Source organism: Molothrus aeneus, chromosome 15, assembly GCF_037042795.1.
Source record: "Molothrus aeneus isolate 106 chromosome 15, BPBGC_Maene_1.0, whole genome shotgun sequence".
In the NCBI taxonomy this organism is placed as follows: domain Eukaryota; kingdom Metazoa; phylum Chordata; class Aves; order Passeriformes; family Icteridae; genus Molothrus; species Molothrus aeneus.
The window spans coordinates 18,216,511-18,338,406 of NC_089660.1; the positions used below are offsets into that span (position 1 = coordinate 18,216,511).

The 121,896-nt window shown below is 43.2% G+C and overlaps 1 protein-coding gene and 1 long non-coding RNA gene across 4 annotated transcripts in view; both read right to left on the reverse strand.

Moving 5' to 3' along the window:
* The window catches only part of TLX3 (T cell leukemia homeobox 3), a 1,858-nt gene extending 1,437 nt beyond the window's left edge, over window positions 1-421 (reverse strand). Inside the window, exon 1 of the mRNA XM_066560311.1 lies at window positions 1-421. This exon is cut by the window's left edge and continues 9 nt beyond it. Within this exon, the coding sequence (XP_066416408.1) occupies window positions 1-421 (421 nt within the window).
* Window positions 422-7,676: 7,255 nt separating this feature from the next.
* On the reverse strand, window positions 7,677-121,643 carry LOC136563112 (uncharacterized). 3 transcript variants are annotated; one of them, XR_010784603.1, is made up of 12 exons: window positions 114,004-114,096; window positions 112,351-112,460; window positions 75,523-75,614; window positions 59,172-59,275; window positions 58,713-58,785; window positions 57,746-57,835; window positions 57,451-57,589; window positions 48,887-48,956; window positions 45,477-45,550; window positions 28,874-29,055; window positions 26,220-26,380; window positions 7,677-8,679 (listed from the first exon to the last, which is right to left on the reverse strand). It is a non-coding gene; the product is annotated as an uncharacterized lncRNA (long non-coding RNA). The 3 variants fall into 3 exon arrangements; XR_010784601.1 differs by lacking the exons at window positions 28,874-29,055; window positions 75,523-75,614; window positions 112,351-112,460; window positions 114,004-114,096 and adding exons at window positions 67,872-67,946; window positions 121,536-121,643; XR_010784602.1 differs by lacking the exons at window positions 28,874-29,055; window positions 75,523-75,614; window positions 112,351-112,460; window positions 114,004-114,096 and adding an exon at window positions 121,536-121,608.
* Between the last annotated feature and the right edge of the window lie 253 nt (window positions 121,644-121,896).

The following is a 121,896-nucleotide window of genomic DNA, read 5'->3' on the forward strand; positions in this document are numbered from 1 at the left end:
TGTCCTTGACGAAGCGCCTGCTGCTCTCCATCCAGGGGAAGTTGAGGCTGCCCAGACTGGGCACGGCAGGCATGGCCGGGATGGCGCTGGAGATGGGCGGCGGCACGGCCCCGGGGATGGGCCTGTGCGCCGGCACCCGGATCACGCCGGCCGGGGCCAGACTGAGGTTCACACTGTACGATCCCGAGTCCTCGAAGGGCGCGGCGATGGCCGGGAAGGGGGCCGGCAGGGCCGGGTAGGGCGCACCGCCGCGGCCGCCAGGGCCGCCCAGGAAGGTCGCACCGTCGGGGCCCCGGGGGGGCGGCGGGGGAGCACTGTCCTGCTCGGGGCTGTTGAGGATCTGGTCGATGCCGAAGCTGATGGGCTCGTGCTGGTGCTGGCCCTGCGCCGGCCCCGGCGGGTCCATCCTCGGCGGGTCCATCCTCCGCCACCGCCGCCCTCGCGCCGCTGTGGAGGCGCCGCCACTCGCGCTGCGCTCGCGGCCCGGCCGGACCCGCCGCCGACACCAAACTTTGCGGAGCGCGCGCGCGCCGCCCCGTCACCGCCCGGGGGCCGCCGCGCGCCCCGCGCCGCGTGCGCCCCCGCCGCCGCCATTGGCCGCCGCCGCCCGCCCTCCGCGCGCCCATTGGCTGCCGCCGCCCCGCACCGGCCTCGCGCCCGGGCGCGGGGGCCGCCGCCGCCGCGGTGACATCACAGGGGCGCGCGAACAATGGCCCCGCGCGGGGCGGGGGCGGGGCCGAGGGCCGCACGTCGGGGGCCCCGGCCCCGGCCCCGGCCCGGGCCCCGGCCCCGCTCCACCACGGGCCCCGACGGCCCAAGGAAACCCTGCGAGGCGGGACTCCGTCCCCGCAGCCCGCGGCTGCCCAGGCCCCTGCCCCGACGGCAGCGCGGAGCGGCGGGCCGAGGCCGTTCCCGGGGCCAGCCTGGGGGGCGGCCGGAGCCCTGCAGGGCGAGATTCCGTTTGGGTTTAATTTATAGAGCCCGGCGCGGCTGCCGAGCGCGCTGGCAGCCGGTCCCTGACGGCCGAACGGGACTCAAGGCGTTAACAATTAAATAACGCTCGGTGCATTTACTTAGTTCTCTCTTATAAAGGGAAATGAAAACAGGGAATAGAATTTCCCTCTTAATAGAATGTAATGGCATTTGATCAGCACCTGGCAGGGCGAGCCCGGGATGCCGGAGCGGTGACAGGAAGGACTTGATTAGTTTTTAAACCTTTGTATTCAATTACCGCAACGTTCCCAATCGTTTCGCCGGCAGCGGCAGCGAGCGGGACGGACCTGCCAGGCACAGGCGCCGCGCTGGGAGCCCCCCGGCGGCACCTGCGGGCCCCGCTCCGCGCGGCTCTGCTCCGCGGCGGCCCCACGGCAAAAGAGGGGCCCGGGGTGCCTTTTTTGAGATCCCCGTGCTCTGCACGGCTCGCGGGGTTGGAGTAGGCTCCGGCCCCGACGAGGTCCGACGGCCGCGGCGAAGCTGCCGCCCGGAGCTCCCCGGCGCGGGCGCTGACGGAGGCGCGTACCGGCCCCGGCCGTCGAGAGAGCCGAGGGACACCGGCCCCGCCTTGCCCGGCGGTCATTAACGCGACCAGTAAACGCCCAATCCCCCGGCGGGACCGCCGGATGCCACCCGCGGCCCCGGGCGGCCCTAATCGGATTGTCCCCGCTCGGTGCGACGGGCAGCGGAGCCGCCATCAGCCGCCGCTCCCCGGAGCGGAGCTAATCCGATTGAGGCGATCCCGCAAGCTGCAGAGGCCGCGGGCGCAGCGCCCTCGGGGCCCCGCTCCGGGCGGCCCGGCGGGGCGGGCGGGAGGCGACGGGGCGGGGGCAGAAGGGAAACGGAGAGGGGGGAAAAAAGGAAATTAAAAAAAAAAAAAGAGAGAAAAGGCAACCGGTGGAGGATAAATAAATAAATAAATAAATAAATAAAGTGCCACCCAGTCCTGGATCAGGGCAGGCTTTGTTAGAGAAAATTGCAGCTCGATCTGCATAATGGGAGCTCAGGCTGCCCAAGGCGATCTTTTTATTGCGTGTGTGTCTGCTGTTATCAATTTTGTGAACGATTTCACAGGGAGCCTGGCAGACTTGAGCTGGAATAATATGCAAAGATGAGCTTTGAATAATGAATGATGTGCTTTTAAACCAATTCCAAAGTGTCTGTGATAGTACAATATGAAAAGGGGTGGTAAGTAATAGTATATTTAAAAGGCACTAGTATGTTTTTATTACTATATTTAAAAAGATATCTATATTATTTTTGTGAAATGGATAATATATCACAGAGTCTTTGATAATCAGCTAAACAATACATTTTTCTTTGAGAAAACTCTCCTGGTTTTACACAGTTAAATATAGAGTATCAGCGTACAGCTCTGTAACGCTCAGCTACCTTATTAAATATTAACGCTATTTTAATATTAGCTTTTAAATTTAATATGTTGACGTTGTGTAGTTTTACTTTAATTATGTTTTATAATTAATAACCCCGGACGTATGGTATCCTTAAATGCAGCTCTCCCGCAGCCGCGCCGTCTCCCTCGCCCCTCTGCGGGCGGGGGGCGCGCAGAGCCCGCGCAGAGCCCGCGCAGAGCCCGCGCAGAGCCTCCATAAACCCTCACAACCGCGCAGAGCCCGCGCAGAGCCCGCATAAACCCCCTCACAACCGCGCAGAGCCCGCAAAGCCACGCACAGCCCCGCGGCTCCTCCCGACCCAAAGTCCGCTTGCGCTATGGCAGGTGAGCGCTCCTTGGCTCCGTGCCGGGCTTCCCTCCCGGCCCCGCTCCGGATCCGCGGCCCCGCCGGCGCGGCCCTACAGCGAGCCCCGGCAGTGCCAGGGCCGGCCTGCGGGGCGGTGCTGCTGCGCCGCTGGGAGTGCCCACCGGAACCCGGGCTACGATGCAGCCCATCGGGGGGCCTGAGCCCGCTCAGGGCTGGCTCCAGCGGCACAGAGAGGCAGCGGGACCCCCGGGCAGGCGCAGGGCACCAGCAACCAGGCAGCTTCCCATCACAAGGAGGTGAGAGACGCCACATCCAGCTGGGCTCTGGCCAGGCCCCAGCCATGGCACAGTAAAGCATGGCATGGCCTGGCCTTGGCCCTTGCATAGAGTGGCACAGAATAGCAGAGCCCATGGCTGTCATGGCACAGTGATGCCCAGCCTGGGAGTGCCAGCCACGAGCAGGCAGCTGCAGGTGCCTCTAACCCAGCGCACGGGCAGCAAGGGCTGGACAGCACCAGGGGACAGAGCTGGACAGCACCAGGGGATAGTGACAGACAGCACCAGGGGACAGAGCTGGACAGCACTAGGGGATAGTTACAGACAGCACTAGGGGATAGTGACAGACAGCACCAGGTGACAGAGCTGGACAGCACCAGGGGACAGTGCTGGACAGCACCAGGGGACAGAGCTGGACATCATCCGGGGACAGTGCTGGACAGCATCAGGGGGACAGAGCTGGACAGCACCAGGGGACAGAGCTGGACATCATCCGGGGACAGTGCTGGACAGCATCAGGGGGACAGTGCTGGACAGCATCAGGGGGACAGAGCTGGACAGCACCAGGGGACAGTGCTGGACAGCACCAGGGGACAGAGCTGGACATCATCCGGGGACAGTGCTGGACAGCATCAGGGGGACAGAGCTGGACAGCACCAGGGGACAGAGCCGGGCAGCACCTGGGGACAGAGCTGGACAGCACCAGGGGATAGTGACAGACAGCACCAGGGGACAGAGCTGGACAGCACTAGGGGATAGTTACAGACAGTACTAGGGGATAGTGACAGCACCAGGTGACAGAGCTGGACAGCACCAGGGGGACAGAGCTGGACAGCACCAGGGGACAGAGCTGGACATCATCCGGGGACAGTGCTGGACAGCATCAGGGGGACAGAGCTGGACATCACCAGGGGACAGAGCTGGACAGCATCAGGGGGACAGAGCTGGACAGCATCAGGGGGACAGAGCTGGACAGCACCAGGGGACAGTGCTGGACAGCACCAGGGGACAGAGCTGGACAGCATCAGGGGGACAGAGCTGGACAGCATCAGGGGGACAGAGCTGGACAGCACCAGGGGACAGAGCTGGACAGCACCAGGGGACAGTGCTGGACAGCACCAGCGGGTGACCACTGGAGCCATGCAGGCAGGAGAGGGTTGGGAAGGGAGAGTTCTGGAGGTGTGTGGGAAGGCTGCTGTGGCATTGTCATTCCCTGTGAAATTCTGCTTTCAGAATTTCAGGTAATATCGTACAGGTATTAACAGATGTGGAGCCAAGTGTGTGATGCTGGCAGAGAGGAACACGGTGCAGCCCTGTCATGCTGGGGCACAGCTCCCTGGGCCTGTCAGGGACCGTGGCTGAGCCAGCTCTGCCAGGACGCCTGGGCACAGGGACTGACCATGTCTGGAGAGCGCTGCTCCCAGGCACCTGCAGAGGTATGGGAGGTATGATGGGCCCCCCTGGGTGGGGACAGAGTTAAGCAGGGAGAAAAGCAGCTAAAGCTGTGGAAGGGGAGTGACCACTCCCTGTCCCACTGGGCAGAAGAATCCCCTATCCAGTCTGTCACTGGCAGTCACTGGGGACAGAGATGTGGCAGCTCTCTCACTCATGCCTGAAACCCAGAGCTGCTCCCAGGCCTGGCTCCCAGGAGGTGACAAGAAGGGAATGTGCTGCAGCCTGTCACGGTCACCAGGTTTGGTAATGGTGTGCACAGGCATTCCTCAGCCCTAGGAATGTCCTCAGGATCAAAACAATGAGGGGTCTGGAGGGAGGGTGTCCTTGCAGCACCATGTCCTCGCAGGACCCTTATCCTTGCAGGACCCCCACCATGTGCCTGACAGTGGCCAATGCCACCGTTCAGCTTTTAAAAAGTGCTTCCTGTAGCAGGAGATAATCCAACCACGTGATGAGCACTGCAAATAACCCCCTGCACCAGGAAGCAGTAGCAGATGCTGAGATGTTCCTGCTGTATCTCCAGAGTTCCTGCTGTGTCTCCTGTCTTTGGCAGCAGCTCTCAGGCTGGGCAAGGCCAGTCCTGTTCTCCACAGCCTTTTCTGGATGGATATTGCTGCATAAACCCCATATGGTTTGGAGTGATTACACAACTCATGTGGAATTCAGCACGACAGAGGACACATGTTGCTTTTCAGCCATAGCCCTAGAAGCTTCCTGTGCAGCTGGTGCGTGATGCTGGTGTTCATGCAGAAGAGGGACATGTGTGATCTCTGTCCTGGCATGAGCAGGGGAAGAGGAACAGGACAGCCAGGAGCAGCTTACCTGCTGCCTGAACTCTGCCTGTAGCCAGATGTGCCCAGCTGTGGAGGGCAGTGGCAGGCAAGGGCTGAGGTTTGTGCACCAAAGGGGGATGTGGTCCTGACCCTTGTACCTTCTGCAGGGCTCAGTGAGACCCTGGGGGTCCTCCTGGTCAGTGATGAGCTGCCCTGGGTGGGGCCCACCATGGCCAACAGGCCAACAGGCCCCAGGACAGAGCAGAGGCCTGGCTGCCCCATGCCAGTGATGGAGCAGGACCCTGGGTGCCAGCTGTGGCTGTGCTCTCATGGGGCAGCACCTGGCTCAGGCACTCAGCTCCTGGCTCTCAGCAGAGCTGACAAAAAGCCCCTTTTATTTTTTAACAAGGGTTAAATCAGCTGCTCTTTTTCTGAGGGAAGGGCTCCGATGCTGCAGAGCCAAAGGTCATTCCCCTCTGCCCCTTCCTTTGGGTTTGGAGGCCTGTGCCCCCTCCTGCCTCCCCTCATCCCATGAAGGCAGAGGGGAGGGCAGGGTCATGGAGCTCTGCCCTCAGCAGCCTTTTCCCCATCAGAACAAGGGATATTCCCTATACCCCAAGATGGAGGAGACACCTGCCCCATAAGCCAAGGTCCAGACACACAGGCTCCAGCAAAACTCCCTGTCCTCCATGTGCCAGTGGGTGGAAGCAGTTAAACCCTACTCAGAGAGCCAATGCTAACGGGTTCTAAAGCCTCTGACAAATGAACATTCCTTAGTGGTTTCAATCCCAGTTCCAAAACACATCTCTGTGGGGTTGGTAACCTTAACTGTGATATTTAAAAAGCCAAAACTTTATTTCAGTTCAGAATCCATGCATTGTTCCACAAATGGCTGAGACTAGATGAGAAGGGGAGGCTTCAAGGGAGGTGCTGGGGAAGGAGCTACCCCTGAAAGGGCAGAGGGTGATGGGCAGATGGGGCTCCATTTCTTTCTGCCTCCTTTAATAAAATCAGACTGTAGTGAAGCTGACAGGGAACATCCTATTATCGTGGACAAGCCCTGAAAGACACAGAGACATCTGGTTTCTGGGAGCAGCAGTGCCAGCCCCAGGTGAGGGGGAAGGCAGGGAGGTACCACAGGTCAGGGATAAGCCTGGGGAAGCAGCTGCTTCCTTCCTTCCTTCATTCCTATTTTAAATACCAACATGCAGCTGCTGCCAGGTTTTTATACTAAATATGACTTTTGCTGGGCAAATTACATTAGGATGGATGCCACAGGTATCCATTAAGGTTTATTTATTGTGATACCATTTGTATCTCATGCTTATAAATAACTTATGTTATAGCTTTTGTTTGTAGAAATGTAACTTACATATTTTATTATGCTTTCTGTAAACCTCAAAAAGAATTTTGTCAAAGCAGTGCCTCTTAACAGCAGTCTACACCCCGGTACATAAACCTACAGCAGCATTATTTTTTAATCTGGTGAGGAAGCGTGTTATCCCGCTGCAGTTTGAGAGGTTCGCTGTCATCGTAAACTCCTTGTGCAATAAAACATTAATGAAGCCAAGGAATTACCCTGGAAGGTGTGCATATGCTGGGGCTGAGCTCTTCACAGCCTCCTTTGCAAGCAGGGCCCATATTCAGTGTGCTCAGCCCAGTGCCTGCCCCAGGCAGCAGAGCCCAGCCAGGGCAGGCTCTGGCTTTGTTCTGACTCACACAGGAATGGGCACTCACCTGAACCTCAGCAGGCCCTGCCTTGCTCTCCGAGGATATAAAACACAGCTGGGGGAGAACCAGCCCTGTTTTACAGTCCCCAACTCTCTGCATTGCTAGACTTAGGCTGACTCTGCTTCTTTGTGAGGAAATTGCTTGGGCTCTGAGCGGCATCTCCCTTTGACATTCCCCATGCCATGGTTTCCACTGTTTTTAAAGGAGAAAAAAATTCCAGGGCCTTAAGGCAATTATGTCTTTTCAAAAAATGCATAAGGCATTACACATGCTCCGTGGATTTCTGTAGCCTCCATGGATTACTGCAATCTCTGTGGATTACTGTAACTTCCATGGATTTCAACCTCCATGGATTTCTGTAGCCTCCATGCGTCACTTTACCTCCACGGATTACTCCTCAGATGCTCAGCATTCCTGGAGCTCAGAGCCTTTGGCTGAAATCCTTTCTTGAACTGAGCTCAAATGTGAACAGCAACCTGATGAAACACCTTCCTTCCAGCTGTACTTCCTGCCGTTTGAAAATGTGCAGAAAAGTAACAATTGCAAAGAAGAAAACTGGAAAAGCCCTGTAAGAAATACAGGTGTGAACTTTTTCTCCCTGTTGGCCACAATTAATAATTCCCATTCTTATCTAAGAAGTGGTGAAATGTTATTGAATTCACAAATGTCAGCAAACATGACAAATATGTGAATTTTTTTTTCCTTAGGTAAATAATGGAAAACTCAACTCAATCCCAAAGCAAGTTTGTAATTGCACATAGTAGCTTTTCCAAATAATACACTGAGTTATGGTTTAAGAGGTTCTGATTTTTATTAGGTCTTCCTTCAATTCATTTTGCATCTCCCCAGCCAGCAGAGCCCCTCCTGCCCAGCACAGGACACCCACTGCTCCCCAGTGTAAGTCTCTTTTTTTTTCTGCAGTTTTGGATAAACTTTATGCTTTGTAAAGGGTTTTAACACCATTTTTTCTGTGGTTCTTTTTTTCCTGATTCTAAAGACCTGGAAAATGTGTTCTTGTGAAATAACACATCAGTACTTCACTAAGTCATGCTCCATCCTCTCTTATTCCACTCTGTGCAACATTCAATTTTCTTGCTATACTTATAGCCTAAAAATGCTTGTTTTCAGTCTTCTTTGTGGTCCTCATTATCATTAACCACCTGTGCTACAAAGAAATATAGAACATATTGCAGAAAAATAGTTTGAAAAGGTGTCATATAAAGTTTGTACTGGCTTTCATCTCATTTTCAAACAAATGTGTCTTCTAGAGTGAGCTTAGAGGTTTGAACTGATCAGATATTATTTACTATTATGTACAGAACTGAGAATCATGAACTGACACAAATTCAGAAGGAACACATATCCTTTTTTCTCTAGTTATACACTATTTTTACACTGTTTCATAAAGCGAAAACAACAGGATTATAAATTTTGATAAGAAATGCTGAAAACATTCTTCAAAGTAAGGCTGGTTTTCCATTGTTTTCACTATTATAAATCCTTACATTTAGGCTAGAGATAGAAAAATGAAGAAAATATCTTAAAAATAGTTTTCACAAGAGTAAAAAATCTCTCTAACAATATAACAGGGTCCTGGCACTTTCCAAGAGGGTTTATGAGTCAGTACTTTGTTTCCAAAGTCCTTGTCAAATCATATCCACACCCTTGGGATTGGAGGCCCCTTTGCAGTGCAGAGCTTTGGCCACATGTCTCCAGCATGCTCTGAGTGACCTGGAAAAGCAGACACCAAACATTTGGTTAAAGTAGACCTTACTGTGGGAGATACATTGTGAGAGATGGTAAAAATAGAAACTATAATGTGTATTAAATTGAGGGAAAACCAGAGGAAGACTCACCAACAGAATCACCAGGTATCCTCAAAAGCCAGTTCTATGACATGTAAGTCTGGGCATAGCAACGTGTGAAACATTTGAGAGCCAGCAGAGAAATGACTGCAGCCAGAAGCTTTTCCACCTCACATGGCTGAGAAATGTCCTTCCTCCCCAGCCTGCAGCAAAGTGCTCCTTGGGATGTGCCATGGAGGCCAGCCCCACCTTCCCCCCTCCGAAGGATGCCAGAGTCCAGCCTGGCTGCTGAAAGGTGGGACCAGACCCCTCTGGCACAGCACAAACACACAAACCCCCCAGCAGCTCACCACCTGGGGGGTGGGGTGTGAAATCTGTCTGCTAACATCACCTGAGACTGAAGGACACCTCAGAGCCCAGACATGAACTCCTCCCCTGGAATGAGCACCTTGACTGCTGTTTGTCCCAACCCAAATCTGTGTGTTTGGTCAGGTGTTCCTGCCCACGGCAACGGGGCTGGAACTGGCTGATCTTTAAGGTCCCTTCCAACCCAAACCATTCTATGATTCTATTTTTTCAAAACCCAAACACCAAAACAATCCAAAACCCACACAGAAACGATTTAAAGTACCAGATGTGTCTGCACTCCACATTTAGAGTTTTTCAAATGTTCTTTGTCTGTTGCCTCCATGCTCTTTGCTGTGATTGTGTCAGGCTTTGCTGGCTCACAACAGCCAAGCTAATAAAGTCTCCCCAAAACAGCTCCTGAGGGCTCCTTCCTGCACAGGACTGTGGGGACAGGTGCCTGCAAACTGATGGGATCTCAGCAAAGGTCTCTTTGCCAGATCAGAGGCAATAATCCTGCCTGCCTCCACTGCATGGGGATGTCTGGAGCAGTGGGGTGAGCTGGGGCTTGTGTGGAGGTACAGGATGCAATTAGAAAGTTATTCTTTATCCTAGTCCTATTTTTTAATGATTGTGCTTATTTTCTTACTAATGGAAATTGATTTCTGCTCAATTTTAAGCATTTGCAGTTAAAATGAGCCTCCTGCTTCACAGAAAAACTAACAGCCACCAGGGCTGAGGTGAAGTGGGACCAGCAGTGGGTGTTGGCCCCTAACCAGCTCCAACTCACCCTGGAGAGGTGGCAGCAGCATCCTTGAGTACTTCTCAAGCCTTTTTAGGGTGGTGCCAGTTTGGGCCATCTGCTCTGGGCTCTTGGGAAGCTCAGGCATCTGCATCACTTCCTGTATTTCTCTTCCCATCATATTCTGGCACAGTCATAGGCTACTTAAAGCAGAACTTTTTAGCACCTCACAAGAATGTTGATTTAGCTTAGAAATATGAAACAGGAGGGGACTGTAGAGCTGCCCACCATCCTGCTACCACAGCCAAGCAAGTCAAATAACCCTGTTCAGCCTTTATTACATTGGCTGTGTCAGTCACAGCCTCAGTCATGGCCCTGGGCATCAGCACATCCCTGGGATATGCACTTATACAGACAATTATTCAGAGGTTCATTCTGATGAACCTGTGTGCACGTACCTGGCAAGGTTTCTGAGCAGTCTGATATTGCACTCCAGAGGAATATTACCTGTATTCCACAAATTTCAGGTGTGTAACAAGAGAACTTGTTAAAGGCAGGCTGAGAATCAGCTTTTAGGATGCAAAATGTAGTAGACTTTTGAAGTTAATGTAACTTGTAGGGTGTCACACAGAGCGTCAGAAAGCACAAAAGTTTGGGATTTGTTTGCCAGATTTTTAAAAAAAACCTTTAAAAGATTTAAACTGGTTTAAATCTTAAACAAATCCCAAATTAAACACACATCATTATCATCAAAATTACAGTTGTCTGTACATAGGCAAAAATATGGGATGGTGAAAGAAAATGTAATAAAACTGTAACACTAAGGCTAAGCCCTGACAACTCCACAGTTGTGGAGGGAGTTTTTGGCTTAATGTCTCCTTGGCAAATTTCATGGCCCCAGGACAGTTCCTCTCACACCAGTAATACCCTGTGTCACCATCTTTGCTGCCCCTGCAGCAGCACTGGGAGCAGAGGCAGCAGCTGATCACAGCTGGGTCCTGGAACACTCAAACCACTCTGAACATCCCCTGGGAGCAGGCATGAAGGATGCAAGACCTGCCTGCACCAAACCCCAAACCCCAAACCCCAAACCCACACCAAACTCCAAACCCCAAACATCAACAACAGTGACCAGCGCAGAGTCCAGACTGGAGGAGGTCACAATCCTGAGACCTTGGCCAGTGTCCACAAGTGATTTTTAGAAAAGAGGCATTCCAAGAACTTCATTCAACCCCACAATGGAAAGCATTAACAGCATCCCCAGGCAACAGCAAAGAATTACATCTCTGTGTCCCCTTCCTGATCACAGCATCCCATGGCATCCATGTGCCAACACCATGGAGCTGTGCTGAGCCCTGGGCTTTCTAAACATGCCAGTCCATACTGAGCTCCTGCTGCCTCAAGAGAGTAGTGCTGTTGTAGGGTGGACTGTGAGTATGATTCCATTTTGGATAATTAACCCTACTGGTGCAGGCATGTGTCAATCCCAATTTTTCTGAGCCCCCAGTAAACATGATGCCTTCCCTTTGAAATCAATTATGGGCAAAGAAGATCTCATTAAAACAAAAGAGCAGTACTGGAACGAGCAGTAAGACCTGGTAACTTGCATGCTTGCTATTTCCCAAGAACTGTAGAGACAGTAAAGGAAGTAAAGGAACCCATTCCCAATAAATAAATCAGCAGTGCACTGGAATGAGCCAAGAAAAGATGACTTTTACAGTTATATGTAAGAACATCTCCTACATTTTCTCAACATGAAATAAATAACCTTGATGCAAAAAGGGCAATACAAATATTGCAAATCCTATTTCCTGTTCGTCACTCTTCCAAAAGAAATATAAGACTTGTTCCTAAGTAAAGGTGCTTATACATATCCATGTCTGCTAAGCAAAACACATAATCATTAGAACTAGTCTAATTTCAGTAAAAAGAATATTCTGACAGTCACAAATTTATTCTTTATGATTTACAGCTCCATGGTTTTATCTTCAAGTGAAATATTTAATTTCTTCTTATATTGAAGCATCAAAACCATATAATTAATATGTAGTCAGGCTAATCCTTAAGCACTATAAATCAGAAGCATTATATAAACAAAAGTGTCGTCTTGAACAAGATTGGGAGTGCAGAAAACTACTTATATCCCACTTTTATAATGAGGCAGTGACTCAGAGCAGATAGAAAATGATTAGTTTTCCTTCCAAAGTAGAAAATATTGCTTCCATCTGTAAAGTATAATATTGTGATGTCATAAAGTTTTCCTAAACACTGAATTTACCCTTATTCCCTCTCAATCATTTTAAAAGAACTGCTCTCTCTTATAGAGCTTGGATTTAAATCACAGTAACACACCAAGAAGATGAATGACATTGCTGTTAGATATGGCTAAAATTGGATCCTTCAGCACAGGTGAATGATGAGACAGTGCTTCTCTTCTTGATATATTTTCTTCTTCTATTAGTTTCCTTCCATGGCTGGGATTTCAGTCTGAATTTTAATGTATGCAGTTGCTGCTAATCTTAGTGTCTGATTTTTTTTCCAGCGCCCTCTTATTGTATAGACAATTCATTCTCCAAAGCAGTAATACACTGAGGCTTGTGACTGCCCAGGAGATAAAGCAATTCAGAATAAAGTTAGAGCCAGCTCTGCAGAAAGGCACAGACAACAGGTCAATATTCTCAGAAACAACCCCTTGCCACACAAAAAATGCACACCTTTGGAACAAGGCACAGGCTTTCCCTCAGAGGGCTCCCATCCCACATATTGCATTGCTAGGAAGTCACCAGGGAAACATGATGGGCATATCCAAATTCACAGCTTCAGATTTTATTGAAAGGGCGAATTGCAGCCTATTTCCTGGTTTACAGAGTCTGCCACAGATGCACACAACCCAAACTGCAATCAATGCCAGTAGTTAAGTGTGAGCACTCAGATAATCCCCCCCAAAGCCAGTTGCTCCTGGAAAACCATTCAGAGAAAGCAACTGGTTAACTATTTTTCTAGGAAGCAATTTTTCTGATGTGATTTGCATGGTGTTGTTCTTTTATCTTTCTATCTAAAAGACTGATGAGCTTGCATATCTTCTGCCTAATTCTGGAAATATGAAAACAAAGTTTATTAGGAAAAGGTTAATTATATCCTTGCATGATCGGAGGTTGGGTGTAAAGGTTGGGGTAAAAGTTTGAGAGGATTTTTCATCAAAATGAACCCACTCAACCTCTGGGAACGATCTGTAAGAGGCTTACAGAGTGCATGGGCTGAAATCCACTCTTCATTCCTAACATGAGCATAATGGAGCAAGGACCAGGGACAGAGATGGCAACTGAAAGTGCAACAGGCAGCTCTGTTCTATGTGTAGGAATTATTTTTACTATTTTGGCATGTGATCGGGTGGAATTTCCTAAACATTCACTTTCTCATTAAGAAGTGTGAGTCTAAGCAACAGTCTTGACACAGGCCATTGGTTTCTTCAGTGTCCAAAGATGATGGTGTTCATTAGGACTGACATCACCTGAAAGAAAATTCAGACAGTTTACATGAACATGGATGCTGTGTTAAGCTGTGTGATGTGCTGAGAAGGAAAAATGCATGAAACCTTTACTAATCCTGATGAAATCACTGATGTTTCCTGTATGAACTTGGAATTACAAAAGTCCTTCTTCCAAACAAATATTTCTATAACCAAAACTACCAGCTGAAGAAAGTTAGAAAAAAATATTGCCAAAGCTCATCTCTAAAGCCAAAGTTGAATAAAACCTGAAGTGTGAACTGACATTTAGAGCAGAGTTAATTGAGGTACAGGCTTTGAAGCTCCCTCCAGGATTTTCCCCATTCTCACACTATTTTCAGAGAGCAACACGTGTGCTCAGCAATCTGTCCAAGTTTGAGACAAAACCCAGGCTGCTCTTCAAGATTCTGGTTCTCTCACATCCAGCTTTCTCTGTGTAGGACACTGCCAGGACTGGAGAGGAACACTCCCTATTTCAACCAAGGCAATTGTGATTATAGCAAAAGGTCTTTAAACCTGTACCCTTTCCACCATAGTTACACACCCAGCCTCAGAGTTTAGACATTTGATTTTATTCTCTGACTTGCTTTACAGAGCTCTATAGCAGGGATACAGCCACTTCTCAGCTCTATAAAGCACTGAGATCTAGCAGCTCACACACTTAGGTTCTGTTGGCACCTAAGCAGAAGCTGCACAATTCACTTTGCCCTAGAGCCCCACAAAGCTCTGACTCTGAGCCCTCTGCTTGTTCAGCTCTACTCCTGTACCTCTGGTGTGTCTAGCTGGGAAGGATAAGACTTATCTTAGTGATTGGCACCATTCTTGTACAAAGAAATTACAAAATAACCATGGAATCCATTTAAAGATAAAATGCTCTGAGATAGTCCCAAACGCCAAAGGCCACAACATATACAAACCTAAAAACATTACTTAGAGATTAAACAGAGAGAAAATTTGTAAAATGTCACCAGTAAATAGTTTGACTCACATTTATAAAATATCCACACCCTAAAACCAAACACAGAGGAAGTAGAAAATCATTAAATCCTTTCTTGTAGGCCAATGAGCAGCTGTGAGCGGGGTCTCCAGAGAGCTGCCACACAGCAAACTAGCCTGTAATAACTGGCCAAGGCAAAGTCAAACAGCATGTTTCACTAAATGAAAAGGATGAATCCTAGCACTACAAATCACCTGGAACACAGAGATCCACAAATCATTTCAGCATCCAGGTTAGGAACACATGGTCTGGCATGGGAAGGGCCAGTTCTTCACTTGATTTCACAGTTATGCATCACACCAACTGTGCTCCATTTACTCAGAGGACAAAAACTGTTCCATTCTGCTTTGGAACCAGAGAAAACTATTCCAAACCTCTGCACAAGCACCAATAGGGGCTTGTTTTCCAAACATGAAGAATAATTATGACTCCTTATAATTCATTCCTTGCAAGGTTTTCATCTTCACAGCTTGTAACAAAGCCAGTTGTTGGGACAGAAGCATTTTTAAAGTTATAAAGCAAGGAAGATGGAAGAGAAGCTGCCCTTCCATTGCAAAGGCTGCTTTGCTGTGCCAGGTTATCAACAGAACATTTGCATCACTGCAAGTCCTGTAACTCACTTCTCTTTGCTATATGTTTGGATGGATCCTTTGCTGCAAAAAAATCACATTTTGGCAAAAAAACCATTACAGTAACACCAGAGAAGGCACTACGAGTACTTCTTTACAAAGGATTTAGAAGGGAACATGCACAGATTTTAACAAAATACTTGTCTGCTAATAGCATTCATTGTTTCCATTCAGATCTGAAAAATCACCTTTTTTTTTCATTGTTTAGCATATAAAATTTGGTTGGTTTTTAAAGCTCCAGCTTTGGAGAGTTTGCTCTTAATTTAAGATCTGACTAATTTAAATGTCCTTTGGAATTCTTAGTTCTTTCATCATCAATTTTTCCTCTATCAGTAAACAGATCATAATTTACTAATAACACTAGGAAGATTTCAATACTCCAGGATTATTAAATACCTTAAATTTTAATCTGTTTTTAAAAATATTTATTTACTAGAAAGTTTGGCTTTCATAGTGATATTTTTCATGTTCAAAGCTAAAATTTCCAGATGAAATGCAGAAAATAAAGCCTTTATTTACCTTGAAAGCAAGAATAAACCCATTATTCCTGAACTAAAAATATTTAACTGTCAGAAACAGCACATCAGCTGAGCTTTGTAATATATAAGAGTTTAAGAACCACGTGCCTTTCCCCTCGCATGATGAAACCACATTAGTCCAAGACAGAATATTATCAAGCTGTCCAGAGCAGCACAGAAGGTTGGTGACACTGCAGCTCCCCTCCCTTGTGACTTTCATATTTCCTTCCTTTTCCCTCCCCAATCCCTCCCATCCTGTTGCCAATTTCCAGGACATGTACAGGAAGAAGGGAAGAGTTGTGGCAGGAGGGAGGGAGGGAGAGGCAGAAGAGGCATCAGGCAGGAAACACGGGCAGTCCGTGAGCCCAGGCAAGGGATCCAGAGCCCTTTCCAAAGCCTTCCACCTGCCCTCGGGCCAAGCCTGGCGTTCCTCCCCCCACAGACCAGATTCCTCCAGATTCTCTTCAGAGTATGTAGCATTTCACCCTCTTTATGCACACTTCCAGTATATATATTTAAATAAACATTAGTAACTAAAATTTTAGGATTCAACAGTTGAACCTAAAAAGTGTGAGGGACCCAGTTCTGTACCTCTGTTGCAACAGTTCAGCAGGCACTGCCCTTTTTGCCTACTTTTATGAGAATTACGTGCAAATGGCTGAGAAAAAACCCAATCCTGGTGCCAGGACAAGGCATCTGGGAGACACACTGCACACCATAAACTAGAATGTGCCAGCAGCTGATGGACTGAAATATTCTCCAAGTGTGTCTCTCACAGGGTATTCCCATCAGTTTTACATCCTGCTGGGAGACTCCCATTCTCCCAGTGTCCAAAAGGGTGATGTGAAAAATGAGCAGCTACAGGGAATGTGGAGCTCTGCATTTCCCAAGAGATCTTCAGAACTGGCCAAAGGGCTGAGTGTGGGAATTCACTTAAAGCAGATCCAAGTCTGCAGCAGAAATAGTCCTAAAATGAGCCAGCAGAAATAGTCCTAAAATAAGAGTGTGTGAACTTAGGTCAGAGCTGACTTTGTATATAAACATGAGCATAAGCACACTCTCAGGACACCCTCAGGACAGGTTTAGCCCCTGCCATGTGCACCAGAGCCATTGTGGTCTGGTTCTTATGTTAATAGCACAATAACCCAGAGCAGGAGTGCAAAGAGCTCCTTCCAAAGCTTCCCCTCCTAATTCCCTACCTTTAGCCAGCAGCCCTTAGCCTTCCAGGGCACTGATGGGATTACAAAGCAGAGGTTTGTGCTATGCCACGGAGTCACCACAGCACTGCTGGGCAGGGGCAGCAGCTACAGCCTGCACCTGAGCTGTTCACAACACAGCTCTGCCCTGCCCCAGCAGGTTTTCCAACAGTCATTGTCTGAGACCCCATTCCTACATGACAGAGTATGTTATTTTCAAATTGCAGTTGCATCTGAATTTTTTCCAAGAAGGACTATCACACATCCAGTCTCACTCATCAGAACTGGGTCCACCTCTGTCAGGGGACACCGTGCTCCTGGGGAGGCTGACACCCACCAGAGCTGCAGAAGTGATACCAGCTGGCCAGTGTAGACTGCCCCAATAGGAAAGCACTGAGTCTCACAGGGTGGAGCAATTTTGCTTGGTCTAAGGGCTGGCTACATCATATTCTGGGAGCAGAACAGTTAACAGCAGCAGTACTGACAATGCCTGATGAATGAAATCCCTCCTCCTTCTGAAGGATATATTTCATTAATTATTACCTTCCAGAGTGTGTTGACTTGCTCCTGTCTGTGCTGAATTTCATGTAAACCCTCTGTTGAATGTCACATGCTCATGCGCTGCCTGAAGTGCAAGATTTTGTATTTGGGTACCTGCTGTAGCTGACAGATGTTTACAAACTCATGTATCTGCACAGCTTCTTCCTGCCTATCCATCTGTGCTCCCTGTTAGACAGCAAGTTATTCCACCTTAGGCTGGAATAATTGAAGATTGTGACATCAATCCTTAATCTGCATTTTTTAGCTGGTAGCATGCAGAGATTTTAAGTTACAGCTACTAGACTGTCATTTTATATTAATCTAAGCTGCTTATTTAAGATTCAGCTATTTCTAAACAAGTGGCTGAAACTATATGATGCTACAGCTGTTTTTAATGATGACAGGACTGTGATAACTGAGACCTGTGGAATGCACAACCTGCCATAATTTGTAACAGAAATTTCAGGATGGTCTGATGTACCAGAGGGCTGAGCCCTTTCAAAACCTCACAAAAAAAAAAAAAAAATTAATACCCATTCCTCTCTGCTTTTAGCAGCACATGAAAAAGCAGACAGGTTCAGGGCTTTCTAGCACAGGCTAATCTTTGAGGATCCTTAAGCATCTTTTACAGTCCCCATAGTGAGAGCCTCTCTCTGTCCTGTACAGCCAGCCCTCTTGTCTGAGAGGTGACACAGGATGGAGCTGGGGTCTCCTGCAAGCATCTCTACCCCAGTGATGAGTTACACATTATTTAATCCTCTTGGGAGGACAGAACATCAATTTCACCCACACCAACACCTTCCAGTAAGGGCTCAGGGTGGGGCTCAGGGTGAGCTTAGGGTGGGCTCAGGCTGGGCTCAGAGCAGGCTCAGGGTGAGCTCAGAGCAGGCTCAGAGTGGGCTCAGCTCCATGGACACATGCCAGGAGGAGAGCCAGAGGCTGCCCCCACACAGCAACAATAACCAGACACAATTAGAACAGGGGTAATTATTTTACCCATATCAATTGATATGGAGATGATTAGCAGGGACAAGAGGCAGGGTGGGCTTTAAACCACCCCTTGAAGGAAATGAGAGTGGTAGAAAGGCAGCAGCTGGGCTGTGACCACTGTGCCAGGATGGTCTGAAGGGCACAGTGACCCCTCTGCTGGCTCCAGCAGAGCACTGGACCAGTACACAACTTAAAAAGCCTAAAATGAGTATTAATTACCCATTGCCTAACAGATTGCAAGCCTCTTCTGTTTTCAAACTGTTCATAAGTAGATTCTAATTTCTTCTGTGGAACAATTAAAAGTGTTTTTGTTATCCTGATGAACTGAACTGTAACCAAAGCTTTTGCAAATAAACACAAAGACAGATGATAAAGCTGGTAATAAGCAGATTGCTCCTGTGTCCTGAGCAGCCACCAACACTTGGCAGTGAATATCATCTTTCACAACAACAACAACAAAGGCTAAGAGCACACGGCTGTTTCATGCAGTCATCAAAACAAAATGCACTGAATATTATATTTCATACTAAATACATTACCCTGGCAGTTTGACACTCAGCATTTCAATAGATATTGCATCTCTCTAACATTCTGCCTGAATTTCTGCAGATGGACTTTTAAGTATCAATGGAAGATTACTTTACTTGTCATGCTAAAAAGATTTTAAAGAATGGTTGCACACACTTCATTTTTAATTTTTTATATTTCTTTTTTTTTAAAGGAAAACGACTTATGAATTCAGAAACATGGTTCTACTGAGAGGTCAAAGCCCATGTTGCTGCAGCCCTTTGTGTGTGGTGCTCTTCCAGACACTCAAATCTCTCATTTGATGTGCCCAGCAAAGCACAGGGAGGATTTCTTCAAGTTAAACTCAGCTTACCTAGACAATGCTGGGCTAAGCTGAGAGAAGATAACAGCATTCTCAGGTCTCATCAAACCATTGTGACATTGTTTTTTTTTTTAAACTGTATTTTATTTTAAAGCTGTGAAGCTTCCTGGAGACATGCAAATACTCAAGAATCTCAATTCTCAGTAAAAACTCCAAATGAGTATGCACCAAAGGAATAAAACCCAGCTGGAGGTCATGACTTCAGAAGACATCTTGAGCACACAAATATCTCTCAGGATCACAAACAGACAAAACCAACAGCATTAGCCCATGAAAAATGTGTATTTTGAGGTTCAGTTCCAGAGTCCTGAAAATCAGACATCTGCCAAGGTTAAGTGGGACACATATTTAGTGTCTGCCAGTCACTTACAGAGTTTTGGGCACAAACCAGCCCCCTCACCTGCACATCTCTGCTCTGACTCCCAGTCAGAATGCCCAGGAACTGCCTCATCCAACCCTGGACCTCCACACTAGCACCATCTCAGCTGCTGCCTTCAGATCCAACAGCAATTAACATCCTTGTAAGCTGCAGCTATTCTAGAATTTCAAATTTACTTTTTTTTTTTCCAGATGGAGGAGGGAGTTCATTCGCAGAGAGCGAGTTTCATCACTCACGTGGCAAATCTGCCAGTAGCAGATCACAGAATGGATTGTTACCTTTCCCTATCCATTTTGCAAAGATATTGCTTTCTTTCCAGACTGCAAGCATCACTTCTAACTGGATTTTGAATTATAATGTGAACTTTACAAAATTATTGGTGCTATTCATATCACTAGTTAGATTCTATGGAGCAGTGATATTTTTTGACCTTCCCCAAACCAGCACCTCTTAGTGTTTATTATCATAACAGAACCACAGCCAGCAAAAATTGAACATTTCCAAGTAAAGTATTACATTGCAGGGAGTAAACAAGGAATAAAACATTTTTATACTTCTCCCTAAACTTATTTGCTTTTTGAAAATACTTATGCAGCACAAAGACACGAGTTTAGTGAGAAACACAGCCAATTTCTCTCGTTTAATTGAAACATTTATGCTTTTTGTTCTGCTAGCAAAAAGCAATGAATAGTAATATTGCAAGATAAATACACAAGAAACGTATAGATATGATTGTAAAACAACATCATCCTAATGTTTCCACTTAATTACCCTGAAATGTATTCTATTTAATATTCATTACTCAAAAGCCAATTTAAAAGAGAATGAGGTGAAGGGACTTATTCAGAAAGACGGACTGTCATTCACTGCAATAGTTATCTAATATACAGAAGTTAATAAAGCAGATTAATCTACAAGTCCCTTTAAGCCATCACTGAGTTTAGAACAACTGCCTCTTTGACCCCTAACCCTCCCGCTGCGCACCAGTAGCAGGTGCCAGCTGCGCTGAAATGATGGCTGAGGCGTTTTAAGGCAAAGCCTTTTCTTGCTTTGCTTCTGACCAGCAGCTGACCCTGTAGAAGCGATTGTTTCATGTGCTGGCCTAAAGGCTACACAAACCAGCAAGGGATAAACAAAAGCAGACACGGAGCAGCTGCCTCGCCCGGGGCCCTGCGGCGCCGACACCTCGCGCGGCCGTGCGGAGCTTTGTGCTCCTCCCCGGGCTGGTACAAAGCGCGCTCGGAACTTCTCCCCAGCCCAAAACTGCTGCTGCCAACTGCAGCACAGCTTGGATGATTAAGAGGGGATTCCCAATTTGATTTAGCGCCACTATTAAGACCGTGAAATCTTCCGATAGATCACTAATGATGATGTATTTTAACATTAAAAGTCTTAAAATTAAATTACTCAGTTCACATGATAACGAATCACAATGAGGCTTTAAACAAAGTGGAATTAGAAAAGACACTAAGCTCATTAATTTTTTCGTTTGTTAATTGACAGCACACATAGTGATAACTATACATTTAGCAATATACTTGGGACTGGGATTGCTGCCATTTTTATACATGAACAGTAAGAAGCATGTATAAAAGAGAAGCAACTGTAGCTTTTGTTAATATAACACAGCTTTGACATAGTTATTTTGCTGATGCAAATTACACAACCACAAAAACAATCAGAGTAATGATTAAATGCAGTTATGTACATGGGAGACTACTAGTGCAAATGTTAACATATTTAAATGGGTTCCTTCATTAAAAAGATTATATATGATATTAAACCATCAATCAAATTGAAACACTAGAGTCTAAATGTATTGTCACTGGTTAAAGTAAATGACTTTGAGACTGAATTTTGGCTCACTCAATATGATGTCTTTTCTGTTGCTTAGCCACCCAAATCTCTGCTGGCTTGGCTACAGCTGGTATATCCCCATCCCTTTCAATTAATAAAGGAAGTTATGGTAGTATTGGATAACATTTTTAAATTGGGCTAAGAGGCTGAAACAGATGTCCCAGGGAAAATCCTTCTCACTATTTTATCAAAACTTTCAAGCCTTGAGCCAGCAAACGCTGAGCACCCTCATCCTGATTCAGCTGAGCCTTTAAACACATTTGATTTTAAGCATAGGAACAATCACACCTGTGGGTTTGATCTGCTCTTAAGATGAAGTATATGCTCACAAATATGAGTGAGGGTCTTAGGCACTCAACATCTTGCACACCAGTACCCTCTGCCAATGCCAATTAGATTTCTTTGTGATGTGCTTATGTGTAAGTGCTGCTGCCTGGGCCATGAAGCACGTGTTATAAACACAGCTCCACTGCAGGTTTTTATCTCTATTACTGTGCATAACTCCACACTAGCTGTATACAGCACTGAGCTTTATCTGAAAAACAAAAACATCACTTATTTCACTATATAAAAGGGAAAGAAGGAAAGTTCCAATTTATAATACTTTCTCGTTGTAGTAATGCCTCTTGATTTTTCATCGCTACTGGCACCTCTGCTTTCTGGTTTCCAGGCAGTGCCTGTTGTGCCGCTTCACTTGGTGCCTCCCATCACTGGGTCCTTGGTCACTGGGCAGCCCAGGCAAGTTTCTCTGGACCTCACCCCCTCTTCCTCCCCAGGACCTCCCATCCCATTCTGGCTCCTGGCTCCAGGCTCTGGTCTTTGTTCAACTGCATACCTTCCCTCTTACCTACTGCGACACTCCTGTCCAGAGGTCCCTCTCCAGCCCTTGTATTCCACCAGATTCTCCTCTGGCAGGGAATGCTGGCTCTTCCCATGTCCCTGCCGACCATCCCCTCCTCCAGCACTGCTCACCTGCTGTCCCCTGAAATGCTGAACCCTGGAGCACAGCCTCAACCCACAGACCCAGCCCCAAAGCACCTCTCTGCCAGCGCTGGGGCTGAGACATGGAGCAATCCTGCCCATGGCCAGGGGGAACCCAAACCCTGCTGCAGTGCTCAGTCTCATCAAAAACCCAGTTCACTGTCCACATGATCTTCCTGAAAATGATGCACAGCAAGTAACCACTGGCACTGCCGACCCTCACTTGGCCTAGCTGTACTTTACATCCCTGCCCAGGAAACACCCAGGAAAGAAAGTGAATACTGGAATGCCACTGAAATCCTGTTTCTATTCAACCAACCATCCATTTATCCCCTCTGCAGCCAGCACAGAATCATTTCAGAGATGCAAGCAAGAATTCTTTACCTATTGTGCCTTGTTCATAAACATTTGTTAGAACTGCAGGTGAAAGATGCTACAAAACTCATCAATTTTTGGAAAGAACTAAAAGGAATAGTATTTTAAGACACAAAAATTGAGCTAACAGCCTAATGTGTAGAGTTCAGCAAGATCAGCATTAAGAGAAGGTAAAGGTAGCTTCTTAAGACCAAAAATTACACTTTCATTTATAAAGTGAAGCACCAAAAGTCTCAATTTGAGAAAAATGACAAAGTAGTAGCTTTTTTAAAAAAACTATTTATCAAAGTGCTTAGAACAGAACATAACATCAATAGGTGAGTGCAGTAAACTTAATACCGTGTTCTACCCATACATCTGAAATTACTTCCCACATTAATTCGGTGTGGCTGTAAGATCCCCTCACCAAGTGAATATATGCAGATGGAGCTCAGGCTGCTCGCCCGGGGCTACGAGCCCAGGCACGGCAAAAGCCGGCCAGAGCCAACAGCCACTGCTGAGTTTCCCAGGGATGCCGAAATTTGCTCCTGAGCATTTCGGAGCTGTTTCACTTCCATGTTCTCTATTGCTCCCTCTTCATACAGTCACGTCAACCCATTAAAGCCCCGAGCTGCTGCGGGTCACACGTGAGGGAGCAAGGTAGGATCGAGGGGGGCGATCCCACAGCTCCGCTGCTCGGGGCCGCGTCACACCGCGCTGTCCGCAGCGGCCGCACCGCGACCGCCCCGCTGGGCAGCGTGGGCGTGATGGGGATGATGATGATGATGATGATGATGATGATGATGATGATGATGATGCCACAGGACAGTGGGACACCCGCACTCGCGGCCGGGCGGGCGGCGGTTCCTGCTGCGGGAGGGCCCCGGGCCCGCAAAACCGCCCCTGCCCAGCCCCAGCCCCTCCCGCCGCCCGCGGGCCCGGCCCGCACCTACCGCCCGCCGCCTTCTCCTCCGGCGAGGCGGCCGCTCGGCCCCGGCCCCCACCCCGGGCAGTGCCGGGCAGTGCCGGGCCGTGCCGGGCTGTGGCGGGCAGTGCCGGGCCGTGCCGGGCTGTGGCGTGCCGGGCTGTGCCGGGCAGTTCCGGGCCGTGCCGGGCTGTGGCGTGCCGGGCAGTGCCGGGCTGTGGCGGGCAGTTCCGGGCCGTGCCGGGCTGTGGCGTGCCGGGCTGTGGCGGGCAGTTCCGGGCCGTGCCGGGCTGTGGCGTGCCGGGCAGTTCCGGGCCGTGCCGGGCCGGCGGAGGCGCTGCCCTGCCCCGGGCACGATGGGCGGGGGCGCGGGGCCGGCGCTGCCCGAGTTCCCGGCACAGCCCGGCACGGCCCGGCGCACACCGGCGGCGCTGCGGGGCCCGAGCGGGGCCGGGTCGTTGTCCGGCTGCCGCCGGAGCCTCACGGCAGCCCCGAGCCCCGGCTGGGAACTGTGCAGGGAGCGCGCCAGAGGCGCAGGTACCGAGCCGCCGAACCCCCAAAGTGCAGCACAGTTTGGCAGCAGGCCGCAGGTTTTCAGCGCCGTTAAGCGTCTGTGACCCGCTCCTTAACAGGGTTATGCATTACTGAGACCAAACAGATGTCCTGAAAACTGAAACCGCTGGTTAGGAAGCAGCAATCTTGTTCATTAGCTTCTATGATAGTCAAATCGTCCATAAACCCAGTGTTTAATGGCCAGCCAATGAATAATCAATGTCTCACTTTTCATCCGAGTGTGAAAGTGAGAATAATCTAATACGCCGTGCCCCCGGTAGCGCACCAGGCCCTGGGTTCCGCTTCTATTCAGGGCTGATTTATAACCCAATGGAAACCTGATGTAAACATATGATCAATGAGTCCCATCATTGCTAATAATAACCCCCAACCGACACACTCCCTCATCTCCAAAGCCATCCCTTTAGGCTATTAGTTTTGTCCAGCTAATCCTCTCCACTATTCCTGCCTGCTGCTTTTACCTTGGCCATCCGTTCAGTCCGGCAGACTCAGAAGTAATTTTATACGCAGCAGAGAGCGGGTGGAATTGATTTTTCGCTCAGTACTCAGTTCCCATCTGAATAATTATCAATTTTACTGCCTCATAAAGGGAAGAGTCAAAATTTCAAATCAATTCAAAAGAGCTTCTGAGACCATAGAAACTGTGCATGAGAATAAAGGTCAAAGTTGTCAGTGACCTCGGGAGATGATGTCAGATATTAGTACCCTGAATAGTTGACATCAAAGGCACACAATATGATATGACTAGTGCTAATGCAAATCATATTTATGCTGACTGCTGGAGACCAGCCATTAATATTTAAAAGAGTATGTGAAAGCCTGCATTCAAAATAAATATAACGTATTCCGCAGAATCTGAAGTTAATAAAGACAGATCGCTGCCTAGTCATATGCTGTAAAGTGAAAGATTACTGCATATTAACAGACAAAGTATTACATCAGGACTGCCACAAATGGACCAGCCTGCTGCTCTGCCCCTTCAATCACTGCACGTGAGGTGCAGTGTGGAGTAATCCAACAGCCCCAAACGCTGACTGCTGCTTCCAGGAAACCCCTGTCAGGCGTGTAAAACATAAGAACCTGTAATATGACAAGGGAATCATCCTATTCTGGTAATGATGTCAATAATAAACACCATTAATATTCTCGGAATATAGTGCCAGGATTATATTAGCTACCATTAGTTCCTTTTCACCTTCAATTAGAACAGCAAGCAAATGCCAACAACAACTGGTGACTGCATGCCAGGCTTTTTACAAATGACGCCCAGCTAGCAGGGAAACACAAATGATCACACTCATCATTTGCATTTAGTTAGATTAAAAGCCTCCTGACCTGTGAAACACACCTCCTTACATGCCACCACATTAGATTCCTGTAAATAAGCATTTCCAAATAGTTTAGTGAGAATTTAAGGGCATGTGGCATGGGGAGATCTGTAGCTATGAACATCTTGGTCTCTCTGTAATGCACTTGGGCTGTGAAAACCTGAGGGAGTTGAGAAGGGGCAATCTCTCCTAAGCACTACAGAGGCCACTTCCTTTTCAGAAGCATGAGATTTAATTTCTATTGTATTTACCTTTAATAGAAAAAAATTCCAGTGAGTCATCTACTGTAAAATAAAATATTCAAACTTGGCAGCATATAGACATTCAGTTTGCACATTTCATTACCAAAATGTGTAGTTCAATGCCAGAATTTTTTCTTCTTCCTCCTAAAATACTTTAGAGACTTTTCTTCCCATTTGTCTATAGAAATGTATTGATGATCTCACACACATTTTTTTTTATCAGCAAAAATGAAACACTCAGTTGTAAGATGCTGTACAGACAAGTACAGGGCCTACACTGTTCAGTGTGACAAAAAATACCTTCAGTCCTTGGTTGTCATGAGAACACAGCTGAAGCTACTCAGGGGTTGCATCCTAGAGTGGGGACATTTGTTCTGTCACTAAATAGCCACTGTTACGTGATGTTAAGTACCCCAAAACCCAGGAGAATTCAGAAATATAGTAATACCCCATAGAAAAGGCTGTGAATTCACCTGGTGTAGAACTTCTGGGTTCTGCTGCATGAAGTGGAGCAATCTCTCTCCATCCTGTGAAATATCTCTACCCCTGTGAGAGTCTTCTTGTCTTTAGTGCCTGAAGAAGCAGGTGACAATGTAGTCTAAAGTAGCTCAGCAGCTGGAGGAGACAATTGTATCTGTGTAAAAAATGAAACAGTTTTGTAATTGTTTCCATAAAAACAAAAACTAATAATGACATTTCACAGTACTTCGAGAGCTCAAGTTTAATCTATTTTACATTAGGCTAGATGATAAATCACCCAGTCTCGTTTTGGCAGAGGGGCTGGGCAGCTTTGAAGACTGCTTTTACTAAGGCCCCTTTGCCGTTGGGGAACTGGTTATTCATGTTATACCATGTCGTGGGATATCTACATGAAGGATCCTGTAACTGCAGCAAGCCTCATTCAGCACTGTATGAACACTGGCTGCTCATCCTCTGGCAGGATGAGGGCTGACATTTTACTGTATTCAGTTTCACATTCAAAAGACTGCGGATTCCTGGAAACTAAAATTCTAGTTTCATCTGCCTACTGAGAAGAAAAGGTTAAACCCAATAGAGCTGTTATCCAGGCTTTCCTCAAGAAGGGTTTCCCAGTGTTTCTGTGCCCCAAGGAGCTTATAGTCCATGTCAGGTGCCAAACACTGAACAAGGGTCATTAAAGGCAGTAAAAAGGTCATCACGAACAGCCAGTTAGTCAGTTCACTCACTAATGAGTAATTGACGTGGCTAAAGTGTATTAAATACATTAAAAGCAGTGTCCTGGCCTGTGGTTCTCATGCACTCTTCCCTTGCCTTGCTCTGGCAGTGTCAGTATCAACCCCTCCCCACTGCCACCTCCTTGAGCTGGCACCCAAGGGACTCCCTGGGCACCCGGACACAGCCCCCTGTGCTGCCTCCAGCTCCCACCCTGTAACCCTTGTTCCACAGCTGCCAACTCCATCCCAACACAGCCCCTGAAGCTCCTTGTGCAGGCAGCAGCTGAACCTGCTGGGTGCCAAGCTTAGCCCTGATACCCTCTGCAATTCCAAACATCCCATCCGAATGAGTGGAGTGTTGAGGGCTATATCCTGTTGCCACTAGCTTCAGCAAGAACTTCTCTAGGCCTTTTATAGTTCACAGTATTTATTTTAGATGGGCCACTGGAGTAAGGGATGTGGGGGTTGCAAAAGGAATTAAACTGTTAAAATGCTCATTCTAAGGGAAAAGGGATTAGAAGGATCCAATTAAATGTACCTTGAATTCTTTAAGCTATGCTAATTTGGAGGCCTGCCAACCTTGCAGTGTTCATTTAAACACATCCCTCTAGACACTGGAGTATTTTGATCTGTGTCTATTTAACTCCTTGAGCTCTGTGCTGACACTATTAACCCTTCACAATCTAAATCCAAACAGCATCTTGCTAAGGGTGTTTTGGAGGAAACACTAAATGGACATTTAGCCAGAGAAGAAGTGGTCTCCTAAGGCTTGATCTTCCAAAGCAACCAGCTGGCTCAGCAGCAGGAGCTGGGAGTCACCTAACAGCTCACAAAAATGAGCTGGAGCCTCTCAGCTCTGTCTCCACAGGACCCATGAGCTTCTGAGGGCTGAACTCAATGGTACAAGAGGGCAGGACATTGCTGGAACAGAGCTGAGTCCAAAGCTGTGAGTGTTAACAAAGCCAAGGCCGCAGAACCTGGTACTGTTGTATTCCCAACCAAAACAGTCCTGCATATAAACTAGAAATGCAATGCAATTGCATGGTGGAATTGAATCACCATCAATAACAACAAGTGAGAGATTTGAAAATACATATTTCATAGGAGGGCTCTGCTGTATTTCCTAACCAGTGCTTAACTCTATTTCTTTTTAAATTGAATAATACAAAGTAAATCACTATCATCACTTTACAAAACAGCAGTACTTCTAAACATGCTGATACTGTGCAAGTAGGTATTTTACACTCGACAGTAAGTGATTTTAGCAGGACAGCAGACAGTCTACGCTATCATTTGCTCATGAGAATCTGATAGGAGTGTTAAGAGCTACTTAAATTTGCCCATAACTATATATCAAATATGCTTCCCTATGCTCATTTTTCCTTTTGATTGCAGACAGGGAGTGTCAAGCAAACTCCCTTGAATGACTCTTTTGGGCATGTGGAACCCTGTGCTTTGCAGAACAATGTTCTCACTAAATCTTAGTGAGACAAGCCAACCAAATAAATAGAACAAACAGGAGCAATGAGGAGCTACCAGCTCTAGGCTATGGACAGATAAATGGGTGAGAAGACAGAATAAAGATATAATTACAAAGGAAACAGAGAAAAATCTTGGTATAATCAGGAAAAAAGCAGTCAAACCATGCTTCTCACTTCTGGTCCACTCAGCTCCATGCCCTGTGTACAAATCATTTGGATCACCAAGCGAGCAGGTCATGGTTACACAGGCACCACCTCCAGCTCTGGGTGTGTCATCAGGGAGCAGCAGCACTTCAGCAGCTTTGTCAGGCAAACGGAGCCCTCTGCACCTCCCTGATGACCAGCTGGGGACAGGGACCGGCCGAGGACACGGATGGCAACTGTGGCACCAGTCACCAGTCCCTTGGGTTTCTGCTTTGCTAGCAGGTGTTCATTTCAGATTTGGGGCCTTACCTGCACTTCTCTGTTATCTGTATGGTTTTGCCTCCTGTATGCAATTCCAATCAGCCATCAGCTCATTCAATTGCAGGTTGAGCATGTATCTTAGAATGGGTTATATTGTTTTTTAGAAGAGACATCAAGACCTCAGAGGACTTGATGATGCCTTTTGGTCTCAGCAATATGACAACAACCTGCTGGAAGGAAATTGTTTTTCAGTAGTTTAATGACATTGCTGAATCTCTGCAAATTAAAAGATTTTGGTTTGTCAAGGAGAGGGAGTTAAGTGGTATTTTCTTTGTCCGTCAACTGCTTGTAGTTCAATACTGGCATTATTTGCCTTTGAGACTAAAGCTGGAAAGTAAATGGATTTAGCAATTTAACATCTAAATTAGGCAGCAAGACAGAAAAAAATGTTTTACTTTTTCCTCAATGAATAGCATCCTATACTATTAATCATATGAGAATTAGAAAAGCTTTTCAGAGATTAGTGACAAAATGCCAGGCAGACTGCCTTAAAAGGCTCTGATCCACTGAGTCAGCTGTGAGAAAGCCAGGTAAACACTTTGGAAGGGAACTGCTGCAGTGTTTATCCTCCCAATAAAAGCGGGGATGAGGGCTTCCATTACAGCTGATTTGCAGTGAGGTGCCTCAGAAGGGATACATATTCCTTATAAAGTGGGGAATCAAGAAAGGTATTTACTCAGGATCAGAATGAGCACTCCTCAGGAAAAAGAATGTGGGGAATGTTTGTCCTACACCTGACTGCAATGATAGTCTCAAAGGTTTCACAAAGAGAATGGAGAAAAATGTCACATACTTTTTTTCTGTGAAAGAGAAGTGATCTCCTTGTATATAATTTTTAAAATAAAAAAGACAGCTATTTAATTTATATAAACATTTCTGAAAATGACTTGTGTGTTCTAATCAGTTTAAAACACAATTCCCCCTCACATGGCTTATAGCCTTGAGCCCTACTATTCTGAGATGTTCTTGTGGCACTGATACAATTCAGTGAAAAAGGCAATGCTTGAATCTACTCACAAGGTTGTATGTGGCCAAATAACACAGAGGAAGTAAATTTATATTTCACTGTCTGATAATTAATAATGTCCCAAATACCAACATTTTAAAAGGGATAAAACATTTAGAAAATTAGGAAATACAGTGACAGGTGAGACTATTGTGATGATTAAAATCAAATCAACATTAAGAGCCATAAACTGTCCAATAGTTCTTCTGGACATGTCATTACAGCAGTATGGAAAATAACATTTCTTTAACACAAATGAAGAATTTAATGGCTGACTTGAATATTAATTCTTGATACATGATATTAGGGAAAAATAATCAGTTTGTCACTGCAACATGGAAATTTAAAACAAATGAAGCCTTTTTCAGCTGACTAATCATGGGAAGTAAGCACAGGCATTTGGACACAAGCAAAACATGTCTTGGGGAGCTAACATGAAAACAAGTGAAAAAGACCAGCAGGATCCTAAAGATGGAGGCAGAAACCAAATGAGACCATTGTCCATCCAACCTCCTCTTAAAACCAGGGTCAGCACCAGACAGGTCCCTCAGGACTTTTTCCAGTATTTGGGAATATCTCCAAGGATGGAGACTGCACAGTGTTTTGGCCTTGTATGTTTGTACTTTTATTTTTGTGCTGTAAGGACATTGATAGGAACTGAAGGAGATCATTGGATAAGCAAATCTAGGGCTTATGATAAAAAAGTGAGCTGTTAACATTAGGCATTATAGAGTATATAAGTGAGCAGAATATTAGGCATTATAGAGTATATAAGTTTTCTAAAATGTTCCTAAAAAAAAAAAAAATCAATGATTTTTGATAATTAAACTCCCATATGCCTAAACCACAAAAGTTTGAAGCTAAACCTGGAAAGACACAATTTTCTTACTCCTCCACCTGCCTTGAGTGAGAGATCAACACTTTTTGAGAGGGAAAAATAAACAGAACACCTGAAAGCGAAGCTTATTTCGCTTTTACATTTTCTTCTCCCCCTTTTAGTTAGTTCCATTTGCTTTTCAAAGAGATGTTAAAAGTAAACATGGTATGCCAGTGAATTATGGAAATGAACATAACCAGTGTGTCCCATGGAAGAGGTGTGGAGGATAGCAGAGCCCAGGTCATGGCTTGCTGAGCTGGCCAAGGTCAGGTTCAGGCAGAATACCCACCTGCAGGGCCAGCCACGGGCAGGAGCCGTCGTGCCATCACCACTGTGACAAAGCACTCGGGATAACGGGGACATGGGTTTTGTTCTAGAGCAGAATGACCTGAACACTCCTCGTGCTGCGGCTCAGCCCTTCCCTGCCCGCTCCCCCTCGCAGTGCTCCCTCCCAAGTGCTGCCCGGGTTTATTTAGCAGAGGATCCCCTCCCGAAGTGCTGCCCGGGTTTATTTAGCAGAGGATCCCCTCCCGAAGTGCTGCCCGGGTTTATTTAGCAGAGGATCCCCTCCCAAGTGCTGCCCGGGTTTATTTAGCAGAGGATCCCCTCCCGAAGTGCTGCCTGGGTGTATTTAGCAGAGGATCCCCTCCCGAAGTGCTGCCTGGGTGTATTTAGCAGAGGATCCCCTCCCGAAGTGCTGCCTGGGTGTATTTAGCAGAGCGAGAACCCCTCGGTGCCTCTGCCCTCCTCGGGCCCGGGGCAGCAGCAGCAGCTCCTGCAGTCACACCTCCACACGCTCATGGTGTGGGCTCCTGGTCCTTCCCGCAAGAACTCCCCTAATCAAGAAACCTGACTGAAGGGTTTGAACAGCTTCCCTGGTAGAAACTGCAGGGTATTCCAAGGTGACCAGAACGTAACTGCATGATTTATTTTTTCTTCCTTCAAATGCTGTCTCCTTCTCCATATTCCAAATTACTTTAGACTAGGACTCCCCAGCCCAAACCCCAAATATTGGACAGGCATCTGGTTCAAAATCATTAATTAAACAGTGCAAACGAATTCAGTGAACTGCAATTGGATGCTGTGCTTTATCATACCAGGTGTGCTTCTGTGGCTCTGATTCTCCCCTGAAGTGTTTTCAGGAAGTACTGAGTAACTGGTTTCTTTTTTCCATGGGCAGATACTTTTACATTCCTCAAATCACATCACAGCTGTGCAGAACAAGCAGTATTTACACAATAGCAATGCTGATCAAATAAAACATAACCCCACAGATACTTGTACACACATTAATATTTTTCTTCTGTATAACAAATGCATGAGTTTTCAGTACAATTCCAGGAGAGGCACATTAATAAGTTTAAAAATTCAGGCTTGTATAAAAACACTCTCTGTAAAAATCTACAGGTTTAAAAGAATTTATCCAGTAACCAAAGAGTCACATTCTTTGGCTATTCAAAATCCAAGTGTCTTCCAAATTCCAAACATCAAAATTCAACATCTTCCATTGTTTGAAATATTAGTATTTTTTTGAAGATACACATGAATGTGCTGCCTTGAAAACCTGAGCTATCTAAATACTTAAATTCTTTCTGTAGCCAAGTAAAAGCAATTCCTATCTACTGCAGTGAGTCCTTCAGATACTGAGGTCAGAATACAGACTAAGATGTTACTTCTAAACAGGCAATGAAACTCATATGATCCTGGGTGAGACACTTCAAAAAATGAGTTATAGGAGTGGCTTTGTTTTGGATATTACTGAAAAAAGGAGCACACATTCATAGAAAATACTGATACTACCATTGACTAATATTAACAGTATTAATAGATGACAGAAGAATGATCTTACAGATTTGATGAGATGATAAATTCTAAACTAGCCAATAAATCAGAATATTTTGAAAGACAAAATATTCTCTTGTCTTCAGTAGATTTCAATTTTTCAAATTTACCATTGGATATAACTTGCTATTAGTTTAAAATAATAAGCTCAGGATATTCCCACTCGAGTGCTTTGTTATCTGCCACAGCTCCCAGTCCAGGAAGAGTGGGATGGCTCTGTTCAGGACTCCAGCTGTGTCTTGCCTTCTGCAGGAAACCTCACCTCACCAAGATTTATCACAACCCAAGCCACCTCAGAGAGACACTTGTTTTTGTGCCTAAATGAGCTCCTTTAACAGGCTGTGTGCTGGCACAGGTCCCGGCTTGAGCTCGCCAGCCCAATCCAACCATCATCTTCCTCTTAAAGATTCTTGTTTAGGGAATTAAGCATTGGATATATGGGAATGTTCCCATTAGGCATGTTTGACTATACAGACCATACACTGACTTAACTGAGAGCAACTTACCACTTCCATGGACTTTCTTTATGTCTTTATGAGCAAAAATAAACGTGAGTGTTACCATCTTTAACTACCCTGGATTTGTCCCCTCCTACAAGACAAGGACAGCTCTGAATGAAAGTGTCACAAAGAAAAAGTCACAGTTTGAATTCAGGCAGATATTATGCAAGATCTGCTGTTTTCCTGTGGAGAAGTGGGAACATGGTGTACTTTAATTTTAAAGTTTCCCAGTTTATGGGGAATACACAGTGCAGTGACAATTCACAGATTGAAACTAATTGCAGAGTAGCTGGATATATGAGGATGCTTTACAGTGCATGCAGGAAACAAAATGGGTTTGCAAGTATAGAAATGGAAAAAAAAAATTGCATTTCTCTCTTTTACAAGCCTAGCGAGAGTTCTCAAAAAGCTCTTGTTTCACATGGCACTTCAGTCATACCTGTATTTCAGATGTCACTATATAAATAAATTCATATAAGTGAACTGAAAACTGCATTTGAGCTGTTCTAGATCCCTCTCATTATACCAATACAAAGCCTGTGGTGGTATTATTTCATATTTCACATAAAAACTCCCAAGATGAGTAATTGCTTACTAGCAGGTCACTGTGGGATACTGAAAACAGCATTTTGACACAGGCCTGAAGTACATTGTCAAAGTGGTCGTCCCTGTTCAACTTGAAGACACCAAAGCTGACATAATTTCCACATAAGGCAGATTTGAGTGGAGAGAAACAGATGGAAATGCCCTTGACTTTCAGCAGATGAACCCGATCCCATGAGAGAAGATCTGATTACATGTTAAGAAGGAAAGGAAGAAAGAGGAAGGAAGGAAGGAAGGATTCCAGGAAGGAAGGAAGGATTCCAGGAAGGAAGGATTCCAGGAAGGATTCCAGGAAGGATTCCAGGAAGGAAGGAAGGATTCCAGGAAGGATTCCAGGAAGGATTCCAGGAAGGAAGGAAGGAAGGAAGGATTCCAGGAAGGAAGGATTCCAGGAAGGATTCCAGGAAGGATTCCAGGAAGGAAGGAAGGATTCCAGGAAGGATTCCAGGAAGGATTCCAGGAAGGAAGGAAGGAAGGAAGGATTCCAGGAAGGAAGGAAGGAAGGAAGGAAGGAAGGAAGGAAGGATTCCAGGAAGGATTCCAGGAAGGATTCCAGGAAGGAAGGAAGGAAGGAAGGAAGGAAGGAAGGAAGGAAGGAAGGAAGGGACTTATTTAAGCAGCTGCAAATCTAAAATATTTTGATGGCACTATCTAAACTTATTTTTTGCCTCTATTTTCATTACTATTTGGAAGAAATATGTAAAAGATGTAAAGATGCAAAAGATGTAAAAGATCTGTTAAGTAAGCATGACTAGAGTTTAAAAGCCACCAAGCAATTAGTATGCAAAATTAAAATTAAAAGCTCCTAATCCCTGCCACTGATGTACAGCCAGACCATGACTGGGTCTATCAGCATGAATTCCTCAATCTGAACAGAGTTGCAACACATGGTTTTACAGTTTCTCATGCCTCAGCCACAGCAAAACCTGGTTTTGATCCACTACCAGAATGGTCTCTCGGGTCCCTTGCTGACAGATACACACCCTAAATGTATTCCTCAGAAAGCTAACATGTCCTTTTCAAAAGCCTCTGTTTTACCAGTCACCGATGGGAATGACTTTTTAATTCAACTCCATGTTTATAATATAAAAATAACAGCAACTGGTAAATATTTTTGTTGCTATTAACAAGCAGTAATGACTTTTGGATCCATCGTGCAGCAGATCCCAGTGCAATCCTCTGTACAGATTCCTGTGCTCACAAGGTCTCATTACCATGTTTTCTTAGTACCTTGTAACAATTTAATGCTCATCTTCACAGCACCCCAGAGGGAGTTTGTCTTCATGACAATCTTTCTCAAACCTAAGGCAATTAATGAAAGTGAGCTAAAATAGTGCAAGAGCACAGCAAAGCCAAAGCTCTTGCCCACCATGGAGCAGCCTGACTCAACTGAGCCCTTGGATGTGACCTGGACAAACCTGGTCTGCACAGAACCCAAGTGCCAGACTTGCCATTGTTACTACTCATCATTCTTGGCAATTTTAACCAGAGGAAAATACCACAAAGCTGTAGGTTTTTGAAAGGATTCTCATTAAGAACAGCCCACAATGAGACACTCGGCTCCTCTGCTCTCTGTGCTGTCCTGGCTGTGATGACAGCTTGGATCAAGGAGCACTGAGCTAAGTGGGCAGTACTGGTTCACAACCCAAACATTGCCTGCTGGGAGCGGGAGTTATGACAATGCAGTTGTGATTTTATAGTAGGCAATTAAAAAATGCCCTAAAACCTTGCCTGAGATTGCACAGATGGAGCATCATTTAACACATATTGAGGCCTAACCTTAAAGTGGGTCAGCCTCTGCACAGCTCTCCTTCCCATCCAAGCAAATTCCCACCTGCAAATCATCTCCCTGCCTCATTTCAGTTCTTTCTCTTAATGCTACTGGTTACCAGCAATGACAAATTTACATCATGCAATTAAAAAAATGAAAGGAAAACATTGTTTCCAAACACCTAATGCACTGAAGTACCACCCATTTGGTGTCACCTGATGTAGGGTAGAAAGGCATAAGCTACTGTTTAAAACACTAGTGTTGGTCACCACTTCTAGCAAGTGGTGAATTTATGCAAGGGACTTTATGCATTAGGGTGTAAAAGAAAAGTAGATGCAAAAAAAAAAAAAAAACCCGACTGGGAATACAGTCAGGTAATATGCTTTAAAAAAGTAACTGGGGTCTGTAAGAAGCTGGAATGGTAAATTAGAATTACAGAAGAGAAGAGGAAAACAAATATTTAGCTAGGAAAGATGATCACAAAATAAAATCAAGCCTTCCTAATTAAACAAAAACTAATTTATGAATGAGAATCCAGAATGGTTTTCACATTTGGAAATGGCGCTGCAGCACCTCTCTTATCTCAAATGCTACAGTTAGGAACACAGGGTAACTGGGGAAGACATACCATTCCAGACATTGTTGCTGCACAGAAACTAGTTCCAAAGGGTGTTAAATCTCTGTTACTAAACAGGAGCAGAATCTAAAAGGTCTTTGAAAAGTAAAACATAGCAAAAAAAGATAAAAGTCTTATAGTGTACCTGGATATTAATTTATTTTTATACTTTACATAAATAAGAGATTTCACTTACAAAAACTTAAACTCCATTTAGCTTCCTACAGTGTACTATTTAATACATCCCAGACAAATAATCTTAATTAGAATTAATGTCTTTGACAAGTCCTGGCATAGTTATTGAGAAGATCAATGAACTTCAAATTCTGTGGGGAAAAAATAAAACTAAATACAAAACTGTCTGTGAGACCAAGTGGGAAGACAGACACTGGTTTTGGAAACCATTGTTAAAGAGTAAAATTCTCAGGGCACAAACAAGAGAGAAAAGCAAGAGTGCTGTAAATTAACCTGAGCTGCTCTCCTCCACTATTAAATTCTCTGTTGAAAATGTCAACTTCACTAACACAAATATATACCTGGCTTCAGAAACAAGCAAAGTTCTGGATCTCGGAAAGGAAGAGCCTTGAGTTTGTAGCTGTCGAAGCATTACATCCTGCAGCCACAGGTCCTTCAGCTACTTGGTGTAAAAAGCAATGAAAGAGCTCAGGAGTTGTCAAGAAGGCAATTATGTACTTAATATGGAAATTAACTGCAAGCTGAGATAAAATATGGATGATGAGGAAAGAAGCTGGAAAAACCCTAGGAACCCCTTAGACTGGGAACATGAATTCTAGGAAGTATCCTCAACTGCTGATGTTCCATCACTTTCATTACTTCAACCCCCCCCCCCCCCCCCCGTAATTAAAACCCCTTGATGAGCAGAAGGGATTGGGTGCAGGAAGGGAGCAGGGGAACACGGGGCTGTCCCTCCCCAGAGGCACTGAGGAGCCTGAGTCTTGTGTGAGAGTGAAAGCTGCAGGAGAAGTGTCCTGTGCTCATGGATCCATCTCCAAAGGGCCCAAGGGTGGGAGCAGCCAATTCCGAGAGCAGCTGTGCTGAGGGACTGGTGGTGCCACTCCCCACACCCGCTGCCAACAGGGCACCAGTGCAGAGCAGTGTTTCAGCATTTATTGAACAAAAGATGAACTACAGTGCCAGGCCTGAGTAGGTAAAAAAAGAGAATGATCTCCTTGTAACATTTAGCAGGAGCTTCAGGGGAATATTTTTATACACGATGGATACTACTGAACATAAACTAATTTACGGAGGTACTTGGAATCAGGTCAAGAACAACTCCTCAGCTACTGAGGATATGCTTACATTTATAATCCCTGTAGTGGAAGACCAAAATACAATTTTATAAACTCCTATTGTTAAAAGAAACCATTTAAAGAAATTAATTCAACATAAAAGTGACTTTTGACATGTTTAATTCAAAAATTGTTTTTGGAATTCATAGCTCCTATCAAAACAACAACTCTGTAGAGATAATCACTGGAGTCCCTGTGCTACTACTGAGTTAAAAATCAAATGAAAAAATCCAACTTGCACCAATTTCTTCTTGCTGTGGGAGAAATTGCATCTCACTACCTTAAAATACATTGGCTTTCAAAATTCTCAGTAATTTCATTTAACCCAAAGTTTTGCCCTGCACTTCATGGCAATGTCACTCACACAAACTATGAACTCTCTGTGACTCAGGGGTGATACAAAATTCTGATATAGGAATATGAAAGGGGTTTTAAAAGATATTGGTGAAACTGCTGGAAAGGAAATACAGGCTTGAATTTGGCTGCCAATTTAATAAGCTACTTACTGAAAGACTCCTCAGTACAACCAAAGGTGCTGGAAGAAAAAGGTGTCTGTGCAGAGGGAAGTTCCAAGGCAGCCAACAGCAGTCTGGGCTGCTGGGGCTCCAGGGAACGTCCCCAGGCTCAGGACCCACAGCCACCCCTTCCCTCCCTCCCCTGGATGCAGGAGATGTCAGCACACACAGATTTCCCCTCAGCTCTTCTCTTTCATTGCTTTTACAGGATGCTATACATACATATTATAATATGGGCTTTTTGCAAATATTAAAATGGATTTTATATGTGTGATGTTAAAGTAATTTTTCTATAAAGATATCATTTTTATTTCTGTTGTTAATTAAGCTTAGACATAGTAGTGAAATAGCTATGCTTGTGTTAAAATGCCTGCTTGGATGGGATAACATCCAATGAACACAGAATGAGGACACCTGCTACAGATACGCCAACTATCGGCACTCACCATCGAAGAAAGTGTGGACCAAGGCCCAAACTGGAAGTGATAAAGGAGCCAAAACCACAGCCAAGAAACATGCAAGCTCTAAAAAGGCGGGCCCAAAGAGGGACCATGTAAAATAGTTCCTGGAATATGTAAACTATTTATGGATAGGCATAAGGGTCTATGAATATGCAACAGGCTGATGTAGGGGAAAAGGTATTTAAGGGGTATCCCCAAAGGTAACAGTGTGGTCTTGGCTGAGTGCCAAGATGCACCTGCCATAATAACCTTTGCTCCATGGTCCTTGTCTCCTATTGTCCTTTATTAAACTTTTAAATTTTCACAGGAGACTGAACGTGTTTTTCACGTAGGAGAAGCTGTAACAAAGAATGATTTCCTTATGGCTGAGTTCATTGCAGCAGGACTTCTTCCAACCAATTTCAAACCAATAAAGACTTTGGATGGTAATAATGCACCTGAATCATATTTTAACATGTGTGAATTAGATGAAGACTTTGGTGAGATTAAACAAAGGTTGTGAGAACTTATCATATTTATAGAGAAAAGCGGGTTTTGCCTCTCCTCCTTTCCTATTTTTATTATTCACCACTGCCCATAAAGATGGCTTGAGCTACACTTCAGGCATTCAGAATGCTGGGCAGTGCAAAGAAGTGCCCAGACAAAAAAGGAAAATGTGAATCATAAAGATGAGAGAGAGCTTCAAAAAGTGTTTTAAGGCTTCCATAACTACAAAATGTGCAGAAAAGCTCTCAAATCAGCACAATGAGTGTGTCCAGCACCAAGATAAATTTGCTGAAAGAAAGCGATTCTGAAACACGAGTTAGAAATGCAGCACAATATATTGTGGAACCACCACTCCAGGAATGAGGAGGGCAGAGCAGTGCTGCTCAGAGCACTGAGCACGCCACTGCCAAGCTCAGCTGTTGCTGAGAAATACCTGTTAGACTGCAAGAATCCGTTTAACCAAAATTTTGAAGAAGACCCGTTATCTTATGAAGTTGACACTGAATGGATTACCACACTAAGTTTTGAAATACATGTTCTGGAAGCAATTTAAAGCTCATTAGAAATAATTGTGTCTGGCCACTGGAAAATGTGGTAAAATTTAATCCACATCCAAATGCTACCTGAGCTGTGAGCACAGGAAATTGTTTTGTGCTACTGTGGCTAACCTCCTTGCTGACCCTTAGCAGTAACTGCTACAGCAGCTGAAAGCTGAAGCAAAATTAAAAACTTACATCAAAGTATATCATGACAGAATGTAGATAAATAAAAACAGCATATTGAAAATATTATTTTTATGTCAGCCTCTTCTAATGAAAGGGAAGAGGTTTACTAAAATGTAAAGAAACCACAAAACAAAAAATGGATGGTCGCAAGATGCATCGAAACATTCCTGTGCCACTGGGAGTTCAAAAACACACGGTAAGGAGACCTGTACATACAGAATTAAAAGTGAAATATATTGGGCATGAAGAATGGTGAACTACACTATTCCAACTCCTCTCAATTCTCTCTGCTGTCTATTTTAAATCACTATCGCTCCCTCAGACCGGCTCCAGCCGTAATGGACAAGACACAACAGCCCTTGCCAAGAAGCTGTGGAGCCCCAACAAGGATAATTGCCTGACTAAGTGCATCCTACGCCAGGCTTCCCATCTTCTGAGCAGATCACATTAGCAATGGCATCTCAGAGCTGTCTGCAGCACAGGATCAGTGATAAATGAGCAGCAGGAGAGGACACACCAGCATCCCCCCAAGCGCACAGCTGGATCTGTGCGGCACAACTCAGCACTCACCGAGGTGCTCCTCTTCAAAGGTACAGAAAAAATCATCTTTTGAATTTTACTCCCTGACAACTGAACATACGTGCATATCTTAAAAACAGGCATTTGGAGATGATTTCTGCTTTGCACTCAAACACATGGAATCACTATATGCCAGTCTAGGGAAAAAAGAGTCTCTACTCCAGTCTAACACTAAAGATTTCAGCATCCAAACTCACAAGCTTTTGTGTACATTCACCCTCCCAAACAGTTCTACCCTTTTTTCCCCCTTCTCTCTTCAGTCCAAGCACAGACCTTACAGCACTTAGAGAAATGAAATGGAGGGATCATTCAGAATAGACATCACAAACTTGGGTTAAACTGAAGACAGATAGAAAGAAAGCAACACACTGGATGACCAATGTTTGTTTCAGAGTCATTTCCACTGTTATTTCCTGCACACAACAGTACAGGACCCACACAGAACAAAGCCACATATAAATTTTAGCTGATTTGCATCACCTGAAGAAGGCCATATGTGTGAAGTATCTCTGTGTTAGTCAAAATTGCCTTGATTGGTGTAGTCCAGGCTCAGGAAGAATGCACATGATGTCAGCAATCACCACCATGGGTGAGAAGAATCACCTGATGCACCTCACTTCTGTCACTAATTCCTTGTCAAAGTGTTGACTGGACAGAGGTGTATCTCAGATCTCATTTTTATATACCTGTAGGTTTACATAGCAAGAAAACTCCCAGTTGACCTAGGACATAACTAGAAATTTCTGTGTTTCATTTGGTGCAAATGAAATTCCTGAAAACAATACCTTTACACGCATTTTCTGTATATCATTGCATATGAAAGAGGAGGAAAAATCCTGTTCTAAAACAAATTTAAATTTCACCAATGAAAACACAATACCATGAAGCCATATTTTTTTTTATTGCTTTATGTTCTGTTCTTCTCAGAAAAAGGAACAGCCAGGCTGAGCTATACTGTCTGTGGAGAGGGACCAAGTCTTTCCCTACAGAGCCAGAGACAGAAACTCAGTGTCAAGGGCATGGCAGGGAGGAGAGGGGAGAGCCTCACAGCTGGAAGCCAGGTGCTCAGACAAGGGTTTGCCAGGGCTCCAGGTGGTGGAAAATAGAACTTCCTAGGGATGAGAGGAGCCTGGGCAGAGTTTATGGCAATCCTCTCAGTCAGTGGATTAATTGACAAAGAGATTGAACGGAAGCGCCTTCCTGCAAAGGACGGTGTGAGGAAAGAAGGAGATGCTCACTTCTATTTCCCCCCTCTGCTTCATGCCATCATCTTGTGTTTCTCCCAGTTTAAAAAGGAAATTATTATAATATAAATTTCAGTCAAATCTATCTTGAGTTAAAATGTGTCTTTGATCAGCTCTGAGGAGCTCACCATAAGCTGCAGGCACATACAAGAGGTCTGGCTGACTTGGTAAGATAAATGAGCACATTCTGTCTGGTGTCATCTCCTGACATTTGCTGTGCATCTCCTATTTTTTTCTAATACTTCAATCATAAAATCATGCTGAGTGAGAGAATCTCAACTATTTTTGTGATTTTAAGTTACTTGGAAGAATGGTACAGAAGAAAACTTGAAAACTGAGTCCCAGGATTAGAAGGCATGTATGAGTTTATTCTTTTATCCAAATCACACAATTTTTCAGAATTGGAAAATTCAGGGTCTGGAAACACTGTTCAAGAACCCAAGTGAATTTTATGATCATCACTTGGTTTACTTGTTTGTTTTACCCCAGATCTCTGCCAAGATTACACAGGCTTAAAAGACAAATACACTTTAAAAGATCATAGACTATTATGGATTACAGTTTTCCTTAAAAATAAAATTATTAAGATTTTCAGGAGGGCATTGGAAAATAATGCAGAATTCCTTTACATCAGTACTTTTATAGGAATTTGTAAGTTCAAAAGATCATACTTCATTAATGAAGCACATTTCCAGAAGTTACATCTTTCTGTACACTGGAACAGAAATCTCAGAAACTACCACTTCGTGACAAAAGCTAAAAATCCTAACAGCCATGATTCAGTGCGGATCAGTTGTAGTATCTTGAAATATTTACAGTGGGCAGGGAAACCTTCCCAGAGCAGTGTGAAATGGGGCTGAGTGGGGATCACTCCATGCCCAGAGCCCAGCAGGGTGATGGCCAGGCTGTGCTGTCCAGCTGTGCCAGCTGTGCCAGCTGGATCCTGTGAAATCCCTGTTCCCACATGGGCAGGGCTTGTGTGGGAATAAATCCTGGGGTGGATTCCCAAGAGTGGGCTCTGCCCAGAATAAATCCTGGCAGTCACTCACCCAACAGAAAAGCTGCACAGTTCCTCTTAAGTCACATCTGAGTACTGGAGGGATCACTGATGGGACCCTGATGTTCACATGCATGTGCTTTAAAGCAAAATAAACCCCACAGACGCTGGGGGAGGCTCTCTCCCACACCTCCATTTTTTCTCTGCTTTTAGCTGATGGGTGATTTTAAATGTTTCTTCTGGAGGAGATTAAGCACAGTACTCCTCTTAAACCTGTGCTGGGTGAAATGTCATCCTTCCCTAGGAAAGCAGTTATAATATACATGGAAGAGAACATAGGAGAAAGCTCTTGGGGGCAGAAGATACCCCTGCCCATTGCAGGGGATGTACTCAGTAACCTTTAGCAGGTCCCTCCAACCCAGCCCAGTCTTTGATTCTCTGCTCACCTCCCCTTTTCTGTGGTGCACACCTCTGAGGAGATGCCACACAGTCCTAAGGATCTCTCCCATAATTTAGCAAAGAGAGTGATCAGACTTTGGACACAGCTCCCACAGGCTCCACGCCTCTACTGCTCAGTTTTTACTCCCAGATCTGCACTGGGCTCAGATTCCCTTTCCCACCACACAATTAAATCCCAGCATGAGTCAGAAAATGCTGTCTGGTCCTTATGTGTAAGAGCTACCAATACCTTAGGGCTGGGAATTTTATCAACTGCATACACACCATAAAAGCTGCAATTGAAAACAGAAGGTTTCTTTACAAAGGTTTTTGGGGATTTTTTGGGCATGAATTAGGAATGAAACAGGTTGAAAACAACTCGTGTGGTTTACTCAGCAAGGTTTAGAAACTTGATGCCAACAACTGAGCTGAATGGATGCCCAATAATATGGTTATGTTTTTCCTAAGTGCAGAAAGGATGGTAAAGGCTGATGGAAATAAATTAAAATAAAAAATTAAAAAGGAAAATATGATTGCAGTGGGATCAGATACCATAAGACAAATAGGGCTGAATCATCATCATGACTACACTTTATATTTTTTTAGGTCAGCTAAAGGTTTGCCTTTTATCTTTCACACATTTTCAAAGCTTGTTTTTATTTTGCTTAATCATTTTAACAAATTTACTTAAGAACACAGCTGAAAAATTTTGGTCACTTACAACACAGTACATTTGCAAAAGAAACAAAAATTATTTTGCAAAAACTGAAAGTTACTTGTGTGTAATTTTTTTTTTCTGTTACAAATAAATGCTTTAGGCATTGCACAGATACTGTTTCCATGTCTGACAGATCAAATGCAACATCACATTTGAAGTTTTTTATAAAGGCAGCCATGTAACAAACAATTTCCAGACCCAAAAATCAGTCTGAATGAATGCAGTAAAAGCAACTTTGATGGGCCAATTTTCTTTCTTTAAATGAAACAAGCCATTAATGGCTTTTCCAGTTTACACAAACTACAAATGAGGTTTCTCTACAAAAACTTGGTAATGTTCCTTTCTAAATATTGAGAAAGCAAAATCATCTGCAATGTCAGTTGGGGTGTAATACCAACTGCTAGTGTCAGAGACCTGTTGCAGTTGCAGGCATGAGTGGGAGTAGTAAAATGGAGCAACTTATTATAAACACTTTTAACAGTGCTCTAGGGTAGAGCTGTTATGGTCCTATTATGTTTTGGAAGAGCTGGAATATAATTTGAATCCATAAAATCATCCCACACCTATCAATCAGCCTGGACCAAACACCTCATGAGTAGGTGCATCTTTGCTGGAACACATCTGGAACACATCTGCAGCTGCCACAGTGCCTGGGGTTAAAGGGGACACGAGCAGCACTGGGGCAAAAGGGACATGAGCAGCCCTGGAGTAAAGGGACATGAGCAGCCCTGGAGTAAAGGGACATGAGCAGCCCTGGGGTTAAAGGGGACATGAGCAGCCCTGGGGTAAAGGGACATGAGCAGCCCTGGAGTATAGGGACATGAGCAGCCCTGGAGTAAAGGGACATGAGCAGCCCTGGGGCAAAAGGGACATGAACAGCCCTGGGGTAAAGGGACATGAGCAGCCCTGGAGTATAGGGACATGAGCAGCCCTGGGGCAAAAGGGACATGAACAGCCCTGGGGTTAAAGGGGACATGAGCAGCCCTGGAGTATAGGGACATGAGCAGCCCTGGAGTAAAGGGACATGAGCAGCCCTGGGGCAAAAGGGACATGAGCAGCCCTGGGGTTAAAGGGGACATGAGCAGCCCTGGGGTTAAAGGGACATGAGCAGCCCTGGGGCAAAAGGGACATGAGCAGCCCTGGAGTAAAGGGACATGAGCAGCCCTGGGGTAAAGGGACATGAGCAGCCCTGGGGTAAAGGGACATGAGCAGCCCTGGGGTTAAAGGGGACATGAGCAGCCCTGGGGTAAAGGGGACATGAGCAGCCCTGGGGTAAAGGGGACATGAGCAGCCCTGGGGTAAAGAGACATGAGCAGCCCTGGGGCAAAAGGGACATGAGCAGCCCTGGAGTAAAGGGACATGAGCAGCCCTGGGGTAAAGGGACATGAGCAGCCCTGGGGTAAAGGGGACATGAGCAGCCCTGGGGTTAAAGGGGACATGAGCAGCCCTGGGGTAAAGGGGACATGAGCAGCCCTGGGGCAAAAGGGACATGAGCAGCCCTGGGGTTAAAGGGGACATGAGCAGCCCTGGGGCAAAAGGGACATGAGCAGCCCTGGGGTTAAAGGGGACATGAGCAGCCCTGGGGTAAAGGGGACATGAGCAGCCCTGGAGTAAAAGGGACATGAGCAGCCCTGGGGTAAAGGGGACATGAGCAGCCCTGGGGTAAAGGGGACATGAGCAGCCCTGGCACAGGAGCAAACCCCAGGCCAGGGACCAAGAGCTCCCGAGGCCTGAGCCCTGCACTGCCAAGATGGCTCTGGCTGCAGCATCTCCCTGGGGATTCCCCAGTCCTGGTGGGGATTCCCCAAATCCAGCCCTGCTCAAGAGTAACAACTCATAGAACTTTTACATCACAAGCCAGGCAAAGGATTACCCTGCAGAGGAACCATTAATGAATACCTACCAATGGACACATCACTTTACTGGCTTCTCTGAAGGGAAGAATTCTGTTTGGAGATATCCATCAACACTTAAATGCTGTGATTTAAAAAATAACAGAAAAATATTCAGATCATCAGAACTGAACACAGCAATGGATTCACTTCTAAAAGAAAGAAAGAAAGAAAGAAACAAACACATTTGCTGATTACAGAGTACAATTAAATGGATTTACATATACATATATATATAGGAAGGGTTTCACACCTCCAGGCCATGCAGCCCCAGCTCTGCTCTGGGGTGGAGATGAAGCCCAGCCACAGCCCTGCCAATCAACGGCAGCACTGCATGGACAGATGGACAGACAGACAGATGAACAGACAGATGGATGGATGGATGGACTGCTGCTGCCTGAGGCAGCTCCACACTGCTGCATCCTGCAGCCACCTGCCCCAGGCTCTGCAGCTGAGCTATAGAGGGGAAGAGGCTGACATGACGAATGTACTTTAGACCTTGCTTCTCTCTCCTTTATGGAGTTCCTCACATTTGGAATCCAACAAACGAGTTAAGCACACCATGGAGAGCTGTCCAGTAATAAACTGGGATTTAAATTCAAATCTCACTTACCCAAGATATTCTCAAAGGGCACAGATGACCCACGTCATCTCATACCTCTGAAAGCTCACTAATGGCAGCTGCATTTTTACCGAGGTAGACTTCCAATACAGCTCACTCTCAAGAGAGGGTGGTCAATTATCCAAATGCAGCAGATGCCAGGTAAGCTATAGAACTGAGCTGTGTTACTAATTCTCCTAAGTCATCCCCATTCCTCGGCCTTCTGAGCACGCCCCTGGCACGGCAGGGAGAGGTGCACAGCCTCACTGTGGAACTTCATGGCATAGAAAGCAATCACCTTTTCAGATTTCATGGCAAGGAGAGTAAATTGACAGCCAAACCCTCCAAGCAAAATGTAAGCCAGCAGCAAAGGCTGCTGATACATCCAGGATACATCTTAATTCAGAAACTTGAAGCATTGAGTCCATATTCATTGACCAGGAAAGACTGGAAACTACAGTCAAATTTTATAAAAGCCAGGGTCAACAGAAAGGCTTTGGCAATTTATTGCTTCTTTTATAAATCAAATAAGATGGAATAAATTGGTTTTAAGCAGAGTATTATTTTTAAGTGTTTCTAACCATAAGCTTCAAGGAATCTGGCTAAGGCATGAACTTAACCTGAGCAGTCAGCTCAAGCTCAAAGGAATTCAAGCTGCAAAAAACAATACTGAGGTTTAAGTCCCTGTAAGTGGGCAATAACTGATCTTATAAAATTACTGCCTCATGAGAAATGCATTCTCTTCTTGTGATTAGGAAACTTCAGTCTCTGCAGCAGATTGGCTCTTTCAAGTTTGTACTTAAACCTTAATAGTTAAAACACACAATCAAAAATTTAGTTCTTCAAAATCAGAATAATATTGAAGAAGCCATCTTACTGCTGTTCATGGTTTTATTTGGTTAAGAAATATGATTTGAATTTGGACAAATATGTAACACTGTCAGTTTGGTGAAAAGATTGTCCTGCTTGTCCCAGTAATCCACAATTGGAGCAGCACAGGATCAGCCAGCCCAGTAGCCAGCTCAACTGCAAGTTTTAAATGAGCATGAGATGAACCCATCCATGGCAGGTAATTTTTCTGTGAGCTCAGTGTCTGTGTCTGTACACTCAGGTATTTTCTATAGACAGCTTCATGCACTCACCCACAGACATCAGGTGTGATTGAGCTGACTGCAGCTCTGACTAAACCTAATGATTTCATTCTTCCGACCCATTTTCTTATTGCAACCTCTTTCTTTTAGAGAGAACAGAAATCCTTAAACCCAAGCATCAGCTGGGAGGAGCACAGGAAAAGACTGCTCTGGGTTCCCACCTAGCGAAGAAACACTAAGTGAAAAAACAAAAAGGTGGATATTTCCCTGAACTCATAACTGAATTTTCATGGATGTATCTGACTCCAGGCTAAGAACCTTAGACTGCATTCTGGTATTAGTATGGAAAAAACAGATTAAACACTCAACATCTTACCCAGGCAGCCTGGAAGTAGACTAAAATACCTAAGGAGAATCACCACTGTTGGGGAAAACCAGGTTTTGCCTGTCTACCTGTGGGTACTCAGGGTTTGCCAAGGCCACACCTGCTCATTCAGACCTGACCCACAAACTACAGAGCCCACATGTTCTGAATACAAAAGACAAATAAACTTTCCCAAGCTGTGGTACTGCAATTGTCATTGACAGCTTGACATATCAATATTTCAGGAAGAATAAATGACTTTCATATCCAGGGGGTTGGTTTTCTTGGTTTGGTTATTTGTGTGTTGTTTTTTTGTTTTGTTTTTATTGTTCATTACTGGATACTTGGGAAGATGCTACACTTAACACCTGAAGCTGCTTAAAATATTTGGAAATATTTTAATGAAGTCTTTTGAGAGATCACCTAACACAACTTAAAAACAAATTTTACTATTATTATAAATATTTTCTCTTCATCCCTTGCCAGAGGAAAACTATAAATCTTGTCTCAGCTGAATGAACACCATTTATCATATTCATTTTCTTGTCAATACAATTATGAAAAGCCTTTGGCCTTTTTCCAAGGAGCCTGATTTGCTGGAGAAACTCAATTAGTATAAGCAAAGCTGCTACAGAGCAGCCCTGTTTGGCAGCCCAGCACAGCCCTGGTGTACCTGCAATGCTCCTCTGAGCCAGGAGCCCGACAACTCCATCCTGGTGCTAAAATACAACTGTGCCCTGCCTTCCCTCTCTCTTCCCTGGACCAAAAGGACTTCCAAGAAATTATTTCTGCTCATTTTTGCCATCTACTGGACAAAGCTTAAATCCTAAACACTGTGATCAGGTGAGAGATTACTCAGCGTCATTTGTTTTCTTACAGACAGGCCTTAGACCCAAAGTATTTCCTACAATCACTTGAAAAGTTTATCAAGACATTCTTCTAACAATGATTTATAAGCGACTTTTTCTGGTAGTATTCAATACAGAATAAACATCACCTTAAGATATATTAAAAGCTTAGTCTTTTATCTCTTGCCTCTTTGTATGGTTTATTAATTGAACAAATGTAAGTAAACAGACATTATTTTTTATAATATTCTGTGTTTTCCATTTTCAATATTGAAATACTGGGGCTTCAAACATAATAGAATTTAAAACAATTTTTCTTTGCTATTAAGCCCATTTTCTGATGATGTATTTGAAACTAAAAAAGAAACATGCTAATATCAAAGGATATTTAAACTTGATACAATAAAATTGGTACCTGACCCTCCCTTCTTTTTCCATTTACCTTTTTGTTTTAACTACAGCAAATAAGAGTTGTGATCATAGCAGCTCATTGTGCTGTAATGCTTGGGATCAATACCTGGGTGCAGCTGGACTTGTCTGAATGAGGAGAAATCCACTGAACAGAAGCATGCACTTCTCCTTGGCAGCTAAAGGGGATGAAGAAAAACATTTTGAACCTGTGCAAGGGAAAAGAAACTGGGAAGGCCTGAGCCTTGAATTCCACACAAAGGTACATGTCCACATATTTTTACTGAGAATATGGAATACTGAAATCCAAAAGTTGGATTCTGTTTTTATTTATTTGAAATGAAATTAATCCATGAAGTGGAAGGACCAAATTATTTTTTAAATATCAAGAAAGGGTCCTGAGGACTGTATGTCCTGAAGCCTTCCATAGAAAGCCATCTCCATGGATGCATCTCTTTCTTTCCAGAGGAGCAGAGGTAAGATGCTGTTACTCCTACCACAGCTGGAGGTTTGCAGGTCTGCACAGGAGCATGACACTTGTGGTACACAAGGCAAAACAAAGTCAAACCAATCTGGAATGGAAGCAGCACTGATCAACTTTTACACATGTTCCTGATTTTATGAAGTTTTAGGGTAACACAAGCACAAATAGCACTAACAAAGTTAAATGTACCCAGTGGTGCCCACTAGAAAATGAGATGCTAATTCACAGTTGGCCTCAGGAGTTGGGTGGCTTGTTGTTTTTGTTGTTGTGGGTATTTTTCCCCCTCCAGTCTTCTAAAACTGAAAATAAGGGATGCCTTCCACTGGTTTTAGGAGAAATAAAGCTTACACTGCTTTCTGTTTTGAATTTACTTTCTTACTACTGAGCCTCCACAGACAAAATCCCTGCAGGCTTGTAAGGGTCTTAAACAGGGATTTTCTGAGTGGTCATCAGGATCCTACTCCCCAGCATCCGGCCATGGCAGGGGCTCAGATCATCAGGGGCTCCTGTACAGCCTGGCAGTCCTGAAAGGATAATTCCCTACTTGTGATTTAATATTGATGCATTTTTCTTTCTTAACCAAGAAGATTATGAGTGAAAAGTAGAGCTTCACAATTGACTTAAAATAAAAATATTTTTTAAAGCTTCGTTTCTTGTAGATAATGTACTTGTTCTTAAATGTTATTTTTTTTCCATAAAACAAATACATAATTAATTTTCATCGTTTTGTAAGATCTAAATTATAAATCAAGTATTTTCATAATACCTCACTACCTTTTTCAGCAGTTTATTTCCAACATGACTGTGTGCCTGAGAAAGAGCTACAGCTACTGTATTTATAACAATACAAAGCATTTCTCTGTAGGGTTAAGAAAATACCCTGGGGCAATATTGTATGTGCTAGTTTTAAAAATGCACACAATATTTAAAGTAATCAGAGTTCATTATCATTACTTATTGAAGAAAACTACAATGTAAAGGTTTTGATTTTGTTTGCAAAAGTCCATTTTCTTTTGGATCAAGACAACTGCAGGTGTTGGGATATTAATAGACTTGACATAAATAGAAAGTAACTGACTAAATTAAAGACATGATTCATACCAGAGAAAGAAATCTCCCCAGATAGCACTTGTATGGTATTTTTAAGCACTTTTGATGTTAAACCAAACGTAGGTACATTGTGTTTGGAATGAAAGACACAGGTTTGGAGTTTTTTTTTTCCTATGACAACATTAGGGATGTACAAAGGGAAGTGTTGGTGAAGATGAAACAGGAAAGCCTTATAAATATGATTGCTTGGCAAAAGATTTTGAGAATATAGAAATTATAAGCGAGATTGACATGAAAGCAAGCTTTGAGATACCTTAGCTACTGAACAACCGGAAAACAATGGTGTGGCCAGACTGAAGGTGATCCCCTTTTGATGAAACAACACCCTCTGCTTGCAGACAGCTCCAAGGGACAGAGCAGACCCTGCTAGCTCAGCAGAAGGGGTCCAAAGAGGAGTTTTTAGGGTTTAAAATGTAACATAGTATGGTAATAGAATGATTCTTGTAGATTGTATGTAAATGCTATAGGACTTGTATCTTGTACTAGATTGGTTAGTGAGAAATAGAATATTCAACACAGAAGAAGATTTATTGTATTGCAACGGGAACATTGCCCTCTTATCCTCCTTTACTCTCTCTCATCCTCGTTACCACTCTCTTCACTTCTCTGGGGCCTGCTCCGAGCTGTGGCTGGCAGCTCCCAGCAGGGCCCTGCCCCCAGGCCCTTTGCAATAAACCCCCAGTTCCAGGACCTGGTTCAGAGATCTCCTGTCTTCATCCGTCCTGACCGTTCTACCCCCATCGTTCCTACAGGGAAGGAAGTGGATGTGTTCTAGGCTGGCGGTGTGAGGGCGAGGAAACCGCCCTGCTGCGCTGTGCTGTGCTCTGTTCCGCCCTGCCCAGCCCGGCCCGGCCTTGCCCTGCCCTGCCCAGCCCGGCCCGGCCCAGCCCGGCCCGGCCCAGCCCAGCCCGGCCCTGCCCAGCCCAGCCCAGCCCGGCCCGGCCTTACCTTGCCCAGCCCTGCCCTGCCCTGCCTTGCCTTGCCCTGCCCAGCCCAGCCCGGCCCGGCCTTACCTTGCCCAGCCCTGCCCTGCCCTGCCCTGCCTTGCCCGCTCTGTGTGGGGCTCCAGCGCCGATCCCGCCCCGCGGGGCCGCTCCGGGCGGGGCCGCTCCGTGCCCAGCGCCGCTGCCAGCGGGAGCAGACTCCCTAATTGATTTTCACGTTAGCGCTGAGCAGATGGAGCAATAATCAGCCAATAATGGGCACATATCTGATTTTGATTCATTAGCTTAAATGTCTTGCTCCAATCTGCTTTTTTTTTTTTCTTCAGAAAACACACAAAGGTCCTCGGATAAAAAAAGATTTCCACAAGTTTTCTAGTGCTGACATTAGGAAAATGCTCAGGAAATGCCTTGGATTATTCAATATGCTCTCACAATGAATAATGCAAATTAAAACATTATATATGAATACTATGTATTAACGTTTAAAAGTGCTTCCTGTATTAATATATTTAAAGGGATAATAACAATAAAATGTTAATTTAAGTTTGTAATATTTTGAATGGTGTAAGACTAACTGATACTCATAACAAGCTCCAATTAAGGCTGCATTGAGATTCCCATTGTACTGTTATTTTAACAGATCTTTTGTTGTTTTCTTGGGGTTTTTTTAAGTAATTTTCCAAGAAAGTTTTCTTCAAAAATGATTTCTCACTTTAGAGGAAACGATGCAAATCTGCCTGTGTTAACATTAGTTCTGAGATGCACTTTTTGCCCTTTGATGACTGAAGTGTGGCTGCAGAATCCTACCTGCTCCCCTGCAGACCATGCTGTATGAAGACAATTAGCCCCTACCAAGGGGATGTTTTCAGGATAATTAATAGACATCAATAAGAAACACCAATGAATGAAAAATATTTTAACAACATAAATAAACTTTTTGATTTACTCACACATAAGTATTCTTCTCTAAATTGCAGGTGGGATTGTACTTTTCTTTTTACAAAAAAAAGTCACCATTCTACAGAGTCTGGGGAAAAAAACAATCACAGAACCATGGCAAAAAGTAAGGAGTTCCCTTTTTAAACCCAGAGTTTTCAGTAATGTACTGCTTGGTACTACCACTGCAATATTTATAGTGTTGACAAATACCAGAGTTACATATTCATTTTACTTGATCACATAAAGAACAAATTATGTCTGATGCCTTGTAAACTGCTCCCTGTGAGCTCAGACCAGGCCTAATTTCTACTTTTTATATACAGACTCATCAGCCTGGCTGACCTGGGTGGCATAGACATAGATTTATCCCAGGACAAATGGAGTTCTTTACCAAAGACTACTGAGGTTGCTGGGAGTATTTTAATATTTGCATTTCCTTTCTGTTGTGCATTGAAATGGCCTGAACTCACAAAGATGCTCAGAGGTCTCCACTCTCATTAACTTTAATGGGACTCTGAAATCACTAGAGAGGAAGTGTTCAATACTGAGAAGATGCAATATAAAATTGTAACTTTATAGTCATCTGTATTTTCATACTTGGTGTGCTGCTTTGTCTGCACAGAAAATCACTGTTCAGCAGACAAGGTGGCCAAAACATCAAGAATTAAAAGAACTTGGCAGCAATTATTTATACATCTCTCTAAAGGCAGCCAGGGATGCAGCAACAGATACAAGGAGTGGAAATAGTCCACTCTGATTTTGGTTCCCTTGCCCATGCCAGCCACAAAAGAAGGAGATAACAAGCTGCACCAACCAAGTCTGGGGCAAGGGAGAAGGGGAGCCATCACAGCCCCTGGAAAGACAAGAACTCATCTTTGTTCAGGCACTGCTGGGGACAAAGAGCTCCCTTCGTGTGGCTTTGTGGGATGGGGCTAGAAAAGGACAGCCCAACCCACAGGCCACCACCAGGTTTATTCTGTCTCCACAAAAAATAGTTTAAGAAAATGCTCTTTTGCAAATCTATTTAAGAAACAGTTTGGCTGTGAGACTTTAAAAACTATTAATTAAAGTAGATGCCCAACTTTCTTTGAACTGCAGCCCCAGGTTTCTGGGAACCTACACAAACACTTGGCAGCTTCAGACACCTCAAATTCCAGTGAAAGAACAATGACTACTACATAAACAACATTTTTTGTTTTCTGTTATTAAAATTGAGATATTGTTATCAAAAAGCCCATAACCACACTTCTTAATAAATGACCTCAATCAGCAAGATCTAAGATTTAGATTTAATATCCTTGTTCTGTAAAATCCCAGCAAAGCAGTGATTCAGATAGGATCCATCAGAACACAGCTGTGTAAGATCACACTGCCACAGCCAGCACCAGATGAACAGCCCACAGAACAGCCTCCAGAATCCCAAGATGAATCCTGATCCATTTAAGTCATTGGTACAAAATACCCTTAACCTCTAATAGGAGCAAAAATCACCCTAGATTCCATGTGTGCTTACCTCACATTCAGTAAGAACCTATCCCGCAATCTCCTAAAATCCCAAGAGGATCTAGTTTTAGTCCACTGTAAGTAATCAAATAGCACTTATGTGCATAAAATGTATTAATGACAAACAAGATTACATATTTTTACATCTGCTTTTTGTGTGCCATCCCGTGGGATCCCGAGTGCCCTGCAAACTTCACAGTGATGGCAGGAATTGCTGAGGCTGCTGCTCCTTTCCCAGCTGCATCCCAGCCCTTCCTGGGGCAATGGGACAGCAAATGGCATCACCAGCAGTGGCCAAAGAGCGAGAGGAGGAGTAAAGAACAGCAAATACAGGAAACCCAGCAAAAAGAGCTTGTCAGCATTCTGGGGGTTTACACAGTCGTCTTCTCGATAATGTGGCAATTTTGTGCAGATTTCAGTTTCAGAATATCCTTCCCTGAATGTCACTGACAGGTTTCCTTAAGATTTAATTATAACAAAGCATTTTTAAAAATAAATTCAGGTACTTGGTTTCAGAGTCCTGAAGCCCATTTTTCAATGAATTTTTTTCAAGGGAAAGGAGCTGGAGATGTAAATATTCCCAGAAAAGCCCCTCTGACTTGCCAACATGTGCCAAGTGTCTGACTGAGGCCATCTAAAACACATGAGTATGCTCACACCCACCACCCCCAAAACAGGGCTGGTAATGGAAAGTCTGACAGACCCTTAACTATAGTGGCACTACTGGGTGCAGCTATAATATTACCCTCATAATTCTACTATATAATAACAACAAAGGAAAAAAAAGGTGAAGGGTCATTGTGCTTTGTCTTTAGAATTAAGATGGCTGTCTTCATCCTTACAGCATACTCTTAATTCTGGAGACACATCTTAATAACCTCTAAATAGTTCCAACAAAAGAGCCGTGTCAGAGGAATGAGCAGGCCCCAAGGTGTTTCAACTGGAGTGTTTTCATCTGCCTTTATTGCTCTATCCCTCTCCAGAATTAAGGCAATAACCTGTGATAAATTATTCAGGAACTGCTACAGGGATCAAAGCAAAATCATTCTGTTAAAGTGCTGTTTGCAACATTTGGCACTTAGTGTGAAAACTTTTAATGTGTGCAAGCTGAAAATCAACGATTTTAAATAATTTAACAGCATGGAGTTTCTACAAACCAGCTAAAGATAGCATGTTGCTATTTAACTGCCTTTTCTTCAGATCCCTTTTCCATGCATTTGTAGCAAATCTGAGGATGTCACAACTATAAACAAAGTACTACTGAGATTCTAACTGCCCAGGCAATAGATTCCTTACCCACATTGTCCGAAGAAATCTTGACATTCTTAGGAGAAAATTAGGCACTGTTTTAATACTGGAAATTTTTCCTAGTAGTATAAAAACATGAAGAAGAAAGTAGCAAAACAAAACAAAACAAAAAAAAACGAAAAAGAAAAAAGGAAAGCAACATGCATAATGACTTCTTCAATTACATTTGATATCCCTGAAAAAGAAACCTAACCATATGCTTAGTATGCAGATATAATGATTACAAATGTATTTTAAAAAGAAAGATCTCTCTTGTTAGAACTGTTTTTCAGTGGTGTATTTCAGAAATATTAAAAACCTAAAAAAACCCCTAGCCAGTTAGAAAGTCCTAGTAAAACCCACAAATTAAATGAATTTGGCAGTCCTGGACCATTTTCATAGTGATATTTTAACAGTGTCATCTCCCTGTGGATTGCAATACCAAGCATTTTATTGAAGAACTGAACTGTTTCTGTTTTCAGTACTCGCAAAATGAAGTACCTGAAAGCACTTTTGCATGTATTATTTATTTATTATGATAGAAAAAAATAGCTTTAACCTAATAAATTGTGTTTAAGATAATTTAGAGCAAAAGTTTTGTTTATGATAAAGCATTTAGTTCTTTATCAGTAGCTTAAAGCACCAAGTTTTCTTTATACAAATTAGACAGATGGTGCTTACAGTAGAATTTACTAAAGGTCTGTCACAACAAATGCAGCCAAGCTGCATATTTAATCACTGCAGAACCTTGTCTACCTGCAGCTGCCAACTGCTAATCCAATTTCCCTGATAAATGTGGCAAGAGACACGATCAGCAATAAAGAGCATCTAACTCCATTTTCCTGCAGGGCGTCTTTTGATGAACATTTAGGACGGAAGCAGGAGTGCACTGTGTGGCCCTGGCTGGTGGCAGCTGCATGCATTGTGGAGACACAGTTCTCAGGTTACTCACTTAATTCTGCCACTATCATTATGTTGCTATTGATCTCAGTAGCTCTTGTCTACACAGCATTACTCTAGATGAAGCTGAATCAGGCAGTTATCATGCATCAAACTTGCTCAAAAGCCTGGAGATTTCCCCTTAATTACTTGTGATTTTATTTGCAAATACCGTTAAAGTGTAATCAAGCAGTCACTTTCCAGGGTCGTTAAGAACTTGCTAGTTTAGGAATATATCACTGGCACTCCATTAAAATTTCTCTACTAAGACAGTTTCAAGCAATCCAGACAGGACAATGGCAAAATTATTTTAATAAATTGAATCCTCACATAAGAGGAATCCAGTTTCTTACAGAAATTGTTATGTCACCAAATGACCTCCTTGTTCTAATTTTTAGGGTTTATAACTTGAACACAGGAGAGGTGAATCCAGGACAGGTGAACTGAGTCTATTTTATACATGGAAAGGGATTACAATTAAATACATAAAGCAACAACAAAGAGGAAACCAGAATTAAGTAACTGTTGAAATAACCTTTAGTATGATTTAAAAAAATATTGTCCTAATTCAAGCAATGACTATGAACTGCACATCTTCTGGTACTGTCAGCCACATACTGCAGCCAATTATTTACCAAATACTTCCAGCACAACTGTTTATTTCCTTGTGAAAACAGCAGATAAATATTATGAAGCAGTATTTCAGTTGCCACCATATTTTAAAATAGCAAATTAAAAATTACTGTTAGGATTTCTTCAAAATGACCCTGTTTAGCTGAAGTGAGCACTCCAGTGTGCAGTTAACTATTGATTCAGTGATGGCAGAAGAAGATCTCTTTAATGCAAGAGTGCTCCAATATATTATCATTCCTGATGATGCACCTTGTATCCAGTAAGTCTTTTTCTTCCCTAAAATATACTGTTGTTTTGACACAAACAGCTTGCTACACTTAAGGATTTTACTAATAAAACATAATGTTGTGTTAGATATTATGACTGTTGCCACAGCTGAACTGCCTTGTCAAATCAATCCTAATATGGCTCCCACAGGCACATAAAAACCTTATTTAGCTATCAGTTATCCTAATCACTTTGTTCAGTTTAAGGGTGCAATACTTCAAGACCCGTTCCAATTTATACATATATGCCCAGCCATTTAATAAAGTCTTGATTTATATAATAAATTCTTGTTTGGGAAAAAAATACTTTAAACCAGCAGTGTTTTATCAAGTGTGTTATATGTCTCCTCATACCCCCAAATAAATATGTTAATATACACAAAGAGGATACTTGCATGGAAAAGGGGAATATGGAACAGATAAGCTATCGCTGAAGAAAAATCTGTCTCTTTGATTATAAATGAGCCTTAAATGGGGTCCCCTGATTTGCAAAACACGGGAGAAATCCCGATGCCTTTGAAAATCTTTGTACAAAGTTTATCTAGGATAGTATTCACAGCCTTTGTACCTCTGATGTCTGAATTCCTAATAAAACAGATGTATTCAGGAATAGACAGCCACACGCAGATGCTCAGGTGTGCAGAGGTGCCAAGCTGCTGCTGAATGCTTGCCCCACTCTCAGCTCTTCACACACATTGTTTCTTCCCCTGTAATAGAAATAAACCTGCCTTTGTTTCTTCTTGTTCAAAACTACTGTTGAGTATCTGAGTGATATTCAAACCTTAAATCAAACTGTGAGGAGGAGCAGGAAATTCTCAAACTCATCCTCATCTTCACCTACAGGAAAAGAAACCAGAACAAACCAGCAAAGGCCTCATCTTTGCACGTGTTCAGAAGGGTCAGGCTCTGAGGCTTTCACGGAGAAATCTCATATTGTGGGAACTTCACGGAACCTACAGGAACAAAAACCTGAGCTAGGACACATTTTTACTGAGCTACAGGGACCACAAATCATTGATTTCAAACGACTTGTATCTAAGACTGGTTCATGTCCACATTTCACACCTTCCTCCTTTTGATATTTCCTCTGTTAACCTGCAGCATTTGTTCACTGACCTACAAGAATATTCACATAAGAAAATCCAGATTCAACAGTTAGAAAATGGTAAATTTAAAACTACAATATTAAAATAGATGCTTTCACATGTGTAGTTTATGATATTTAAATGGTAATCTTTTCCCTTCATATACTGTTTTTCCTGCCTCTACCTATTTGGGATAAAGAATGAAGCTGCCCTGGAAATGAACCTGGGCTGTATTGGGATTATGTGTAACATTGCCTCACTTGTTCCAGAATATGTGAGTTTAGGAGACACAAGATGCTGTGAGAAGGGAAAGAGATCAACAGCTGAAAGGTATCCTGGAAGATTTTGTTTTGTTGTGATCCCAAACAAGTTAACTGGGGACAACTCTTTAGAAATGGCAATCTGCACAAGGATCAGCCCTCACCTACTCATCTTTAGGCTCTAATGAGGCTAGCAGGCTTCTCCCACGTTCATTCCCCTTGAGACTAATTCAGAGTAGGAATTTAATTTATGTTCTTTAAAGGGCTCTTGGCTATAGGGCTTCTCTCTCTTCTCTCTTCATGGGCAAACTCTGGGAAGCCAAGTGACAAATGGAATTAGGAGGAGTCTTTTGTGTGTTAAACTGGTTGTGCAGAGTTAGTGTGAGCTTTACAGCTCAGTTTCCACACTTCACACAGCCATCTGTAACACAGGCCTAATTCCAGCCCCTTACCTTTGGGGATGCTGCCCAGACCAGATCACTCACCCCAGTGCAACAGTACGAATGACAGAAAATGCCAGAAGAGCAGTCACAGGGACTGACAAATTCAGACAACATCCTGGAAAGAAAAAATCATAGTAAGTAGTAGCTTTTCTTGAAGCTAGGATGACACATCTTCTGAACTGAAAAAATCAAATATCCTCTGAGAGAAGTAATTGTGATCCTGCAATTAAAACTGCTCTGTAACAATGCCAATATTTACAGTTGCACTGGCAATCCAAGCCCTGCCATTTCCTCAGTCCCAAATATCCAGCTTTGTAACCTGAACTGCTCTGCTCTAATACAGGCCTTTCCCGATTTTTCTTAAAGCAAAGGAAATACATTCAATAACTTACTGCTGCTCACTGGTCAGCTCAGTTACAGAGCCTTCAAAGTACAATCTGTGCTCAAGGACTTTCTTAACCTACTGAAGGGTCTGCCCAAATCTGTGAGCTGCATCCTCACCTGCATCAAACCCCAGAGTGAGAGGGGCTTTCTGCTGGATCCCAAAGGTGCTGCTGGTAGCAAAGGGTCTGATGGACTTTGGGTAAACCCAATCTGAATTTCATCTAGAAATACATACAATAGAGATATTCCTTAGGACATTAAAGACTGTAATCTGTCATTAATTAAAGCAATTATGTTTCATGGTATATATTCTAGTCACAAAAGAGACACATGAACCCAATTACTTTTATCTCACTTGTTTCAGTTACAAGAGATAAAAATACATCCCATCCATACTAAGCCATGTCAAACACTTCACCAAAGCTGAAACAGGGCCATGGAGGATCATCACTTTTGACTACAGCAAGGTCTTTGGCACTGTGTCCCAGAACATCCTGAACTCACAGACACTCCACAACTGCCCAGCACACTCACTGCTGCCACTGGGCTTTTCTGAGTGCTTTCACTGTGCCATCCCTGCACATCACTGACAAAAGACTTTGCTAACTTTTATAAGAATAAACAATCTTCCTTTTAATTTTAATTAGATTAAACTCATTTTGAAACAAGTAACATTGTAAGAATAGTTTTTATAGCTGCCAGGTATTGGAAAATCTCCTAATTTAGTTTTAAAGGTTGTTTCTCTGTCAATCTATAACATCCAACAGGGTTTTATTTTGCAAAGCTTCATAGTTGGCTCCCCCCCAGTTATAGGGCGGAGTCTTTAATAACATGAGGCTAACAAACACAGGGACTGAGAACACTTGAGAGACTAAAACTATGTCATCCCAAGTTACCATACACAATAATAATAAAACTGCAGCTATTTTGCTACAAAAACATAGAGTGGAAAAGTTAATTATCAGAGAGGACTAAACATGTATGAGAGAGCACTCGGCTTCACAAACATAAAGGAATGACTAACATATTCCATTATGTAAATGAATTCAAAGATATTTCACAACTGATCAGCTAGGAGGGACATAATGATTTATAATTCAAATAACTGAGCTTTGGAATCAAATTGGACTAATATATTTTGAAATATGCAAACCTGGGATAATTGTGAAAGTAATGGAAACCCTGATATCAACCCCAATCATTTGTTGCCTTTGCTGATACCTTCTTATGGTTTTTCTTCTTTTTTTTCCTGTAGTGAAGTTGCTGAAATTATGGTTTGCTTTTAATTCTACTTTATCCTTTAGAAAAAGATTATAATACACATAAAAAAAGAAAAATACCAACTTCTGAGACTGTGTAAGAGCTGATTGGTGTACAGGAAAGTATTGAAATGAAATAAATTATTATTTTAACCTTTCAGAAGAGCCACAATTTAATCTATTTCAAATACTGAAAATTGATCCACTGGATCTAGCATCTTAACAATACACTATTTCTTTCAAAGTAATGTATACTTAAAGCCTTTAAAAAAACCCCAAATATAATGTGAAAAGGCCAAAGTTTGCAATGCCAGGAAGTAGTTATAAACTACTTCATATGTTTGAAATAAAAAGTACTTCAGTATTATTATTAAAAAAAACCCTATTGGTAGAGTTTTTAATAGGAAAAAATACATATCTTTAAAAGCCAAAATGACCAGTGAAATTAGGTTGTACATCATTTTCTGGGAAAAAGGAAAAACAGCCTCGACAGGTGTAATTTATCATTTTTCTGATTTAATACCAAAGAAATATATTAAAATAATAAAAAGAATCCTGAAATCCTCAAAATTTGTAGTGATAAATAGCCCTCCCTGTCTTTATTGCATTATGCCTACTAACAGAAATATTGCATGGTGGATTTCGCCAGACAAGGACGATTATTTTCCAATAAAAAGTTGCATATTAAATTCCAGCACAAAAGTGGGTGTCTAATACTTCTGAAATCTTTTATGGTTTGCCAGGGAACACAATTTTAAACTTAACTAATACAAGCTCAGGGTGAAGTGAAGCAGCATTGAAGATGCCTGGGCACAACCCCACCCCTCCAAGCAGCAGAGCAACCATTCTCAGAGTTCCTCCTGGAATCATTCTAATGGAACTCATTTGGGGTATTCATTTCTTCAGCTGCTCTCTCTTTTTGTTGGTCTTTCAACACTTTACACTGCTGCTAAAGTTTATTCATTTAAAAGAAGAGGACAGTGCTGCTGGACAGCCTGAGCACACAGCGGGGTCTGAAACCACTCTCACGACAGTTTTCCAGTTTCTGCAAAGAAAAACCCTAGAGGTTCATCACAATGCCAATCTTCAAGAGAACTTAGACTATTAAATATCTCCTTTCTCATCCTTTCTAGGTCCTGATATTATTACATATATTTCATGAGCAGAAACTCATTTATTGCTAATATAATGTGAGCAATCTGAAAGCTATCCTGACTTTTCAGCCTTGGAAAGGATTATTCACACCAACAGTGTATCTTGACCCTACTTCTGTGAGAATACATTCCTTTTCAAGCCTCCAGCAGACAACAGGAAATGCTGAATGCTTGCTGGCTTTAGCAGCAATGTGAGGTGATTCTGTCAGGAAACACAGGAATAACAAGGCAAGCACTCGCAGTTAGGGGCCCTGCGCTACATTTCATGGGGATTCTGAAAGAGTTCTGAATCCTACAGAAGCAGTAAGTATACAGTAGAAAGGAGGAGAGAGTTCATTAGTTCCTTCATAAATCTTGTTAATGAAATATGTCTCTCATTCTGGTTATGTTGAATTCCTTAGCAATGTTTCAAGTCCTTTCCAGTCTAATTTCTGTGATGCCATAAGAAAACAAACACATGCATATTTAAAATATCAAGTTAGCTGCTTAATGGTATTTCAAGTCAGCATATAGAACTACACCTTGTTTGGTTTTCATTAAACAAAATTCACTCATGGAATGTGAAAACCTGCACTCATCTTTCAACTCAAGGAAATATATTAAAATTATTCCTACAGTATTAGAATTCTATGGAGAAATAAAATGATACCAATTGTCATATTCCAGGTGCCTTCCCCTCTGTTTGTGTAACAACCCCCTCTAGAAAATTACTGAAAAGTTGCTTTTGTGAGCCCTGGTGGTTTATTATCTGTCATACACCTTTAAATATTGTGTCATATCAAACACTGCTACCAGGGTTTGTTTTTTTTTTTATCTTCTTGCTCGACTGACTGAACACTCCAGGAACAAACATTCTTCTGCAACTTATGGTAAGTGAATATTAATTAGAATAAGCTACAAAAGGTTCCAACAGAGAGCAAGTTAGCAAAAAATACCTGAACGGAGATGAAAATGCACATGAAAAGTCACAGCTGTTTCATCGGTGACACACTGAGGAACCCCAAACCAGGAATGACAAGACATGTCAAGAGCCTTTTGGTGAAACCCTGCAGCCCCGCTGCCTTCTGCAGGTTCAGGGTGAGAGATGGGGCAGCGGCAGAACCCTGCACAGCTGCAGACCCCCGGGAGCTGGGAGGGAACCTCCTGTGCTCACCTGCTCCACCCAGCAGGAGGGAAAGAGGTGGCCTTGGCCTTCGGATGGAAGTGGGAAACTGCTGCCAGTGAAGTGTAGGAATGTAATTTTTCTAGTGAGGGTACAGAATCCAGAGTGGGTCAGGCTGAGGGACCCCAGGGCTCACCTGGTGTCACCTCCCTGCTCCAGCAGGGCCATCCCAGAGCTCAGGGCACAGCAGGGTGTGCTCACAGCTCTGCCATGGCCCCAGGCAGGGACACTGCACAGCCTCTGCACCATCTGCTCAGGGCTGGCACTGCACATCAAAGTTCCGCCTCCTGGGCAGGTGGAACTTCTGGGAATCCGTTTGTGCCTATTGCCTCTTGTCCTGTTTTTGGCACCAGTGAGCAGAGCTTGGTCCATTCTCTAACACCCTGCATTTGGATACAAGCCTGCTCAAACAAAAGGGCCCCATGATTGCCTGGCTTGGGAGCCCTGGCACCTATTCCTGACCATGACATCAAACCCACAGAATCACAGAATCAGCTGAGTTGGAAGGGACCACGGGGATCACTGAGTCCAACTCCCAGCCCTGGACAGAACAGCCCCAAAAGTCACATCACATGACTGAGAGCATTGTCCAAACACCCTTTGACTCTGCCAGGGTGGTGCTGCGCCCGCTGCCCCAGGAGCCAGGTGTGCCCCAAGGTGTCAGGGAAATGAGTCAGCCCAGGTTTGTCTGCTCAGTTTCCCTGGCTGTGGAATGTGCACAATGATTTTTACTTTCAGCTGTGACATCCATTGATGACAGACTGTGAAGTAAGAGATATCATCAGCACCAGCTATTTGTACTGTGATGCAGTAGGATTTCCGTTTTGAGAGAAGAGAACCTGCAGAAGAGATGGAAAATGCCTTAAAATCAGCACTGATTATTGATTTTACATAGTCACAGGCTAGGGAATGTATACAACACATAAACTATTTTTTTCAGGAAGTTTTACGCTCAACAGAGTTTGAAGCATCTAAATGTTTAGTATTATTTGCTCAGGAAAAGACACATAACAATGCAATTACCAAAGCAATTCCTCAATTTAAATTTACAGACAGACATTGATTTACTTTATAAAATCTCTATGAAGAGCTATATGGGTTCAGATTGCCTTAAAGAAATAGCCCCTTCAAACAAGTCCATAATTCACAGTTTATCCCTGCTATGGAGAGTTCTGGAGATGTTTATAGTTGCACTAAATCCTTAACAAGTATATACCATACAAAGCAATAGAAAGGATTTTGAACTACCCAGATTTGACACCAATATCAAAACCATAAAAAGGCTATTTTGCAAAAGAGCAGAGTCTTTATCCTTCAGTTACAAGACATTTAAAGAAAAACAAGAAGCCATGGTGACAGCTTGAAGAGAAAATTAAAGGAAGGAAGTCTCTTCATCCAACATTCAGAGTACTTTTGTCTGCATCTGTTCTTTTGGTTCAGGGTTGTATTTGGATGCTGAAAGATGGAGCAATACTATAAAAGCTGGAGAGTACTCTTGAGTGAACAGAGGCAATCATAGAAATTCCCATTTCTGTTTTGGCCTTGCCAGTATCAGGTAAGATGAAACACACATAAAATACAGTTTTTTAAGAAACATTCGCAAAACTTTATATAAGTATCTGAGAAAACTTCTAAAGATCTAGAGCTCAATCTCATAATACAAAAAGCAGTTTCCAGTATGCAAGGAAGAGAAGCAAGGAATAAAAGAGCAGAAAAATTTACAGATCTCAGAGAAATCATGGAAAGATAGCTCTTAAATCCAGGGGCCATGGGCCCTCTATCTTTGTAACTCAAGTGATTTAGTGATTCAAAAGATGAACTAAAAGTTACAGAGTCAAAGGAGATAACCATGAAGTTTCAGATGAACCATCCTCTTTCCAGGAGGCCCTGAACCTCTTTTCTGAAAGGTAATGGCAGGTTCACCATCACAGTGCAGAGGAATTCCAGGAACACAAGAATTTCTGCTCACACATGGGTTGCCTAACCTCCCATGCACAGGGGAGCTGGGAATATGCCAAAGAAGCAGTTGCAAGACTTAAGCTGCTACCAGCCAGAAGAGGTGATGACTGCCATAAAGCACCAAATTTGGCTGAGGTGGCTGTTTTGGGGTTTTGTTTGCCTGTTAAATAATTAAAGGAAAGAGTGAAAACCTTTTAAGCTTACCTAAGAATTACATAAATTGGGAATGTAAATTCATGAACAGTCTTGGTCACAAGTTAAGGTTGTAATTAACAAGTTGTAATATCCTTAACTGTAGTTGCATTACAGAAGTGTAATGCATTACAGAAAAGATGGAAAAAACCTACATTTTAAACAAAAACTTTCAAAGTTGCTTAAGGATGTGCTATCCAATTCCCATTACAGAGCAAAGAAAAATGGGCTTCCAAAACCCTTGAAAAGACACTGAAAATCTGTTCTTTATGTGGTGCTGAAATTTCAGTAAAAACACAGAGGCAAGAAAGCTCTGTACAGTCAGGTTTTAATTATTTCTGACAGATTATCATCACTTACCCTGAAAGCTCTCGGTGGCTCAGACAGCAATGGGATATATACTTTTCATTAGAGCTGGACAAAGGTGAATAGTTAAAAACTGCACGTTCTATCATGAGTAAAAGTACTGAATTTTTGTTTGCTGTGATTCAAGGAGCCATTTCAGTGTAAGTGTTCCAAAAAATACTCAGAGATCCACCTGAAAAGTTGTAACATGGAAAATCCCTCTATTGACACATATGTGCATTCACCACAGTGACATCCCACATCAATGTTTGGACATGCACCTCTTATTCATGTTTCACTTATTTTATCATGACCAGAAATACGAAATACTTGGGAAAATATTTTGTAAATCCACCTCATGAAAAATCATTTCCATGTGATTTTGATAATAACCGAAAAAAACCCAGAAGAGGTTCTCAAAGGGTAAGGGAAGAAAAGGAAAGGTGATTGCAGCCAAAATAATGACAAGACACTTCCAGCCCAGGCTCAAGCAGCAGGTGGAACTAAAACTCCTCCAGTCCCAGCATTTTCTTACCTCTGCAGGGAAGAACCAAGGCAGGTGGGCACCTACTGAAAGAAAAACTGGATCTGTGGGGTAAGACAGAAGAGTAGACGAGTGGCTTTCTAAAATACCTGTGGTTAAAACACTCACTCCATCCACTGGAGGAACAGGTGAATGGGCTCCCAGTCAGGGATTCTGCCTGCTGCTGCTACAAATGTGCCAAGAATATTCCCAGTAACAGAGCACCAGGAATGCTGCCAGACTGGATTGCCCCATCAGACCGTTGGGTTTGGATTATATAGATCAATATGCTGATTTCACACCCAGAATTTTCACCTGGCATGCTACCACTGGGAAGAAGACCCTCATTGCCACAAACACAGCAATGTTTATCTAGGATTCACAGCTGCTTCTTACAGCCACTCAGTGAAGTGTCCATGTCAGGTGGTAGCATCTATTCTGTTAAATACGATCTTCAATCTAATCAATTAACAACTCAGAGCTTTATGAAAACACAGTAGGCCACAAGGAAAGAGACATAAAACTACAATGTGTAATCTAAAAAGCACCACTGATTTTTGCTTTTTATGTACCTTGTTTTCTTTTAAAATCTTCCATGTAACACTAAAACCCATTAACACTAAACTATTTAACATGAAGAAACTAAATTTTTAAAACTTAATTTACAGTAATTGTGCAAACACAACCCTATCCTATCAAAACACATGTAGGGCTGCTCATACAACTTGTTAAAGGATGCCATTCCTCCAAGTGGCAAACATAACAGAGAATTCCCCTCAATGGTAGCAATGAGTAGCAAGAGAGGCAAACTGATGGTATCCAGAAAAGAGCCCTCTGCCTCCTTTTTCCTCAGCTGTTCAAGGTTCACTGCAGTTTGAAACAACCAAACACAGCCCAGCCATCAGGCTCCATGGCATGGGCTGCCTCCCAAAACTCCACAGTAACATCATCAGCCTTTTTCCATCCATCACCCTCCACTGACCTGTCTTCAAAGACTGCTCCAGATAAATATCAGGGCTGGATGGGTACTGTTGTTATCCTAAGGCAAGATACAACACTCGGCTTCCGGTTTGAGGAAGTAAAGTGTTTATGCCTTGTGTTCCACAGATATTTAAGTTGTATCAGAAAATGACCTTGTTTTAATTACTACAAGTCCTGACCAGTACTGTCCCAGCAGGTCACAGCCAGCCTGGTGACACCAGCAGAGAGCTGTGTCCAGCAGGCCAAGGTTTCCTGGGAGTGTTCAAAGGTCCTGTAAGTCAGATTGAGAGGACAGGAAGCAAATGACCAGATGCAGCATCTCCCTCACTGCAAAATGAAGAGGTCAGACACTTGTTTCTCTTTCTCCAGGCACACATGGGCCACATTGTCTCCTGGGGGACTCCCAGATTTTTTTGTGTATATTCACAGTTTTTCAGAGGGATCATTTTGTTTCGCTTCAAGAGAAAAAATTATTTTAGATGAAACTCTTTTTGTGTCAGGAGAAACTAGTAAATATCATGAAGGCCATACATAATAAAAACCAAAATCCTGGTAATTTTGTTGGCAGCCAAGGAAAGCTGCTGTAGCAGAGTCATGAGAAATAGTATGTTCTCCAGAGTAATTGTCCAGGAATATTCTTAAGAGAGAGTACTGCAGCACTTCTCTGCCAAAATAACACACTATGTTATTCTGCAAATGCCAGAGATGTGAAGACAGGTGATGATAATGCCTCTTGTCTCCTTCAGTGTGAGGCCTGAGGATCCTCCTCTGTGAACCTGCATTTTTAAGATAGCAAAATTTGCCAGATCTTGAACAAAAATCAATCCAAGAAAACTTTCCCAAACAACGGAAGATTAGTTTGCTTCGGTCAGTTCCCCACTTTGAAATGCCACAAAACTTTACAGGCAATTCCACACAGGGTGCAGGAAAGAGAAGGGAGGGATGCGGGCTGTTTGTGCCAGTTTGTCATTGAACAAGAGGCTGGGACATCTCAGCTCTACCCCCCATAAGCCATTTTGAGAGGGGACACAGGCACTATGGTGGAAATACTGAGCTGCAACTGTTCACTTAGAGGCTTGCAGTACCTTCAGAAAATAAGACATGGGTCCTTCAAAAAATGGTTGTCCCTTATTTCAAATAGTTCAAATTCACAGAAAACATTTTTCTAGCAAAGAGCAAACTTGACAGCATGTTAAAGACAAAACAAACAACATACACAATAGAACCCAAGCACAAACTTACATTTTTGGCCATAAATGCTTCCAGAACATGGTTGTCACCTTTTATTCCCAAGACTTCAGACATCCTGGCATACACCTGGAAATTAACATTTCAACAGTAACATACTATAGATACTAACTACCTTCAACATTTTCAGTTACTCTAAAACCTTCCCCAATTTGACTCTGCAGGAGGAAAGCACAGGCATAAGTGCCTATACATCCAACCTACGACCTTGCAGGCTGCAGCACTCGTAGGAGATGGCTTATCTACTCTCTTGTGGTGTCCTGTGATGTGGGGACTGAGGCTTTTACTGGCTCTTACGAACATTTCTTCTCACAAAGGAGTGCAAATTTTCACATTAACCTCACTTTGTTGTTCTTAGAACAATATAGTCTCCATTCAAAACCCTGGTTTATTACAGAAAATTAGAAAGGGGTGGAGAAAACATTTTTTGTCAATCTGTCCTCAGTGGGATGTCATTCAATGCGGTCTTTAAGCTTACAAATTCTTGCACTGCTGGTGATAATATCTGGTAAATCTGGTACTCTTCAGACATTGTTTTGTGTCCTTGAAAGGAGAACAAAGGCTTAGGCAGCCCAATAGCTTGCAGCAGTGTATGTGTCCCTTGATTTGCAGTCCGGGACACCCATTTCAGGGTCGGTGTCCCAGCACCCTGCCTGCCAGACCCAGCTGTGGGTAACATGCAGCTGCAAATGCACAGGACACAGCAATTCTATTTCTTCCTTACTGTGTAATCTTCATAAAGTTCTCCGGGGGTTTTAGTATCCTAACATTTAGTTCAGATAAAAACATTTTGTAGGGTTAAATCAACTTCAGAGACAGAAAGGTGACAATAGTGCAAAGCTGCTGCCCGAGCCTGTGCCAGCCCCTCCCCACACTCGCCAGCTGCGCTTCGTGGGTAGAACGCAGGGCCAGCACTCAGGGGTGTCACTGCAGCCACTCAAGCCCTTGGGGACACTGTCCCCTTGGGGACACCCCGGGCTGCCTGGCATCTGCCTGCTGATGGATCCCGGAATGCAGCAGAGGTGCGGGGAGAGCCCCAGCGCAGCTCCCAGCGGTGAGCGCCTGGTGCCATCTACTGCCGGCTCCCTTCCCCATCTACTGCCGCCGGCTCCCTTCCCCATCTACTGCCGGCTCCCTTCCCCATCTACTGCCGCCGGCTCCCTTCCCCATCTACTGCCGGCTCCCTTCCCCATCTACTGCCGCCGGCTCCCTTCCCCATCTACTGCCGGCTCCCTTCCCCATCTACTGCCGGCTCCCTTCCCCATCTACTGCCGCCGGCTCCCTTCCCGATCTACTGCTCGCTCCCTTCCCCATCTACTGCCCGCTCCCTTCCCCATCTACTGCCGCCGGCTCCCTTCCCCACCTACTGCCGGCTCCCTTCCCCATCTACTGCCGCCGGCTCCCTTCCCGATCTACTGCCGGCTCCCTTCCCCATCTACTGCCGCCGGCTCCCTTCCCCACCTACTGCCGGCTCCCTTCCCCATCTACTGCCGGCTCCCTTCCCGATCTACTGCCGGCTCCCTTCCCCATCTACTGCCGCCGGCTCCCTTCCCGATCTACTGCCGGCTCCCTTCCCCATCTACTGCCGCCGGCTCCCTTCCCGATCTACTGCCGGCTCCCTTCCCCATCTACTGCCGCCGGCTCCCTTCCCCATCTACTGCCGGCTCCCTTCCCCATCTACTGCCGGCTCCCTTCCCCACCTACTGCCGGCTCCCTTCCCCACCTACTGCCGGCTCCCTTCCCCACCTACTGCCCGCTCCCTTCCCCATCTACTGCCGGCTCCCTTCCCCATCTACTGCCGGCTCCCTTCCCCACCTACTGCCGGCTCCCTTCCCCACCTACTGCCGGCTCCCTTCCCCATCTACTGCTCGCTCCCTTCCCCATCTACTGCCGGCTCCCTTCCCCACCTACTGCCGGCTCCCTTCCCCATCTACTGCCGCCGGCTCCCTTCCCACAGCCCATCCCATCCCATCCCATCCCATCCCATCCCATCCCATCCCATCCCAGCCTCGGCACCTGTGCCACCGCACCCACACCAGCCTCCCTTTGCCCTGATGGAATCCTGGGACTTGCTTTAAAAACCAAATTACCAATGCTCCACCTCTGACACAGTTAATAAGAACAATGAAAACAATAATATCAACAATTGGATTTTCACATCCCAAAGACTTTAAATTCCAGCTTACTAAAGTCAGGAGTATGTAAACTTGCAGCTCTAACCAGTAATCACACCAAAATCAAGGGTAACTTAATTTGTAAGCCAATTTATCCTTTTATAATTGTATGAATGTAGTTTTTGGTGGCAAAACCAAAGGACAATCAAAAAGATGAAAAAAATAATACTATATAATACAATCTTTAAATCTTGCAAAATACTATGTTCACACTGTAAGTGTAAAGTTACTGCTTACAGTAATTAGGCATAGCAAAAATAATATATTGAAATATAAAAATAATACCTTCCAAGTAAAAAAAAATCCACTCCCTAAACAACACACTGCTGAAATGCTACAGCAGCTGCAATTTTTGCAGTGTTTCAGAATTATTGCGTTTGGTGTCATGACAAGAAAAAAAACAGTAGCAAGGAATGCAGAGGCATCAGCAGCTACCCCTGTGTGTTCTGAGCCTTTCTTCGTGCTCCGGGAGCCAGCCCAGCTCATTGTGCTCTGCTGTCAAACTAGGCTCTCCCCACATCAGAGTTTAACAAATAAAATACTAAACCAGCAGTCAGTGTTGACAAAGAGCAGTGCTTTAATCCACAATTATCCTTGTAACTCTTACTACTCCTTTTATCATCCATTAGCTTTGATTCCCATTATCCCATCAAGAACTGTGTCAACGCTTTTGTCCCTGGGGATTTCCCACACTACTAGGATCTGACAGACAAGCCTGAGTGCTAAGCAGGATCATTACCTCTTAAATCCACTTATCTGATCCACTGAATAGTAAATTGAAAAGCTCATTAACAGCAACAATCTGATTTGTTTTCACGTGTGACAGGGTCATTCCAAGTCAGCATGAATATAGCCCTCACAATAAAAACTACTCAATCTATAGCAAATTGTAAGCTAAAATAAATATGATATTTAAAAAACATTCTTCAAAATCATTTTCAAAACCCGCACATGCTATTAGCATACAAAAATAGAAAAGTAATCGCCTCCCACCACAGCAATGCAATGCCCCTGGACTTCTAAACACTATGAAAAATTAATGATAAAGCATTTTGGTCGTACAATAATAAAACCCACTTCAACAACAAAGGCTGTGCTACATATTCAAAAGGTGGAGAGAAATCCTGCTGAAAAGGGTCGTAAAAAGCTGTGGAGGTGATCTCATCTTCTGCTTAGGTCCTACAGGGCGCCCCGGGGGTAAGGGCAACAGAGCCACGCTCCCCGGGGCTCCTCCCTTCACCCCTCCCTGCCCTGCTTCAGCAAGGAGCCCAAGGCTGACGCTCCTACCGCCCTCAGGTGCTGCCAGCAAGGAGCAGGGAATCAAGTTCCAGTAGGAAAACCTTGGTTCTAGACTCCTGGAAAACAGTGACACAATGAGTCCCAGATCCTTATAACTGCAAGATTTACAACTCCAGAAGAGAATTCCATGTCAGTCCAAAGCTGTGTGACTAAAACATGTATGGCCAACAATGTCAGCTGACAGGAGAATACCATCCCCAGCTCACCTTACACACCTGTGACCCTGAGGGAAACATCCTCACAAGTGGCAGTGGTAGGCTGCGATGTTTCAGGAGCTCCACAGGTCCAGGAACCCAGCCAGGGCCTTTGATTCAAGCTGGAGCTGGTGGCACCACTGCCCTCAACCCCCAGTGGCACTGCTGTGCTCAGAGGTGACAGCACTGGCCACGGCAGCCAAGAGAAAGAACAGACCAGTGAAACACCTTCAATACTGATCAGCCACAATTTCAAACATACTGAACCAAGTGTGAAAGCAAAGGATCAAGGGATCCTTCTTTTTTCTGTTTGTACCCTTATAACCACCTTGGTGGCATCAGGACCCTAAAGGAAGACAGCAGATTCACAAGCTCTGGTGCCAGGGAATTTTTTAATTATCCAGGAAATTTTATAGAATCACAGAAAAATTAGGTTTGGAAGGGACTTTAAAGCCCATCCAGTCTTACGCATGCCATGGGCAGGGACACATTGCCAGGCTGCTCCACGCCCTATCCAACCTGGCCTGGGACACTTCCAGGGATCCAGGGGCAGACACAGCTTCTCTGGGCTATCAGTTGTCCAAGTTACATAAACATACACTTCCCAGGTCCTTGAACTGTCCCAAAAGGACAAGAAATAAAACTGTGGAAGCAATGTTTTATAAAGCAAAATACTTGCATGTAAATACAGACCAAGAAAACAGAAATAATTCAGTAATGACACCAAAACTTTATTTCCTTCTCTTCCCTACTCTTTGGCCTTGGATATGTTTAACTTTGCTTTGCCTTTGGAAGTCTTCTCTTTTTCGCTCTAACATTATAACTCTGAAGAAGCTAATTATATCAATTCTTAAATGTGAAGCAGATTACAGAACTGGGAAGCTCAGAATATGAGTTCCTAAAGGTTGTATGGCTCAGTAATGACAGTCACAGAAATTCAATAAAAGCACTGTATGGAATGTACTCAAACACACCCCATGAAACAAATTAAAACAGAGCAATGAATCTCTCACACTGTGCAAATAAGAAAGCACAAGAAAATGTTAGTTTCTACAGTTTTCATAAGGGCTATTATAATGAATTAAGATTTTGGATAATGAATCTTCAGAAAATTACAGTAAAGTTATTACCCGTAGGCACAGCGTAAATGCTGCAGATATTATCACTTCCTTGATGCCCTCCAGGCCTCGCTGCAGAGAACTATCACAGCAACATTAAAGCATTTTGTCATGAGCAGTGAGGGCAGAAGCAGACCTGCACCACGTTTACCCCAGCCTGGCAGAGCTGAAGCACATGGGGCACATGGAGGGGAGCCTGTCTGTCCCCGTGGTGTTTTTGGGAATCCAAACAAAGCAGGGGCAACTACTATGGGGTTCTACCCCCCACCTCCCTGACCAACATGCCTCCAGCACCCACCAAACCTCCACACTAACTGCAAGTGGCATTCTTGGTATTGAGTGCCAAAACACACTTTGTAATTTCCCCTATTTTTAAAATCACACTCAGGTATTTGAATTTTCAGCACTTAAAATCTCCAGTATAACACAGCAGAAATGCAGCTCTACATTCTGCAGCCAGCTTCAGGAAATGGGAACTGAATCCCCTAATTGGACTATCAGGGTGCCAGATCATTCATCTTTATCTCCTGATCAAACTGAGGGCTTCAAAAGCCCTGGCTTTTATCTCCTCTTCTTAGCAGATGAAAACCTTGGTCACTTCCACTCCTGACCAGCTGTCTTAAAAAGCTAACATCTCAAAATACTCTTAGCTCAGAGCCTAAACAAGAGAATGAGTTTTTACTGGATTAGAGTAAACTCTCTAAATGAAGAAATTCTCCAAACAGGCCATAAGGAAATGCCTCAGTTAATTCAGACAGGATCTCTGAAGACTCAAGTGGACTTTCAGCTGCTTTCTACGTAGGCTTCTCTCCCACCCACTGCTGCCTGTGTTCGTAATAACCAGAGCACCCACACCAATGACATAAATGATATAGATGATTTACTGTCTTACCTCCAAACCTAGCCTAAAATACTGCATTAAGTTATCCTCAACTGAAAGAGACCTACTACAACCTAACATTTAAAAACGAGGAGATTGTTATTATAACCAAGTGTTCTGTTTTAGGTGAAAGGGTAAACACACTGTGTGGCTCATTGCTATGGATGTTATTTCCCTCCTAGTCTGTTGAAATACTCTGCCACCACAAGCTCTGACAGCAAGAGGTATTAACATTTCCCACAAAGGCTGTTTTCCAGGCCCTGTTCCCCAGTTCTTCCCCATAAGTTGGAGGATTCAGAGGAGTCTAGGGTGCCAGAGTGATTAACTCCCTGCTTCCTGATCTATAAAATGCCTATATGGTGCCAGCAATAAACTCTCTCTTACATGGAAATTGATCTCTATTTCAATTACTATCTCTCAGCTTTTATTTACTTATTTATTTATTTCTCCTTTTCTTAATCCATGTTTTCTGAAAATCTTGAAAGAGGTACAATTCTGCTGAACTTATACAGGAGACCTACCATGAATGGACTGCTCTTATTACTGATGCAGCCTGAGAAGCATTCTCTGTAAAAAACAAAGAAGAAGAAAAAAGAAATGGGTTTATCTGCTAGGTTTTCAGTTAGCCATTAGTTAAAAGGATGCTTAGCTTAAATAGTCTTGTTTAGACTTTCATTTTTGTTAACCACTGTTAGAGAGTTTTAATTTCACTGTCTCTTGTGTTCCCCTTCAGGGCTTAAAGAACAGATATTATAGTGAAAACGGAAATACTATTAACAGCTGTTACTTTTTGAACACCTTCCAGAAGATTTTTAGCTTTTGAAGCACAGTGTTGGGCTGCACTTTCCATCAGAGCTATACAGTGAACTGCAGAAATTCAAGCCATGTATGCAGTCAAGGATTTGCTTAACAATAAGCCAAAATGCTGTTTTAGAATCCTTCGTGATTGAAATGAAGCACTACCGTGCAGTTACAAGATTATATTTGTGTCAGTCAGAACACTCCAAAAGATCCAGAAATACAGGTAATCAAATAGCAGTAATCCACACTCTGACTTGTCCCTACATAACTATTACAAGTGTGCAGCTAAATTTTATTCAGATGCTGAATTGTATCTAAATGAGTGGCCCACTCAGCACACTTATGTGCAATAAACACCAACACTCAAGAATCTACATCACTTTGGCACTTAAAAGTACGGAATAAAAATCAGAGCTACTTACTATAGCTCTAAAATCCCTATATCCAAACCTATTGCATTGTACTGAATAACAGCACTGCAGGTGTTCTGCATCTCCAAATCAAGCCTTAAGCACATGAAATTTAGCAGGATCACTTCTTCTGAAGAGGTTTTGCACCAGGGTTGTACATGACAGTGCTTTTGCACATTTATCCCAGGGCATAAGGAGAGGTGTTACAGCCACCACAGCTAATACCAGCAATTTGAACAACCCTCTTTGGCAAGCCAGAAATAAGATAATGGTTCAACATAGGCCGGCTCCTCTGAAATACTGGCAGCATTGCCTCTAATTATAGACATCTGTCATTGCTAGCCACTCAGTAGTAACCCTAACATCAATATACAACTATAACACCACACTGCCTGCAGGCACAGCAATGGGAGCCAGATCCAAGAGGCGGGCAATCATCTGCCTCAGCCAAACTATCTGTCAAGGGCTCCTAGCCACAAATAGCTCTTACGTTTTGTATCCTTAGGATAATATGTTGATTTATTTTAGATCCTCTAATATTTACAGTCTAGGCCATCTACTAAAATACAGGAACAAACCTGATGGCTGATGGAGGCAGTTGCTGCTCAGAACCACCACGGAAGGCCATAGCTCTCAGCACCCGCACCAACACCAGGGCAGCTGGAACAGGCACCTGTGCCCAAACTCCCCTCCCCAAAATCACACCTGTGCATTTCCAGCTGCAGGGCATGGGTATGGCTATGCCCTTATCAGCCCACATTTTACTTACCAACCTGAAGAAGTATTTTCAGTCTGAACCCGGAGAATATCCGTGCCAAAGCGAGCACAGGGAGTTCCAGTATCCCAGAGTTCCCTGTGTCCCTACAGAAGAGAGAAGCTCTGCAGAATTATCTGCAACTGCAACGTGCAATTTTGAAACAGAAATTGCATTAATGCAATAAAGTATGTTTACTGATTAAATACTTAAAGGCAAGCAGACGTGCTGCTAACCAAGAAATACAGTTTCTTGAAATGTACAGGTAAACATAGAGTTTTTTTTTAATGCTAGGGTGAAAATCATGCTGAAAACCTCAATATTTTCTTTCTTTTTTTTTGTCTTCATTTGAAAATCCATCTCAGAAAGGGGCAAAAAAGATTTTAAGTTTAAACTAATTAGGAAATAACTTCCTTACAATTATCTTAATTTGTTATTAACAAAACCAAGATTTCTTAGTATGATTCACAACAGCCTGTGCTGAAAAGAAACTATTAATTACTCGATAGACAGTTAGCTTTCAAGTGAGCTGCATTTTAAAAACCTCCTTTAAAATACAATTGCTAAATGCCTTACAGTGCTGTAATGTGAGACAGGTTCAAATCTTATTACTTCACTGAAATTAAAACCTAAGTTTTAATACTGTTCAAGTCGAACAATGATTCCACACTTTATTGCTTTTGAAATCCCTTGATGATCATAGGAAAAAATGCCCTCGAGAAAAAGAGACTCTGTTTTCGATAAACAGAAAATACAGTTTGCACTCTTAGCCTCTTTGTCATCACAAAAAAGGATTTAATGCCAATTCTTTAAAAAAAGACTTTTTTCACAAAATGTGCACCTTGTGTGCCATTTGTAAAATCAGCTCACTTTCTTTTATTTATTACTGCAGCGCGGCAAGGCAATAAAGCAGCTACTGATAGCTAATAAATTACATGCCTTTTAAAACAATTCTCCAGCTACAAAAAAACTTGTAACTACAAAGGCTTACATTTACATGGTACATCGTGTGAAGTGTCTACATTTATGTTCTACTTAACCACATAAATAAAATCTGACCCTTTATTAAACAGACAAGCATGAACCAGGGGCTCCACAAAAGATTAAACAAAAGGTAACTTTTTAAGGCTTTCCTACGGATTTACGTAACTAAACATAAAATTTGCATCAGTAGTTCATGTGAAAGTATTTTTAAAATAAATTGCCTTTTTAATTGATGCCCTTCAAGATACCTTCAGGAAAAAAAGGTGAACACAATTTTTCAATTACAGCATGGTAACACTGATTTACACCTGAATCTAAAAATTAAATAAGGTTTTAAATAATAATTGCAACATATTACTGTAACAAAAACAGTAATTCTCCAGCACATATTATGCAAACCACGATTTGTATTTTTAATTTTAAAAAGTATCAGAGCTTTGGGAAAGCATTTCTTTGTTAAAGTAGATTTTAACAAAAAAACCCCCGCAGTTTTATTTCATCATGCATCTCTCCAAGAAATGCTTTAAATTAGACATATCTATTAAGCTTGTTGAACTGCTCTTTAATAGTTTTGCTCCATGGCCAGTCCAGCCCTCACTGCTGACAGCACAGAGCACTGAAGTGCACTGTCTTTGCCTTTCCATCTGCATTATTTTTAGGCTGATGTGCTCAACTATTTCCATAGATTTCTTCCTTACAGTTTGATTGTCTCATAAATCATTATCCTAAACATTACATTCCTTTTAATTGTCTCTATATCCTCATGCAGCTAAAATTCAGCTGTGTAGTTGAAATATTATTTCCTCCACTCACAATGGTTTTTACAGTTCCTGAAGCTTTGGTTTTGCTTTGATCATACAACTTTCCCTCTGTAGTTCCAAAATGGCAGTTCTTCAATTGAGCATGGAAGCAGATCTTACCTCCCTACTCGTAAAACCATTTAAAGACATTGCTGTTGCATGTTAAGGTAACACCCCTGACATGTCAGCAGGACCAGGAATTCCTCCCACAGCCATCCATCACTCTGAACTGAGATGCTGTGGGGCACATCTCTCACTCTGGACAAGCACTGCTTGATGAGATGGGAATCAAAATGAGATGGGAAATAGTTTTGAGACACTTTTCCACTCCTTTAATCCTAGGTTTACCTTGATAGTTTGTTTTCTTGTATTTTGCATCAGTGGTAAAACAGCAAGACAAAGACATTCCTTATCCAAAGCAGACAAAAACAAGGTTTAATAAACCATGTGGCCAGGGCAACAAACAAAGCAGAGCCTGTGGTTTCCTAATTCAGGTTAGTTTGTCTACTTGTGGAGATGAAGTATTGGTGCAATTCTAAGATGGTAAAGAATAACAAGTGAATGAAGCCTGGTGTGTCTGTATCAGGAGGGTCCTTTGAGGAATAGAAGTCCTCAAAGTGCTGCAGAGTGGAAAGAGAATTTAATAGGACAGACCTTTAAAAACTACAGTTTGGTTCAAGAGGAGTTACAGATGTTTTTAAATATAAAAACACAGTGATACTCAAATACCAAAAATTCATCAACTCTGAATTTCACCCAAGAGTTCAAGCTAAAACACAGGACACTGAAATCAAGAAGAGCTCAGGAAAAAGGAATGAGCTGGTCTGACCTATGAGCACACAAAGTATTTGAGAGGCATAATTTAAAGAGAAGTTGCAAATCTTTAACTTTTGCTGAAATTAGGCAACTAAATAATATAGCTAAAATTTGAGAGAGCATGGTATTAGTCAAGAAATTCCAAACACAAATATGCTGTAGAGATAACACAGCAATAGATCCAACTCTGGATCACCAGCAGGGAGCAGAATTACAGTTACATGAGTATTTATCGAAAAGCTTATAAAAGTAATAAAAACTAATGAAACCAATCAATCAAAATTGGTCAAGAACCTTGATCAGTGACTATTCTCAGTAAAACGTGGTGAGCTTCAGACTGCAGTCTTTGAAGTTGAAACAAAGGGGTGACTCCCTGAAGTTGTGCACAGAAAAACACAGCCTGCCTTGGCTCTGGCCGGAGAAAGACTGTCACCAGGCTAAGGGAGAAAAATGCAGGGCAGAGTAAATAAAGGCCCTCTCACTCCACAGCTGAGTGAGGCACGCAGCAGTGAACACCCTGAAGGATGGGGTGGCTGATGCTGAGCAGCCAAACAGGAGCTGCAGGTACCCAGCCAGTGGCACCCACGGCAGCCCAGTGCCCTCCACACCCTGGGCTCCCACAGGACCCACGTGGCAGCGAGGCCACAGCCTCTGCAGGGGCACCCAGGCCTCCTGTACTGCCTCTTTTCAGTCTGACTGACAGCAACAGTCTTAAAATGCATAAACTAGAATGTACTTGTGCTGTTCAGAGCTCATTCAAAGATAGCCTATTCTATTAATGTTACTTAAATAATCAGATTCTGTGCACATTCTTATAAAATCTAAAATAATATGATTTTATATTGACTTACATACTAAAGTTTTTATGTATCTTGTGATCAGCCACTTTATTGTGTAGATGATATCTATACAAATCATTTAATACTTAAATTGATATAAACCCCTGCTTCAGAAATAAAACTTTTATTCCCAGAAGACATCTTTCTCAATAGAGCTACATGCCTCAAGAAACAACTCGTCAGTAGTGAGAATGCTCTGGAGAAATAATATGGAACCTTCCTCATGGCCTTCCTAACTGCAGTTCTTTTGATCCAAATTGATGCCAACTACCAACTCTTCCAACAAATATGATACAGATGAAGCCTGTGTGAAACACAACACTGAAACACTTGGAGTATTATTCCCCTCCTTGCTTCAGAAGAAGGGCAAGTAGAAGAAAGAAAACAGTTTGCCTTCCTGTGATGTTTAACAAAAGTGCATTTAAGCCTGAAAAGCATACTTCAAAAATATATTCCTGTATGTGAAACAGACCCATATCTGGACATTACTAGCATTTTTGATTACTCTAAAAGCACACAAAAGTAAATGTCAGAAAGATGTCTGCATGGTCTAATAAAAATAATTTTGTGAGGATGCGCCTATCTAATGAAATATGAAGCCAAGCCCAACTGCTGTTTGTTCTGCAAATTTGATTTCAGGATAATGGAAAATGGTTATAGACAAGATAACAGTCTCCACTGCCCCAGCCTGCACACTGCCTGGGTGAAACAGCCTATCCTTGCTCCTTCCTGTGCACAGTTGGTCTGCCTTATACTAATCCAATTAGGTATGAAAATCACACCCTGCTACACCACACTCTGACAAAGTCTAACACAAACCTGAACCAGATGCTCTGGAGAAAATGTTTATTTTCATTTTTGTTTTAACTAAAATACACCTCTTTCCTAAGTGGAAAAAGCCCCAAGCCTTCCTAAGTTCAAGTGATCCACAGATGAACCCAAGTTGTACTGCTCCAAACATTAAGGCTGTGACTCCATTTTTTTAACACATAAGAATCTAAGGAAGCCACGTGGCTCCTGGGGCATCTCTGGATACCATAAAAAGGAGCATTCAACAATTAACAATGAATTAGATTGTGAATTTGTTGTGTGAGAGGAACAGGGGTGTGACAGCTTTAGAACACCTGTGAACAAAAGCGACAGTTGGCCGCAAGGTGTTCCACTAAATCATCATAAAGTATGTCAGTCATACTCAGAGAATGTTTCTCCTTTCTCTCACCCAACTTCATATTCAGTGCTTTTGGCAAAACATGTTCAAACAAGAAGACTTTCCATACTATTATTTATTACCTATCTTCACTCATCTGTTATCAACTTGAAGATAGCTACAGATATTTTTCTGGGGTGAAAGAGCTGTTATGAGGAGTTGTATTCCTAAAGACTGCTGAAGGAAATTTATGAAATGTCTTAATTTAGCTACAGAATTTTAGATTTAAATTGCGAGGGGGATATTTTTCTTTCTTTGGCCCAAAGTAGATAAACACAGACTCTTCTCACCTTGTTCTCCAAATCTATTCCCAGAGCCATCACTGTGATAAGAATGAGCCGCCCTGTGTGGATGCCCAGCTCTCCGAGGGCATCCTGTGCCCTGCCAGCCACACTTCCAGTGCTCGGAATGCCACTAGAGGGCTCACATATTGGTATGAAATCACAGACACTGCTAGCCAGGACTGAAGATAATGGAATCTGCGTTATTCCTTTACTAAAATTCTCTTACACATAGAAAACATTGCTGCCAAATATGTAATTGGGCCATGGTTTAACTGAAATAAGGACTGAAAATGCTCAACAGTCAACTGTGCAGCTGGAGAGCTAAGTTAGCACAGGCTTTTCCTTGAAAAACAAACATCTGCAGCCCTCGCTCTGTGGGCCCCAGGATTCACAATAAATGCAGGTCAGTCAGTGCCATGCTATGCCATGTCATACCACAATGGATTTTTTTTTTAACTGTAGATTTTATTGGGATGATTCTATTCAGTAATTGCATAAGTGACAGAGCTGTAGTCTCTGAATGGCTTCATTAGGTGAGAAACAGGAGAACTGATTCCCTCCTGCTCCACGCTGATCCCTCTGTGCTGTGCCACCAGCGGGTGGGAGGAGGCGGCAGCAAGTCCCACACGGGTCAAACCTCAGCTGCCCAGAGCAACTGCAGCACCAGGGCAACTCTAGGACCAACATCAGCCTTCTCCTGCAGAGAGAATAGCAGAGCAGATCTGGCTAAACAAGAATCAACTGCAGAGAAAAGAAATATATTATGCATGCACTAGATACGTACAGCATATTTTTATTCCTGTCCACGTTAAGCTGTGCTCCAAGACAGCAAACCCAATGGGATAGAGATGTATCCATAAATTATTAAAGGAATTAAATGGGAAATATTTTGATGGAAAGTGAGAGACTCTAAGCATGTTTGATTTTAGAGCTAAAAAGCAATACTATATATTTTAGGTAAAAATATTAGTTGACAATGCATCCCATTTGACTGAAAAATCAACTAAATAAAAATTAACACATCAGCACAAGAACAAAATTAACAGTCTATGGCAGATGAATCCTCTATTGCACCTGTCCTCCACTGTGCAAAAGAACATCAGCCTGCCACTGATTATTTCTTTTTGACATGATTTATCACCTACTATTCTTTAAACTTGATAAAGCAAATTAATCTTTGATTGCAGGAGCCACTGGAGGTTGTCATTAGTCATGTAGTTTGGTGAGGCTGCATGTGTTTCATTTACCAGTCACAAAGAAATGAAAGCCCAGCAGCCATTACTGCCTGCTTCAACTGCCTTCCTGACCCACCCAAGAGAAAAGACAACTGAATTCCAGACACGGGATATTAAGCAGCTACTCCAGGACTGACCCACATAAACAGAACAGAGTATTTGCTTTTCCAGAAAGAATGCTGATGCCTTAAAATGGATGTTCTCAGGAAACAAATTCTAATGATCAACAATTTGATCTGATTAACATATATTTCAAGCTAGAAGTCTACCAAGTTGTATCAATAATGTGATTTTAGGTATTAAAAAATGAAAATTGAACCTTAAATAATTGTGTACTCATCCAGAAGACATATCGGAAAAGTCTCAGCCAGCCTAGCAAATGTGCACAAACTGAAAATCCCTTAAATTTGTGGGCTATGGCTGGGCCATGCGATCAGCCCCGAGCTCTCCTGCCCAGCACGTTTCAGCTGTCTTCGCCACACCAGGATTCACTGCAGCTTTCTGCGTCCATCTGCCCTGGGCCCACTGCTCCCCTTAGCTCAAACCCACTGTCCCCCTCCTCAGCTGGTGAGGGTGGGAGCACCTGAAATAGGGACAAATGGCAAATCTCATTGATTTTATTGACCATGCTTCACAGCACGGCAGATAGTCTCTCTGGACCAAGTCCAGCTCCAGGATTCACCTCCTCAGCAGCAGAGGTGGTTGGGACTGGGAGGGCTGGCCTGCGGCAAACCGGCCAGCCCGGGGCTTTCAGGGAGCTCTGAGCCCAGGGAACCACAATGAAACTCTGCTCAGCACCTTCCAGGAACACACTCCCCAGAGAGGGCCAGGAGCTGTTCAGGGAAACACATCCAGCAAGAAACAGTGGTCCAAAGCAGAGGAACCTCCAAAGGGAGGTGTGTTTGGAACCTCGCTGCAGCCCATGCCCAATGAGCAGAGCAGCCGTGGGACACCAGGGACACACAGTACAGCATTGGCCCTGACACCACAGGGACACACAGCACAGGACACACACACTGACACCAGGGACACACAGTACAGCATTGGCCCTGACACCACAGGGACACACAGCACAGGACACACACACTGACACCAGGGACACACAGTACAGCATTGGCCCTGACACCACAGGGACACACAGTACAGGACACACACACTGACACCAGGGACACACAGTACAGCATTGGCCCTGACACCACAGGGACACACAGCACAGGACACACACACTGACACCAGGGACACACAGTACAGCATTGGCCCTGACACCACAGGGACACACAGTACAGGACACACACACTGACACCAGGGACACACAGTACAGGACACACACACTGACACCACAGGGACACACAGTACAGGACACACATACTGACACCAGGGACACACAGTACAGGACACACATACTGACACCAGGGACACACAGCACAGGACACACACACTGACACACAGGGACACACAGCACAGGACACAAACACTGACACCAGGGACACACAGTACAGCATTGGCCCTGACACCACAGGGACACACAGCACAGGACACACACACTGACACCAGGGACACACAGCACAGGACACACACACTGACACCAGGGACACACAGCACAAGACACACACACTGACACCACAGGGACACACAGTACAGGACACACACACTGACACACAGGACACACAGCACAGGACACACACACTGACACCACAGGACACACACAGTACAGCATTGGCCCTGACACCACAGGGACACACAGCACAGACAGACACACTGACACACAGGGACACACAGTACAGCATTGGCCCTGACACCACAGGGACACACAGCACAGGACACACACACTGACACCAGGGACACACAGTACAGCATTGGCCCTGACACCACAGGGACACACAGCACAGGACACACACACTGACACCAGGGACACACAGTACAGCATTGGCCCTGACACCACAGGGACACACAGCACAGGACACACACACTGACACCAGGGACACACAGTACAGCATTGGCCCTGACACCACAGGGACACACAGTACAGGACACACACACTGACACCAGGGACACACAGTACAGCATTGGCCCTGACACCACAGGGACACACAGCACAGGACACACACACTGACACCAGGGACACACAGTACAGCATTGGCCCTGACACCACAGGGACACACAGTACAGGACACACACACTGACACCAGGGACACACAGTACAGGACACACACACTGACACCACAGGGACACACAGTACAGGACACACATACTGACACCAGGGACACACAGTACAGGACACACATACTGACACCAGGGACACACAGCACAGGACACACACACTGACACACAGGGACACACAGCACAGGACACAAACACTGACACCAGGGACACACAGTACAGCATTGGCCCTGACACCACAGGGACACACAGCACAGGACACACACACTGACACCAGGGACACACAGCACAGGACACACACACTGACACCAGGGACACACAGCACAAGACACACACACTGACACCACAGGGACACACAGTACAGGACACACACACTGACACACAGGACACACAGCACAGGACACACACACTGACACCACAGGACACACACAGTACAGCATTGGCCCTGACACCACAGGGACACACAGCACAGACAGACACACTGACACACAGGGACACACAGTACAGCATTGGCCCTGACACCACAGGGACACACAAAGGACAGGACACACACACTGACACCACAGGACACACAGCACAGGACACACACACTGACACCACAGGACACACACAGTACAGCATTGGCCCTGACACCACAGGGACACACAAAGGACAGGACACATACACTGACACCAGGGACACACAGCACAGGACACACACACTGACACCACAGGGACACACAGTACAGGACACACACACTGACACCACAGGGACACACAAAGGACAGGACACACACACTGACACCAGGGACACACAGCACAGGACACACACACTGACACCACAGGGACACACAGTACAGGACACACACACTGACACCAGGGACACACAGCACAGGACACACAGACTGACACCACAGGGACACACAGTACAGGACACATACACTGACACCAGGGACACACAAAGGACAGGACACACACACTGACACCAGGGACACACAGCACAGGACACACACTGACACCACAGGGACACACAGCACAGGACACACACTGACACCAGGGACACACAGCACAGACAGACACACTGACACACAGGGACACACAGTACAGGACACACACACTGACACACAGGGACACACAGTACAGCATTGGCCCTGACACCACAGGGACACACAAAGGACAGGACACATACACTGACACCAGGGACACACAGCACAGGACACACACACTGACACCACAGGGACACCACAGCACCACAGAGAGAGGTTCCCATTCTGGCCAGGAATGCCAGGCAGGAGGTACGCCTGAAACACTGTCCAGCTTTTATTTATATACATTTAACAGAAACCCCACACTAGCCCAGGGTCTGTCCCCAACAGCTCTTCCAATGCCATGTTGAAGCAGTTTATTAACCGGGGACACACAAAAGCTGCTACTTCTGAAGCCAATCAGAATTTTGATGTATAAACCCCACACAATTATGGGGCTATGATGTCTGACTTTCTCAAGGTATATATATTGAAATAGTAAATTACACATTTAGAAATAGTAAATTTAGAAATAGCATATCACAGTATGATGTGCTGGGAAGGTCATAGAGCCAGGAAAACAAAGGAACATCATCAAACAACTCAGGGTATTCCTAGTGTTGCCATTACTATTTGCATCAAAATTAATTATTGCTACTTTGTGTTGAAGAAATAACTCAAGCTATTTTTCAATGTCGATCTACAGCATGAAAGTTAAATTAAAGATTTACAAATTACTGTGAGGTACTTAATTTGATGTGTTAGTGTTTTTTTGTTTTTTTTTTTTTTGTTTCTAAACTGAGCCATTTGGAAGTATCTATATGAAAATTACATTTCAGTACTAGAGATGCAATTTGTATTCTAGAATTAATAATAACAAATACAGATAATAACTGCAGGAAAAAATCCTCGGAAATATCACCACAGGAATCTCTGTAGATATTTGAGAAAGCAGAATAAAGACAGTCACTGAACTGTGAATTATGAGTAGTTGTTTTCCATACACAAATGCATTTTTAAAAGTGAGAATCTCTACATGCAGTAGATTTTCCACTTTTTTTTCTTAGTTGCACAGATAATTGTATGTTTAAATATAAGTACAATAACTTAGGATTCATATAAAAATACACACATTGTTTGGCTCCATTGAGAAGCTATAAATTTCATCTATTGAACATTAGCTAAAAAATTACACGTGTTTATCATCTGGATTATTCTCAGATTAATAGAGATAAATGGCAAAACATAATCAGCACCAACTCTGCAACTTAATCATTGCATCTGAGCTATAGGAAACACTTAATTACTCTCATTTACTAGGTGCAATCTAATGAGGAGACATTAGCCAAATGAAAAGAATGCAGTACAAACAAACAAAATAGTTATACCATCATTAAAAACAAACTCTGACAGTGCAGGTGACAGCGCATGCAGGATAAATTACCATAATGTCCTAAATGCTGAGCTGTCAGCATGCTAATGCCGGATCGGATACCCAGGGAATGTCGGCACCGGAGCTGTCAGAACCGGGGATCATCAATCACCTCCCAGCCCCGCTCCGCTCATTAGCGCGCCTGTGCTGGGCTCGGCTTCGGCACAGCGAGAGGGAAACCTCGGCTGGCACACAGAGAGAGCGGCCCGCAGCCCTCCCGGAGCGGGGCAGAGCCTGCAGCCCGAGAGCACGGGCAGGCTGGGCCCCAAAGCAGCACCCCCAGCACCCGCTGTCCCCAGCACCCCCGTGCCCCCACCCCCGCACCCCCTGTCCCCAGCACCCCCGTGCCCCCACCCCCGTACCCTCAGCACCCCCCGTGCCCTCACCCCTGTCCCCAGCACCCCCTGTCCCCAGCACTCCCCGTGCCCCCAGCACCCCCTGTCCCCAGCACCCCCTGTCCCCAGCACTCCCCGTGCCCCCAAGCACCCCCTGTCCCCAGCACCCCCCGTGCCCCCACTCCTGTCCCCAGCACCCCCTGTCCCCAGCACCCCCTGTCCCCAGCACTCCCCGTGCCCCCAGCACCCCCTGTCCCCAGCACCCCCTGTCCCCAGCACCCCCTGTCCCCAGCACCCCCTGTCCCCAGCACCCCCTGCCCCCAGCACTCCCCGTGCCCCCAGCACCCCCTGCCCCCAGCACCCCCCCTGTCCCCAGCACCCCCCGTGCCCCCACTCCTGTCCCCAGCACTCCCGTGCCCCGGAGCTGTCCCACAGACCAGGCTGAGAGGGCTCCTGGCACATCCCTGCCTGTCCTGCAGCAAACGGAACCCAGGACACTGCCTGCTGCTTACACAGCCACCTACTACAGTGACACTCCGTTTATCTGAACATGTTTTTGTCTTGACTCTTTAAAGGAACACACAGACTCAAAAAAGCCATGCAAGAATAGCCCAGCCAGGCAGGCAGGTGTGTCAGGGCTGCCTGTGTCCATCCCCACGTGTGCCAACGACCCGAGGAGAGCAAAGCACTCTCTGCTTACAAAACACTGCTGCTCCACTGCTGTAATACCAGCAGTGTCACAGTGATGAAGCTCGGTGGAATAATACCTTTGGTTTTCATTTGACCTTCCAAATTGCTCTGTTGAGCACAGTAAACATTCATTAAACTTTGAGAACTGCAAAGTTTCAGATACCTGGGGCTGGGTCCAGCTGAGAGTTCTTCCATACACACATTCATCTTCTCTCACCTTTATTTTGAGGTCTTAAGTGATAGAAATGCTAGAGAAAATGCAGTGAGGTTGAAAGATGAAACTACTTCATCCATAACAGAGCAACCATAAATCACCCTCAGATTGAGGGAAGAAATGAACTTTAAGAATGTGAAATGATAAACCTGAGAATTAAAGAACTTTTTAGATTCCAATGCAAGCGAAGAGATCCTATTATTAAGGAATCCAATTTTCAGGTTCTGCTGATTTCCATGGCATTAATAATACTCATTGTTTCCAAGGCTTAGGCCAATGTGCTGTTCCATTCTTGTATCTTAAATATTGTTTCAGAAGCACAATCCAGAAAATACTGCTCAGATACGGAAATCTGGTTTGTATTTTATACAATTATACTTTCCCTTTCCTAATTAAGATGTGAGGAGGAAAAAAACCCCAAACCACATTAAAGAATCATGTTATCCAAGATTCTGCTTGTGTCTGCAGAAGCTGAAAAAGAGACTGGAAGGGTTTTTGTTCATATAATTCAGGTATCACCTACATGCAAATGCATTTGAGAGGGATAATTAACACTGCACCTTATACTCTTATTCAAGCAGGTCTCCAGAATCCTTTAGCAAATATACTACAAAGTCATTTATTAAGCAGAAGTACAGAAGACAGACAGGAATGGCAGAGAAAGAAATTCAACAGGTAATAAAATATTTTTGAATTGATTTCAAAGACTCAGAATTTAATTTGGGTGCCTTTTGTTGCCCTTGTAATTGGGGATGGCAATCCTCTGTCATACATACAGTCCTCCAGAATTCCAGCCAGACACATAAAATCCAAACCAACGAACACCGATTCCCTCAGACCTCAGCACATCCCTTTGCTTGCACACAAAATCCTGTCAACCTTTGCAAACCCTGCCCTTCTGAACAACAGAGCCAGAGTCAGGACAAACCTCTCGGAGTGGGCAGGGAGCCCCTGCCCATAGATGGAAACAGACAATATTAAACTCTGATTGAAAGCACAATTAAATAATTACCTGGTTTGGAGGATTTTTTTGATGCAAAAATTTATGTTTCCTGAATGTTATACTTCAGGTGGTTCTCCTATGTTCTACATAGGAATCAGCACTTTCTTTAAGGAGAATTAAATACAATTTCTTTTCCCAAATCTAACAAGTAAGGATACAGAAAGAAATGTAACATTTTGAATTCATGAACCATGGATGGACTACCCTTACACAAGGCTCATGCTGTTTTTGTTTTTTTAAATAAGACTGTGTTTAAATTGTGGGCTGGTAAAACAAAAAACAACCCAATTTTATCAGGCTCCTTCCTTGTGAGGATAAATGATCTCTTAAAGGCCCTTTCCTTGGTTTCTGATGGACAGAATAAAAATATGACTGAAATATCTTGCAAGCAGTTAACAAATCCATACTTACAGAAAACGAAGTAAGGAAAAGGATTAAGGGAAGTTTGAGAAAAGATTGCTCATGCATGGACTGTGAGTACTGTTAGCAGGTAAAGACAGTAATATGTGAAAGCCCAAAAATATGTTACAAGTCTTCTTAAGAAAGTAACATTTATTGCCTTTCAAGGATGACATATTCCAGTAATTCTGTGTTTACTTGTTTAAGTAGGCTTGAAAATAAAGTTTTCAATACTAACAAGAGAAAAGAATGAATAAGAATCATTGAAGTGCATACTAAAGATCTTCTATATATTATGGATATGTAATAGGATTTTTTCCTCCATCATAAGATATTGCAGGGGTGTTACTGTCTGTATTTAAAGAGTAATAATGACAAACTATTCTTAAAGGGGAATGCTTCCAGATTTGTAAAACACTGGTGACAGGAGCAATCAAACTAAGAAAAAGCAGTCAGTCCTTGACTGATATTCTCATTCATTTTTATGACAAATGAAGTACATTATAGGAAAAACAAATGTAAGAAGTTTGTTTAACAATATTCTGCATATTCATACAGTACGATGTAAGAATAAAAAAAAATTCAAATCTAACTAGATTATCATTTGCTTTGCATATAACATTGAGTACCTATAAACACCGAGCTATTAACATTGAGTAACAATGATGCTATAAAGTATCATCATTCACTAGTATTAAAAAGATATAAATTCAGTTGAGAACAATTGATACACTCAACAGATCATAATCTCAAATACTGCTTTTAATTCATGATTATTTTTAAAAGTTACAACAAATATATGGACTCTGAAGTCCCTGAATTATGTAAAACTAGTTTTCCACAGACTGAAGGGCTAAGCATTTACAACATAGATTAAAACGATAACATTAAAAACTCAAAACACTGATAAAATTCCCTTATTTTAAAGACTAGTAATTTCTTTTTATAAAACATTTCCTAATTCAGTTTTATAACACAATTACTTGTGAGCTTTGCTAATGACAGACATGATACTGGCCCATGACCTGTGAGTAATGCACCAAAATAAGGTGATTTTAAATCTGTGGATTAGCTATTATTTAGATTTATGATTTAATGAATGGTAACATATTTTGCTACTTTATGAAGCAATGAGCAAATCATAATGTCTTTTTCTTCCGAAGAAGCTCTCCTTGGCAACCATCAATGGAGTGTGACTGTAATTGATAACCTGAGCTGATTTTACATTCTGTTTGAAATCCGGGTTCACAAGGTTAATTATGGCCCAGCCACAGCTCATGGGAATACAAAGCTGTTGTGCCTGCCTGGCTGATGAAGATGTACAGCATGATCCCAGCAGTTCCCTGACACAGGAGGGACCTCCAGCACCACACTTGGCACTGACACCCACCCCTGACAGCCACCCTGTCACTCTGGGTGGCACTGACACCCACCCCTGACAGCCACCCTGTCACTCTGGGTGGCACTGACACCCACCCCTGACACCCACCATGTCACTGCAGGTGGCACTGACACCCACCCTGTCACTCTGGGTGGCACTGACACCCACCCCTGACAGCCACCCTGTCACTCTGGGTGGCACTGACACCCACCCCTGACAGCCACCCTGTCACTGCAGGTGGCAGTGTCAGAGCTATGGCCCTGCTTGCTCAGAGAACACACTGCTCTGCATGTTCTTTCTGCTGCCTTTTGCTTCATGTCTTCTATTCTATTAAATGCAGGGATCAATAATTGTGTGTCAATCCAAAATAAGTTACCAATTAATATCCAACAAAATTACCATTGAGGAAGGATCAACACTTGGTTCCATTTTCAGTCCCCTCTTCTGCAACACTGAATTGAAACATGCAGCAAAGGAGTCTCGTTAATGAAACGCAAGTACAAGAGATGGGAATTTTAAAGACATCTCAGAATTACTATAACAAACCACTTACAAGGCAAGGGAAGATAAGCATTACATCATGAATGAGCAGTTCAGTGATTTCATCCTGAAAATCAGCACCAATCAATGACCTTGTGAACCACCAGACCAAGCTTCCCACTCAGCACTACAGCACCAAGCACACCCTGGCAGCCTGACACACACTTTCAGTATCCCAGAGAAGCACGAGCAGGGCAGGGCTGCGAGCACAGAGAGCTTTGTCTGTCTGTCTGCCTCCCTTCAGCTGCAGCCGAGGCAGCGTGGGGGCGGCACAGGGAGCCTCAGCACCCAGGGTGCTGCAGAGCAGCAGAGCCTGGGCAAACTCAGCTTCACTTATAGTACAGAGCACAGATCAGTAAAATCCTCTTTTTGAGTTCTGCACTGCAATCACTGTGGGCTCAGAAGTGAAACCAGGCAGTGGAAGGAGCAGCAGCAGCCACCAGCTGCTCTCCTCAGCTACCTCAGCAAAGCTGCGCCATCGGCAGGGACACCACTGCTTTCTGCATGAGTCCTACCTTCCTTTGCTCTCCAGATGGACGGTGTGTCATCTAGAGGTTATTTTCTAACAGAAAAACGAAGCAGAAATCTCATTAGTTATCCTCTATGTTCATAGATTCACAAGTATTAATACAAGATTTTAAACGGGAAATGCAAAATTAACTTCTACATGATTCAATCATGTTAAAGAACAGATAAAGTTTCTAAAGAGACCTAAAATACCTAGAAGGAATCTTGTGGATGCTGAATACTGTTCATACCAGTACAGGCAACCATGTCCCTTAATCCTTTTATAAAATCACTCAAATTTCATTTAAAAATCTGTTAATAATTTTCCCTCCATAATACCCCCTCTGGGAGGCTCCTCTGGATGAGCCTGGATGTTTTGAATTTCTAACCAAAGCTGTTTGATAGCCATATCCATCTGATCCTGGGCCAGCAACATCCTTAATTTAAAAAGCTCTTTTACCTGCCCTGAATTTTTAGCTGTCCCCTCCCTCCCCCACACACAGTGATGGATCCTGTCCCATCCCAGCCCACATTCCCAGGGCTCCCCAGGCAGCCAGGAAAGGCTCCACTAGATGTCTACAGCCCTGCTGCACATCCCTCCTGCTTTGAAGGACTCTCTTTAGGAGCTGCCAAGGTAAAGCAGAGAGGGCTAACACCCACACAATTGTTACTTCATATTTGTAATGGGACAGGCCAAAGGAGGTGACATTTTTTAAGGCAACACAAGCTTCATAAATGGGTTTAAAAAGGAAAGCGACAAATTGAAAAAAATCAAGCTTGCTATTGTGGCATTCACTGGCTAATCAAGTGAATCAATCTACAGAATGCTTACTCATCTTTAGTAAAGCTACATGAAATCATCAAAAAAAGGCTGTTAAAGAAAATCCATATTCAGAATTAGTATATGGCAAATATTAAAATGCTAAAAATGATACAATTCTTAAAGGTTGAAAAATGAAGAAAAGTGCTTGCTATCCCAGGAGAACTCCCAAAGATATCCAAACTTCTGGACCTGAAAGAAATGTCTCTGACCCAGCATCTGGTGTCTGTGTCTGTCCTCTTAAAACAATGAAAGAGAAATAAAGGCAAAAATTCAGCCTCCCATCACAGAGAAAAATTCTATGACTATATAAAAATCGACTACAAAGTAAGCAAAATTATCTGCTTAACAGTGGAAAATTTAGGCCCAGATCAACTAAACAATAAGAACTAGTGAGAGGGCATTATGTGTTTCTTTCCCTTTTCTGTGCTTCTTTGCTGTGTCTTGTAACTTATTTAAAAGGAGTATTTGTACGTGAGGACATCAAAGTCACCCAAAAATAAGGTTCCAGTCCTGAAATATCCCTGCCATCTCTGATAGTTTAGTTTTATGTTAAGTGAAAGCAAGATTACCTACTGCCCTTATAATCCACACAGTGGATGAAAGGTAGGAAAATATCTACAGGGCTGTGCTATTTGGAAGATTTTCCTTCTCTTCCAGGTGCTGCTCTCAAAGCTGGGTACCCTGCAATGCGTTAGCTGGCTAAGGAGACAGCCAAACGCTGCCTGGATGTACACAGCCCCTTTTCCTGCAGGTGAACAACCCCGGAGACTCCAGGAGGGCTCCAGCCTCCACCCCAGGCATCCCGGCCTGGGGGTCCCTGCCCCATTCCCTGGGTCCATCCTGGCTCTATCCCAGCTCCACCCCAATTCCATCCCGGCTCCATCCCCATTCCCCCCCAGTTCCATCCCCGTTCCATCCCAGTTCCATCCCCGTTCCATCCCAGCTCCATCCCCATTCCATCCCCATTCTGTCCTGGCTCTGTCCCGGCTCAACCCCCGCGGTCCCGGGGGAGCTCCAAGCCCAGGGCAGGGCCTGGCTGCTGCACAGGAACACGAGGAACGGCTTTAAATGTTTGCCACTGTGTACTCAATATGGGTAATCAATTGAGATAAACTACAGAAAAAATTCCATCAGCTGCTATGTAATAACTCCAGTTTAATAATCATTGAACACAGTTGTAGCCAAAGTACTGCAGCCTTAAATCAAAGATCACTTCATATTACAAGGTCTTAAGGGACAATTTTGCCTAAGAGTATATGTGGCATGCTTAGATATTAGCATAAAACTACAGTCACTACAGTTATTTTCAATACAAAAGGTTGTCTACAAATCAAAATTAAATCCCCTTCACTTTATTCTGAGTAAATGGCTGCATAAGGATGCAAACAAATTAACTGAAAGCTTGAAAGTCAAGTTCTCAATTACTATTTAACTGCAACTTTACTATATTTGAATATAATTTACTGTATACTTAGCTGTTTTAAAATGGAATCCAATACTGTATAATAAAACCCCAAATAGCACAACAAATGATTTATGATGATGCAAATATACAAATACTTGGGTCTGAATAGTGCTCTTTCTGCATATATTGCTAACTACTGTATCAGCCTAACGTCTAATAAATCATTCATGAAAAGCCAAAGTACATCATTTGCTATGCTGCTGCTCAAAATCTGCCTGGCTCTGAAAGGCCTGCTGACACAAAGACTTCAGGGGAGCTCTTACTCCTAGGTAGTAAAAGCTGAGAACTCTCACTTAAAGGATGGTATTTCTATAGATCCAGGGAAGGAGATAAAACTGGAAAAATTCTAAATAGCAGGCTTCAATTATGGAATGAAACCAGGAGTTCATCAGTTTATATATTATCAAAAACACATCATTACTTTGTTGACCATCCATTAATAAGCAATATTATGAAGTAGCACCACACCTCTATGTGTAAAAATATAAACATCTGCAGTATCAGAGAGAGACAGATCTATAACATCATCTGTGTAACAATGATGAAGTGCTCTATGCAGAGTGTTCTATTTGCAGCAGTGATTCATGGTGCTGGGCAAAAAAACGCTGACACTCTGAGAAGATATTTTCCCGTAAAAGGTTGAAGTCCTTAAGCAGCAAAAAACACCAACGTCCATCATCTTTAAGCTCTATTGATTTCTGGTGAAGATTTAAAAGGCTGTTTACTTATTTCCCATCATTTCTGTCGGAGCTGTAACAATTCTCTTCCCACTGAATAAACCTCTCATGATCCTCTTGGTGATTAAGGTCAGACAAAATGTCAAACTCCTAATGCTAAGTGCTTTCACATTAAAAATTAATACCAAATCACCAAGTAAAATCCAAACAAGAAGTCAGACATGTAAATAGAACACAATAAGGGCAATACTGACCATTACAAAATAGAGCTGTAATGCATACATGAAAAAATACTTGGCAACAGGTAAGAGTGCACTCTTTCACTTTTGCATCTTTAACCCCCTTCCTTATCTCAAGAGTTATTGTACTATGTTTGAGACAATCCTTTTAAAAATCCTTTTTCCATTAAAGCTTGCAGTCACCTCGTCTATTTATCCCCAAATGCCATTTACTATATGACTGAAGTATTACAAGGATTGTTTTTATTCCATTCTGAACTTCATCCAGGAAGAGAGGATTATTTTTACAGCTGCTGCTGAATACAAAGCCAGTATACAGGTAACAAAAAGACATCATAATGACCCTCTAAATCAAACTCAAACTTATTGCTAATCATCTATGTAACATTTTAAACCATTGAATATATACAGACATGAACAGAGGAATGCAGAGCACAGCCCTGACAGAGGCTTCCCAGGGCTTTTATCCAGACTGCTGCTGCTCCAGGCAACCAGACCATATTAATTCATTCATAAACTTAACAAGTACAATTCCTAAAACTAACTACTTTCTTCAGCCTTTTAAACTGTTACTGACATCCTGAGCATGAAAGCATGAAACCATCAAGTGTAGAACCAAACCTGTAGAGTTTGGAAGCCCGCAAGTAACTATAGAATAAACCACAAAGATAGATTTCAAATAAAGTACCAAGACAGCCAAGTATAAACACCGGTTTGGTGTAACCAAAGGAATTTATTCCAGCAGGTTACCTTTAAAGTTTTGGCCCACCTTGCCAATTGACCTCCAAAAGATTGGTCTCATTTAGAATGCATGAACACAAATGAGAGATTCACAGGTGTTATAGTGAGGAAAGGAGCCCTTTATAGTGCCTGGGTTCTGAATGGCCAGTTCAAGGCCATCTTCTGTCAGAGCTGTGCCATGTGTACAGAAAGGTCAAAGTTACTGCACTGAGAGGTGCCAGGAGGCATGGCAGGAATGAGGATGGTGATTCTGTGATAGGCTTTAATATCAAGCTAGAAATATTAACAAAATGCAGTCAGTTTCCACCACAGATTATAAAAAAAACCACAAAATGCAGCAAAACCAAAGTTGTTACTCTTCTAATTAATAGCTATCTGGTTAGTTTTCATTACTACAAAGAAATTAGGAGCTGTTTGCTATACGCAAACGTAGTTTCTTTGGGATTTTTTTGAGTTTTATCTTGCTCCCACAAGACTTTGATGGGAGTCTTAAAAAGGGTCAAGGAAGGACCTTGACTAAAATACAAGAACAAGTTGTTTGGTTTGTCAAGCAGATAGGATATCAAGGACAAACTGTTAGCCAAGCCCATAACCCAGCAGTGCTGTAACAGAGAAAATGGAGGATGCAGAGAACCCTTCTGCATTTTTTACATTGAAATATTGAATGAGAAATCTACTGTTCCCATAACATACTCCTTGGGAAGCACAATGAGCAACACACAGCTCCTCCTAGGTGTGTGTTGAAACTCTGTAGCTGAAACAAACAGAATAAAATATTAAATAATCATCACTACTTTTGCTATACATTGTAGTGGAATGGTAATACAACACCAACATGAGATTTGGTGCGTGGTTATCTAACAATGCACAGTGTGTTTGGACACCAACAGAGATTACAAAGATTCAGCATGAATCACACCATAGGAACGTGTCAGTCAGTGAAGTGAAACATGCCAGTTCAGAATAACACAACCTCAGTGAAGCACATTACACACATCTCTGCAGTGTTACAACTTCAAAACTTGATCTGAAAGTTGTGCTGTGTTTTAAAATTAAACATTATAAATGTTTAATATAATTTCAACATATATTATTTTTATGCTTTATCTTAAGAATTTCGAATATTTCAAGATCACTTCCTATGTTAATTTGTATACTGTTTAATATTTCTTAAATACTCCAATTCATATACCAACATGTAAATGCTTTAGGATAAACCTTGCATTTCTGATCCAACTAAAATTTTTTCTGTGCCCTATACTTGTTTTTTTCTATATTAAAAATCACTAGCTACCTTGAATCATACAGGTTTGCAAAAAGTCAAAGAATACTTATTTCCTGCCTATAAGGTAAGAATTTGTAAACAAAGGTTTGTTTTGGCTTTTTTGTTTATTTCAGAATGAGTAAAACTGCCTAATGAAATAATGACTTGTAAAGGAATACATTATAGTTTACCAAAGAAAATAAATCATTGCTAAGAATCTTCAAAATAACACATTTAGTTGGAACTGCCACAAAATCTTGCTACACCCTTCTCTGTGATGTGTTTGCCACAATTAGCCAGGAGGGTGATTATGATCCCTACCTCAGCATCACTGGATTTTACCTGTAAATCCATGAGTGTTTAATAATGACATTCACCATGCCCTCCCTGCACCCCAGGCAGGAGCACTTGTCTGCACAGAGCTGCCCCCCGTGCTGTCAGTGTTTTCAGCAGAATCTGACAGCGGGATTTGGTATGGTGGCCACATTGCCTCTCTGCTGCACTGCTGAGTCACAGTAGGAGGGACCTCAAGGTAGTTGTGAGACTCTCAGGGACTTTAATGAGATTTAACTGATAAAGTTTGATATGTAAATAGTGTCCAGGAACTTGCTCAACTTTACTGTTGAATTTTATTTTCATCAACTTCCTATATTGCAAAGATTACTGTATGTTCTTGCTGTCTTGCTCCCCAAACGCTGGTGAAAGTCCCAGAGAGCCATTCCAGGGAGGAATGCAGGACACCCATGAGCCTCCCAAAGCCAGTGAGAATGCAGGACACCCATGAACCTCCCAAAGCCAGTGGGAGTGCAGGACACCCATGAGCCTCCCAAAGCCAGTGAGAATGCAGGACACCCATGAACCTCCCAAAGCCAGTGGGAGTGCAGGACACCCATGAGCCTCCCAAAGCCAGTGAGAATGCAGGACACCCATGAGCCTCCCAGAGCCAGTGAGGAATGCAGGACACCCATGAGCCTCCCAAAGCCAGTGAGAATGCAGGACACCCATGAGCCTCCCAAAGCCAGTGAGGAGTGCAGGACACCCATGAGCCTCCCAAAGCCAGTGAGGAGTGCAGGACACCCATGAGCCTCCCAGAGCCAGTGAGGAGTGCAGGACACCCGTGCAGCCCCGGGGCTCTGCTATTTCCCCCAAGGGCAGATAACAAAACCAAGGCATCTGAGACACCTCCTCTCAGAGACAACTCCCGAGAACACGTTAACTGAGAGTACCAGAGGTTCTGCTCAGTGCTGTTTCTGCCCCAAAGATGTTCCCAGTGTGCCAGTCTGCAGCAGGCTCCTGTCACTCTCACAGATGTGCCAACTCAGGCTCATGGCACCAGTTCATGCTCAGAAGGCTCCATGTCCCCAAGTCTGAGCACACCCACATTCAGTGACTGTACAGACAAAACTAAAAGATGTTCCTTATTTCCTGCCTGCATTTTCAGTTATCTGTAGTTTCCTACACTAAGGAAAACTAAAGTAACAAATTGTCAAAATGAAAACTTCATTTGCGAGAAGAAACAATAATCCAGATTAATTTCTGGGTTTATAAACCCAAGATTAATCATGAATGAATATAATTAAGAACAACCAAATTACTCTTCATTAATGTCTTGCTTTCCACAGTTACTCAGCTTCAAACAACAGCCCTCTGATGTACATTTTATATTAAAATCTTGTAAATCTTCTACAGATGTTTTGAAAATTCTTTATTTCAAAGAAAATAAAAAATTATTTACCTTAAATTCACTGGAAGTCTTTAAGAGCAACTCTTCATAGTCTGAACATGCAGTCTCACCTACTAACACAATTAAGTATGTGCTTAACCTTTGAAAGGGTGAAATGCAACTATACTTGTGGTTTGTGTTATCCATGGACAACCAACCACAAAGTTATGTTACTCTATGATTTATGTTTAGTTTGACTCCATCTCTGAGGAAAAGAAAGATTTTTTCCTTCATATATTTTCTTCAAATATTCCAGTCTCGAACCATATGAACTTTTCTGAAACTGTATTTTTGAGAAAAAGATATTCTTCCTCACATATAAAAATCTTTCTATGGCAAATTTTTTTTTATCATTTGAATATTTCTATAATAGAAATGTATTTTTAAGAGAAGAGTGCATTATGAGCATTACAAAACTGTTAAAACTGTTTAAGCTGTATATTCTAATTAGTTTGGCAGAGCTAATACAAATTATGTTTACAGACTAACAATAATAAAATTGAAGTACTAGTTAAATATGTAAAATAATTAAAGGAATCATTTTTAGCCTGGCATAATTAGCTAATCCACTTTACATGCACTTATTAAAATGAATTTACATGTTATATTCCATAGGTAGTTACACAATAGTGTTTATACAGGAAAAATATAATGAACTAAACTCTTTGTATCCAGCTCTCCACAATTAAAACGAAGACTCCCCAAGTAATATCAATCTAGGAGAGACTAATTAAGTTTGGTTTGATAACCATTCATTTCTTCTATTGCCTCTGAGCAAATTGTTTATTAGAGAAAGTTATTTTACACAAATCAAATCAAACTGGGTAAACCATTATATTTGAGAGAAACCTTAGCCATCAGTCAATTAATCCATCATTTTCTCCAGACACTTTTGCTTAACAAGCAGATCATATTATCAACAATTTAGATATCCTTTGATTCAATTATGACAGAAAATTTATTGACAGCTTCTCTAATACTTTTGTTATGAATAAATATTAAATGTTCTCCACTTTGATGAGCAAACCAAATGCATGTTAGATCTAATAGTCAAAACCTGAGTGATACTTCCAAATGAAATGTTTTTAAAAATATTTTAAACCAAAATAATTTATATTCTGAAAAAGAGTGATCAAACACACCTCACAATTTCTGAGAAATTAGCAAACTATCTGATTTCTACTGATAAAATGAAAACACATCTATATAAGTCTTACCAAATATGCATGAAGACATTTAACATGAATAAAAGTGAGTGGCTTCATGTAGCACTCTAAAATATTTATGTAAAAATGGCAAAATTATTATGTAAAAATGGCATTATTATTATCTAAAATGGCATTATTATGTAAAAATGGTATCATAGAGACACTTTCTGCAACTACATGCAAGATCTGCCTAAAGCTAATAGAAATATATTCTTCAAACTTAACAGCTGAACATATTTGCTGTGGTAATCATGTCTATTAAAACCCAAATGGTGAGATGTTTAGAATTACAGCTGGCTTAAACTCAAGAAGAGAACACCGCCTAACAATGATTACTCCAGAACACGCAGACTCCCTGACAGACACTCTTTGAAGGAATCAGAACTGACTCATTGAGCACTGAAGAAACCAATTCCTGATGAAAGGACAAAGGGGAAGCTCTCTCCAAACCAACGTCCATCATGGAGATAATGGAACCACACAATCTTCTATCGGTACATAACAGCATCATTGTCACTCCAAAGAGTTTTTCCTTGAGCCAAGGAAGTTCCCTGTGGAATGAGGGGAGGTGCAGGAGGCTCCCAGCTGCAGCAGGACTCAGCCCATGAGACAGGCGCTCACTGCAAACTCAGACAGAAGCTCAGCGAGTTTTCCAGGTCTGACACACACCTTCTACTCATAAGGAGCAGTATTTTGTGTCTAGATTGCATATCAGCAATATGTTTTGACTATTTCTCAACCTAGAATGCTCTTATTGTATAGATCTTAGTTAAAAACATTATAATAGATATGTATTGTCAAACATCTATAAAATACAACCCAACAATCATTTGGACTAGCACATAATGATGCATTGTGGTCTACAGACATTGCCTCTACTTTCAGAACTGAAATGAAATGTGAATTCATGCCAAATGGAAGCCAAAGAAAGGTCAAATGTACTTTATTAATAAGCATGTGCTTCCAAAACCCCTGGCAAAAGTGAATGCACATCAAGTTACTTATTGCCTCTCAGTAATTGAGTACTCTACCCTGATGGTTTTTCTAGTCCCCATTAAGAACTCCAGAAGCTTTCATGCAAAAAAATATGGAATATCATTATTATTAAAACTGAAATTGTCAGGTAAATAGTAGTACATCAACTTACAGAATTTTTTAAACAACTTACAGAAGTCTTAACACTGTCTGTTACCTTTTTCAGCAATCTCTGCCTGTAGGTAGCCAAGCACTAAGGTGTCTGCTCTCCCAACACCTCAGCACCCAAAGGTTTGCAACCCTTGCTCATGCAAAAATTCAGCTAAACATAACTGGCAGAAACATGTTCCTACCTTACCAAAATACGGAGCTTACCACATTTTGCTGTAATATTCTAAAAACTCTAGTAGAGAAGAATCAAGTATTGATGAAAGATGGCACATACAGCACAAATTCAGAAGGCTGTGAAGGTTTGAATCCTTTTGAGGAGGCAAGTAAAAAGGATGAAGGATATTGAAATCTCTTTGTCACCATAACAGACCGTTATGTCTTTTTCTCTTTCAGAACCCATCTCTGAAATCTCACAAGAGTATGAAGAGATGCTTCCCTCTTTACATGTCTCATGGTCAGAAGACCTAAGTTCAATTTTCTAAAATACCTTTTTTTCTGTAGCTGGAAAAAGTAACACCTTGAACATATTCTGTGCATACTGGTGTTGTACTGTAAAGTCCCTGGCTCTCTCACAAGAGATTGCTAAATTCCCCAAGTTGAAATTCAGTGTGTCCTCTCATCTTTTATAACTAAGGTATCATAAATCCTTTCACTGTAGCTCCCAAAATTCCTAATGGATACTTTGCCTCTGTGTGTTTGGAGAACTTATATTACATTTAACAGCTGATGTCTGTTGATGCAGTTCTCCTTCCCTGCCTCTGTCCTGCACAAAACCAATGTGTGCAGAGGTCTGGCTGTGCTCTCCCCCATCCCAGCTCCTTGACAACCACTCCACTCCCCCAGAGCTGTAAATCCACCTCTGGAGCTGAAAGGTGCAGTGCAGTCCCTGTGTTTTGAATGCTTAAATATAAAACAAGGCCTATGTGGAACACAAAAAGTGCATGATTCATGAAATAAGGAAACACTAACTCGATCATAACAAATATATTTGACCTTTAAAGCAGTAACAACAAACATTAAAAACACTCAAGCTTTCCTTTGCTGCCAAGTTTATTTTCCTCATAAGTTGTGCCCCATTATGCTACAATAATCCTTCATTACTCCAGCCCAATAATGCACAGTCTATCGTCTACCTATAGTTGTCTGGTGTCTATTTAGTTTTATAGCAAGCAAGCAATTTGAGAATATGGTAATAAAGCCTCAATCACAGTAATGATGTATGATGGGCTATAATTTCTGTGTGCTAATGGTTTACAAACAGTATCCCAATGATGACGGGAATCTCATTGATTCATTATATGAGTGCAATAATACCAAAATAACTTACTATAGATCACTGTTTACTCATGCACATACTGATAACAACCTCTATATATTTCTATATACAGATATATAGAAATAAAATTAGTATTAGTCTTTCCACATAAAAGTTCACACAGCACAAAACATTTTGTGTTGAGTTCCCTAAATCAATGTTTAAAGTTGAAATTACTGCATTCAACGGGTTCTTTGAAAAGCAACCCATTGATTTTAATCTGCTTGAAGCAATCAATTACTCCCTGTCCTCTTTATTCCAAACTGTAATGAAAACTAAACTGCGTTGTCTTGAAAACTAAATGTGAAGATGATCATAAACAGAATTTAAACTCCATGGATTATTCATATCTACCCATTTAGATTTGCCATTTCCATTATGAGTACATTTGCCATGAGCATTTAATGGACATCTAAAAGGGAATTCATTAAAGCAGGAGCTGTTGGCAGCACTTATGGGCTTCAGACTGCTTTATGTTTGCCTTTAATAGCTCACTATTATAAAAGTGATATATTGTGTTCATCCCATTAGTAGTTTGCAGAGAGGTCTCTAAGACATAACAAATCCTTTTGAGTATTGTCAGAATCAAAACTAAATCACAGGGTATTTTTTTTCAAGCGGCATATTATGACCCCAACAAGGTACCATTTTAGGTCATCTAAATTTTGATGATCCTAGCCAAGTAAGAATTTAATGGCCCTATAGACAGTTTGTTCTTTCTCTTAATGAAACACACATTAATTATTAATTCTGTGTCAAATGCACATATTTTAAAAATTTGTCATAACTATTAAGGTCAAGCATGCTTAAAATAAAACATGTATTTCTAAAAAATATCTTCTCCCTTGTTTTGGGCCAAAGGAGTGTCAAGGTAAACAGGAAGCTTAATGCCTCCAACATGTGTGTGGAAACTGCAGTGCAAGCAGCCTCCACCCACCTGCTTCCCCTCCTCCTGGCCCTCCAGGGGTGAGCAGGAGGGATGTATCTGCACAAGTATTCGCTTATTGGCACAGCAGGAAAGCAAAAGGCAAACTAAAACAAAGTTGAACTGCAAAAAGTAATCCAGGATTGGCGACAGAAACACCTCCCCACATCACAGATCAGTCTCACTCGACAGGTTTATGCACCTCTAGAATTAACTTCCTATCATTCACCATCTAAAGATTCATGGTGGCAGCCTGGAAGTGTTCCTGTGATGAAATCTTTATACTATACCAAACAAAGAGGTATTTGATGATTCAGTGCATGCTCAGCAGAAGCACTCCCAGCCCTGTCCATGGCACACAGCGCAGTCCTGCTCGTTTCCTTGTGCTCCCTCTGCCGACCCTCTGCCTCTCACAGCCCGTGCTTCCCAACAGGTGGGACTGATGGATTTATTTCCAAAGGAAACAAATACAAGAATTCACAGCATGTACAATTAAAATTATTTTTTAAAAGATCACTACTAATCATTAGATTTACTTTGCAAAGTATGATTTTCCTTAAAATCCCAGTAGTTCAGGAGATCACCTGAGCTTCCAAGGGTACTGGCAGCTTTACAAAGCAGTCTTGGTACTGCACTAAATTCAGCCATGGTGCCCTGACACTCTGAAAAAACTTCTGCAGGAGGCTGTATAAACTGAAGGCAGCTGCAAAGCCTGTGCAGTTAGAACCAGTCTCTAACACCTTGAAGATCTTCTAGCCTGTGCAGTTTGGTCTTGCAAAAATAAACTAATGTCAATAGCTTGAAAGCTTCTGAAGAATCAGGCTTCCTCAAAATTTCTGTACCAGCCCTACTGTAGATTCCTAAAGGGAAGCTGCTCATCTTTCATGGCTCACCTTACCTGGATGGAAAGCTCCTAACAGCACTGACCTCTCACCTGGGTCTTTATGAGCGCTCCTCGAACTGCAGATGACAAGCCAAATATTCCCTGAGGAGAAGAATGACCCAAGGTAGGTTGGTTTGCCACATGATCCCGCAGAAAGATGCTAATTTCTCGTGCAACACAAAAAAAAAAGGGAAACAATAGAGAGGCAATGGGTTCATTTTCCTTTTCCTGGAGAAGAAACACCATCTGGTACCCTCTAACACCATACCTGTGTGCACTTTGGCTTTTCAACACCAGAGTCAATCACATAAGCAAAAGTAGCCTTTGTATTTTTTAAAAGTATTTTCCCAGTTAAACTTGGCATTTGAAAACACTTTACAGCTTTTCCTAATGGTACTATAAAATGGGATGAGAAGTACAAATGGTTCAAATATTTAGTAGAAAAGAAAAAAAAAAGTTACCAGAGTGCAAATGTTCGGATGAGCCATGAACTGCCACCCAAATAGAAACAGAAGTGCTTGCTGGAAGCTCTGCCCTTGACTGAGCAAATGCAGTTTCTGCAGAGATTTCTGTACAGACCTCTCCTGGTACAGTTATTGTCACACAGGTGGAAAAGGAAGGAAGTAGGTGTGACATCTCACCTGCCTTAGAGGAGTCTTTTCTCTTTATTCACAAGGAAGCATTTTACAATGATGTGGATGTTTTCTCCATCTGGCACTCCCAGACAGTGTGTACATAAGTCATGTGAAGCCAAGGGTAGCACAAATAAAAAAAAAATAATTTGATTGAGAAATCTGATGACTTCATGCATCTGGAAGGTTTCCAGATCAAAGGAAACAGAGGAAATAGCTGAAGCCTTATTTCTATCTCAAACCTTAAAAGTTTTCTCATTCTATATATTGGACATGACTGCTGCTCTGAAGAAAAGACTCCTTAGGAGCTCAGCTCCACCGTGATGCATTGCTGGTCAGGTGACAACACCTTAACAAAAGACACAAAGGTTTCAGCACATGCAGCTCCATGAACACTTGATCAGGCCAGCACAGTTACTTGTAAATAACTCTAAAAAGCATGAAAAAAGCAATTAATAGACCATAATAGGAATACAAACTGTCCAATCTTATTTAATTAAAAAGAGCAGGAGTAGTGATATGAGAGTAAAAGCTAAAAGGAAGAACAGCATGTCCTTTGCAATTCTGGATTAACCCAGTACTTAGAACTATAACAAAAAGCCCCAAGTGATGGACAGTTCCCATGCTGTGTTTAACACTCAGTTTTTTGTAAGGTCAAAACCAACTGACCTTGAGGTCACAAAAGGTGGAAGTCTGCACTTTATCTACTCAATTTCACCTCTGTTTCACATGTAAGAATAGAAATCATCAGTGCATGAAGCTACCTGGGAAGATTGCTACTTGAGTAGCAATTATTTTCTCAGGGAAAAAAAAATTAAATGAACCAAAGTTAGTGCTGTGGAACAATTCCTGTTTAGGAATGCTGCCAGACAAATACATATTCCCCTTTATAAATCTAAACTGACAACATTGTTCTAAAGGAAAATCTAGAAGATCATCCAGAGGACTGTTTTTGTACTACACTAATTGCTGGTAACTAAATTAAATTCATGAGTAATTTTGAAGGAGAGGTTAACAACTGATCAGGTAAAATCATACAACCCCTCTTTCAGCAGTGCTGGACAGTGCACACCACAAACCCAGGACCCAAACAGAATGGTGAATAACTCACCCAGTATCAACAAGAATTTTCTAACCTCCTGGGATCTTACTGGATTGTCCTTTGCATAATTTTTCTCTTTGAATTACACAAATATGCAATAAGCAATTTAATAATTAACTTGAATCATAAAAATTGCTGTAGTCTAATATTAAAAAATTATTCACTCTGCTCTGAACTCTGATGGTTAATTTACTTACTGAAAGGTCTGTTAAATTAATTTATTAAGCTACTTAAATAATGAAGATACAAGGCCAATGTACAGCAATGAAACCAATATATTTTAGATGAGTAAGTCAAGTTAGCCTGGGTTGCTGGGGTTGTTTTTTTCCCCAAGATGCCCTGTTTGCTACTTATTCCTTCTTGCTAAGTTGGTTTTGGGAAATGCAGCCCAAGTGAAAAGGTCCAGCAGTTAGAGGTTACTCAGAGAAGAGAATCTGCTTGAGGTGAAATATGTGAATTTTGAAACAAAGAGCATAATCAACATAAAAATTACCAACAATCTAATAAATACAAAGTCATATTTAGTGATGTGGGCAGCAAACAGTGTCAGAACAACCAAGTCTGGCCATCAAAAACAAAGCAGAGGCTGGAAAGCCACAAAACAGACACACATGAAAGCTGAATCCAAAACAACTGTTATAAAGCAGAAAGAGGAATTCTATTAGGGACCTATTAGGTATATCTGTACCAGAAAAAAAATCATTTAGCAATGCAAAAGTTCCTCTCTCCTAGAAAAATCTGAAACACACTTGAATTCAGAATAAGATGTAAAATGCTGAAAGACTGATTCTCTTAACATTTACTGCCAAACAGCATTCCCTAACTATCCATTACTGAGACAGGTAACCAAATTAACCAAAGGAGTGGCTATCACTCACATGCCAAGGAAATACAACAGAATATTAATTTACACAAGCACTTAAAAGTCAATTACTACTATGCATATTTTGCATACAAAAACAAAATGTATCAAAAGGTTGCTTCATTACAGATGCAAACATCTCCATGTGTGGAATTACTGGCAGGCGACTTAGACTAGTTTTGCAAATGAACTATCCACCTAATTTCACAGGCAGTTTCATGTTCTGTCAGCAGAAACACTAGAATTTTTCCTGAAGCAAATAAATGCACAAACTCAACCTCATTCCTCTTCAAAACACACTTGTGATATTATTAGGAAAGTCTTTTCCTTCTTGTCCTTTAAGCATGCAGCAGGTTTTTATGTTGTTAAATTGCTGTACTAAATTGTCTGAAATGTAACTCTGAGAAAAATTCATCCTGTTTGCAGCATTTTGTGACACACTGTACCACTACTTTATCAGCATTTTGTTGTCACCATAGCTTCTCTCTCCTCCTGCCACCAGCTCAGTTCGTTCTGGGCACTTGCTATTAGAAAAACAGTATTCTCTCTCACATCACAAATTATACTCACATCCAAATAACTCAATTATTTATTTGCCAAACACTTAAACCATCAATAATTTGGAGTGGAAGTAGGATTAGATTTTAAATTGGCAAGTGATGGAATCAATTCTGAAATGTTTAAATATTAGTTTTACAAATATTGCTTATAGCTTAATAGCATCATAGATGTAACTTCACACAGATATTGGCTCTAGACAGTAATTATACCCTCAGCCTAATGTTGCAGTTAATGGACATACACATTTCAGTGATAATTGCAATCCCTGAACATGATAATGTGCCTTTATTAGGAGCTACAAAATAAAGCTCAGCAACAGTCAAGTGAAGAACTGAACTGTGCTTATTATTTATTGTCAGTATTGCCTTATTCATGTTATAAAATTCTAAAATAAAATAGTGTGGCACTTAAACCAGTGCTTTAATTGCAAACATGTGAGTAAAGAATATCTCTATAATGATTCATGCAGGTTTGGTTTCATGAGCAAGGAGTCCAAAGGTAACGAGTGAGAGAGACAAAGGTGTAAGTGACAGAACAGCAAATACAGTGCAATTCAGGGGAAAAAAAAGAAAAGGAGGTTTTAAGGACTTAAATGTTTTAAACGTCATTGTAATAGAAGGAGGAAGGCAGGACTATGTAAAATCGGAGAAAAGAGAAAGGAGAATAAAAATTTCCCAAGCAAAGGCAGAAAGGAATGTGCTCTACAGTGCGTGAAGAAAAGCATCAATTCACATATAAAACAACCACATAAAAATGATGGAATTGAGGACATGTAAAGAGAAGAACACTGTACAACTCAACCTAATGAGGAACTCGGTGTTTATGATTCCACAAAGTTTTGAGTTTTTGTCTCTATGTCCTGATAGTTTGTTTGCTGTTTGTACAGAATTTCCAGGTAATGGAGAAATTCAATAAAGAAATTTCCAAAAGCAGTTAAAGGGCAGACATTGTGATTTAAAGTTTGCCAAGGTTTTGTTACTAAGAACTACTTATTTTGACTTCTGTACTAACACTTACATTCTATTTAATTCAGTATGGGCTGTTAAGTGAATTTGGATTTTACATGGTGGGCACTACTCAGTGCTTCCCTGCCATCCTGTAGCTGGAAAAGCACAAACCTGCTGTGTCTGATAAACCACAGGGAGCTGTGCTGGGCTGCTCCCTCCTGCTCACACCCACGGGGCAAAGCTCTGGGTGCCTCACGGGGAGAGGAATTGTGCAACAGCTGCTGGAGCTTTCCATCAGCACCAGAGGATCCCAGACCCACCAAAGCCAATCCCGACTTTCTTTTCCTATGTAAACTGCAGAGAGATTGGATGAGAGCAGTGTGGGAGCTATGAAACAGAGCAAAAATGAGATTTGGCCCAGTGAAGGGAAAAATACCAGTGACAATATTTTTCTTCTGAAACAACTGTTTTTTATTCTTCCTAGAATATTCCACAGAAATAAGTTGCATCCAATTCTCACTGTAATATTTCCTTAACAAACTCTAAATGTTAAACTTAAATGAGAGGCATTTCATGCAATCTGAAATATATTCAGTTCAATTAAAAATAATTGATGCATAGTGAAATAATTCTTCCCAAAGCTGCTGTAAGATCTTCAAAAAATAGAGCTACTTAATAATTTTCATCTCCTACAGGCTAGAGAGAAGCATTATTGCATATTAAAATTGGAGTGTGGTTTTCCCAGAGGTAAAAGAAAGTTATTAAAACAACCTATTTATTGTTGATATAACTATCCATTTGTGCTACACAAAAAGTAACAATTTCAGTACATTAAAAGAAAAGCTAATTAAGGCATAATTAGTATTTTCTATGTTTTGATAATTAAGGGTTAGTTGGCTATTTCTTATCAAATTTCTATTTGAGGTAACCCCAACCATGTCTTTAATGAGCAGCTAACACTATTGAATCCCTGATGGCTGAGGAGTTTAGTGACCACTACTGCATTACTTTCATTTATCACTGCCTCTTTACGTATAAATTAAAGTAGCCCTGTAGCTATGTTGATCTACTTTATATCAATTTCTTCATCCATATCAGCTGAATATGTATGGCATTAACCTCATTTACTAGTTTGGAAAAGCTGAATTAAAATGAGATCTAATTTCTAGTGCACAGAACAATTTCAAAACTGCCTGCTAATTCCCAGCACCTGTCAGTGTTGGATCTTCACCTCGTGGTAATGAAATAAAACAGTGTATGTATTTTACAGCCAGGAAAGGATAATCATTCATAAGGGTTAAGATATCATTAATCATGGAGATGCCAGGGCCCAGAGCTTTTGTTCAGCCATTCACAGCTCAACTCCTCCACTCGCAAGGATCCCACTGAAGGCAATGGGACTGCTGCAGATCTCTGCTCTCGTACTGCACAGGGGAAAAGTGGTCGCATGCTGCACAATAAGTGTATTTCTCTTTTTTGCTAAGTCATGCTTTGTGTCTGCAGGCAATGTAATCAAAGAGATATAAACATACTGAAGAAATCTCAAAATAACAAGAGAATGCCCCTTCCAGGTGAGAGGACAAGCCTGTGTTCAGTGCTTAGGTGACACCTGGCTATACATGTCTGGCTTTCAGGTGCCGCAAACACAATCCAGCAAGAAAGCTATTTTATCCCTCCCCCCTAAACGCACTGTAGTCTAAATTCTAAACCCTTGAGATACTTTTTATGATAGTGCAGATCTGCCAAGTCTAAAAGCCCAGGTTCCCAGACTGTGGAACCGACACCCCTCCAGCACCAGGTGGTGACTTTATCTCTCCACGGGTACATGAGGCTGCTCCCCAGAAACCCTGCAGCCAGGATTTTCACTCTGCTCTCCCACCGTGGGTCCCCATCACTGCTATTTAAAGATGGGGCAAAAAAACCCCACGGCTTGCTGGAACACCCCATTGCCAGGGATCTTCACTTCCAGAGGGCTCCCTCAAGCTGCAGTACCCGGCACGGATTAACCACCCCAGGACTTCTCTGAGCTCATTCAGGGCTGCCGCTAGCTGCGAAGGATCCGAGCAGGGAACCGGTAATCGCTCACAGTAAAGAGCTTGCCTAAGTGCACTTTAATAAAAAAATTAACAGGCAAAACAAGCACCGCCCTGGCACACGCAGCTACCGGATGAGAGGACGGTGACATTTCCCGGCGGCCGCGCTCGTCCCGCTGAACTCCGGTCCAACAGCGCCGCGCGCTGGGCTCGGCCCCGCGACGGGCACCGGAACAGCGGCGGCACCGAGCTCACCCCGCCTGCTCCCGCCTGCTCCGGGCACCGGTACCGAGCCCGCCCCGCCTGCTCCGGGCACCGGCACCGAGCCCACCCCGCCTGCTCCGGGCACCGGCACCGAGCTCACCCCGCCTGCTCCCGCCTGCTCCGGGCACCGGGCACCGGCATCGAGCCCGCCCCGCCTGCTCCGGGCACCGGCACCGAGCCCGCCCCGCCTGCTCCGGGCACCGGCACCGAGCCCGCCCCGCCTGCTCCGGGCACCGGCACCGAGCCCGCCCCGCCTGCTCCGGGCACCGGCACCGAGCCCGCCCCGCCTGCTCCGGGCACCGGCACCGAGCCCGCCCCGCCTGCACCGGGCACCGGCACCGAGCCCGCCCCGCCTGCTCCGGGCACCGGCACCGAGCCCGCCCCGCCTGCTCCGGGCACCGGCACCGAGCCCGCCCCGCCTGCACCGGGATCACAGCCACCTCCTGTGTGCGCCTTCCTCCTGCACTGGCCACTAAATGATTCTGGTTTCAATCACAAAATGTTAAACGACTACAAGCATTCCCCAGAAAAGTACAATGCAATTGAACTAACAATAAAAAGAACTTCCTGCCTCTATGCCTATAATGTCCAAGAACTAAAACTATTTTTCACTTCCAGAATAACTCCTAATGCAATCTCATGAGAAAAATCTTCAACCAAAGCAATCTCTTTTTTACAATCACTGTGACAATGTGTATGTGGAAACGGAACTGTTACAAGAGTCAGAACTCCCGAGTATGAAGGTGCCTTAAACTTGTTTCAAGTTCATGATTCTAAGTGAACTGAAGAAATTTCAGTAACTACTACCTTCGCTCAGTTGCATTTCCTTTGATACATTAATCGGCAAGACTTACCAGTTTTATTGACCCCTGGCAATATTTTATGGCCATTTAGAGGCAGTCACAGCCAACCCCTGCCCATCCTACAGGCTGCTGATCCAGCCTGTCCCAGGAGAACCGGGAATAGCTGCACATTGAACTGCTCCAGGGAAGGCTACAAACCCCTCCTTTTGCTTTTTCCCCCCTGAGGGCAAATATCTGCTTAGCAGCACTGCTTTTCCAGACAACTTTCTTCCTCCTACCCTGCTAGAAATACACCACAAAACAGTGACACTATGAAAACTAAGTCATGCCAGCATTAAAACAAAATATCTACTGATAGACAATTGATAGACCAGTCCTGCACAGTTACCAGAGAGTCCAGTCCAGTATTCAACAGAAATTTATTATGTATATGTTCATTCAAAAGTCTGCCGGTTCCAAAGCCAGTCAATCTTGATGCATCATTTTTGTACTGGAATGGTTATGGCACTAAAAGTGTATTACAGCATCATGGAAGAAATCTCTGAGGTTTTGCTCTCCTTCCTCAGACAGTAAGCCCCAGTGGGCTGGTTAATAAGAATGCATTCATTTACCTAGCCACTTCTCTTTTCCTATAATGAGTTTGCTTTTATTACATGCACATGCTTAAGATTATGAGTTAATTATTGAACAAAATTTATATATTTATATAGAAGACTTGTTCTACATTTACATCAGACTCTTCACCATTGTCTAACAATTTTCTGTTTGTCAGTATGAAAGCATATGAGCAAAAAAAATCATTACAACATGACTGAAGCATGCAAAATTTCCATTATCCATTCTGTAAATAGAACAATCCAAGCAATCCTGAACATTTATATAAATCTGTATTAACTTAGTCATTTGATGTATGTCTGACTTTTCTGCTTCCAAATTTCTTGCCAGTTTGCGGAGAGCTGCCAGCAGGACCCGTATGTGAGGATTTACAGCGTGGGGGCAGTGTGCCATCTGCTGCTCTCCGAGCTGCTACAGCAGCACCCAGTGCTGCCTTCTGCTGCCTCTGAGCTGCAGACTGCACACACAGCTCAGCCTGCCTGATTGAAAATGTTTACAGAAGTACCAAAACAGGGAGCTCAGATGCCTTCACACACAGTGTTTGTTAGATGAGCTGGCAAATACTGCGCTCCAGACCATGGGAATCTACCCATGCAGATGAGGGGCTCCTGTACATGTTCTAGGCCTGCTAGAACACAACAAAAATTTGACTGCAAACTAAAGGACACTGGTAAATAATGTAATCAAACTATTGAAAAAAAATCACTTTGAAAGTGCATTTGCAATGAACTCTAGGGGTCAAGAGTGGGGCTGGAATTCGGGAACATCCTTTGAATAGTTACATACCAGGAGAGCCTTGAAGAACTCCTCTTATCCCAGCCTGGTTCCATAGGAGCACATGCCAGGGGCAAAAGCAGTGTATGAAATAGGTTTATCACCAGTTTGACTCATGTCCACTGATGGGGTGGAGGAAAAACAGAGACAATGAATCAACACAAAACCGTTTTCTTAAATTCACCCTACAGTGTTTCACCACATCCTTATAGTACAGGTTATTTCTTTCTGTTCCGAGTGCTCTCCAATAAATCAGCTGGAAACATTATCCAGCATTTCCTCAGTAATTAACTATTTCACCCTCCCAATACAGTGCAGTGGCAGAGCCAGGCTTGTGGTCACCCACAGCACACTGCTGAGCTGGCAAAGGGTCAGCCTGGACATTTTTCCTACTGATAACAAAGCTCCAGGTGCTTAAATATAAATAATGCACTGCCCATTTCTGCCTGCTGCTCCATACACACACAAATGCTTCCTCCAGCTGTCACTAAGGATGGATATAAAAAGCTTGGGATACAATCTCCTACCCAACCCCTCAGAGCACATTTTACAGTGATGGGGCCTCTCCAAGCAGTTACACCCCCATCAGGCAGGATAAGAGGGAAACAGAAATCCTCAACATCAGATAAAGTGAAAAGAGTAATTATAATGGTATAATAAAATAATTTAGGAATAAATGAATAAAAATAAAAAGAATATTATTATAATAAAGAGAAATTACAGATCAGAATGACAACTACTGTAGAGCCACACTGCCTTTGAAGTCTCATTAGTAGGAATTTTGCTCATGAAAATACCTGGAGTACCAGTACACTTTTACGGGGTACTTCCTGTTCTTAGCATTAGAGAAGTCCACTGGATTTTAAAAGAACATGTCAGCTTTGACAACTGAAAGGAACACATTGCTTTAATGGAAAAATAATCCACTATAGTACATTAACTTTCCTTTTAATAGTAAGTGAGAAAGTTGAAGTACATTTCAAACCTGAAGAGGTAAAAATATTCTGGAGATTAGTACTGTCGTCCAGAAAGCAAGGAAGGCATGCTACACAAGTGAAGCCAAACCTCAGTCACTGTGACAATTCTTGCTAAAGATTTGCTTGAGGCTCCAACAGAATTCTTTCTCAAGATCAATTCATCTCATCTTACTGACATTCTCTTTATAACATCTACATTATGACTGTCCCCTACAGTTAAGGTGAATTAACTGCTGCTTCTTCAAAAATGCATCTTACTTTTCCTTTTCTGTATTTAAAATGCAGAAAAGCCAAGTAATGTGGGAAATACAGTGGAAACCACATAAATGAATAACCGTCAAAAGAACAGAACTATTAAAAGAATAAATCTTGTATACCCAGCTGTGAAATATAACACAATATAGCAGAACCCAGCTAAATGTTTGAAATAAAAAATTGAAATGCAAAGTAACCTGAAATTGTTTAATGAACATTTCTGCTAAAATATTAACCCCCTGCATGCCAAAACTCCAAAGCATACATGGTAGGAAGCCTGATTAGATGAACATCTCAATAAGTGGTTCCCTCTCTCTCCATCCAGTCATTTTCCCTCGGTTGAGCTCAAGAGCTTTTATGGGTGAGATATATTGGCAGGTTCATTTCTGCACAGACTGTTTGAGTTCAAATGTTGTGGTTTACAAGTATTTACCTTTGAGCTGTGCTGAAGCTGGACTCTCACGCTGATCAAGAACCACAGAATTGCCAGCTCTACTTCTTCATTTTAATACTGGGGTAACTGAGCATCTGTCAAAGAAATCATCTGGAAAACTCTTAATGACACAAACAAACATTTTCAGGAAGAATTCTGAAATGAAAGCATATTGCCACAGCCAATCTCTTTAGGAACCCATCAGCTATTTTTGTTTACCCAGCTTTAAGGTTCTTCTAAGCTTTAGTGAGAGCAGCAGCTGGTCTGTGAGCCACACAGACAGATTGGCCTCAATGGACAGCGAGTGGCCCAGCCCAGCTCGTTAGGGAACAGAGTGACCGTGTGCCTGACTAAGACAACGATAGGCTGGATTCGAAGTCAAACAGGGGATCCCCGCCAATCCCTTTGAACCATGAATGCAAACATTCCATTGGCCAGTGAGCTGGGCGGAGCTAAGACCCCAACCAATCACGTGCATCTGTGTGGGAAATTCAAAGCCCCTCTGAGAGGGGGTGCCCAACACCAAACCACGGCCGCATGTGCGCGGTGGGCTCTTGTCGCGTGCCTGGCTTCAACATCCACGACAAGATTTCTCCTTGTTTAGATGCTAATTATGCTAATCGGCCATAATTAAACATAAACATCAACATAATGTTTTTCTAATTACCTTGTAATTTGAAATTTCCTCAGATGTGTGTGTTATACTGTGGTGAATTTGTAAAAGAGCTTTGTTCTTTTTTTTTTTTTTTTCTTGGAGCATCCCTTCCAGACTGAAAGAAACAGAAGTCTGAGAAACTTCAGGGTTCTCAAACTGCAAGTGCAGAAGAGCAGTTTGGGTTCCCTGGGCACTGAAGCTCTTGTACATAGAAACAAATTTACATATGTACCATATAATGCAGGGTCAGTCCCTCCCACTTCTGTCTATCCTAAAATATCTGAACCAACGATTTTTCTGCCCTAAATCCTGCCCTGGTAAATATTTCCATATTAACGAGATTCAGTTCAAAGAATCAATTTCAGTCTTTGTCAGCCAAGAAAATTTAATTAATCTTTAAAAGGAATATTTCCTTTATTTAGCTCACTAATTCTTCTGCTATCTATTCCTTGCAATCTGAATTCCCTAGCAATTCTTAAAATTAATTCTCACTTTTTGTCAGGTCTGGTACAGCCACTGGATTAGAAGTCAGTAGCTACTTCATCTGTAAACCTGTATATTAAAACCTTTCACTTTTAATAAAAAAATAGTGGAAGATTGCTAACACCACAGAGCCCCAGGGTAGATTAGAAAGGCAAGAAACAAAGGAGAAAATGTAAAGCTTTTTCTACACTTCTAAGTTGCATGTTGTTTTTCATGTGTTAGCTAGTGGATGGCAAAGAACATGATCAAACATGCACAAGGATTAAGAACGTTTTTGCTACAAGAAATTGGTCATTCACAATAATCCCCAGCTCACTGCAGAAGGAAGACTCTAGTATGCACCATTTTAAATCTAGAGCCTTCTTTTTTATTCCAATCTCTAGTCTAAAAATAAGGCTAAATTTCCATTTGTTGACCAGCAGCTTCTCTGCACTTCTTCACCCACAATAATTAAAGTAAAGGAAGTACTGCAGAAAACAGCAAGCAGAACTCACAAGTAATAAAATTTACACTTGTGGAACACACAAATGAAAGCCCTTCACCCCCTCCTGCCAAGGCTCTGGAGAGATTACAGACTTAATTACCCCAAAATGTTACAGAGAGGATGAGGGAACTGCTCAAGGAGAAAAACACTTTGGCCTGATTTGACAGTGCTGCCTTACCACAAGAATTTGTCTTTCTTCTTGGTTTCTCCTAGTTCAATAAAATAATTCTGAGATGGTAGGGCCCAGCAAAACTGAGATACAATTAAATTAAGAAAAACATAAAAAAAGAAGACAATCTCAGAATTTACACAGTTCCAAACTTTATGGCAAGACATAAAGAGATGGCAGAGAGATGGAGAGACAGCAAGAGAGACGTGGAAGAAAGAAGACTGGAATTTTTGTCTTTGAGCCTTTTTTGGCCACTGGAGCTTAACTGGGTGCCATGTAATCCATTTAAGCACAGAATTCATCAAGTCAGAAAAAAATAGGGGCAATTATGTGAGCAATTTAGGTTCAATAATGAAAAGCCTCACCTCCTTCAAAAGAGCACACAAACACCAGTGTGTTCTTCAGAGAGGTGTCACAAAATGGGACAGCTCTTTTACAAGGCTTTGCTGAAGGTCTTGAATAATCATCCCAAGAAAAGTAAGGAGTGAACAAACAATGTTTCTTCGTTGCTAAAACTAGACGGATATTTGGCAGATTAATTATTTGACACCAGAAATGAAAAAGTATGGCCCAGCACTAAATGCAGGCCTCAACAGGTTCCTGGCTTGCCTCATCTTTTTCCTTCAAGGTTGTTCCTCTTTCTGGATGGACAGGCCTGAGAACTTCTTCAAGTTAAGATGTAGGCAAAAGAAACTCATGAGCAGAAATACAACTGGTTGTTCATTTTGCTTTACAGGTTCTGGTGCCTGTGATGAGAGAACTGATCCATGCAGTACTGGACAAGTCCCTGCACTAAGAGTTTCCTGTGTCTATATGTATTTTTGTCAGAGAAGAAAGGTGTTTTAATCCTTTCATGGCTAAGAAATATTTCTCATGAATGGCTTTACCAGCATCCCTTGCAGAAGGAAAAAGGACGCTCACCAGACCCATTTCCTGAGTCAGTTCTGAGAGAACAATTCCTGGTCCACAATGCCCTATGGGGGAAAAAGACAGGATTGCTCAAACATCAGGCTTTGTAGTTACCATTTTCCAGAATTACTAGAAGCAGATTGTATTTAATATTTCCCAACATTTCTAGAATGAAGAGGAATTGTTAGGCTGAGACTTCCTAAGATGTTTAGAAGGCTTTCATGCCAAATTTTATCAACATTAATGGAACTAGACCTTCACATTTCCTAATTATCTCTGAAAAAAGCCTCTCATCATAAATTTTAAGAATTGTCTGATAACAAAAATCCATCTGAAAACAGACTCCAAGGAATTGGAGTCTAGAAATTCACTCCTACACTTTTCTCAGAGATCTCAGAGGTTTAGTATTCTAGTACTTGAAAGGCAAGCTGCATGAAATTCAAACCATTAGAAAAAATTAAGCTGTGCACAGATGAAAAAGATCAGAGGGCACGCTCAAAAATACATGCTACCTATCAAAAAATTCATTCTCTTCCTTCCACAGTAGTTTAAAAAGCATTGGTTTGAACTGAATGATACATTCCATCATTGAGAACTTCTGTCTAAAAAGCAATGCGGGGAGTGTTCAATATTCCATGTGAGCATACAATTTCATCATCAGGGCTTAAGATCCTTGGAATGTTTTAAAATCAGATACAATTCTTTGTGCAATTAATTAACAACATTTAACTGTCTTCATTCAGCTATGCCAAAGCTTTTATAGAACAATTAAATCTGCTCCTTGTTGAAACAACTAAAACCAGCTGCCTCAAAATCAATTAGGCCTTGCCATTTAATCTGGGGAAGATCTCTGTGTACTTTCACAGCTGCAGTTTGCAGCCTCAGCTCCCTGGTGTCCAAAATACCAAGTCATACATGTCAATATTTTCCTGCTATTTGCTGCAATCACACTCCTTTTTACAACTCTGAAGATCACCCAGAGTTCAGCTAATGAAAAATCTGGCTATTTACCAAGGGGGCTGACTTTCCCTGTCCTCTATTTTGTACTGTCACTTGCACCAAAGCATGTAAGGAGAGATAATTTGGGGAGCTCTCAGGCAAAAGTTACATTGCTGCTCTATCTGCCTCTTACATTTCACATTCTATGAACATTGGAATATTTCTTAGATCACACAAACATGCAAAAAAAGAAAATGCACTCTTCCCTTCACTAGGTGTGAAACACTGTGTGCTGAATTATGAAGGGAGCTGGGAAAAGAACTGCAGACCTGGCTGCTAATCCCTTTCCCAATGTTAAATCACACTCAAATTCACACTGGATGAACCTCAATCCAAATGTTAATGTATATGCATTTGAAACTACCATATGCTAATTATTACATATATTAGTATTGTTTAGGGATTATTTATTCAGTTTTTATATAAAATTTAATTCACTAGATCTATGGTTTAATTTTCTTTTCTGCAGAAATTCTTAATTTAACTAAAGATATATCTTACGAAACTATATTTTGTATTTAAATCACTGTTTTTAATGAGCTGCACACTGAAGAGTCACACTGCAATCATTCTAATAATAAATGCAAACTCCAATTACAGTACATTCATAAAAACAACTGCAAAATCATGGAGAAGTGTACTTGAGTTCATTTTTAATAAACAGATTATTGCAACTTAGCTTTTATTGGACATTCCCAAAGTAATTCAAAAAGTACATTAACTTGAACAGTATTACAAACAAAGTAAGACTGAAAAGCAAAGGAGAACCTCACTGGCAAGGAAAAAAACCTGTTAACTTTGCACTTCCTTGCTTAGTTACCAGGATCGCTAACACATATGCACATAATGGATCATGCTGCAAGTAAATTGCCAAATAGCTTGAATTTTCCCATTGTTTTTCTTATCAGAAGTGGAGAAAAGCTTAACCTTCACACAGACATGTATCAGAAATGTGTTTCTACTGGAGCTGAAGAAAAATAGAGGCATTAAGCACAAAGACTTGACAACAATGGCTTCTATTTTACAGCCACACTATAAGGACTGCTCTGAAAAAGAAAACCAAGAAAAAGCCATGACAGCACTATGAACTCTGTGAGGTGTCAAACCCCACAACCTCACACAGGCAGCAAAACCACCCTGGTCCTTCCCCATGGGACAATCTGTTTCAAGCAATGCACTTCACACTTTTCCCACCCCAGTATGAAACCAAGGAACATAACATGCCAATAACTATAAATGAAGAGGTCCAAACAAAAAAAAAACTTTAAAAATGGAAGAAATGAACAAGGTTTCTTACCACCAAACCTTTTTTTTTTAAATGTCAGCAATAATGTCTTTGAAGATGAGCTGATTTTTCAGCACATCAAGCCATCCTAATTTTGTAATTTTAGAAATGACATGAATAAGAGCTTGATGACAAAAAGAATCAGTTTGGGTCAAGAAGCGACATAGTTCAGAATGTAACTTTCTGTAATGAAGCATTTTAAGATTAGCAACACAAGTTTTCTATAAAGAATATGAGCTTAACAGTTCTAATGGAAACTTAAGCCATGAATTTTTTTTAAAAGAATTCATATGGTTAGCACAATAATTAACATTAAATCATTAAATAGAGGTAAATATTTAGCAACACAAAGTACATTACATACACAGTCATTATTCTGGGACACATGACAGCAGTTTTTGAATTCACAGAACACCAGCAGGTAAAACAGTAATAATTCATTCTGGCCCCATACAGTGGGCATTGATTATTTCACTCTGGAACAGCAGCTCTCACAGCCAGCTGTATTCAAGTTTTTACAACCAAGTCTCTATGAATTTTCTCAATTCAATCTTCATCTTCCCACCATGTAATGGACTTTGCAGTGGTAGAAATTCTGCTCTAACTACCTTCAGACACCTCCTTTGTTCAAACCCTTATCAACACCTGAAAGGTGATTCCTAAGAAAACAATTGTGTCAACAGAGATGGTCTAGCAAACAGATGCTGGCTGCTTTAATTGATTTGGGAGTAGAAATAGACTTGAACAAGAAGTGGCATTTTTGATCACAAAGAACAGGAACTTTTTCCAAGAAACAGATTTACATCCTAATGGAAAACATTAGATAATATTTGCCTCCACCACACACTTGTCATATTCTCATAACACTCAAGAATAAGCTGAACAAAATTCTGTGGGTATTCTAGTCCCACCTCTCTAGCTCCCTGAAGTCCCAGACATCTCTCCTAGCAGCCTGTCAAAGTTCCAAGAGCCAGAAAGGCTGGAGGCCCAGCTCTGCAGCAGCCCCCAGGCAGGCAGCCATGGAGCCAAGCACACTGGCAGGAAACCAGGGAGGTTCCTAACCGAAACTTTGCTGACACAGAAAAATTCCCACAAACGTTTTGATTTTAAACAACACTTGCTGACTGAAAACACTCTATTAATAAAGTTCAACCAGCTCTGCCCAAGAGCAACTTGACAGACATAACTCCTGAATTGTCACAGTTGAGGGAAAAAAAATTAAATTTAGTGGTCCTTTTACGTGCCATGCCTTGTGCTCAAGTATTCAAATAAATGCCAAAAATGACCTCTCTCACGCTGCCAGAGCCTTGCTGCCAGCAGTGGAGCAAAGCCACAAGGGATGCCACATGCCTGACACCTCAGCGGGTGTCTCCCGAAGCCCTTTCCCACCCCTGCTTCCTTTCCCCATCGTTCGAGGCCGTTTCAGTGGCTGATGCTCATCTCTGATACGTTCTGCAGTGTCTGGTTTTCGGGGAAGAAGAGGCGCAGGAGCCCAGCACTGCCTTCAGGGAGCAGCGGCTCGGAGGAGCAAGTGCGGCTGCTTCCCCCCGGCAGCCGCCGTGGTCCCAGCCGGGATCGGGGCGATGGGAGCGGGGAGATGGGATCGGGGCGGTGGGAGCGGGGCGCTGGGAGCGGGGCGGTGGGATCGGGGAGATGGGATCGGGGCGCTGGGATCGGGGAGATGGGAGCGGGGCGGTGGGAGCGGGGAGGTGGGAGCGGGGAGGTGGGATCGGGGCGCTGGGAGCGGGGCGATGGGAGCGGGCCCGTGGGAGCGGGGCGATGGGAGCGGGGAGATGGGATCGGGGCGGAGGGAGCGGGGCGCTGGGAGCGGGGCGATGGGATCGGGGAGATGGGATCGGGGCGATGGGATCGGGGCGCTGGGAGCGGGGCGGTGGGAGCGGGGCGGTGGGAGCGGGGCGATGGGATCGGGGCGCTGGGAGCGGGGCGGTGGGAGCGGGGCGGTGGGAGCGGGGCGGTGGGAGCGGGGCGGTGGGAGCGGGGCGGTGGGAGCGGGGCGCTGGGATCGGGGCGCTGGGAGCGGGGCGCTGGGAGCGGGGCGGTAGGATCGGGGCGCTGGGAGCGGGGCGGTGGGATCGGGGCGCTGGGAGCGGGGCGGTGGGATCGGGGAGATGGGATCGGGGCGCTGGGAGCGGGGCGATGGGAGCGGGGCGGTAGGATCGGGGCGCTGGGAGCGGGGCGGTGGGAGCGGGGCGCTGGGAGCGGGGCGATGGGATCGGGGCGCTGGGAGCGGGGCGGTGGGAGCACGGGAGCGCCGTCGGTCCCGGCCCCGCGCACATCCCGGCCCCGCGCGAGCCCCGCTCCCGCAGCACAGCCGGGGCCGCCGGCTCGGCTCCGCTGGCCCCAGCCCCGCCGCAGCTGCTCGGGCAGGGCGGCTCCCGGGCCCCTCCGGCCCCTCTGCCTGGCCGGCCCTGCGCATCCCGCAGCACCGCGGACCTCAGCACCGCCCTCCCTCCTCCCCCCGAGCTCCGGCCCGTCCCCACGGACGGCCCCGCACCGCCCCAGCCCAGGTCCCGCCGGGCGCACCCACCTGGACGCGCAGCGCGTCCTGCCGAGCCGCGCATCCTTCCGAGCGGGCCCTGCCGGGGCAGCGGCAGAGCCGGGGCCGGCCGGGGGTGCGGGTGTGCGGCCGGGCGGGGCGGACCGGGGGCGGACCGGGGGCGGACACGGTGCGGGGGCGGTGGGGACACGGGCGGACACGGGCGGTGCCAGATCCCCCCGGACCGGCACGGCTGGAGCCTCGCGATGATAAAGGGCCTGAGCAGGGGATGTTTCCCTGATACTTTATCGACCACATTGCAAAGATTCCCATGTGAAGCCCGGTAGCCCAAAGAAGGGGCCCACAGCGGTAGAATGATGCTGGAAATGGAAATTGCTTTAGACCTGGAAGG